The sequence below is a fragment of the Staurois parvus genome, unplaced genomic scaffold (assembly GCF_062004578.1).
Source record: "Staurois parvus isolate SC_StPar_1 unplaced genomic scaffold, SC_StPar_1.0 ptg000230l, whole genome shotgun sequence".
Classification (NCBI taxonomy): domain Eukaryota; kingdom Metazoa; phylum Chordata; class Amphibia; order Anura; family Ranidae; genus Staurois; species Staurois parvus.
Window position 1 is genome coordinate 6,556,412 of NW_028318026.1, and position 144,179 is coordinate 6,700,590.

The 144,179-nt window shown below is 44.9% G+C and overlaps 2 protein-coding genes and 1 pseudogene across 2 annotated transcripts; 2 read left to right on the forward strand and 1 right to left on the reverse strand.

Annotated features, from left to right (window-relative positions):
• The first annotated feature begins 47,130 nt into the window (after positions 1–47,130).
• On the forward strand, positions 47,131–60,124 carry RBIS (ribosomal biogenesis factor). Its single transcript, XM_089679720.1, has 4 exons — positions 47,131–47,244; positions 58,803–58,922; positions 59,028–59,135; positions 60,025–60,124. Exons 2-4 carry the CDS (start codon positions 58,809–58,811, stop codon positions 60,091–60,093), a joined length of 291 nt encoding a protein of 96 aa, XP_089535846.1. The 5' UTR covers positions 47,131–47,244; positions 58,803–58,808; the 3' UTR covers positions 60,094–60,124.
• Positions 60,125–60,126: 2 nt separating this feature from the next.
• Positions 60,127–112,010, reverse strand: E2F5 (E2F transcription factor 5). Its single transcript, XM_089679719.1, has 9 exons — positions 111,783–112,010; positions 82,595–82,704; positions 81,711–81,874; positions 79,108–79,149; positions 75,819–75,883; positions 74,857–75,085; positions 74,469–74,660; positions 65,148–65,192; positions 60,127–63,769 (listed from the first exon to the last, which is right to left on the reverse strand). The coding sequence occupies exons 1-9, from the start codon at positions 111,894–111,896 to the stop codon at positions 63,660–63,662; spliced, it is 1,071 nt and encodes a 356-aa protein (XP_089535845.1). The 5' UTR covers positions 111,897–112,010; the 3' UTR covers positions 60,127–63,659.
• LOC149460450 (uncharacterized) lies at positions 95,405–102,895 on the forward strand (annotated as a pseudogene).
• Positions 112,011–144,179: the final 32,169 nt, after the last annotated feature.

A 144,179-nucleotide genomic window follows, 5' to 3' on the forward strand; every position in this document is an offset into this window, starting at 1 on the left:
GGTTCCAGCCCCTCCAGCAAATCATTCATGACTCTCTGGAAGGTAGCTGGGTCATTCTTCATCCCAAATGGCATGACAATGAATTCGAACAAGCCGAATGGAGTGATGAAGGCAGACTTTTCCCAAGCCTCAGGCGTCAGAGGAATTTGCCAGTACCCCCTGCTCAGATCCATGATTATTAGATAGCGGGCAGCCGCCAGCCGATCCAACAATTCATCGATCCGGGGCATGGGGTAGGCATTTGCAGTGGTGATGGCGTTCAGCTTTCTGTAGTCCACACAGAACCTGGTCATCTGATCCTTTTTGGGGACCAGGACTACAGGGGATACCCAGGCACTGTGGGACTTCTGAATCACCTCCAGCTGCAGCATTTCCTCAACCTCCTTTTTCATATCAGCCAGTACCTCCAAAGAGATGGGATAGGCTGATTGTTTAATAGGGGGATGGGCCCCTGTGTCCACTTTGTGGACAGCAAGGTGTGTTCTTCCAGGCTTCCCAATAAACCTGCCCCCATATACTGCCAGCACTCTCTCCAGCCCAGGTACCTGAGTGGGGGTAAGGTGGGGGTTGATCAGGAGTGCTGAATCCACTTCCCTGGTGACAGCTAGCAGGTCTAGGAGGGGGTTAGCCTCCTTGGGCTCCGGTTGGCTGCAGACTGGCATGACATAGGCCGTATGCTCATGGTGGGCTTTGATCATGTTAACATGGAAGGCTTTCTGCCGTCTGCTCCCTTCCCCCAACCTGACCAAGTAGGTAACATTATTCAGACGCTGGGTGATGGTGTACGGGCCTTCCCAGGCAGCTTAAAGTTTGTTCTGCTGCAAGGGAAGCAGAACATACACCTGCTGATCAAAGTTGTATGTCCGCTTCCTGGCATTACGGTCATTCCAAAGCTTCTGCCTGGTCTGGGCCTGGGCCAGATTTTCCCGTACCATCCCCACCAGCGTCTCCATTTTATCCCTGAATTTTAACACATAATCCACCACAGAGACCTCTGGGTCAACAATTTTGCCCTCCCAGGTCTCACGGATTAGGTCCAGAGGCCCTCTCTCTCTCCGCCCTGTGGGGTTAGCTCAGGTAGGGGGATCTCCTTCCCTGGGAAAAAGGTAGACTGCACAGCAGGCTTTCGTCAAAATCTGACTGGTTGTCAGTTTTATTTAAAAGGTTTGCAGAAAATATCAAAATAAACAAAACATCAAAATAAACCCTTGCCATCCAGGCACTAACTAAACAGAAGACGTTTCCTCTCTCAGAGGTGAAGGGCTTCTCCCTGTCACCAAAAACAAAACAAAAGCAAACCTTTTCTTGTAGGTATAGTACACACACACAGCTCTCTCAGAACACCTCTCTGAGTCCCAGGAGACGAGCGACTCCTTGCTCCAGCCCTGCCCTTTTTATATCACCTGTTGGTGGTCATCAGTGGAGCCCAAACTCTGGTCCGGACCCACCTGCTTAACTGTGGCCCCGAAAACCCGGAGTGGACTCCACCTAAACTGTCAGGTATGAACATATGCGAGGTGACACATAGCGTCCCTTTATCACCTCGCCGTTCATCCTCTCACATATCCCCCCCCTCTGCTCAAGCCCCTGCGGCTGAGCAACTGTCCCAACCAGGCAATGGACCCGGGAAAGAGCATCTACATTACTTTGCAGTTTCCCCGCTCTGTGTTCCACTGTGAATTTGAACACTTGTAGCGCGAGAAACCACTTTGTCACTCGACTGTTTTTCTCCTTATTATCACACATCCATTTGAGCGAGGCATTATCAGTAACCAACTTGAACGGTCTTCCTAACAGATAATATTTCAGGGCCTCCAAGGCCCATTTGATGGCCAAACATTCCTTCTCCACAATGGCATAGTTTCTCTCATGTTTGTTGAGCTTTCTACTTAGGAAGACCACAGGGTGTTCCTCCCCTTCTCTGATTTGGGACAGGACAGCACCTAGTCCCACATCAGAGGCATCAGTCTGTACCACAAACTCTGTTGTGAAATCTGGGGTCACAAGCACAGGTTGAGCACAGAGAGCTTGTTTCAGCCTTTGAAATGCGGTCTCTGCCTCAGGATTCCACTTAATCATGACCGACCCCCTACCTTTTGTCAGATCTGTCAGTGGGGCTGCAATGGTGGCAAAATTGGGGATAAACCGCCTGTAGTATCCCGTGATTCCAAGAAATGCCCAGACTTGCTTTTTATTTACAGGTTGGGGCCACTTTTGAATTGCCTCAATTTTATTGATCTGAGGCCTAATGAGACCTCGACCAATGATGTAGCCAAGATATTTGGCCTCCTCTAAGGCTATGGCACACTTTCTGGGGTTGGCGGTAAGACCTGCTTCCCGCAGCGAATCTACGACCGCTTGCAAGTGGGACAAATGAGATTCCCAGTCTGGACTGTGGATGACGACATCGTCCAAATAGGCAGCTGCATATTGGCGATGTGGTCTCAACGTCTTGTCCATCATCCTTTGGAATGATGCAGGAGCCCCATGCAAACCAAACGGCATCCGCTTATATTGAAAGGACCCCTCGGGGGTAGAGAATGCCGTCTTTTCTTTTGCAGCTTCCGTTAAAGGAATCTGCCAATAGCCTTTGGTCAGATCTAAGGTGGTTATGTACCGAGCCGTTCCCAACCTGTCAATGAGCTCATCCACCCGAGGCATCGGGTACGCATCAAACTTGGACACACTGTTCAGTTTCCTGAAATCCTTACAGAAACGAATTGTTCCATCTGCTTTTGGGACCAACACTATGGGACTCGACCACTCACTGTGAGATTCCTCAATCACTCCCAACTCTAGCATGTCCCTTATTTCCTTTGCCACCGCTTCCCGCCTGGCCTCGGGTATTCTATAGGGCTTGACATTTACGCGGACCCCGGGCTGGGTAACTATGTCATGCTGTATGACCGTCGTCAGTGCAGGTAGGTGAGAGAAGAAATCTCCATTTTTCCTCACAAACTCTTTAACATCATTTTGTTGGGCTACTGACAAAGGTTTCCGTTATAGGTACCTGAGGGACCGCGGGAACCACGTCCTTTTGGGGGCTTGGTACTGCCAACAAACGTTCCCTGTCTTTCCAAGGTTTTAAGAGATTAACATGATAGATTTGTTCGGGTTTCCTTTTTCCTGGCTGGTAAACTTTATAATTTACTACCCCCACTTTCTCCCTAATTTCAAAGGGACCTTGCCACTTTGCGAGGAATTTACTTTCCACGGTGGGGACTAGCACCAGCACTCTATCCCCAGGGTTGAAGGTACGAATCCTGGCACCCCGGTTATAAACCCTTCTCTGGACCTCCTGGGCTTGCTCCATGTGTTCCCGAACAAGTGGCATGACAGCTGCGATTCTATCCTGCATCTGTGAGATATGCTCGATGACACTTCCATAGGGCATGGACTCTGTCTCCCAGGTCTCTTTTGCAACATCTAGCAATCCCCTGGGATGTCTACCATACAGTAATTCAAAAGGTGAATATCCGGTAGATGCCTGAGGTACTTCCCGTATAGCAAACATGAGATACGGTAGCAAAAATCCCAATTTCTCCCATCTTTGTCCACCACCTTTTTTAACATATTCTTAAGGGTCTTGTTAAACCTTTCCACAAGCCCATCGGTTTGGGGGTGGTAGACCGAGGTACGGAGATGGGAGATTTTGAACAATTTGCATAACTCTTTCATAATTCTAGACATAAATGGCGTGCCCTGATCCGTTAATATCCCCTTTGGAATACCTACACGACTAAACACCCGGACAAGCTCTTTGGCGATATTTTTAGCTGAGGTATTACGCAAGGGGATGGCTTCAGGGTACCGGGTGGCATAGTCAAGTACCACCAGTATGTGCTGATGGCCCCGGGCAGACTTTACTACTGGACCCACGAGGTCCATGCCCACTCTTTCAAACGGTACTTCAATTATGGGTAGAGGTACTAGCGGACTGCGAAAATGGGGTGAGGGCGCAGAATATTGACATTCCGGGCATGACTCACAATGCGCTTTGACGTCTCCATGTAAGCCTGGCTAACAGAATCTCTGGGTTATTCTCTCCTTTGTTTTCTCTACACCCAGGTGTCCACCCATTATATGCCCATGGGCTAAATCCAGTACCATCCGGCGAAAGGGTTTGGGGACCACTAACTGTTCTACCACCTCCTCCCCTTGCTTTACCACTCGGTATAGCAAGTTATTTTTGAGAGCCATGTAGGGAAAAGACACCCCTACATCATTTTCAACTGGTTCCCCATCAACCATTTTAATATTTTCTCTGGCTCTATTAAGAGTGGAATCTTTCAGCTGTTCTGTACAGAAATCCTCCTTTCTGACCTCCAGGTCAGGCACGACATTCTGTCCACTCCCACTAGAACCCAAGATAATTTCTTGTTCCGTATCCTCAATGTCTGGGGTTGGATCCAACTCCTCCTGCTCCCCAGCCATTACAGAGAAAGGGAAAAGGTCTAAACCTTCCTTGGACACACCAACAGTTTCCCCTTCCACCTTGCCGTCAAAGGGGTCAGGAGTGAGCTCAGGAGTTTTCAGTGTTTCTCCAGCAGGGGGAGCTCGGTCCTCCTGACTCCCCTCCTTATCCCATAACTTCCAAAAATGGGGAAAATCTCTCCCCACTATGGCTTCATGAAGCAGAGAGGGCGCCACTCCTACTGAATGTGTCACAGGGCCCCAGGGAGTATCAATCTCTACCATAGCAGTCTGGTAATTACGTGTATCACCATGAATACAAATAACCCCAATTGTGCTAGGGTGTAACCTTGCAGGGTTTACCAAATCACTTTTAACTAAGGTCACAACACTACCCGAGTCTAGCAGAGCAGTTACTGGCTTTTCATCATTGGCAATCACACACATTTGTTTTTCCATGCGTTTCTGACATGCTGCAGTACATACCACCTGTGCAAAAAGAGACATGCGTTTTCCTAAATAAGCATTTTCACATTGCATAGGTTCATCATTTAAAGGACAGTTTGCAGCAATATGACCTAACGCATGACACCGATAACATTTGATATGTTCAGTACCTAAACCTCTAAATGGCTTTGGGGACCTTCCTGACCTATTTGGCCAGTCTCTAGGTCCTAAGCCTACAGTCTCATTATCTGACACAATAGTCTTATCGTTTTTTTCTGAGCCTTTGGCCCATGGAACAGTCTTGCCGGATCTTCCGGATTTTCCACCCCTAGTGACATTGGGGTACAGCCCAGGTGAATGAAAAAAGTCCTCAGCGGCTGCATATCTCTCCACCAGGTCCACCAGCTCGTTTGCAGATTTAGGGTCTCCACGGCCGACCCACTTCCTCAAAGGGGCAGGGAGGGCACGCAAATATTGGTCCATGACCACACGCTCCACAATCTGAGGGCCTGACAATACCTCTGGCTGGAGCCACTTTTTGGAGAGATGTATCAAATCGAACATCTGAGATCTGGGTGGTTTGTCAGCCCTGTAATGCCACTGATGCACCCGCTGAGCCCGGACTGCAATGGTGACGCCCAGGCGTGCAAGGACCTCAGCCTTCAGTTTCTCATAGTCCTGGGCATCCCCTGGTTCCAGGTCACAATAGGCTTTTTGGGATTCACCTGTCAAAAATGGTGCAAGCAGTCCTGCCCATTGCTCCTTTTTCCATCCTTCCCGAACAGCAACCCTTTCAAAAGTTGTGAGGTAGGCCTCCACATCATCCGCAGGTGTCATTTTCTGCAAAACATAGCTGGCCCACGCCATTTTCTGCTCCCCTGGCAGCGGATCTGCAGATTCCTTCTTTAATTCTAACAGGTGTTGGGCCACCTGCTTAAGGAGCTCTCGGTCCGCTTGTTGGGCTTCATGTTGTGCCTTTTGGGCTTCATGTTGTGCCTGTTGGGCCTCCGCAAACTGGCGATTTGTCTCCCGTTGTACTGCATTGGCCTGCAGTAAGGCTCTTATTATTTCCTCCATCTTCCCACTTGCTCAGGAAGTTGCCCGCCAAATCCACCATATGTGGGGTTAGCTCAGGTGGGGGGATCTCCTTCCCTGGGAAAAAGGTAGACTGCACAGCAGGCTTTCGTCAAAATCTGACTGGTTGTCAGTTTTATTTAAAAGGTTTGCAGAAAATATCAAAATAAACAAAACATCAAAATAAACCCTTGCCATCCAGGCACTAACTAAACAGAAGACGTTTCCTCAGAGGTGAAGGGCTTCTCCCTGTCACCAAAAACAAACCTTTTCTTGTAGGTATAGTACACACACACACCTCTCTCTCTCTCCCCCCTCTCCCCCCCCTCTCTCCCCCTCTCCCCCCCCTCTCTCCCTCTCTCTCTCTCCCCTCTCTCTCTCTCTCTCTCTCTCTCTCCCTCTCCCCCTCTCTCCCTCTCTCTCTCTCCCCCCCTCTCCCCCCCTCTCTCCCTCTCTCTCTCTCTCTCTCTCCCCCCTCTCTCTCTCCCCCCTCTCTCTCTCTCCCTCTCCCTCTCTCTCCCCCCCCTCTCTCTCTCTCTCTCTCTCTCTCTCCCAGGCCACGAGCGACTCCTTGCTCCAGCCCTGCCCTTTTTATATCACCTGTTGGTGGTCATCAGTGGAGCCCAAACTCTGGTCCGGACCCACCTGCTTAACTGTGGCCCCGAAAACCCAGAGTGGACTCCACCTAAACTGTCAGGTATGAGCATATGCGAGGTGACACATAGCGTCCCTCTATCACCTCGCCGTTCATCCTCTCACAGCCCGTACAGAAGTTCAAAGGGTAAAAAACCTGTGGACTCCTGAGGCACCTCTCTGCAAGCAAGTAGCAGATGAGGCAGATATCGTTCCCAGTCCTTTCCCTGGGATTCCACAAAGGTGCGCAACATTTGTTTCAAGGTGCCATTGAAACGCTTGCACAAGCCATTTGTTTGTGGATGATAAGGACTGGCCATGATATGCGTAATCTGTATCTTTTGACAGAGAGCTTGCATCAGGTCCGACACAAACTGGGGCCCTTGATCGCTAAAGAGCTCGGCCGGAAACCCCACTCTGGTTAAAATCCCCAGCAGAGCATCCGCAACCTTGTCCGCCCGGAGGGAGGAGAGAGCCACAGCTTCGGGATACCGGGTGGCATAGTCAGCCACTGTCAGGATATAACGTTTGCCTGAGCTGCTAGGGATGGCTAGAGGCCCCACGATGTCCACTGCCACCCTCTTAAAAGGTTTGTCAATCACAGGCTGAGGTTGTAATGGGGCCCTGTGTACATCTCCTGCCTTGCCAACTCGCTGGCAGGTAACACAGGATCGACAGTAATCAGCTATGTCAGTGAGCATGGTAGGTCAGTAAAAGTTGTGAACTAATCGCACCCTGGTCTTAGTGATCCCCAGGTGCCCTGCTAAGGGAATTTAGTGAGCCACTTTTAGCAGCTGTCCTCTAAATTAATTAGGTACAACAAGCTGTCTCTTACCAATGTCAGCCCAAATCCCCTCCGTGGGCAATCCCTCCCTATACATCCTTCTTTGGTCCCAGTTAAACTTTTGTTTGTCATTCTTTGCAGGGGGGCGATCAGCTAGATTCTGGGCTGCTCTAGGGTCTGGTCTGTCTGCAGTGCTGCGTCAAAGGTGGAATACAAGTCCCAGCCAGCGGTGCTGTAGCAAACAATGACAGCTGCTGAGACTCAATGGAGGCAGAGTCCACTGAATCAGAACAAGGGGAGGGGTCAGAGACATCCTCCTGCTGTTCTGAGACCAGAGCCTGTGCCTCAGCCGCCCTTGCAGCACTGCAGGTGACCACTAATATTGGTAATGCATCATTAGTATCATCATCATTATCATCATCATAATTATGTACATTTGTAACATTAGTGACACAGGAGTTCATTACCTCCCCCTGCAAGGGGATCTAATCTCCTTCTCCAGGTGATGGAGAACTCTGCAACCCCACTCCACTCCCAGCCTCCTTCCTCTGTTCATCCATAGGTTGCCCAGATATTACCCCAACATCTGCACACAGTACCTTGGAATGTCCAGAGAGTTCCATGGGGGCATCTGGGGTGTTCTTAGCAGGTGCATAGTAGGAGATAAGAGTGCCTAGATCAGCATTCAATAGGATGGCTGTGGGGATTTCATCCGAGACCCCCACCTCCCTCATCCCCCTTCCTGCACCCCAATCAATGAACACATAGGCACGGGGTATGCGGGAATGGATTCCCCCAACTCCAGTGAGGGTAAGGAACTTTACTGGGATGATGTTCTCTCGTTCAATCACCTCTTTTCAGATCAAAGTGACCTCTGCCCCGGTGTCACGAAAACCAGTTACAATCTGTTTGCTAACGGTGACTGGCTGCAAGTTGGCGGGGGTTACAAAAGTCTTGCTGTGGATAAACAGCACTGAAGAAGAGTTGCTGGCCGGCTGGCCAGATGATGTCATCTTCTTCTGCTCAGGGCACTGCATCCTGAGATGTCCGGGTTTCCCACAGGTGTAACATCTGCGGTTGTCAGGCAGGAATGGCTTGGCCCCAAGTACTACAGGTGCTGGGTGATGGGAAGCTTCACTCACCGGCATAGGAGGGGTTGCTATGGGTGATTTCTCTCCTTTCCAGCCATTCGGAGGAGCCTTGCGGTGGTCAGACACCCTCGTGTGGACATAGGTGTCGGCCAGGTCTGCTGCAGCTTTGGCAGATGTGGGTTCTTTCTCCAATACAAACTGTCTGACGACTGCCGGGCAGAGATGCAGTAGTTAATCTCGTATCATGAGATCCTCCAGGGACTGCTTCCAGTCCTCTGGTCCACTGCCGGAATGTGGTGCGTAAGCGACTTACCACATCCGTGTAAGAGTCCCCAGCTCCCTTTTGCAAGGACCTAAACCGCTTCCGTTACACTTCCGGGGTTAGCTGGTATTTTCAGACAATCACTTCCTTTAGAGCTCCATAATTGTTGTCCTGCTCCTCTGGTAATTCGACAAACGCATCCAGGGCCTTGCCTTGTAGCCCTGATGTCAGGTACCGAACCCATTGTGCTTGGGACAGATGGTACTGACGGCAAGTTTTTTCGAATGACAGTAAATACATGTCAATGTCTCTGTCTTTTTCCATCACTGGAAACTTGGCTGCTGTGCCCACGGCCGGAGAGGCGTCCCTGTTCTCTAGGGACCTGAGGTTCTGAGCCTGTCGCTGCTGCTGGAGCCTAGCCATCTCCAGTTCATGCCGACAATCAGCTTCCCTCTGCAACGCCTCTCTCTCAGCCGCTGCCTGGCGTTCCTCTATGTCAGCCGTTGCTTGGCATTCCTCTCTGTCAGCCGCTGCCTGGCCTTCAAGGAACTGCAGGTATGCCATAGGATCCACCTCCTGGATGCGTTTCAGGGCTTCCTGCATCTGAGGAGAGTCTCTGCTGGTTATAGACACTCTGGTGCTGGCCTGCTCAGGCTCTGGTGTGGAAGTAACATTCGGTGATACTCCAATGTCAATCTCTGTATGCCCATCTTCCGAGGCCGTATCTGAGCCATTTTCAGGTTCCTCCAAGTTCTGGTCTGATATCATATTCCTGTAGGTCATAAATCAAATTTTCACGAGTTTTGCCACCGACGTCAATTCCTCATGCTTCACACTCAGCACTTAAATCACCTTTGTTCATTCTCTTGTATTCTGTTAAACCAGGCATGATTGCAAGAAAAGGTAGAATAGAAAGCAGAAAAAGGAAGCAGCTGTAGCTGTATGTCTCTTTATATATATATAAAAAAATATGCACCGCTTGTCTCTAAGGACTGTTTCCACAAAGGTTACAATCCTTCAGTGCAGAACTAATTCCTAACAATGCGCTGAATGCTCTAATGGAGAACTATCCCACGTACACTGCCAGCCAATATGTGACGGCGCGGCGTCAGATCCCAGCCCTTCTCACCAACTTGTGACCGAAGGACCAGCCAATCTAAGACCGCGCTGCCACTTGTGTAACAATGCCACTCTCAGCTGAGCCCTGCACAAAGATTTTTCAGCTCGCTGGACGACAATCTGTGTGCCAGCAGCCTGAGAGCGATTGTTGCTGGGTCAGGTTAATTACGCAATTAACCCTTGTCACTGCCACCACCACATTTTTACAGAGAAGGAGGAAACTCACAAATCTTAGCAGTAACACTATGCTGTTTGAATAAGCATCTGTATACACACTGCCACTGCAGACAGATGTATGCAGATGGTTAAAACACACGGTAGCACGCTTCAGAGACAGGGATTCTTTTAGTTTCCATTAAAAGCTTTAGAGACAGTTTCAACACTTTTCAGAAAATAGGATTTATTACTTAAAAGGTTAAAATGGTGCAATTAAAATATTTACAGAAAAAGATGTAACAAATATATATATATATATATATATATATATATATATATATATATATATATATATAAATAGAGAGAGCAATGAAACAACAGAGAAATAAAAGAAAGAAGTTTCAGAAGGTAGGATACCTGCAGAAGTCCCTGGTTTAAGCAGAGTCCAAGTGTCCGAACAAAAGGGTTGCCTGTCTCCCAAAGATGTTCCTGATGTTAAAAGGGAGAATCTCTTCTTCTGCTCTCCAGGCATGACAGCCTTTTTTCTAGTGTCCCAGCAGGGGGTGTCTACTGAAGCCAAGAGATAATCGCCTCATTTGGGGAGTGGTGTGAGGCGGGGACCCAGGCTATGACCAAATCCCTCCCAAGTTTATACCATGGTCAATAACCTTCACTAGGTACATGTAGCATCCTAGCCACTGGCAGATTAATATGCATCCTCTTCTTTCTTCTTCTCCTCTTTCTTCTTCCCCTCTGCCGCCCCTCCCCTCAGCTGAAGGATCAATCATGATGTGACTGCGTCCCACACAGAGAGTGTGCCAGCCTGTGTTGCAGCCAGGCACCCCTAGGTAGCAGTGTGCCCTATGAGGCTTTCTAGTTTGCCTAGTGGAAGCACCGTCCCTGGAAATGACACGTGTGCGTTGCGCTGAAAATAAGTGACAGAAATATGCAAATTAACATAACATTTTGCATGAAAACTGGCAAAAGTGCGAGTGAAACTTTAGTTCTGTGACAATAGGCTTATGGTGAACATTCCATGAAGAAATTAAGTGTTTTTGAATGGCATAAGTAGTTTAAGGAGGGCAGGAAAATGTCAACGCTGGTGCAAGAAGTGGGCACCTAAAAACTACAGGAGGGATGCAGATGTGGACAGAGTGCAAACCCATGTATGCTCAGATCAAAGAGTGTGTGCGAATGATGTCAGAGGAATTGAACATGAACAGGGAAACAGTGCGGCAGATTAGAACAGAGGATATGGGAATGAGAAAGATTTCCACAAAGATGGTGCCTTGAATCTTGACAATTTAGGAAGAATGTCCTTTTCAAATTTCATCTGATCTTTTGAAGAATGCAGAACTGTTTGATATTTTTATAGTCCATTCCAGGAATTAAATTGTTACACCTCAATATTTTTAAAAATACATTTCAAATATTTTTTTAAAAAATATATTCTTAAATTTTTTTTTAACATATAAAAAAGTAATTTTAACATATATTTTTACATATATTTGTAAGTGTAGATTTGTATTTTTGAAGACATATAGTATATTTGAAATTTATTTTAAACAATATTTTTCATATATTTTCTAATAAAAATGCATTTCAACATGCAGTGTATGTATATATATATATTTATTGAAATATATTTTGAAATATATTGAATATGGCCAAAATTGTAGTATTTCAGATATATGTCAATATATTTGGGAAGAATATTTGTAAAATATATTTCAAACACATTTTTCTTCCATGTGGGACTGAATGCCTGATGATGCATAAATAGTACAATCTTAACCATACATATATTATTAAAGTTTACCTAAGGCCAAAACTTTCACTTTTGTTTTGGATAGTGTCTTTTTCTCATTTGATTGGTGTCAAAATAATAAAGACCAATCATTCATTAGCACAATGAGAAAACATAAATGAAAGAAGCCTGAAAACTAGGTGAGATATTAGCTTTCTGATTAACAATCCAACAGCTATGCAGAATTCTGCAAGAAGTTAAAGACAAGCTTCATTAACAAATGGATGTGTTAAGCAAAAGGTTGACCAGTTAACTAATAGTTAGTCCATAATAAACAAATTCCAGTGATATTTCCCTTCACCACCGGTCCCAAAGGCACAACAAAAGAAAGCCCTGTAAACTGAAGTGAATTTCCTCTAAGACAGTTATCAGCAGGACTGATGTCTCCATTGGGGAATTTCTCCTTTATTCTGGTAAAAATTTGCAATTTTACTTTCTGTCTCAGTACAATGGTCACCAAAACCAATCGAGAGGGTAAAACTCCCCAGAGGGGACACAGACAGCAATAACAACCTGACAGGGATCTAAACACTTCCTCATATCATTCAAAACTTGAAAGAAAAACATTTTGGCTTTAGTTACACTATAATAGCCAATTGACATGATTTGTCTCAGGCTTCTGGGACCACATTATATAGATTGGTGTCAAAATAATAAAGGCTAATTATTAATTAGCACAAGGAGAAAACATAACTGAAAGAACCCTGAAATCTAGGTGAGATATTAGCTTTCTGATTAACAATCCAACACCTATTACGGGGACTGCATTGCCATTAACCCCTTTATATCTGCCTTGACATTTGTACCTGCAAATTGTAAACGTTTTAATATATGAACGCTTTCAGCAGAATAATGTTGTGATTATGCTACTGAGTTTGCTCCGAATCTAATTTGTATAATTGTGTACTACATGATATAATATGTCATGCCTCCTTGCAGTTCATTTCTGTTCATATGTTTTGCTTTTTGTCTGAATAAAAGCCAATTGTTTAAAAAAAACAATCCAACACCTATGCAGAATCCTGAAAGAAGTTAAAGGCAAGCTTCATTAACAAATGGATGTGTTCAGCAAAAGATTACCCAGCTAACTAATAGTTAGTCTATAATAATCAGATTCCAGTAATTCCCCATTTTGGCTGCTAATGACAATACCATCATATTCCATATTATGCATTACATACATTGACCATGATTTACAATTAAAAGCCAAACAGCAGAAGATAGAGAATTGAGAAAACAGCTATATAAAATACTGTACCAGGTGCCAGGTTGAAGAAGCCCATAAAATGATTCGTTCTCAAACAGATAGAATGATGTTACTGTAAGGAATGAACTGCTCAGTCTCACATTCCTTTCCTCGCTGGTTTTGTACACTAGTAGCACAGCCCTAGCAACACTATCCAGAGTGAATTTCTCCCCCAGGACTCTAAAGCATCACACACTCTATTAAGTTCTTATTTCCTCTCACTGGAGCTATCTGTAAGACTTTACCTGATGCTAAGGTCACCAATTACGATTTGATTTCACAAGTTGTAACAATAAGTCAGACTTCAGCATCTTGGCTCAGAATAAAAGAGTTGTGGGATTTCAAAATAACAAACATTTCTACTCACCTAAGTGCATTTAGCATCGGTCCGATGCTGAAGCTGTCCCCCACCAGCTCTATGTGGAGATCTGTGTAATCAAAGACCAATGATCACTTAGTTTTTGGGCTCCGCTTTGAGCTGAGTGCGGTGACTGTCAGTCACCGGCTCTCTGCTCTGCCCCTCCAGCACTCACTGGAAAACTGAGCTGTGAAAGAGGTGGATGCAGCTGACTCAGGCTCAGGCTCAGGCTCTCAGCGGCATGCTGGGAGGGGGAGCCAGCTGCTGCTCGGACATCTAGGTGAATTCTGACATCAAAGTCAGGATCCCTCCAGAGTCTGGACCGGCTGAGTGACGTGACTTTAGCCTGCTGTTGGCTGAATCTGGATCACAGGAGTGCAGAACCAATTGCAATCCTGGGACCCACAGGAGAAGTAGGGCCAAATGAGCTACTTCTGCTTTAAAAGAAATATTGATCAGTGAACTGCTAATTCTACTTACTGACACTAACAGTTGTGCCACAGTCATAAAGTCAATTACAAAATGGACATGTACTGTCAATTTATGGACATGTACTGGTTATGGCTGCTTAAGTGGGTCATGCCTGTTATTCATTTTTCAGACAGCTTTACCTTGTGTTAAAACAGAGGTATCCAACCTGTGGCCCAAGATGGCTGTGAATGCAGCCCAACAAAAAATCTAAACTTACTTAAAAATGTTAAATAAATTGGACTCAGCGAGCACTTATACTGTAAATAGCAGCTGATACACTAAAAGGAAACCATAAACCTTCTAAAATCAAATAATAAAAATGTAGTGCAGCGCTAAAAATGATAAATGGCATAAACAGATAAAATTACCAAAATAAACACATAACCTGCACAGGGTTAGAATGCAGTGCTAAAACCAATAAAACTGCAAAAACGTATAAGATAAGCAATACAACCACATAATATATCACGTAGTGCAGCGCTACATTGGGTGACAGCAATATAAATGAAAAAACGCATGTAGCTATAATCAAATCACCAGTAAAGATACTTATATCTGCATACAGAAAACTGTCCGACTAGAATATAAAAATACCAAATATCCCAAAAGGGACTGCACACAATATTAAAATGATAAATAATGGTAAATAGTTCAATGTAGGTGTAGATAAATATTCCAGATAGGTGACTCAAATTATCCCAGTAGAAATTTATAATCCAGTGACGTGCGGTGAATAGTACAATTGCACACTCACCAGAAGCGCGATTTACATGCGCATTTATTATATATAACAGCCAGAGGTCCCCTCTGTAATGGAACATGATGCAGACTGGTATGGAAAACCTCCTCTATGGATCTGGGTGGTTGGATGTCAATCAGAGGTCCCCTTTAAAGGTAAGCTGCAGTGGGGTCTGGTAATGGATCTCTCTCCTCTAGGCCCTGGGATGGTCACTTGGGATCCTGGGGGGGTTAGATGCTTGATACAGAGCAAAAAATAATGGTGCCCATAGTATAGTATTCTTCATAAAATTTATTAAATTGTTAAGAATCCAAATGAAAAAGAACACACTGTTAAAAGATATCCTCAATGGATGAATGACATGCAGCTAAAAGCATTCACAGAAATCTTCAATGTGTAAATGACATGCAGCTCAGAGCTGCTTAATACACTGACCAGCTGGTTACTAAAGATGGCCGCTGGACCTCCGTGATCCGGCGGAGTGATGTCACGGCGTGCAGGGCTCCTCCTTACTTAAAAATGTTGATTTTTTAAAAATTGTATTGTAAAAATGCACTTATGCTTAACGAACACATGAGGCCAAAAATTTGACAGTGCCTCTTTGGTTGACTTTTATTCATGTTATCTGTTTTTGGCAGCACCTATATTTGTGAGCAACAATTTTCAAGGATGGAGGGCAAAATGAGAACCAAAATATCAGATGAACACCTTGAAAATTCTTTAAGCATTACTACTACATCCATCCAACCAAATATTGATGCGTTGGTTTATGAAAAACTGTCCAATGTCACACTAGTTTTAGGTTGCCCACTTTTACTTTTGTAATAAAAAATATTACAAAAAAAAGTTTTATTATTCATATAGGTACATTATCTATATCAGTGATTGTTAACTTGTGATCTACCCAACTTTTTCTATTCATCAGCTATCCCTATTGTTAGTGTATTTTATGTGAGGCCCATGACAATTCCTCTTCTTCCAATGTGGCCCAGGAAAGTCTAAAGATTGGACACCACTGTGTAAACATAAATGACTATACAAGTGTATTTGTAGGTATTATCTCACTTTATTTTTGTATTTTTGTGATTTATTCCTACATTTTTACTTATCTGGGTGTAATTTGGAACTTAAAGGGAATATGTTCATTCTAGTAAACCTCACAGCTTTTATTAAACCTCAAAAACATGGGCATGCCTATTTCCCATCACTCTGCATACCCTGTCTGTTTGCATACCCTGTTAGACTGACCACCTTTTGAGTTGGATCAGAATGGAAAAGGGTGTCAGGTGAGACATTTGTGTTTGTTCTGCTTATTCCTCCATCTTGTAATGGCAGAAAAAAGGGATCATTTAATCCTTATGAGTGGCCAGATATAAGCGGAGGTGCATCCACCTATATTAGCTCACATCGGGTTTGGTCAGTAAACACTGACCTAGTTGCAAAACTTCTGAGGAGTGAAAATTCTGCAGTAGGTAACTCCATTGCTGCTAAGTACCAGCAAACATTTTAATTGGCCCATTAAGGCCTCTAATTCACATATTTGAAAACACAAATGTATTATTAGAGGCAAGGATAGTTGTGGCCAAAAGTTTAGCATCCTGTGACAAAAATTTAATTTTTCATGTTATTACATGAAAATCTGCAGTGAGTAATAAAAAAAATTGCAGTACATATTAATAGCATCCAATCACAGACTGGCTTTTATTTGTCAAAGTATAAAAAATAATTGATTGTTATTGTATGGTATATACCCCTTTATGTCTTTACATCTGCAAAATGATTACCAGAGTAAGTTCAAACAGCTCACCCAAGTTAACCAAGTGCTTATAGGATCTAGCTGGGGTGCTTGTAGGCAGGTGCAGTCTGTATTCTCCAGTGCAGGTTGCACTAGACCGCAGTGGCAATACAGAGGGGAGAGGAAGTGGAGGAAAATAGGGTTTCTCTATGACTTCACAGGACAGTGATGCGGTTGGATGCACTGGTCCTATATGATCTGGGCAACCATCTTGGGTCAAGCAAAGTCTATTTAAGACTCTGACCACAGGTTTTGGCATGTTTTATGAAAGTGTACAGAGTAGGGACAGGTTCCCCATCTGTCAGTCATAATGCTAGTGATAGGCAAAGGTTCTGGAGGAAAGAGCAGGGACTATGTCTACCTTCTCAGGAAGCTTCTCCTTTGGGTTGCACCAGCCAGGCCACACTTGGCTCCTTGTGGCAGACACTGTTGGCATCACTAAGTCTTCTTATCGCTGTTGCTACACTGCAGTCCTATGAGTGTTCCTGGTTGGGTGAACCTCCTCACCAGGACTGTTTGTACTGTTGAAGTTCTCTTACAATACATCACCTTTTGCAAATCAGGACTCTGTTTGCTTACTACCGCTGCACCATGCTGTACCTATACAACATGCTTTTTTACCTGGTTATACCCAGAATGAACCCAACAAACAACAGCAGAAAATTTACTATAATTAACAATGAGTGACTAAAGTTTAAACTCTTATAATATTATTTCTAGAAATCCATCAAATGTATCTAAACACTTTCTATTTCATGGTGGGGATGGGACTGGTCTCATTTATCATGGTGCTTGGTACAAGTCATGACTTTTGTCCAGGAAAGCACTAAGGGTTTTTCAACTATGCCTACTAGATTAAATTTTAGGTTTGATTTTTACTGAACTGTTTACATTTATTGGCATTAGTGATAATGTTGACTTACTTTTTATGGTTTGTTTTATTTTGTAAATTTGTAACATAGTTTAAATTAATTTTGATGTTGGTGAATTATGGTGATTTCAATAATGTGTGATTTGTTATGTTTATTATATTTTTGCTGTTTTGTTCTTATGTCATTGAGTTTTGTGTTTTTCTTTGTATTATGATATTCCAGAAATAACGTAACTCATGTTACCAGGAGCCAACTGTGACCTGATGGCCAAACATGTTGGTATCCATGATAACATACCTTACATTTCAAGAGATAGCTTACTATCCAAGATAAAATACCTTATTTTACAAGAGACTGAGATTTAGATAAGATATCTTATTTTACAAGAGTTTAAAGTATTACATAACAGAAGTTTATAAAGTGGAATTACTAATTCGGATCTACTATGCAAGAACATATACTGTGCATAGCTTTAACCTCTCATGTTTTGTCTTTATAATAATTGACCATTTTACCATTTGATCGAATTGTTTCAAGCAAAACACCCTGACAATGTGCAGTAAACCCTATATTCCATTAGGCTGCAGTTCTCTGAAGGCAGATCTCTTGTAATTGTAACACCCTCCTAGTTTGCTAGTTAGCTTGGGGGAAATAAATCCTAATGGTTAGACAGACGTTGAATAGCAGCTCAGGTGTAATAGCTAGAGGGATCAAATTGTGGTCATGGCTAAGAGCATCTGCAGGCCAGCTACTCTGGAATTTCCTCCTGATCTAGGGCTTTTGGAGGAAGGCCTTAGAGGCAGTGTGTAAATCTGAGGAGTGATTGGCTGCACTCTTGAGGGGTCCTGGCCAATCCCCAACAAGAGGTTGGCATAGGGCTGGACACCCTTAAAAGTGTTGGAGTCTGCTCAGTGGCAGGAGTGAGGAGTGTGAGAGAGGAGCCGGGTGGAAGAGTGAGAGAGGAAGATGTGAGGCTGAGAAAAGAGGCTGCTAGGAGGCCTAGTGGGAAGGGGCCTGCCTGCGAGCCTGGAGCTGGAAAGAAGGAAAGCTTGGAAATCCCTGGCCCCCTGAGTGAGGACCACCTGTATGGCAGGGAAGGAACAGCCCAGCTCAAAGGCCTGGTAGCAGCAGCTAACCCGCAAGCGGTACAGAAGAGGATCTGAGTGAGTACACCTGCACCCCCTGGGCGGATAGGGGAAGGAGCACTTTGACTGGAAACCAGATTAGCACCCTCCTAGTGACTGTTCACCTATATAAAGGAACAGGAACAAGATCCCCTGCTCAGGAAAAACCTCCAGATTGCTGGGTGAAGAGGAGAATATCATCTAGGGTCTGGGGTGGTACATTGTGGTGATTTTCTGCTAGCTCTCCAATAGAGACTGTGCTGCAGAGAAGCTTGTGAATAGTTCTAGAAAGTTTGTTCTCAGTTGTCCGTTGCCTTTGGGCATCCTATACCCCCCTTACCCTATCCCAGTTCAAAACCCCCTCAATAAACAACAAAACAAAAGCTCAAGGACTGATTTCTGACTTTGAATTCAAGCTTGTGTGGAAAATGCAGATTGCCTGGCTGTGCAGGACTATAGGGGGATCCAAATCAATAGCAACCCTCAAGGGGGTAGTGCTACATGAACTATATAAATTGACACTTAATACAATTCAGCAAATGTCAAACAAAATCATACTAAATCTCCAAAACAAAATTATGATAGCTATACATATGTAGAATAACAGTTCTAATCCTAATTGGGTCTTAATTGTCAAACAGTTATGTGAAAAAAATATTAAATCTAAAATAGCTGAAGCTGGGTAAAGTTTAGGCCAAAGGATGTTGTTCTAGCCCATTTTTGTGGATCCTGACTATTGGAAGGAGCACTATGGATGAGCAATACGTTGGTACAATAGACATCCTGTAGGATACACTATCTTCGGCCCTTCTGTCAAGGCCTAAGATTAGTGGTCAATAACATGATTATCAGGTCAAACACAGTGGACAAGCTGCAGAATATTGTTTAGGCTTCATAAACATCATGGCTCAGTATGAATTGCTCAAGTACAATATGTGACATTTTATTTTTATTCTGTACCTAAAAATGTCATATTTGTTATTACAGCCTCCAAGGTCTGCAGAAGAAAGGAACATTGACCTCCAAAAATGCATCTAATGAGGAGAACTTAGATCTGCAGAGAAAAAGAAATGTAGATAACTAAGAAGAGATTCAATAGAGATGATTAAGGTCTGCAGAGGAAGAAGACATCTGATGCAAAACAGAAGAGGACAACAGCAGGATATACATTATAAACAGCCTTTTAGTGTATTTGTATTTATTGTATTTTATTTGTGTACAAAAAGAGACCCTCACCTGTGCCACATCCCAAAACTATAGTACCAATAAGAAACAGTATTGTTTTAAAACGTGTAATTCGCACCTGAACCAGACCGCACTACTTAGAAATTGGACATGACTCTTTTTAAAACCACACTGAATCCGCTCCAGCAGTGCATCGGACATACAGGTGAAACTCAAAAAAATTAGAATATCGTGCAAAAGTTCATTTATTTCTGTAATGCAACTTAAAAGGTGAAACTAATATATGAGATAGACTCATTACATGCAAAGCAAGATAGTTCAAGCCGTGATTTGTCATAATTGTGACGATTATTGCTTACAGCTCATGAAAACCCCAAATCCACAATCTCAGAAAATTAGAATATTGTGAAAAGGTGCAATATTCTAGGCTCAAAGTGTCCCACTCTAATCTGCTAATTAAGCCATAACACCTGCAAAGGGTTCCTGAGCCTTTAAATGGTCTCTCAGTCTGGTTCAGTAGGAATCACAATCATGGAAAGACTGCTGACCTGACAGCTGTGCAGAAAACCATCATTAACACCCTCCATAAGGAGGGAAAGCCTCAAAAAGGTAATTGCAAAAGAAGTTGGATGTTCCCAAAGTGCTGTATCAAAGCACATTAATAGAAAGTTATGTGGAAGGGAAAAGTGTGGAAGAAAAAAAAGGTGCACAAGCAGCAGGGATGACCGCAGCCTGGAGAGGATTGTCAGGAAAAGGCCATTCAAAAGTGTTGGGGACTTTCACAAGGAGTGGACTGAGGCTGGAGTCAGTGCATCAAGAGCCACCACACACAGACGGATCTTGCACATGGGCTTCAAATGCTGTATTCCTCTTGTCAAGCAGCTTCTGAACAACAAACATCAGAAGCGTCTTACCTGGGCGAAAGAAAAAACAGACCTGGTCTGTTGCTCAGTGGTCCAAAGTCCTCTTTGCTGATGAGAGCAACTTTTGCATCTCATTTGGAAACCAAGGACCCAGAGTATGGAGGAAGAATGGAGAGGCACACACTGCAAGATGCTTGAAGTCCAGTGTGAAGTTTCCACAGTCTGTGTTGATTTGGGGAGCCATGTCATCTGCTGGTGTTGGTCCACTGTGCTTCATTAAGTCCAGGGTCAACGCAGTCGTCTACCAGGAGATTTTGGAGCACTTCATGCTTTCTTCCGCAGACAAGCGTTATGGGGATGCTGACTTCATTTTCCAGCAGGACTTGGCACCTGCTCACACTGCCAAAAGCACTAAAACCTGGTTCAATGACCGTGGGATTACTGTGCTTGATTGGCCAGCAAACTCGCCTGTCCTGAACCCCATAGAGAATCTATGGGGCATTGCCAAGAGAAAGATGAGAGACATGAGACCGAACAATGCAGAAGAGCTGAAGGCTGCTATTGAAGCATCCTGGTCTTCCATAACACCTCAGCAGTGCCACAGGCTGATAGCTTCCATGCCACGCCGCATTGAGGCAGTAATTGCTGCAAAAGGGCCCCAAACCAAGTACTGAGTACATATGCATGCTTATACTTTTCAGAGGTCCGATATTGTTCTATTGTACAATCCTTGTTTTATTGATTGCATGTAATATTCTAATTTTCTGAGATTGTGGATTTGGGGTTTTCATGAGCTGTAAGCCATAATCATCACAATTGTGACAAATCACGGCTTGAACTATCTTGCTTTGCATGTAATGAGTCTATCTCATATATTAGTTTCACCTTTTAAGTTGCATTGCTGAAAAAAATGAACTTTTGCACAACATTCTAATTTTTCGAGTTTCACCTGTATGTGAACAGGCAGCATAGGAAGCAATGTTTTTTCATGTCATGATGATTGGATGTTGTTTAAACTGCATCCAACCCACATATATGTGAATGGGCACTTAAGGCATCAGCATTCCAAGACATTTTGGACAATTTCATGCTCCCAACTTTGTGGGAACAATTTGGGGATGGTTCCTAACTGTTCCAACGTGACTGCGCACCAGTGAACAAAGCAAGGCCCATAAAGACATGGATGAATCAATTTGGGGTGTAAAAACTTGACTGGCCTGCACAGAGACCTGACCTCAACCCAATAGAACACCTTTGGGATGAATTAGAGCAGAGACAGCGAGCCAACATCAGCGCCTGACCTCACAAATATGCTTCTGGAAGAATGGTCAAACATTCCCATAGACACACTCCTAAACCTTGTGGGCAGCCTTCCCAGAAGAGTTGAAGCTGTTATAGCTGCAAAGGGTGGGCCAACTCAATATTGAACCCTGCGGACTAAGACTGGGATGCCATTAAAGGTAGAAATCATTAAAATTAAAATGTTTATTATACAATATTAAAATCTCTTCCACATGATAAAACATATCCTTAGTGTGAGATACATTATACAATCATGGCCAAAAATATTGGCACCCCTGCATTTCTGTCAGATAATGCACCACTTCACCCAGAAAACTGTTGCAATTACAAATGTTTAGGCATTCTCATGTTTATTTCTTTTGTTTGTATTGTATGACACAAAAAAGTGGAGAAACAAAATGGTAAATCTGACACATTCCACACAAAACCCCAACCATGGACTGGACAAAAGTATTGGCACCTTTTCAAAATTGTAAAAAATAATTGCATTCCATATTTGTGATGCTCCTGTAATTTGTAATTAACGCACCTGTATCAATTAACAGATCTTTATGTTCCTGGGTCCACTGTGTGCAACAAGATTACAGCCCATGGCCCTGTAGCTAATGTCCCTGGATGTAGATGAAGGAGAAAAATTGATCAAAGATTGCAACAAAGGATTGTTTGCATGGTGGATAAAAAACCTCTATCAACTTCCAGACAATTTCAAGCTGACCTTCAGGCACAGGGTACAACTGTGTCAGCTCACACTATATGTCACCATCTGAATGAAAAGGGACACTATGGTAGGAGACCCAGGAGGACCCCACTGCTGACACAGTAACATAAAAAAGACAGTCAAAGCTAATGACAATAGTACACACTGGATGGATGGATTCCATTCATAAAAAAATGGTTGCTTATAACCGTGATTATCATTGTTTAAAGAATTCATAATGTGTTAAAAAAATCTTGATCACCTCCCTCCTAATCACACTGTATTGCTCCGGTCACAATATGTTAAAAAAAATCATTAGAAATGTATTAAAAAAAAAAAAAGGTTTAAAACACTGAAAAAAAATATTTTTTTACATACTCTCAGTGTCCCTGATCACTGCCACACCAGTTATATGATAATGATGTACAGAACTGGTGACAGTATGTAAAAAAAAAATTTGTGAAAAGAAAAATTTTAACTTCATCATTTTACAAAACATTGTGACAAAAAATTACAACTTCAAAAAATCTTGCCATGTCTTTTACTAAATAGAGTACCTTGTACTGTCTACTTTCCAAAAAGTGGTCATTTGGGGGATATGTGTACTGTCCTGACATTTTCTGGAAATTAGATGAGGCTGTCAGTGCATCAGGATTGATCGATATTTGCATATGTATCCCGTAGTTTGTGGACTCTAACGTTTCTACAGACTAAATAATATACACTGTTTTGGTTTATTTTTACCAAAGAAATGTAGCAGAATACATCATGTTGGCCTAAATTTATGAAGAAAGATTATTTATTTGCAAATTTTTATAACAGAAATGAAGAAAAACATGTTTTTTTCAAAATCTTTGGTCTTTTTTTGTTTATTTCGCAAGAGAAAAACCCATTAGTGATTAAATACTACCAAAAGAAAGCTTTATTTGTGTGAAAAAAAAATTATAAAAATGTAATACGGGCAGTGTTGCATGACTGAGCAATTGTTGTTCAAAGTGTGACAGCTCTGAGAGCTGAAGATTGGCCTGGACACGATGAGGGTGAAAGAGTCTAATATTGAAGTGGTTACAAGGATAAAACATGAGGGAATGTGCAGATTTTGTAGAGATGCAAGTAAGCTGGGAGGAACTATCAAACTTTCAGGCTAACTCACTTTTGAGCTCTCAGTTGCTGGTGACTGAGTTTAATTCTGGCAGTGAATTCTTTGGTGAAAAGCAACGTTTTTGGTATTTCTTTTTAGCAAAAGGATCCAATCTTCTTTGTGCTCAATGGGGCCCTAGTTGGTGCACATTAAGATTCAGACTTTGTGTGAAAGCAAGTTTCCCTCAAGATGGTGTAGTCTCATAAAAGGAACACACCTCGTTAACCACTTCAGCTCCGCCCCATAGCAGAAATACTGTTACTGGGCAGCAGCTGTGCATGAAATCACGTATACAGTTGTGCTCAAAAGTTTGCATACCCTGGCATAAATTGTGACATTTTGGCATTGATATTGAAAATATGACTGATCATGCCAAAAAATGCTCTTTTTATGTCCTTTTCCATCTTTATAAATTTCTATTGCCTTGTTACGCAGGACTTTTGACAGTTCTTTTCTTATCCCCATGGCTCAGTATCTGGCTCAGTATCTAGCCTAGTCAGTGCTTCCACGTAAGAGCTAACAAACTCATTGACTATTTATACACTGACACTAATTGCAAGTTAAAAAGCCACAGATGTGGGACATTAACTTCTAATTGCCATTTTAACCCGTGTGTCACCTTGTGTGTCTGTACCAAGGCCAAACATTCCAGGGTATGTAAACTTTTGATCTGGGCCATATGAGTGATTTCTGTTATCATTATGATTTAAAAAGGAGCCAAACAACTATTTGATAATAAATGGCTTCATATGATCATCATCCTTCAATAGAAGAGCATTTTTTGGCATGATCAGTCATATTTTCAATATCAATGCCAACATTTCACACTTTCTGCCAGGGTATGCAAAATTTGGAGCACAACTGTATATATGTGATTTTGCATTTCCGGGTACAGGCCCCTCGCGAGGCATGCACGCCCTACCCACGCCACCATTAGTGGCCACGGCTGTCAATCACCGGGTCCTGGCTGGTGATTATTCGCCGGCACCCAGTAATTGCTGAGGATCTCCGCCATGCACAGTCATGCAAAGTAGTGTGCTTACAGTGAAGCACAAACACAGCACACATTGTAAATAGGCGCAGCACACAGTTAAGCCTTGGATCGCCCCACATGTTAACCCCTTCATGCCCAGTTCCATTAGTACAGTGTCAGTACTTTTTATTAGCACTGATCACTGTACTGGTGTCACTGGAGATGTCATTGACACCAAGTCAGTTCCCCCCAGTGTCAGAATGCTCGCTGCAGTCCCGTTATAAGTCGCTGATCGATACCATTACTAATAAAGATTTAAAAATAAAAAAAGCCCAGTATATATACCGCCATTTGTAAACGCTATAACTTTCACATGAACCGATTCATTTATACGTATTGGGATTTTTTTTCGCAAAGACATGTAGCAGAATACATTTTGGCCTGAATTTATGAGGAACTTAGATTTTTTAAATTTTGTACTGGGCATGTTTAATAGCAAAAGGTCAAAAATATTGTTTTTTTCTCAAAATTGTCGGTATTTTTTTTTGTAGTGCAAAAAATAAAAAATACAGGCAATCAAATACCACCAAGTGAAAGCTCTATTCATGGGAAAACAAGGACATAAATTTCATTTGGATGCAGAACTGCATTACCGCGCAATTGTTAGTTAAAGTAACCCAGTGCCGTAACTCAAAGAATGGCCTGGTCAGGAAGGGTGGTAAATCCTCTGGAGGGCAAGTGTTTAAATCAATGCTCTTTAAGACAAAGGGCGAAGGACAAATTGTGAAAAGGGTAGCAAATGCAAACTCCTCCTCAAAGGTGGTGAGCTAGTCTGAAGAAGCAACTTTCTTGGGCATTAAAAGAGACTTAAAAAGAGACAGTAATGTGATTCTGTATGCAGGGTGCATTTACTGTAGCAAAGTCCTGTGCCTTAGGATGTTAAAGCACTAATCAGTAGGCCACAATAAGGTGGACAGTCTGGTCCTCAGTGTGATAAGCAGTGATGTAAGGTGTACCAAACTGAATGGAGCAATTGAACTTAACCCAGTCACTTGCAACTTTTGATGATCTGGGTATGAAACCCTCTCACTCAATCTGTAGCCTTGGTAGTGTAGCAGGTAGTTCTCTCAGTTGGGGGGCCTTGTGTTCTCTTTGTCCCTCCACTAAGGAGCGATGCCAATGGTGATACCAGGATCTGCCTGCCTATAGGATTGTCTATCCTGCTTGTCAGTGATACCAGCAGTCTGCGATCCCTCTTTACTTCTTTGCTCTATGGCCTAGCCCAGCCTAGATCTGCAGCGTCCTACACAGCCTTCTCCACACACCCATTCTCTGTCCCTCACCATCCACTTCCTAATGGTAAGGTTCCTGGGGTTCTGAATGTATATGTTCCTGCCCCTTTGTCAGATCTTATCTGGAAATGTAATCTCTTTACTCCTTGCCTGAGCACAAAGATCCTGCTACAGCATACAAATATAGCAAGGCTTTTCTTTAGCTGGACTGCAGAACACTGCCATCTTGTGTTCACTTAACATTGAAACTCTCATGAACATGGGCCTTTCTTCTTGTCTGACCTATGTTTCTACCTATACAAGTCAATGTGAATGCAAAAGCCTCCCAGTAGTCCTTTAAGTGGCTGTTGGCTCTGGGAGGCGGAGGTGGCTTCTCCATTACAAATTACCATCTCCATTACCATTCCTTTTTTGGGGGTCATCTCATTATTGCCCATCTAGTGCACCTGTTGTTAATGAAATTAACAACAAGTGCACTAGATGGTCAACAATGAGATGACCCCCAAAACAGGAATGGTTTTACAGGTGGAGGCCACTGACATTTGTTTCCCTACTCATCTTTTCTGTTTTTCAATAGTTTTGCATTTGGCTAGGGTCAGTGTCAATACTGGTAGCATGAGGCCATACCTGGACCCTACAGAGGTTGCACAGGCAGTCCAACTCCTCCAGGATGGCACATCAATATGTGCCATTGCCAGAAGGTTTGCTATGTCTCCCAGCACAGTCTCAAGAGCATGGAGGAGATTCCAGGAGACAGGCAGTTACTCTAGGAGAGCTGGACAGGGCCATAGAAGGTCCTTAACTCATCAGCAGGACCGGTATCTGCTCCTTTGTGCAAGGAGGAACAGGATGAGCACGGCCAGAGCCCAACAAAATGACCTCCAGCAGGCCACTGGTATGAATGTCTCTGACCAAACAATCAGAAACAGACTTCGTGAGGGTGGCCTGAGGGCCCGACATCCTATAGTGGGCCCTGTGCTCACTACCCGGCACCATAGAGCTCGATTGACATTTTCCACTGAACAGCAGCATTGGCAGGTCCGCCACTGGTGCCCTGTGCATTTCAGAGAAGAGAGCAGGTTCACCCTGAGCACATGTGACAGACGTGAAAGGGTCTGGAGAAGCCATGGAGAATGTTATGCTGCCTGTAACATTGCTCAGCATGACCGTTTTGGTGGTCGGTCAGTGATGGTCTGGAGAGGCATATCCATGGAGGGACGCACAGACCTCTACAGGCTAGACAATGGCACCCTGACTGCCATTAGGTATCAGGATGAAATCCTTGGACCCATTGTTAGACCCTACGTTGGTGCAGTGGGTCCTGGGTTCCTCCTGGTGCACAACAATGCCGGCCTCATGTGGTGAGAGTATGAAGGCAGTTCCTGGAGGATGAAGGAATTGATACCAATGAATGGCCCCCACGCTTGCCTGACCTAAATCCAATAGAACACCTCTGGGATATCATCTTTGGGTCCATCCGACGCTGCCAAGCTGCACCTCAGACTGTCCAGGAGCTTAGTGATGCCCTGATCCAGATCTGGGAGGAAATACCCCAGGACACCATCCGTCATCTCATTAGGAGCATGCCCCGACATTGTCAGGCATGCATACAAGTACGTGGGGGCCATACAAACTACTGAGTACCATTTTGGGTTGCTGCAATGAAATATCAGCAAAATGGACTTTGATTTTCAGGATGTCTTTGAATTCAGACCTCTGTAGGTTGATAATTTTCATTTCCATAAAACAATGGGGCATCCTTACGTTCCTAACGCGTAACCCAGTCCATATCAGTATAGATATCCAGCATGATATTTTTCCCACTGAGATCTGATCTGTTTTCAAAGCGTTCCTTTAATTTTTTTGAGCAGTGTATATTTGTCAGGTGTCAGTACTAACAATGGAAATGTCGCAGAGGTTTCAGCAATTTGGCGCAAGACCTCCAGCTACATCCACATCGCCAGACACCTTTTTAAATCGCCCCCTTTCTATGAAGCTGACTTGCAATTACATCGATTCACTAAAGGTTACCGCATGCAATATGAAGGTCACGTGACTCATTTTTCAGAAATATCGCATGAGATAATATAAGAATCATAGATCAAAATAAAATTTTGAATGTGAGGTAAATACTGCAAAAAAAAAACATGAGATAAATCATTGAAGTCAATTCATTAAAAAACACACACATTCGTTATTTATCACCTGCTGTATGCTGGCGGCATTTAACCCCTGGTTCACATACAGTATGTGCGGCTGTGCGGGCAGTGATTTGCGCGGGTATGAGAGCCCATTTATTTGAATGGACTCCTGTGTCCCGGAACATGCAGGAAAGAAGTCCCTGCACTACTTGGGAAATCACAGTCTGCACAGGAATTGAGGTTCCCAGTACGGCTGCGATTTCCATGGGATTTATGGCACCCACCTGCAGGTCCCGCATTACTCTGTGTGGGGGGGTGGTATGGCTGCAGGTATTTGTGGGGGTCCTACATTCCTCTGTGTGGGGGGGGGGTTGCAGGTATTTCTGCGGGTCCCACATTCCTCTGTGTGGGGGGTGCGGTTGCAGGTATTTGTGGGGGTTCTGCATTCCTCTGTGTGGGGGGTGAGGCTGCAGATATTTGTGCGGGTCCTGCATTCCTCTGTGTGTGGGGGGGTGTTTGCAAGTATTTGTGCGGGTCCCGCATTCCTCTGTGTGGGGGGGGTGTTTGCAGGTATTTGTGGGGGTCCCGCATTCCTTTGTGTGGGCGGGGCTGTTGCAGGTATTAGTGGGGGTCCCGCATTCCCTGTGTGTGGGGGGTGGTTGCAGGTATTTGTGGGGGTCCCGCATTCCTCTGTGTGTGGGGGGGGTGAGGCTGCAGGTATTAGTGGGGGTCCTGCATTCCTCTGTGTGGGGGGGGTTGCAGGTATTTGTGGGGGTCCCGCATTCCTCTGTGTGGGCGGGGCTGTTGCAGGTATTTGTCGGGTCCCGTATTCCTCTGTGTGTGGGGGGGGGGGGTGGTTTCAGGTATTTGTGGGGGTCCCGCATTCCTCTGTGTGGGGGGGTGGTTGCAGGTATTTGTGGGGGTCCCGCATTCCTCTGTGTGGGGGGGGGGTGAGGCTGCAGGTATTTATGGGGGTCCTGCATTCCTCTGTGTAGGCGGGGCTGTTGCAGGTATTTGTCGGGTCCCGCATTCCTCTGTGTGGGGGGGTGCGGTTGCAGGTATTTGTGGGGGTCCTGTGTTCCTCTGTGTGGGGGGTGTGGTTGCAGGTATTTGTGGGGGTCCCACATTCCTCTGTGTGGAGGTGCTGTTGCAGGTATTTGTGGGGGTCCCGCATTCCTCTGTGTGGGGGGTGCGATTGCAGGTATTTGTGGGGGTCCCGCATTCCTCTGTGTAGGCGGGGCTGTTGCAGGTATTTGTCGGGTCCCGCATTCCTCTGTGTGGGGGGTGCGGTTGCAGGTATTTGTGCAGGTCCCGCATTCCTCTGTGTGTGGGGGGGTGTTTGCAGGTATTTGTGGGGGTCCCGCATTCCTCTGTGTGGGGGGTGTGGTTGCAGGTATTTGTGCGGGTCCCACATTCCTCTGTGTGGGGGGTGCGGTTGCAGGTATTTGTGCCGGTCCCACATTCCTCTGCGTGGGGGGTGCGGTTGCAGGTATTTGTGGGGGTTCTGCATTCCTCTGTGTGGGGGGGGGGGTGGCTGCAGGTATTTGTGCGGGTCCTGCATTCCTCTGTGTGGGGGGTGCGGTTGCAGAAATTTGTGGGGGTCCCGCATTCCCTGTGTGTGGGGGGTGGTTGCAGGTATTTGTAGGGGTCCCGCATTCCTCTGTGTGTGGGGGGGGTGAGGCTGCAGGTATTAGTGGGGGTCCTGCATTCCTCTGTGTGGGGGGGGTTGCAGGTATTTGTGGGGGTCCCGCATTCCTCTGTGTGGGCGGGGCTGTTGCAGGTATTTGTCGGGTCCCGTATTCCTCTGTGTGTGGGGGGGGGGGTGGTTGCAGGTATTTGTGGGGGTCCCGCATTCCTCTGTGTGGGGGGGTGGTTGCAGGTATTTGTGGGGGTCCCGCATTCCTCTGTGTGGGGGGGGGTGAGGCTGCAGGTATTTATGGGGGTCCTGCATTCCTTTGTGTGGGGGTGGTTGCAGGTATTTGTGGGGGTCCCGCATTCCTCTGTGTGGGCGGGGCTGTTGCAGGTATTTGTCGGGTCCGCATTCCTCTGTGTGTGGGGGGGGGGTGGTTGCAGGTATTTTTCGGGTCCTGCATTTCTCTGTGTGGGGGGGTGCGGTTGCAGGTATTTGTGGGGGTCCTGTGTTCCTCTGTGTGGGGGGTGTGGTTGCAGGTATTTGTGGGGGTCCCACATTCCTCTGTGTGGAGGTGCTGTTGCAGGTATTTGTGGGGGTCCCGCATTCCTCTGTGTGGGGGGTGCGGTTGCAGGTATTTGTGGAGGTCCCGCATTCCTCTGTGTGGGGGGTGCGATTGCAGGTATTTGTGGGGGTCCCGCATTCCTCTGTGTAGGCGGGGCTGTTGCAGGTATTTGTCGGGTCCCTCATTCCTCTGTGTGGGGGGTGCGGTTGCAGGTATTTGTGGGGGTGCCGCATTCCTCTGTGTAGGTTGCAGGTATTTGTCGGGTCCCGCATTCCTCTGTGTGTGGGGGGGTGCGGTTGCAGGTATTTGTGGGGGTCCCGCATTCCTCTGTGTGGGGGGTGCGGTTGCAGGTATTTGTGGGGGTCCCGCATTGCTCTGTGTGGGGGGTGCGGTTGCAGGTATTAGTGGGGGTCCCGTATTCCTCTGTGTGGGGGGTGCAGTTGCAGGTATTTGTGGGGGTCCCGCATTCCTCTGTGTGGGGGGGTGGTTGCAGGTATTTGTGGGGGTCCCGCATTCCTCTATGTGGGGGTGCGGTTGCAGGTATTTGTGGGGGTCCCGCATTCTTCTGTGTGGGGGGTGCGGTTGCAGGTATTTGTGGGGGTTCTGCATTCCTCTGTGTGGGGGGGTGGTTGCAGGTATTTGTGGGGGTCTCGCATTCCTCTGTGTGGGGGGTGCGGTTGCAGGTATTTGTGGGGTCCCACATTCTTCTGTGTGGGGGGTGCGGTTGCAGGTCTGTGTGTGGGGGGGGGGGTGAGGCTGCAGGTATTTGTGGGGGTCCTGCATTCCTTTGTGTGGGGGGGTTGCAGGTATTTGTGGGGGTCCCGCATTCCTCTGTGTGGGCAGGGCTGTGGCAGGTATTTGTCGGGTCCCGCATTCCTCTGTGTGTGTGGGGGGGGGTGGGGGTGGTTGCAGGTATTTTTCGGGTCCCGCATTCCTCTGTGTGGGGGGGTGCGGTTGCAGGTATTTGTGGGGGTCCTACATTCCTCTGTGTGGGGGGGTGGTTGCAGGTATTTGTGGGGGTCCCGCATTCCTCTGTGTGGGGGGGTGGTTGCAGGTATTTGTGGGGGTTCTGCATTCCTCTGTGTGGGGGGTGAGGCTGCAGGTATTTGTGCAGGTCCCGCATTCCTCTGTGTGGGGGGGGGGTGTTTGCAGGTATTTGTGGGGGGTCCCGCATTCCTCTGTGTGGGGGGTGCGGTTGCAGGTATTTGTGCGGGTCCCACATTCCTCTGTGTGGGGGGTGCGGTTGCAGGTATTTGTGGGGTTCTGCATTCCTCTGTGTGGGGGGGGGGGTGGCTGCAGGTATTTGTGCGGGTCCTGCATTCCTCTGTGTGGGGGGTGCGGTTGCAGAAATTTGTGGGGGTCCCGCATTCCCTGTGTGTGGGGGGTGGTTGCAGGTATTTGTGGGGGTCCCGCATTCCTCTGTGTGGGCGGGCCTGTTGCAGGTATTTGTCGGGTCCCATATTCCTCTGTGTGGGGGGGGGGGTTGCATGTATTTGTGGGGGTCCTGCATTCCTCTGTGTGGGGGGGGGGGTTGCAGGTATTTGTGGGGGTCCCGCATTCCTCTGTGTGGGGGTGGTGAGGCTGCAGGTATTTATGGGGGTCCTGCATTCCTTTGTGTGGGGGTGGTTGCAGGTATTTGTGGGGGGTCCCGCATTCCTCTGTGTGGGCGGGGCTGTTGCAGGTATTTGTCGGGTCCCGCATTCCTCTGTGTGTGTGTGTGGGGGGGGGGGTTGCAGGTATTTTTCAGGTCCTGCATTTCTCTGTGTGGGGGGGTGCGGTTGCAGGTATTTGTGGGGGTCCTGTGTTCCTCTGTGTGGGGGGTGTGGTTGCAGGTATTTGTGGGGGTCCCGCATTCCTCTGTGTGGAGGTGCTGTTGCAGGTATTTGTGGGGGTCCCGCATTCCTCTGTGTGGGGGGTGCGGTTGCAGGTATTTGTGGAGGTCCCGCATTCCTCTGTGTGGGGGGTGCGATTGCAGGTATTTGTGGGGGTCCCGCATTCCTCTGTGTAGGCGGGGCTGTTGCAGGTATTTGTCGGGTCCCGCATTCCTCTGTGTGGGGGGTGCGGTTGCAGGTATTTGTGGGGGTGCCGCATTCCTCTGTGTAGGTTGCAGGTATTTGTCGGGTCCCGCATTCCTCTGTGTGTGGGGGGGTGCGGTTGCAGGTATTTGTGGGGGTCCCGCATTCCTCTGTGTGGGGGGTGCGGTTGCAGGTATTTGTGGGGGTCCCGCATTCCTCTGTGTGGGGGGTGCGGTTGCAGGTATTAGTGGGGGTCCCGTATTCCTCTGTGTGGGGGGTGCAGTTGCAGGTATTTGTGGGGGTCCCGCATTCCTTTGTGTGGGGGGGTGTTTGCAGGTATTTGTGGGGGTCCCGCATTCCTCTGTGTGGGGGGGTGGTTTCAGGTATTTGTGGGGGTCCCGCATTCCTCTATGTGGGGGTGCGGTTGCAGGTATTTGTGGGGGTTCCGCATTCCTCTGTGTGGGGGGTGCGGTTGCAGGTATTTGTGGGGGTTCTGCATTCCTCTGTGTGGGGGGGTGGTTGCAGGTATTTGTGGGGGTCTCGCATTCCTCTGTGTGGGGGGTGCGGTTGCAGGTATTTGTGGGGGTCCCACATTCTTCTGTGTGGGGGGTGCGGTTGCAGGTATTTGTGGGGGTCCCGCATTCCTCTATGTGGGGGTGCGGTTGCAGGTATTTGTGGGGGTCCCGCATTCCTCTGTGTGGGGGGTGCGGTTGCAGGTATTTGTGGGGGTTCTGCATTCCTCTGTGTGGGGGGGTGGTTGCTGGTATTTGTGGGGGTCTCGCATTCCTCTGTGTGGGGGGTGCGGTTGCAGGTATTTGTGGGGGGTCCCACATTCTTCTGTGTGGGGGGTGCGGTTGCAGGTATTTGTGGGGGTTCTGCATTCCGCTGTGTGGGGGAGGGTGGTTGCAGGTATTTGTGGGGGTCTCGCATTCCTCTGTGTGGGGGGTGCGGTTGCAGGTATTTGTGGGGGTCCCACATTCTTCTGTGTGGGGGGTGCGGTTGCAGGTCTGTGTGTGTGGGGGGTGAGGCTGCAGGTATTTGTGGGGGTCCTGCATTCCTTTGTGTGGGGGTGGTTGCAGGTATTTGTGGGGGTCCCGCATTCCTCTGTGTGGAGGTGCTGTTGCAGGTATTTGTGGGGGTCCCGCATTCCTGTGTGGGGGGGGTGCGGTTGCAGGTATTTGTGGAGGTCCCGCATTCCTTTGTGTGGGGGGTGTGGTTGCAGGTATTTGTGGGGGTCCTACATTCCTCTGTTTGGGGGGGTGGTTGCAGGTATTTGTGGGGGTCCCGCATTCCTCTGTGTGGGGGGTGCGGTTGCAGATATTTGTGGGGGTCCTGCATTCCTCTGTGTGAGGGGGTGGTTGCAGGTATTTGTGGGGGTCCCACATTCTTCTGTGTGGGGGGTGCAGTTGCAGGTCTGTGTGTGGGGGGGTGAGGCTGCAGGTATTTGTGGGGGTCCTGCATTCCTTTGTGTGGCGGGGGGTTGCAGGTATTTGTGGGGGTCCCGCATTCCTCTGTGTGGGCGGGGCTGTTGCAGGTATTTGTCGGCTCCCGCATTCCTATGTGTGGGGGGGTGGTTGCAGGTATTTTTCGGGTCCCGCATTCCTCTGTGTGGGGGGTGCGGTTGCAGGTATTTGTGGGGGTCCTGCATTCTTCTGTGGGGGGGTGCGGTTGCAGGTATTTGTGGGGGTCCCACATTCCTCTGTGTGGGCGGGGCTGTTGCAGGTATTTGTTGGGTCCCGCATTCCTCTGTGTGTGGGGGTGTTGCAGGTATTTGTGGAGGTCCCGCATTCCTTTGTGTGGGGGGTGCGGTTGCAGGTATTTGTGGGGGTCCCGCATTCCTCTGTGTAGGCGGGGCTGTTGCAGGTATTTGTCGGGTCCCGCATTCCTCTGTGTGGGGGGTGCGGTTGCAGGTATTTGTGGGGGTTCCACATTCCTCTGTGTAGGTTGCAGGTATTTGTCGGGTCCCGCATTCCTCTGTGTGTGGGGGGGTGCGGTTGCAGGTATTTGTGGGGGTCCCGCATTCCTCTGTGTGGGGGGTGCAGGTATTTGTGGGGGTCTCGCATTCCTCTGTGTGGGGGGTGCGGTTGCAGGTATTTGTGGGGGTCCCACATTCTTCTGTGTGGGGGGTGCGGTTGCAGGTCTGTGTGTGGGGGGGGTGAGGCTGCAGGTATTTGTGGGGGTCCTGCATTCCTTTGTGTGGGGGGGTTGCAGGTATTTGTGGGGGTCTCGCATTCCTCTGTGTGGGCGGGGCTGTGGCAGGTATTTGTCGGGTCCCGCATTCCTCTGTGTGTGGGGATAGGGGGGGTGGTTGCAGGTATTTTTCGGGTCCCGCATTCCTCTGTGTGGGGGGGTGCGGTTGCAGGTATTTGTGGGGGTCCTACATTCCTCTGTGTGGGGGGGTGGTTGCATGTATTTGTGGGGGTCCCGCATTCCTCTGTGTGGGGGGTGCGGTTGCAGATATTTGTGGGGGTCCTGCATTCCTCTGTGTGAGGGGGTGGTTGCAGGTATTTGTGGGGGTCCCACATTCTTCTGTGTGGGGGGTGCGGTTGCAGGTATTTGTGGGGGTTCTGCATTCCTCTGTGTGGGGGAGGGTGGTTGCAGGTATTTGTGGGGGTCTCGCATTCCTCTGTGTGGGGGGTGCGGTTGCAGGTATTTGTGGGGGTCCCACATTCTTCTGTGTGGGGGGTGCGGTTGCAGGTCTGTGTGTGTGGGGGGTGAGGCTGCAGGTATTTGTGGGGGCCCTGCATTCCTTTGTGTGGGGGTGGTTGCAGGTATTTGTGGGGGTCCCGCATTCCTCTGCGTGGAGGTGCTGTTGCAGGTATTTGTGGGGGTCCCGCATTCCTGTGTGGGGGGGTGCGGTTGCAGGTATTTGTGGAGGTCCCGCATTCCTTTGTGTGGGGGGTGTGGTTGCAGGTATTTGTGGGGGTCCTACATTCCTCTGTTTGGGGGGGTGGTTGCAGGTATTTGTGGGGGTCCCGCATTCCTCTGTGTGGGGGGTGCGGTTGCAGATATTTGTGGGGGTCCTGCATTCCTCTGTGTGAGGGGGTGGTTGCAGGTATTTGTGGGGGTCCCACATTCTTCTGTGTGGGGGGTGCAGTTGCAGGTCTGTGTGTGGGGGGGTGAGGCTGCAGGTATTTGTGGGGGTCCTGCATTCCTTTGTGTGGCGGGGGGTTGCAGGTATTTGTGGGGGTCCCGCATTCCTCTGTGTGGGCGGGGCTGTTGCAGGTATTTGTCGGCTCCCGCATTCCTATGTGTGGGGGGGTGGTTGCAGGTATTTTTCGGGTCCCGCATTCCTCTGTGTGGGGGGTGCGGTTGCAGGTATTTGTGGGGGTCCTGCATTCTTCTGTGGGGGGGTGCGGTTGCAGGTATTTGTGGGGGTCCCACATTCCTCTGTGTGGGCGGGGCTGTTGCAGGTATTTGTTGGGTCCCGCATTCCTCTGTGTGTGGGGGTGTTGCAGGTATTTGTGGAGGTCCCGCATTCCTTTGTGTGGGGGGTGCGGTTGCAGGTATTTGTGGGGGTCCCGCATTCCTCTGTGTAGGCGGGGCTGTTGCAGGTATTTGTCGGGTCCCGCATTCCTCTGTGTGGGGGGTGCGGTTGCAGGTATTTGTGGGGGTTCCACATTCCTCTGTGTAGGTTGCAGGTATTTGTCGGGTCCCGCATTCCTCTGTGTGTGGGGGGGTGCGGTTGCAGGTATTTGTGGGGGTCCCGCATTCCTCTGTGTGGGGGGTGCAGGTATTTGTGGGGGTCTCGCATTCCTCTGTGTGGGGGGTGCGGTTGCAGGTATTTGTGGGGGTCCCACATTCTTCTGTGTGGGGGGTGCGGTTGCAGGTCTGTGTGTGGGGGGGGTGAGGCTGCAGGTATTTGTGGGGGTCCTGCATTCCTTTGTGTGGGGGGGTTGCAGGTATTTGTGGGGGTCCCGCATTCCTCTGTGTGGGCGGGGCTGTGGCAGGTATTTGTCGGGTTCCGCATTCCTCTGTGTGTGGGGATAGGGGGGGTGGTTGCAGGTATTTTTCGGGTCCCGCATACCTCTGTGTGGGGGGGTGCGGTTGCAGGTATTTGTGGGGGTCCTACATTCCTCTGTGTGGGGGGGTGGTTGCATGTATTTGTGGGGGTCCCGCATTCCTCTGTGTGGGGGGTGCGGTTGCAGATATTTGTGGGGGTCCTGCATTCCTCTGTGTGAGGGGGTGGTTGCAGGTATTTGTGGGGGTCCCACATTCTTCTGTGTGGGGGGTGCGGTTGCAGGTATTTGTGGGGGTTCTGCATTCCTCTGTGTGGGGGAGGGTGGTTGCAGGTATTTGTGGGGGTCTCGCATTCCTCTGTGTGGGGGGTGCGGTTGCAGGTATTTGTGGGGGTCCCACATTCTTCTGTGTGGGGGGTGCGGTTGCAGGTCTGTGTGTGTGGGGGGTGAGGCTGCAGGTATTTGTGGGGGTCCTGCATTCCTTTGTGTGGGGGTGGTTGCAGGTATTTGTGGGGGTCCCGCATTCCTCTGTGTGGAGGTGCTGTTGCAGGTATTTGTGGGGGTCCCGCATTCCTGTGTGGGGGGGTGCGGTTGCAGGTATTTGTGGAGGTCCCGCATTCCTTTGTGTGGGGGGTGCGGTTGCAGGTATTTGTGGGGGTCCTACATTCCTCTGTTTGGGGGGGTGGTTGCAGGTATTTGTGGGGGTCCCGCATTCCTCTGTGTGGGGGGTGCGGTTGCAGATATTTGTGGGGGTCCTGCATTCCTCTGTGTGAGGGGGTTGTTGCAGGTATTTGTGGGGGTCCCACATTCTTCTGTGTGGGGGGTGCAGTTGCAGGTCTGTGTGTGGGGGGGTGAGGCTGCAGGTATTTGTGGGGGTCCTGCATTCCTTTGTGTGGCGGGGGGTTGCAGGTATTTGTGGGGGTCCCGCATTCCTCTGTGTGGGCGGGGCTGTTGCAGGTATTTGTCGGCTCCCGCATTCCTATGTGTGGGGGGGTGGTTGCAGGTATTTTTCGGGTCCCGCATTCCTATGTGTGGGGGGTGCGGTTGCAGGTATTTGTGAGGGTCCTGCATTCTTCTGTGGGGGGGTGCGGTTGCAGGTATTTGTGGGGGTCCCACATTCCTCTGTGTGGGCGGGGCTGTTGCAGGTATTTGTTGGGTCCCGTATTCCTCTGTGTGTGGGGGGGTTGCAGGTATTTGTGGGGGTCCCGCATTCCTCTGTGTGGGGGGGTGCTTGCAGGTATTTGTGGGGGTCCCGCATTCCTCTGTGTGGGGGGGGTGAGGCTGCAGGTATTTGTGGGGGTCCTGCATTCCTTTGTGCGGGGGGGTTGCAGGTATTTGTGGGGGTCCCGCATTCCTCTGTGTGGGCGGGGCTGTTGCAGGTATTTGTCCGGTCCCGCATTCCTCTGTGTGTGGGGGGGTGGTTGCAGGTATTTTTCGGGTCCCGCAATCCTCTGTGTGGGGCGGTGCGGTTGCAGGTATTTGTGGGGGTCCTGCCTTCCTCTGTGTGGGGAGTGTGGTTGCAGGTATTTGTGGGGGTCCCGCATTCCTCTGTGTGGAGGTGCTGTTGCAGGTATTTGTGGGGGTCCCGAATTCCTGTGTGGGGGGTGTGGTTGCAGGTATTTGTGGGGGTCCCGCATTCCTCTGTGTGGAGGTGCTGTTGCAGGTATTTGTGGGGGTCCCGCTTTTCGCTGTGTAGGCGGGGCTGTTGCAGGTATTTTTCAGGTCCCACATTCCTCTGTGTGGGGGGTGCGGTTGCAGGTATTTGTGGGGGTGCCACATTCCTCTGTGTAGGTTGCAGGTATTTGTCGGGTCCCGCATTCCTCTGTGTGTGGGGGGGTGCGGTTGCAGGTATTTGTGGGGGTCCTGCATTCCTCTGTGTGGGGGTGCCGGTATTTGTGGGGGTCCCACATTCCTCTGTGTGGGGGGTGTGGTTGCAGGTATTGTGGGGGTGCCACATTCCTCTGTGTGGTGGGTGCGGTTGCAGGTATTTGTGGGGGTCCTGCATTCCTCTGTGTGGGGGTGCGGTTGCAGGAATTTGTGGGGGTTCTGCATTCCTCTGTGTGAGGGGGTGGTTCCAGGTATTTGTCGGGGTCCCGCATTCCTCTGTGTGGGGGGTGCGGTTGCAGGTATTTGTGGGGGTCCCACATTCTTCTGTGTGGGGGGTGCAGTTGCAGGTCTGTGTGGGGGGGTGAGGCTGCAGGTATTTGTGGGGGTCCTGCATTCCTTTGTGTGGGGGAGGTTGCAGGTATTTGTGGGGGTACCGCATTCCTCTGTGTGGGGGGGGGGGTTGCAGGTATTTTTCGGGTCCCGCATTCCTCTGTGTGGGGGGGTGCTGTTGCAAGTATTTGTGGGGGTGCTGCGTTCCTCTGTGTGGGGGGTGTGGTTGCAGGTATTTCTGGGGGTCCCGCATTCCACTGTGTGGGGGGTGCGGTTGCATATATTTGTGGGGGTCCTCCATTCCTTTGTGTGAGGGGGTGGTTGCAGGTATTTGTGGGGGTCCCACATTCTTCTGTGTGGGGGGTGCGGTTGCAGATCTGTGTGTGTGGGGGGGGGGGTGAGGCTGCAGGTATTTGTGTTGGTCATGCATTCCTTTGTGTGTGGGGGGTTGCAGGTATTTGTGGGGGTCCTGCATTCCTTTGTGTGTGGGGGTGCTTGCAGGTATTTTTGGGGGGTCCGCATTCCTCTGTGTGTGGGGGGGTGAGGCTGCAGGTATTTGTGGGGGTCCCGCATTCCTCTGTGTGGGCGGGGCTGTTGCAGGTATTTGTCGGGTCCCGCATTCCTCTGTGTGTGGGGGGGTGGTTGCAGGTATTTTTCGGGTCCCGCATTCCTCTGTGTGGGGGGGTGCGGTTGCAGGTATTTGTGGGGGTCCTGCATTCCTCTGTGTGGGGGGTGTGGTTGCAGGTATTTGTGGGGGTCCCGCATTCCTCTGTGTGGGGGGTGAGGCTGCAGGTATTTGTGGGGGTCCTGCATTCCTTTGTGTGGAGGGGTTGCAGGTATTTGTGGGGGTCCCGCATTCCTCTGTGTGGGCGGGGCTGTTGCAGGTATTTGTCGGGTCCCGCATTTCTCTGTGTGTGGGGGGGTGCGGTTGCAGGTATTTGTGGGGGTGCCACATTCCTCTGTGTGGGGGGTGCAGTTGCAGGTATTTGTGGGGGTCCCACATTCCTCTGTGTGGGGAGTGCGGTTGCAGGTATTGTGGGGGTCCCGCATTCCTCTGTGTGGGCGGGGCTGTTGCAAGTATTTGTCGGGTCCCGCATTCCTCTGTGTGTGGGGGGGTGGTTGCAGGTATTTTTCGGGTCCCGCATTCCTCTGTGTGGGGGGGGTGCGGTTGCAGGTATTTTTGGGGGTCCTGCGTTCCTCTGTGTGGGGGGTGTGGTTGCAGGTATTTGTGGGGGTCCCGCATTCCTCTGTGTAGGTAGCAGGTATTTGTCGGGTCCCGCATTCCTCTGTGTGTGGGGGGGTGCGGTTGCAGGTATTTGTTGAGGTGCCGCATTCCTCTGTGTGGGGGGTGAAGTTGCAGGTATTTGTGGGGGTCCCACATTCCTCTGTGTGGGGAGTGCGGTTGCAGGTATTGTGGGGGTCCCGCATTCCTCTGTGTGGGGGGTGCGGTTGCAGGTATTTGTGGGGGCCCCGCATTCCTTTGTGTGGGGGGGTGGTTGCAGGTATTTGTGGGGGTCCCGCATTCCTCTGTGTGGGGGGGTGGTTGAAGGTATTGTGGGGGTCCCGCATTCCTCTGTGTGAGCGGGGCTGTTGCAGGTATTTGTCGGGTCCCGCATTCCTCTGTGTGGGGGGTGGTTGCAGGTATTTTTCGGGTCCTGCATTCCTCTTTGTGGGGGGGTTTGGTTGCAGGTATTTGTGGGGGTCCTGCGTTCCTCTGTTTGGGGGGTGTGGTTGCAGGTATTTGTGGGGGTCCCGCATTCCTCTGTGTGGGTGGTGCGGTTGCAGGTATTTGTGGGGGTCCCGCATTCCTCTGTGTGGGGGGTGCAGGTATTTGTGGGGGTTCCGCATTCCTCTGTGTGGGGGGTGCGGTTGCAGGTATTGTGGGGGTCCCGCATTCCTCTGTGTGGGGGGTGCGGTTGCAGGTATTTCTGGGGGTCCTGCATTCCTCTGTGTGGGGGTGCGGTTGCAGGTATTTGTGGGGTTTCTGCATTCCTCTGTGTGGGGGGTGCGGTTGCAGGTATTTGTGGGGGTCCCACATTCTTCTGTGTGGGGGTGCGGTTGCAGGTCTGTGTGGGGGGGTGAGGCTGCAGGTATTTGTGGGGGTCCTGCATTCCTTTGTGTGGGGGAGGTTGCAGGTATTTGTGGGGGTCCCACATTCCTCTGTGTGGGCGGGGCTGTTGTAGGTATTTGTCGGGTCCCGCATTCCTCTGTGTGTGTGTGTTGGGGGGTTTGCAGGTATTTTTCGGGTCCCGCATTCCTCTGTGTGGGGGGGTGCGGTTGCAGGTATTTCTGGGGGTCCCGCATTCCTCTGTGTGGGAGGTGTGGTTGCAGATATTTGTGGGGGTCCTGCATTCCTCTGTGTGAGGGGGTGGTTGCAGGTATTTCTGGGTGTCCCACAGTCTTCTGTGTGGGGTGTGCGGTTGCAGGTCTGTGTGTGTGGGGGGGTGAGGCTGCAGGTATTTGTGGGGGTCATTCATTCCTTTGTGTGGGGGGGGGTTGCAGGTATTTGTGGGGTCCTGCATTCCTTTGTGTGGGGGGGTGCTTGCAGATATTTTTGGGGGTTCCGCATTCCTCTGTGTGGGGGGGGGGTGCGGTTGCAGGTATTTGTGGGGGTCCTGCGTTCCTCTGTGTGGGGGGTGTAGTTGCAGGTATTTGTGGGGGTCCCACATTCCTTTGTGTGGAGGTGCTGTTGCAGGTATTTTTCGGGTCCCGCATTCCTCTGTGTGGGGGGGTGCGGTTGCAGGTATTTGTGGGGGTCCTGCGTTCCTCTGTGTGGGGGGTGTGGTTGCAGGTATTTGTGGGGGTCCCGCATTCCTCTGTGTGGGGGGTGCGGTTGCAGATATTTGTGGGGATCCCGCATTACTCTGTGTAGGCGGGGCTGTTGCAGGTATTTGTCGGGTCCCGCATTCCTCTGTGTGGGGGGTGCGGTTGCAGGTATTTGTGGGGGTGCCGCATTCCTCTGTGTAGGTTGCAGGTATTTGTCGGGTCCCGCATTCCTCTGTGTGTGGGGGGGTGCGGTTGCAGGTATTTGTGGGGGTGCCACATTCCTCTGTGTGGGGGGTGCAGTTGCAGGTATCTGTGGGGGTCCCACATTCCTCTGTGTGGGGAGTGCGGTTGCAGGTATTGTGGGGGTCCCGCATTCCTCTGTGTGGGGGGTGCGGTTGCAGGTATTTCTGGGGGTCCTGCATTCCTCTGTGTGGGGGGTGCGGTTGCAGGTATTTCTGGGGGTCCCGCATTCCTCTGTGTGGGCGGGGCTGTTGTAGGTACTTGCCGGGTCCCGCATTCCTCTGTGTGTGTGGGGGGGTGGTTGCAGGTATTTTTCGTGTCCCGCATTCCTCTGTGTGGGGGGGTGCGGTTGCAGGTATTTGTGGGGGTCCTGCGTTCCTGTGTAGGGGGTGTGGTTGCAGGTATTTGTAGGGCTCCCGCATTCCTCTGAGTGGGGGTGCGGTTGCAGATATTTGTGGGGGTCCTGCATTCCTCTGTGTGAGGGGGTGGTTGCAGGTATTTGTGGGGGTCCCGCATTCCTTTGTGTGGGGGGTGTGGTTGCAGATATTTGTGGGGGTCCCGCATTCCTCTGTGTGAGGGGGTGGTTGCAGGTATTTGTGGGGGTCCTCCATTCTTCTGTGGGGGGGGTGCGGTTGTAGGTATTTGTGGGGGTCCCGCATTCCTCTGTGTGTGTGGGGGGGTGGTTGCAGGTATTTTTTGGGTTCTGCATTCCTCTTTGTGGGGGGGTGCGGTTGCAGGTATTTGTGGAGGTCCTGCATTCCTCTATGTGGGGGGTGTGGTTGCAGGTATTTGTGGGGGTCCCGCATTCCTCTGTGTGGGTGGTGCGGTTGCAGGTATTTGTGGGGGTCCTGCGTTCCTCTGTATGGGGGGGGGGTGGTTGCAGGTATTTGTGGGGGTCCCGCATTCATCTGTGTGGGGGGTGCGGTTGCAGATATTTGTGGGGGTCCTGCATTCCTCTGTGTGAGGGGGTGGTTGCAGGTATTTGTGGGGGTCCCACATTCTTCTGTGTGGGGGGTGCGGTTGCAGGTCTGTGTGTGTGGGGGGTGAGGCTGCAGGTATTTGTGGGGGTCCTGCATTACTTTGTGTGGGGGGGGTTGCAGGTATTTGTGGGGGTCCCGCATTCCTCTGTGTGGGCGGGGCTGTTGAAGGTATTTGCCTGGTCCCGCATTCCTCTGTGTGTGTGTGTGGGGGGGGGGGGGGTGGTTGCAGGTATTTTTCGTGTCCCGCATTCCTCTGTGTGTGGGGGGGTGCAGTTGCAGGTATTTGTGGGGGTCCTGCGTTCCTATGTGGGGGGTGTGGTTGCAGGTATTTGTAGGGGTCCCGCATTCCTCTGTGTGGGGGGTGCGTTTGCAGATATTTGTGGGGGTCCTGCATTCCTCTGTGTGAGGGGGTGGTTGCAGGTATTTGTTGGGGTCCCGCATTCCTCTGTGTGGGGGGTGTGGTTGCAGATATTTGTGGGGTCCCGCATTCCTCTGTGTGAGGGGGTGGTTGCAGGTATTTGTGGGGGTCCTCCATTCTTCTGTGGGGGGGGGGTGCGGTTGCAGGTATTTGTGGGGGTCCCGCATTCCTCTGTGTGGGGGGGTGGTTGCAGATATTTGTGGGGGTCCCGCATTCCTCTGTGTGAGGGGGTGGTTGCAGGTATTTGTGGGGGTCCTCCATTCTTCTGTGGGGGGGTGCGGTTGTAGGTATTTGTGGGGGTCCCGCATTCCTCTGTGTGTGTGGGGGGGTGGTTGCAGGTATTTTTTGAGTTCTGCATTCCTCTTTGTGGGGGGGTGCGGTTGCAGGTATTTGTGGGGGTCCTGTATTCCTCTATGTGGGGGGTGTGGTTGCAGGTATTTGTGGGGGTCCCGCATTCCTCTGTGTGGGTGGTGCGGTTGCAGGTATTTGTGGGGGTCCTGCGTTCTTCTGTATGGGGGGGGGTGGTTGCAGGTATTTGTGGGGGTCCCGCATTCATCTGTGTGGGGGGTGCGGTTGCAGATATTTGTGGGGTTCTGCATTCCTCTGTGTGAGGGGGTGGTTGCAGGTATTTGTGGGGGTCCCATATTCTTCTGTGTGGGGGGTGCGGTTGCAGGTCTGTGTGTGTGAGGGGTGAGGCTGCAGGTATTTGTGGGGGTCCTGCATTCCTATGTGTGGGGGGGGGTTGCAGGTATTTGTGGGGGTCCCGCATTCCTCTGTGTGGGCGGGGCTGTTGAAGGTATTTGCCGGGTCCCGCATTCCTCTGTGTGTGGGTGTGGGGGGGGGGGGGTGGTTGCAGGTATTTTTTGTGTCCCGCATTCCTCTGTGTGTGGGGGGGTGCAGTTGCAGGTATTTGTGGGGGTCCTGTGTTCCTGTGTGGGGGGTGTGGTTGCAGGTATTTGTAGGGGTCCCGCATTCCTCTGTGTGGGGGGTGCGGTTGCAGATATTTGTGGGGGTCCTGCATTCCTCGGTGTGAGGGGGTGGTTGCAGGTATTTGTGGGGGTCCCGCATTCCTCTGTGTGGGGGGTGTGGTTGCAGATATTTGTGGGGGTCCCGCATTCCTCTGTGTGAGGGGGTGGTTGCAGGTATTTGTGGGGGTCCTCCATTCTTCTGTGGGGGGGGGGTGCGGTTGCAGGTATTTGTGGGGGTCCCGCATTCCTCTGTGTGGGCGGGGCTGTTGCAGGTATATGTTGGGTTCCGCATTCCTCTGTGTGTGGGGGTGGTTGCAGGTATTTGTGGGGGTCCCGCATTCCTCTGTGTGGGGGGGTGCTTGCAGGTATTTGTGGGGGTCCCGCTTTTCGCTGTGTAGGCGGGGCTGTTGTGTGTGTGTGTGTGTGTGTGTGGGGGGGGGGGGTGTTTGCAGGTATTTGTGGGGGTCCCGCATTCCTCTGTGTGGGGGGGTGCTTGCAGGTATTTGTGGGGGTCCCGCATTCCTCTGTGTGGGGGGGGTGAGGCTGCAGGTGTTTGTGGGGGTCCTGCATTCCTTTGTGTGGGGGGGTTGCAGGTATTTGTGGGGGTTCCGCATTCCTCTGTGTGGGCGGGGCTGTTGCAGGTATTTGTCGGGTCCCGCATTCCTCCGTGTGTGTGGGGGGGTGGTTGCAAGTATTGTTCGGGTCCCGCATTCCTCTGTGTGTGTGTGGGGGGGTGCGGTTGCAGGTATTTGTGTGGGTCCTGCGTTCCTCTGTGTGGGGGGTGTGGTTGCAGGTATTTGTGGGGGTCCCGCATTCCTCTGTGTGGAGGTGCTGTTGCAGGTATTTGTGGGGGTCCCGCTTTTCGCTGTGTAGGCGGGGCTGTTGCAGGTATTTTTCAGGTCCCGCATTCCTCTGTGTGGGGGGTGCGGTTGCAGGTATTTATGGGGGTGCCGCATTCCTCTGTGTAGGTTGCAGGTATTTGTCGGGTCCCGCATTCCTCTGTGTGTGTGGGGGTGCGGGTGCAGGTATTTGTGGGGGTGCCGCATTCCTCTGTGTGGGGGTGCTGTTGCAGGTATTAGTGGGGGTCCCGCATTCCTCTGTGTGGGGGGGTGGTTGCAGGTATTTGTGGGGGTCCCGCATTCCTCTCTGTGGGGGGTGCAGTTGCAGGTATTTGTGGGGCTTCTGCATTCCTCTGTGTGAGGGGGTGGTTGCAGGTATTTGTGGGGGTCCCGCATTCCTCTGTGTGGGGGGTGTGGTTGCAGGTATTTGTGGGGGTCCCGCTTTTCGCTGTGTAGGCGGGGCTGTTGCAGGTATTTGTCAGGTCCCGCATTCCTCTGTGTGGGGGGTGCGGTTGCAGGTATTTATGGGGGTGCTGCATTCCTCTGTGTAGGTTGCTGGTATTTGTCGGGTCCCGCATTCCTCTGTGTGTGTGGGGGTGCGGGTGCAGGTATTTGTGGGTGTCCCGCATTTCTCTGTGTGGGGGTGCTGTTGCAGGTATTAGTGGGGGTCCCGCATTCCTCTGTGTGGGGGGGTGGTTGCAGGTATTTGTGGGGGTCCCGCATTCCTCTCTGTGGGGGGTGCAGTTGCAGGTATTTGTGGGGGTTCTGCATTCCTCTGTGTGAGGGGGTGGTTGCAGGTATTTGTGGGGGTCCCGCATTCCTCTGTGTGGGGGGTGTGGTTGCAGGTATTTGTGGGGGTCCCGCTTTTCGCTGTGTAGGCGGGGCTGTTGCAGGTATTTGTCAGGTCCCGCATTCCTCTGTGTGGGGGGTGCGGTTGCAGGTATTTATGGGGGTGCCGCATTCCTCTGTGTAGGTTGCAGGTATTTGTCGGGTCCCGCATTCCTCTGTGTGTGTGGGGGTGCGGGTGCAGGTATTTGTGGGGGTCCCGCATTCCTCTGTGTGGGGGTGCTGTTGCAGGTATTAGTGGGGGTCCCGCATTCCTCTGTGTGGGGGGGTGGTTGCAGGTATTTGTGGGGGTCCCGCATTCCTCTCTGTGGGGGGTGCAGTTGCAGGTATTTGTGGGGGTTCTGCATTCCTCTGTGTGAGGGGGTGGTTGCAGGTATTTGTGGGGGTCCCGCATTCCTCTGTGTGGGGGGTGTGGTTGCAGGTATTTGTGGGGGTCCCACATTCTTCTGTGTGGGGGGTGCGGTTGCAGGTCTGTGTGGGGGGGGGTGAGGCTGCAGGTATTTGTGCGGGTCCTGCATTCCTTTGTGTGGGGGGGGTTGCAGGTATTTGTGGGAGTCCCGCATTCCTCTGTGTGGGCGGCGCTGTTGCAGGTATTTGTCGGGTCCCGCATTCCTCTGTGTGTGGGGGGGGTGGTTGCAGGTATTTTTCGGGTCCCGCATTCCTCTGTGTGGGGGGTGCGGTTGCAGGTATTTGTGGGGTCCTGCGTTCCTCTGTGTGGGGGTGTGGTTGCAGGTATTTGTGGGGGTCCCGCATTCCTCTGTGTGGGGGGTGTGGTTGCAGATATTTGTGGGGGTCCTGCATTCTTCTGTGTGAGGGGGTGGTTGCAGGTATTTGTGGGGGTCCCGCATTCCTCTGTGTGGGGGGTGTGGTTGCAGATATTTGTGGGGGTCCCGCAGTCCTCTGTGTGAGGGGGTGGTTGCAGGTATTTGTGGGGGTCCCGCATTCTTCTGTGGGGGGGGTGCGGTTGCAGGTATTTGTGAGGGTCCCGCATTCCTCTGTGTGGGGGGGTGCGGTTGCAGATATTTGTGGGGATCCTGCATTCCTCTGTGTGGGGGGTGCGGTTGCAGATATTTGTGGGGGTCCCCCATTCCTCTGTGTGGGGGGGTGCGGTTGCAGATATTTGTGGGGGTCCCCCATTCCTCTGTGTGGGGGGTGCGGTTGCAGATATTTGTGGGGGTCCCCCATTCCTCTGTGTGTGGGGTGGTTGCAGGTATTTATGCGGCACCTCCCGCACAGATGTGAACCGAGGGTTGGAAACGTAGAAAATTACAATTAGAGGAACTCTGCTCTGGCCGGACAGTGATACGTATACAATGTATCAATGTATCAATGTTCTCCTCGGACTTCAGGGATGGAAATACATTGTGACCCTTCCCCAGAGGGAGATCATTTAGTGAATGGACGCACACTACAATGTTTCATAGTTTTCCATAGTTTGCGCCTTCTGGCGCAATGTTAGCCAGCAAAAAAATGTGAAAAAGCACCATCGAAAATAATGCAAAATATAAGTGCTGGTGCAAAATAGAACTATTTAATGAACTCAGTAAATTTGTGTTTTTAGTGAAAAGACTACTTTTGAAATAAATGCCGCACGAGTTATTTGAACTCAAAATTGTATGGTATTTATCTCTTAGTGCATTGACCTCTTTGTTTTCAATGAATACACGTGGAGGTTCACTTCTCAGCCAGACATGGAGTAAGAGGTACTGATGGACAGTCCTCCTACACACAGGGCATGCAGTACCGCCGGCCGCCTCTACACCGCACTCCTCCCACCACCACAGAGACCTCGGACATGTACAGAGTGCCACCTGCCCGTCCTCCGCCTCTATGGTATTCGACTTCCGGCTCTGCTCAGTCCACGTGTTGCAGGAAGGTAATGTGTGTTTACATTGGGGAGAGTGGCCGGTACACCGGCTATGGAGGGATTACAGGTCGGAGGGGGCTGGCACTTCTAGTCCAGCCTGGCCGGATAATGTAGTGAGGGAAGGAGCCCAGGAGCAGCCTGTAGTCGGATTGTTATGTCCGGGCCTGGGGCTTCTCCTATAGTACAGGGCAGGCTGTGCATGTTCAGTGCTCATCGACTGGAGCTGTCCTGCTTCTGTGTGTGTTCAGGGCATGTGAACCCAGAGATTATGTATTGGGAGTAAAGGATTCATGTGTAGTCACCATATCTTCTCTGAGATCCCTGCTGCTGGACACATGTGATCTTAATGTGTACTATCCTGGCATCTCTGCTGCTGGTTCCGCTGTCTGATCCCCATTAGGATTCATGGGTAGTCACCTGTCCTTTCAGCTGCTGATTCCGCTCTCTGATCACCATTAGGATTCATGGGTAGTCACATGTCATCTCTGCTGCTGGATCCGCTGTCTGATCCCCATTAGGATTCATGGGTAGTCACCTTTCCTCTCTGCTGCTGGATCCGCTGTCTGATCCCCATTAGGATTCATGGGTAGTCACCTTTCCTCTCAGCTGCTGGTTCTGATGTCTGATCCCCATTAGGAATCATGGGTAGTCACCTGTCATATCTGCTGCTGGATCCCCTGTCAGATCCCCTCTAGGATTCATGGGTAGTCACCTGTCATCTCAGCTGCCTTTCTGCTTTCAGATCCCCATTAGGATTCATTGGTAGTCACCTGCAATAGCAGCTGCTGGATCCGCTGTCTGATCCCCATTAGGATTAATGGGTAGTCACCTGTCCTCTCAGCTGCTGGTTCCGCTGTCTGATCCCCATTAGGATTCATGGGTAGTCACCTGTCCTTTCAGCTACTGTTTCCACTCTCTGATCCCCATTAGGATTCATGGGTAGTCACCTGTCCTCTCAGCTGCTGGTTCTGCTGTCTGATCCCCATTAGGATTCATGGGTTGTCACCTGTCCTCTCAGCTGCTGGTTCCGCTGTCTGATCCCCATTAGGATTCATGGGTAGTCACCTGCAATAGCAGCTGCTGGTTCCGCTGTCTGATCCCCATTAGGATGCACTGTCTCACCCTGCTCTGCACATGCTCAGTTACTTTCCATTTTTAGGCACTGTGCTGCATTTGTAGACGCCGATCTGCTGACAGTCCAGCAATGCTAACTGTCACATTCACTTGTGCTCTCAAACAAATGACTGCCGTCATAACTGATCATATGTGCAGCGCCATGGCAGTTATGCTTTAACTGCTGTTCAGCACAAACTAATTTTAGTAGCTTAATTAATGCAGAATGTATGTTTCTTGCTAAAGAACATTCTTTTATGAATTGTTAGGAGTAAAGTTATGCTTTAAAGAGGAATTACACCCTCCTATCCTCTACAGCCAAGGAAACTACTTCTGTTTGATCTGCACGTGATCAGTTATGGCACCAGCCATTTGATGGTTTGACAGTTTTGTTGAGGACACAAGCAAGTGTAACAGTTCGCAATCCAGGAATGTAGCTGTTTTTTGAAACTGTTAAATTGATGGGTTTAGTTACACTTTATTATTTAGTGCTGTTCAGGGGCTCTGAGCTTCAGCAAAATGGCTGCCTCCAGCAAGAGGAAACAGAAGTACTGCTGGAGGTAATTTACAACACACTAATTTTGGTAGCATAATGATTAATGTGGAATGTACACTATATTGTCAAAAGTATTGGGACCAATGCCTTTACATGCACATGAACTTTAATGGCAGTCCGTAGGGTTCAGTACTGAGTTGGCCCACCCTTTGCAGCTATAACAGCTTCAACTCTTCTGGGAAGGCTGTCCACAATGTTTAGGAGTGTGTCTATGGGAATGTTTGACCATTTTTCCAGAAGTGCATTTGTGAGGTCAGGCACTGATGTCTGACAAGAAGGCCTGGCTTGCAGTCTCTGCTTTAATCCATCCCAAAGGTTTTCTTTCAGGTTGAGGTCAGGACTCTGCAGGCCAGTCAAGTTCCTCCACCCCAGACTCACTCATCCATGTCTTTTGTACTTGTGGACCTTGCTTTGTGCACTGGTGCGCAGTCATGTTGGAACAGGAAGGGGCAATCCCCAAACTGTTTCCACAACGTTCGGAGCATGAAATTGTCCAAAATGTCTTGTTAGGCTGATGCCTTAAGAATTGCCTTCATTGAAACTAAGGGGCCAAGCCCAACCCCTGAAAAACAACCCCACACCATAATCTTCCCTCCATCAAACTTTACGCTTGGCACAATGCAGTCAGGCAAGTACTGTTCTGGCAAGTGCCAAACCCAGACATGTCCATCGGATTGCCAGACGGAGAAGCATGATGTGTCACTCCAGAGAACACATCTCCACTGCTCCAGAGTCTAGTGGCGGCATGCTTTACACCACTGCATCCAACACTTTGCATTGCACTTGGTGATGTAAGGCTTGGATACAGCTGCTCGGCCATGGAAACCCATTCCATGGAGCTCTCTTTGCACTGTTGTTGTGCTAATCTGGAGGTCTTTAGCTATTGACACTGCAGACAGTTGATTTCTGCACACTGTGCACTTCAGCATGTGCTGACCCCGCTCTGTCATTTTACGTGGCCTACCACTTCGTGACTGAGCTGCTGTTGTTCCCAGTTTTTTTCACTTTGTTATAATACCACTAACAGTTGATCGTGGAATTATTATTATTATACATGATTTATTTAGCGCCAACAGTTTACGCAGTAGATGTTACAATACAGTTTGGTACACGAGGAAACAGAGGGCCCTGCTCATTAAAGCTTACAATCTAGGAGGAAGGGTTGAGTGATACAAAAGGTAATAGCTGTGGGGGGGGTAAAGGAAATAAATGGCAGTTTACTAGGTAGAAGGATAGGCTTCTTTAAAGAGGTTTTCAGAAATTGTCTAAAGGATAGATTAGGAGATAGCTGGACAGATTGGGGTAGCGAGTTCCACAGGATGGGAGGAGGTGACATGGAAACTAGAGAGCAGAAGGTCTTGGAGGATCAAAGAGAGTGGTCTGGTTAATATTTTGAGACCATGTTGGTGATGTAGCTGGGGGCAGTGTTGTGGATGGCTTTGTAAGTTGTTAGTCTTTTGAATTTTATTCGTTGGGCATGTGGAAGCCAGTGGAGGGATTTGCAGAGAGGGGTAGCAGACACTGAACGGTTGGTAAGGTGGATGAGCCTGGCAGCAGTATCCATGATGGACTGGAGTGGACATAGCCTATGTAAAGGTGAGCCAATCAGGAGGGAGTTGCAGTAGTCAAGGCGAGAGATGACCAGGGAGTGAATTTGGAGCTTTGTGGTATCATTGGTTGAAAAGGGGCGTATTCTGGAAATATTGCAGAGGTTGAGAGTGGCATGATTTGGACAGGGATTGGATGTGGGCCTGAAAGCATAGTTCTGAATCCAGTGTTACCCCTAGCACTCTGGCATGGGTTGATAGTGGTGCTATTGATCTTGACTGAGAAATCAGGGGAAGAGGCATGTGGGGGAGGAAATATTATGAGCTTAGTTTTGGATAGATTGAGTTTTAGAAAGTGGTGTGACATCCAATCTGATATGTCTGTTAGTAAATTGGTGATATGAGGAAACTGATGGGGTGAGCTGAGGAGTAGAGAGATAGATTTGTGTCATCAGCATAGAAATGGTATTGGCAACTATGGGAAGCTATCAGCTGACCGAAGGAAGATGTGTATATCGAGAATAGGAGAGGTCCAAGGACAGAACCTTGAGGGACCCCGACAGTAAGAGGAGGAGGAAGTAGAGTTGTAAGTGACACTGAAGGTGCGGTGAGTTAGTGGGTTGAGGTAAAGGATGAAGTAGAGAGTTAAAGGTAAAAAAAGAGTTGACAGGGATTGCGTGAGAGGGTGTTGATGAGAGTGATAAAATAGGTCTGTTTGGCAGTGTGGAGACAAGAATTGTATTTTTTAAGGGCAGATTTATATTGGTCGAAGTCTTGCTGGGTCTTAGTCTTATGCCATAAATGCTCAAGCGCACGGCTATATTTTTGAGACATCTGGTATTGTCTGTTTGCCAGGGCTGTAGCGTTGTATACAGAAGTGGCCAGCTTGGGGCAGGACAGGGCTGAGATTTTGTCATAGAGACAATCTGTTGCCAAAAAAAGAAGGGTTAAGATAGCGAAGGTTTCTATGGGTAACTGTTCGGTAGTTGGAAGAGAAGGAGGAGGAAGCCAAGGAGAGAGTGAAGCGAATAAGGGAGTGATCAGAGAGAGGAAAAGGAAAGTTGGTGAGGTTGCAAGGAGTGCATAGGTAGGAGAATACAAGGTCGAGGCAGTTACCATTACAGTGAGTAGAAGCATGTGTCCATTGTTTTAGGTCAAAAGAAGTGGTTAGGCTCAGAAGTTTAGAGGTAGCAGGAGTGTTAAGATTAACAACAGGGATGTTGAAGTCACCAACAATGATTGTGGGAATTTCAGAGGAGAGAAAGTAAGGCATTCAGGCAGGCAGAGGAGTCATCAAGGAAGCTTGATACTGGTCCAGGAGGTCAGTAGATCACAGCAATTCTTAAAGAAACTGGAGAGAATAGATGAATAGTGTGAACTTCAAATGAGGAGAGGGAGCTGAATGAAGGACCTGAAAAGTGCTTTGAGAGGATAGGAGGATTCCAATTCCACCTCCTTTCCATCCACTAAGTCTGGGAGAGCAAGTCCAGAGTAGACCACCATGGGAGAGGGCAGCAGGAGAGGGGAAAGTCAGATTCATGAAGCCAGGTTTTCATAACTGCAAGTAGGTTAAAAGAGTTTGTGATTTAAAAAAAAAAAAAGGGTAATGGAGAGAGGTGAGTTTGTTACAGACAGAGCGGGCATTCCAGAGGGCACAGGAAAAGGTGAGGCTGGTTCTAGGAAGAAGAGGAATAGTAACTAGATTGTGTGGATTGCGGCTGCTTTTAGAGGATAGGGGTTGCCAGGTGTGTTGATCAAAGGAAAAAGCTAGAGGCCCAGGATTTGGGGAAATGTCTCCAGATGTTAGGAGATGCAGAAGGGTGAGAGTGGTAATATGGGAGTATGACTTGTATGGAGAGACATATTCCAGTGTCCTGGAGGTTTTATTAGTATGTGGGGTCAGAATTAGCAGGAGTTGAGTACAGTAGCAAGATGAAAACAGGAGTGAGGGTGATATACACCGTTCCAAATTATTATGCAAATTATATTTTTTTCATTTACCTAAATAATTGTAAATAACAGTCAGCATAATTCTCATGTTATCAACTATTAAGAGTACAGTTCAAATTTTATTGAACAAATCTAATAAGTTTTTTTTTTTTTAAACAAACTTACAATGCACTGTTCCAAATTATTACGCACAGCAAGTTTCAAAACGCATTATAGGTTGTAAAGAACTGAAAATTGTCATTTGTTGTGTTTGCAGCATATTTACTGAAATCAAAAGCTATTTCAATCAAACTTTTAACAACATTTTAACTTTTTAAACATTTTAACAGGTCACGTTACATTGTAACATAGGACCCCTTATTTGATAGCAGCTTCACAAGTCTTGCATCCATTGAACTTGTGAGTTTTTGGACAGTTTCTGCTTGAATTTGTTTGCAAGATGTCAGATTATCCTCCCAGAGCTGCTGTTTGGATGTAAACTGCCTCCCACCCTCATAGATCTTTTGCTTGAGGATGCTCCAAAGGTTCTCAATAGGATTGAGGTCAGGGGAGGATGGAAGCCACACCATGACATTCTCTCCTTTTATCCCATAGCAGCCATTGATGCAGAGGTATTCTTTGCAGCATGAGATGGTGCATTGTCATGCATGAAGATGATTTTATTACGGAAAGCATAGTTCTTCCTTCTGTACCAGGGAAGAAAGTGGTCAGTCATAAACTCCACATACTTTGCAGAGGTCGTCTTTACACCTTCGGGGACCCAAAAGAGGCCAACCAGCTCTGTTTCCATGATTCCGGCCCAAAACATGACTCCACCACCGCCTTGGTGACGTCGCAGCCTTGTTGGAACAGGGTGGCCGTCCACCACCCATCCACTACTCCATCCATCTGGACCATCCAGGGTTGCACGGCACTCATCAGTGAACAGGACTGTTTGAAAATTAGTCTTCATGTATTTTTCTGCCCAATGCAGCCGTTTCTGCTTGTGAGCATTGGTTAGTGGTGGCCGAATAGAAGGTTTATGCACAGTTGCAAGACTCTGGAGGACTCTACACCTTGATGTCCGTGGGACTCCAGAGGCACCAGCAGCTTCAGATATCTGTTTTCTGCTAATTAATGGTATTTTAGCAGCTGCTCTCTTGATCTGATGCATGAATCTGGCAGAAATCTTCCTCAATGTGCCTTTATCTGCACAAACCCATCTGTGCTCTGAATCAGCCACAAATCTCTTACTAGTGCGATGATCACGCTTAAGTTTTCGTGAAATATCTAATGTTTTCATACCTTGTCCAAGGCCTTGAACTATTTCACTCTTTTCGGCAGCAGAGTGATCCCTTTCTTCCCCATATTGCTTGAAAATAGTGCTCTGCTTAATAATGTGGAACACCCTCCTTTAGTAGTTTTTCCTTAAATTGGGCTCACCGGCCAATCTAATTATCACAGGTATTAGAGATTGTTTTCAGTGATCAAAAGAGCCCTGACACACAATGCCATCCATGAGTTAAACTGAAAAACTAAATATTTCATCTTTGTGACACTTAAATAGAATTTGCATAATAATTTGGAACAGGGTGTACAGTGGATATAAAAACAGACCCCTGCTAAAATGTCAGGTTTCTGTGATGTAAAAAAATGACAAAGATACATCATTTCAGAACTTTTTCCACCTTTAATGTGACCTATAAACAGTACAACTCAACTGAGCAACAAACTGAAGTCTTTCAAGGGGGGGGGGGGGGGATAAACATAAAAAACTAAAATAATGTGGTTGTGTAAGTGTGCACCCTCTTATAACTGGTGATGTAGCTGTTTTCAGAATTAAGCAATCACATTCAAAATCCTGTTAAATAGCAGTCAGTACACACCTGCCATCATTTAAAGTGCCTCTGATTAACCCCAAATAAAGTTCAGCTGTTCTAGTAGGTCTTTCATGACATTTTCTTAGTCACATAAAGCCATGGTCTGCAGAGAGCTTCCAAAGCATCAGAGGGATCTCATTGTTAAAAAGGTATCCATCAGAAGGGTACAAAAGAATTTCCAAGGCATTAGATATATCATGGAATACAGTGAAGACAGTCATCATCAAGTGGAAAAAAATATGGTGCAACAGTGACATTACCAAGAACTGGACGTCCCTCCAAAATTGATGAAAAGACGAGAAGAAAACTGGTCTAGGAGGCTGCCAAGAGGCCTACAGCAACATTAAAGGAGCTGCAGGAATATCTGGCAAGTACTGGCTGTGTGGTACATGTGACACCAATCTCCTGTATTCTTCATATGTCTGGGCTATGGGGTAGAGTGGCAGGACGAATGCCTTTTCTTATGAAGAAAAACCATCTACACTTTGCAAAAACACATATGAAGTCTCCCAAAAGCATGTGGGAAAATGGTCTGATGAAACCAAGGTTGAATTTTTTGGCCATAATTCCAAAAGATATGTTTGGCGCAAATACAACACTGCACATCACCAAAAGGACACCATACCCACAGTGACGCATGGTGGTGGCAGCATCATGCTTTGGGGCTGTTTTTTTTTTTCTTTTAGCTGGAACTGGGGCCTTAGTCAAGGTAGAGGGAAATATGAACAGTTCCAAATACCAGTCCGTATTGGCACAAAACCTTCAGGCTGAACTTGAAGAGGAACTTCATCTTTCAGCATGACAGTGACTCAAAGCATACATCCAAATCAACAAAGGAATGGCTTCATGAGAAGAAGATTAAAGTTTTGGAATGGCCCATCCAGAGCCCAGACCTGAATCCAATTGAAAATCTGTGAGGTGATCTGAAAAGGGCTGTGCACAGGAGATGTCCTCACAATCTCACAGATTTGCAGTGATTTGCACAGAAGAGTGGGCAAAAATTGCCAAGTCAAGATGTGCCATGCTGATAGACTCATACCCAAAAAGACTGAATGCTGTAAGAAAATCAAAAGGTGCTTCAACAAAGTATTAGTTTAAGGGTGTGCACACTTATGCAACCATATTATTTTAGTTTTTTATTTTTCCCTCCACCTAAAAGATTTCAGTTTGTTCAAATGAGTCGTACAGTTTATAGGTTACGTTAAAGGTTGAAAAAGTTCTGAAATTATTTATCTTTGTCTCATTTTTTTTTACATCACATAAACCTGACATTTAACAGGGGTATGTAGACTTTTTATATCCACTGTATATAAGCTGTGGGGTGGAGAAGAGGGGTGAAGGAGAGAGTTTGAAGAGAGAGGATGCAACAGTGAGAAGGATTAGGGAGTGCATGTTACAGAATGGTGAGATGATGAAGCAGACTGGGTAAGAGCTGGACAGGGAAACAGGTCACCTGTAGTCTGTTTAGTATTTGAAGTTGTCTGCTGTGGCTTCTCGCTTTGTGCATTCACTGAAGTGGAATATTTTGTAGCAAGGAAATTTCATGGATGCACTATTGCACAGGTGGCAACCTATCATGGTGCCACACTTCTGAGAACGACCCATTCTTTCGCAAATAATTGTAGAAGCAGTCTGCATGCCTAGGTGCTTTATTTTATACACCTGAATCCAATGATTTGGAAGGGGCATCCCAATACTTTTAGCAATATAGTATATGTTCCTTTCTAAAGTACATCTTTATTAAAAAAAAAATTGTCAAAAGTAAAGTTCCTCTTTAAGATCCTTTTCTGCTGGATCCATTACCATTATTAAGCCTTTTTCACACAAGGTGGATCTGCTCAGGAGGGAATCTGTCAGTTGATCCCCTGCTGAGAAGAGCAGGTGGATGACAGGTCCATGCCTGCTCGGTTTATGCAGAGTGGACATGGACTGTGCCTGCTCTGCTCTAGGGGCAGTCTGGTGTAAACATCTGGCTGTCCATTTACATCTACTTCCAATTCGATCTGCCTACATGGAAGAGGACAAATCCTCTTCCATTTGTGTTTAGGGGATTGGAGGTAGGTGGGTGTAAACAAACACAAGTCCATTTCCGCTTGGGAGTCCATAGAGATGAATGGACTGCCCAATCATATCCACCTGAAAAACTGACAGGAGGACCTGATCAGAATGGTTGCATGAGAGGGGCCAGATTTAATGCAATGTACAAATGGATCCTGCCTGCACCTGTCAGCAAAGTCTTATCCCCATATGACCATAGAGGATACAACACATCCAGATGTCAGAGCTCACATATCTGCAAAGGCATCCCAACTCAAAGTCTCATACTTTCAGTGGGAATGTCCGTTACTGCTACAGTCTGAAAGAACCCTCATAAAGGTTATCTCCACTTCAGTCCTTTATGTAACTAGGACACAGCACAAACCAGGTCAGTTGTGTGGCAAAGAGCAAAGCAGTGTTCTGTCCCCACCTCCTATGCGACATGATGACACGACTTCAGTGCACTCCAAGCGTCACCTTCTGTGGTCTAACTTAGAATAGTTCGGTGTATAGCTGGAATTTCACTTTTAAATGTGGACTACAGCATAACTGATTTGAGCCTTCTCCCTTGCCCACTCTGAGCTCCATTGTACAGTGGCCTCCAAGAAATCTTTGAATATATTATATTGGCTGTCACTGACCTCTTCTGAAAATGTTATTGGCATATAATGTGATTCCTGTGGCTTCAGAGTCTGGAATAAACCTGCAAATCAGGCGTTCTGATTTAATTGGCTGTATGCTTGTTCTAGGCTATACAGACTAAAATCACTGCCAGAGACAGGCAACTTCCATTTTCAAAAGATCAGCAATTACAGATTATGGGGTCAATTCACTAAGTTAAATAATGACTGAAAGAATGCAATAAAAAACACGTGGTAAATCTTTTGCAAATGTGCAATTCACTAAGAATTTTACGGTAAATAACTCTTGCAGTAAGATATCTGCATTGCGGTAATCACCGCATATTTTCATGCAGTAATCACACAGCTGGGTCTTAAGGAATCCTTAACAATGGATGGCTCATGAGCTGTCAGCCACTGAATGTAAACAAAACATGCCAGCAATTACAAATGATGCAAAAAATAAGTGTGTGGGGCTTTCCCCACATTTATATCAGGCCCTTTGGGTCTGGTATGGATTTTAAGGAAGACCCCCCCCCACCAAAAAAACAGCTTTCAAGTCCAACATGGATTTGGGGGGGAACCCCACACCTTTTTTTAAATTTTGGCATGGGGTTCCTTTTAATAGTCATACCAGACCCCCCCCCCCCTTCTGTTTGTGAATTGGATGTCAGCTTACTATATTTTATATGCGGTATTTACCAACACATTTTTTTATTTTTGCGTTAAATACCTCAGCTTTTTTTTTGTGAACTGGACATTGTTACTGCATGCGATAATTTATGCAAATGAGTCATGTGACAGTGTTATCGCATGCGGTAACCTTTAGTGAATTGGCCTACCGGTATATATACACCCATGATTATAGTGTTGCTAGAAAGTATTGGCAGCTGTGCCCCCGATGTATTATTATAATGATACTTATAAAATGCAGGCTTTACCAGGCTGACAACTGATTGGTGTTGGGCCTCTCCCTTCCCCCTGGAGTGCTACTTTTCTAATCATTGATTTCAGCCCCAGTGGCATTTTATTAGGTTAGGTTCACACTAGCAAATGGCCTGAAAAGAAGTCCTCAGTGGATTGATTTTCAGAGTACAGCTAAGCAGCCACTGTCAGCTGTTGAAGAGGTGATTCTGCCACCTCCTTAATGCCAATGTGGCTAATGCATTGCAAGCCAAGCTGTTAGCTAGCAGTTGCAGTGTGGCCCCTTGACTCGGATAGCTGAGTTTTACAGGGCTTATTGACCTGGCATGTCACAATAAACTTGGTGGCTGCAGCATGTGAATAGTCTCCTCTGGATGTATTTTACAGTTTAGGTTGCCAACAAAGCCATGGCTCTGCAGCCTATTTTTACTGCCCCACCTTAGCCACCCTATGTGAAAGAGGCCCTACAGATGCATGTACAATGCTTGTGTGCACCAACTGTTTGCACTTTAAAAATATTGGTACTTTACAAACATTTCCTAAAGAGATGACACTTTACAATGTCTCAGTTTTATGGCACTTTAGATTACTTAAGACTAATTCCCATGGGTGCAAAAAAAAAAAAAAAAAAAAAAAAAATCGCATATTTCTGCTCCCAGAAGGGTCAGATGTCTGTATACAGCTGCACATACAAGTCAATGACATGCTGTGGCTATAAGCTTGTAACTGCACAGCCTGGAGACAGATAATTTGCATCGAGAGGCAGTGAAGGCTGACAGTTGCGGCCGTTCCACGATTTGTACAGGATGCTGCCCCCATCTCTATACCAAACACTTGTACTGCCAGGCACAGAAATATATGTATCTGACTCTGTACGCCACGTGGATGGGCCCTAGGATGTGTTTACTGCTTCGAAGATTTATTTACTTTTTTTGTTCAATAAATGTATTTTCTTTTTTAGTAAACAATGGCCAAAAGCAAAGGAAAAGGACAGAAACAAAGTAATGTATTTCATGTCGCAAACAGTAGAAGTGTAAAAGCCAAAAACAAAGCCAAACCTGTAACATCCACACTAAAGAAAGTAGGTATTCTATTTTAGCTGGATATTACTGGCATTATGAATCCTTTTAGCTGGATATTATTGGCATTATGAATCCTTTCAATATACTGTTTGTTTCTTTAATAGATCAATATCTCCAACAATGACAAAGTGAGCAAAGTCAACAAAGCTTTCACAGAATTGCACAAAGATGTTGCCCAGTTGAAGAAGATGACTGCATCAAAGCCAAGCCAGGTAATAAAAGTATGTTTTACGGTGAATTGAATCACACAAGAAATTTGTGGACACCTTTTAGGTCTGGGTTTCATGCAGCTAACCAATTCTGAATAAAATGCATTTTATTAACCACTTGCCCTCCTGGAGGATTTACCCCCTTCCTGACCAGGCCATTTTATGTTGATCACTGTATTGATGTCAGTTAGCATACCTCCCAGTCAGCATCTTAGAGTGGGACTGTGATAGGCAATTTAAGATGTTGCTTACCACCATTACCAGTATAGCATCATAGCTAAATTCCAATATATAAAACCAGTTGGAGACACTAACCAAATATACACTTGTTGGGCGTTTTTTTTTTTTTAGCAGAATACATTTCTGCCTAAGTTGGATTGAAAATTCCTACTCTGTTAAACTTATATTCAAAATGTTTGTCTTTCATTCATATAATCCCAGAAGTGATCAAAATACCACCAAAAGAAAGCTCTTTGTGTGAAAACTAAAAATCTAAAATTTTATTTGGGTACAGTGTTGCATAACCAAGCAATTGCCAGTTGAAGTAGCACAGTGCTAAATAGTAAAAAAAAGTCCTGGTTATGAAGGTCAAGTGGTTAAAATCTATAGCAAGGTCAAGTGGTTAAAATCTATAGCAAGTTGACAAACGATTTATACCCATTTACAGAGATGTTCCCTGTGTGTATTCCGTTTACTGCAATACCCCTTTAGGAGTGTACGTGGGTTTATTTTTCTTGTTTGACAACTGCTAGTTGTGTTAGGGAAGCAATTCTTCATAAGAGTATTTGTAACAGATGGAAGACTGGCAAAAAAAATTGATCTGCATTTTCAAAGTTCAATGATGTGTAAAAAAACTAAAGAACTGTGTTCTAAGTGTGTTTATTCTTTCTAGATTTCCAAGCCAACACCAGAAGCCCCGGTAGATGTTGACAACGCTGCAGATCTATTTTCACAGCTATAGACCCATTTTATATTAAATAATTTAAAATCTATGTAGTGTCTGTACATGTTTATTAATAAAAAAAGTTAAGGATCAGAAAATATTAACGCAATATGTAGTTACAATGCACATAAAATAGGAGAAAATGGAAGATTAACAAATTCAAGCAAAATGTACAAAGCCAACATGTCAGAATGGAAAAAGTGCTATCCACTACAAGGCACTTGAAGATTGCCCAACCAGAAATGGAAGGTTTACTTATTACTTGGCAGTGGTTATTTACATTAAAAAAAAAAAATTATATAAAGCTCTTCAGGACTGACTAAAAACATTTAGCAAAAGCAGAGCAAGTCACGTTTTGGCACCAAATAGCTGCATGAAATACTTACTTAGCTTTTCATCCAATATGCTGGGGGTTTATTGGATATATACAAATCTTTTGACTGGTTGATGTGCAATAAAAACAAACAAGAAGGGGGTAGTGAGAAAGTAATAGGGTCCTCTGGGGATCGAGTTTTAAAACTGAAGGAAAGGGGGAGTGGTGCTTTCCACTAGAAATGTCATACTAAGCTCTAGTAATAATTAGAGAAATGACAACCAAATTATTATGTTTGATCTCAAAAAAGCTCAAATTTGTATTCTTGAATTCTATTGTACACATACTAGTAATTAAAGGATCAAAAAAGTAAGACAGCCCAGCTATTTAGATGTCAAATATAAACTGCAGTAAGCTTACCATAGGCCTGTGTCAATGGGCTTTTGGTCATGTAATCGTACTTTGCTTTCCTATACAGATCTAAAGGAATGCAGAACACAACTTGAACCAAGTCAGGAGGTAAACTGCACCCACCAAATTTTAAAATGGCATCAGTTTGTCAGCAGTATGAGATGCTTCTGAGATCATCAACCTAAAGCCCAGCAAGAGCCCTCACACAATCCTAGTTTGGTCCACTGTGAGCGCTACTCGGGGCTGAGCAAGATGGGTTTTTTTTCTTCCCCCAGTCCAATCATTAACTGGGAAGGGTTGTTAGGTTTTAAAATCTCAGGATGATGTTGGTCCCCAACTCCTGCCTTGTTTTCCCTCTACCCTTTCAAATAGATTGGAGAAAAGTGGTCAGGATTTTGTTTCCACCTATGATCTTTCATGGGGAAAAATGTCCCCTCTTCAGTTCCTGTTCATGTGATATCCATAAGTAATAAGTGTTCTGTTGTCACCAAAACAAGCACAAAAACTGAAGAAAAAAAACCCCCATTGTCAAATGTTACAAACATCTCACTCAGAGTTTGTGTCCCTACTGGAGAGATCACCAATAATTCCCTGCCCTAAACAGAAAATGGAGATATCTCCACAGCAATAAAAACCTGGCAGAGGTTCTAACCTTTGCCTACACTATTCAAAACAAAAAATTACAGAGGCTGCCAGTGTTGCTTTTTCCCGAGAAAGCCAGTCACTAGGCTGTCATATTGACCCTCCTATGCTAGTACTTTAGATCATAAAGTTCTAATCTGCATACCTGTAGGTCAGTGAGTCAAATACCTGGTCAATTCACATATTCAGAAGGCCACCAATGGAAGTACCTGTATTTCCATCATTAAAAAGGGTTACCTGTGAAATGTACGACTTCTACCAAATCTAATATGTGCCAACAATAAAAAAAACCAAAACAAAAAACACATGACATCTCTCCTGCAGGCAATCTTTACTAAAATGTACTGTATATCCTTAGTGTGGGTGCTATATCTGTTGGGCCACGTTGCATCCTTGATCTACTGATTACAGGTGCAATGCTTTCTAGGCTACTGCAGGAAATTAAAAAAAGAAAAAAGTTAAAAACGCCAAACTTATCTTTTGAAATGCTTCTGTGTGGGGGGGGGGGTTAAAGGCTAAGTTCACCTTTGCATAAAAGATTAACATATTTGCAGAAATATATATATATATTTTTTTTATGCAATCTTTTATGCAAAGGTGAACTTGGTCTTTAACCCCCCCACACAGAAGCATTTCAAAAAGAGGAGTTTTTTAAACCCCAACTAGGTGGATGCAGCAGTGATCCAGTATTGCATCTGTTCCCCACCTATTCACTGGGAACTGATAAAAGACTGCTGATCACTCAGTTCTTCCTTCTGCTCTCTGAGTATAAAGCCATGACTGTCAGTCACCGGCTGTTTGCGCTGCATCTCCAACACTCACTGTAGCACCAGGTTGGGGAGGTGATTGAGCTGTGGGCTAAGTAGCAGCATAGCTAGAAGCCTGAGCCAGGTGCTGGTCCAGGTAGCATTAGCCCGCTGCTGGTTGAAACCAGATCGCAGACATGCAGAACAAACTTCATTCCTGTGATCCATAGCTTTGGCCATACTTGTACTTTAAAGAGACAGGGCAGAATTGTGGAGGCTTCAGGGTAGAATTGTGGAGGCTACCATTGCTGACCTCTCCTTTTAACAATGCTAGTTTCATAGCTGTTGTGGTAATCACTTTGACTTCAGTGCTATGTTGCAGACCTGGGTATAGAGATAAGGGATTGAAGAGTAAAAAAATTGGGATTCAAAACGCACACTATAACAACCCAAAAAGTAATATATTGCAGCATACCAGTCTTTAGATGTGGTAAAAGTATTATTGGCCTGAAAAAAAAAAAATCTATTGCCAAGTACAGAAAAATACCTGTTGCTCTTTGCCAGACATGCAATGTCATTGGTATTTCCTGTGAGAAACTTTAAAAACACACCCCAAAAAGTTTCTCTAAGCTACTAATTCCATCACTACCCATGTAATGGAGATAAATAAAGAGAAGGCCAGCCTAGGTGGCAACCATGGCTCACTCCATTGATATACGGATAAAAAGGGGAAAAAAAAAAAAAAAAAGCGAAAAGCCTAATGCTGGCACCTAACAAACTCTAAATTTGCAATGTGTTCTATTTTTGATTTTGGTTTAGATACGCATGGAATCAGACCAAGCGAAGAGGCAACTAGCATTTTCCTAATAAGCAAAGGCAGGCCATCACTTTTTAAAATATGGATGCCTTTTTTCAATGGCAATAAAGTTAGAGATGCTGACAGATACTAAATGCTGCTTGTGTCCCTGTTGAAGACTTCTTTTTTTGCTGTTCTGTGACACTTGTCACCTGGACTGATGCAGTAATCTCCAGTGTGGTAACCAACATCAACAAAAAAACCTGGCAAAGGATCCAACAGCCAAACCATAAGTAGAAAGAATTCTCACTGGGATACAACAAATAGGGGGGGGGGGGGGGGGGGGGGGGAGGCTCACAAAATGGCTGGTTCATGGTGCTTAGGCAACAAGGTGCCCTTTAAGCAATTAACAGATTGCCAGTAAAGCTTTTCCACATGGTGTGCAGAATGGATGCTAACAGAATTTAGTTTAGATTTATTCACTGTTATTTGCTGGAAAAAGTATATGCTCTAAAAACAAATCTCAGTAATAAAAAATTCCACTTATAAAAATCTAGTCTCACTGTACATGAAAACATAAATCCACGTTAGGGGAGGGGGAAAAAAAACAAACAAACTCTGATGCTATGTGTAAGGCAGGAAGGAGGTAGACAGAAATCCAGAAGAAGAATTATATCTAATAATTTAGAATCTGAACATCAAAGAGGTCACAAACTCCTTCACTGTCATCCAAGTTGAAATTGTAGTCATCTCCTGGAGTGGGAGAAAGCCGCAGCAAAGGGAACACTAAGATATAAAAAAGGACATAGAAAATTAGTTAGGATATACAGCAGTCAAGACTTTTCAGCAGACACTTTAAAAGGCTAAGTTCACCTTTTGTAATAAATAGCACATGATTTTGCAGGTTAAAAAAAAAAAAAAAAAGTGTTTTTTCCCCTTCAGGCTGCAGAGCATTGCACCCGCAAATCTTGGATCGCAGGTGCAATGTTAGCTTCCTGCAAACAATGGTGAGAGCTCTCTGGCAGTTTGGCCAGCCATACATGGATTGAAATTTGGATGGTTCAGCAGGGACCAGCCAAATTTCAATCCATGTATGGGCAGGCCAATTGTACCCAAGTTAATCGATGGATCAATTTGGGTATAACCAGCCTGTTGTATTTTTTTTACATGCGATTACTGCTAACAGTAACCATTCACTGTGCTCTGTCGGCTCCCCACATCCCCTCTCTGGCAGAACACAATAGTGTTGCAGGAGGCATTTCCCTATAGACACTGACTGATGGGGGAATCAAGCGATTTTCTCTGTTCACCCATGATGGAAGGAAAGAAAATCTAAAATTATCTATGGGCTGCCCAACTCAGATGCAGAACTATCAGTGAACTATGAAGGCACTGATCAGCCAAGCAGTTTTGAAATGTGACAGTGGATGCAGTGAGAATACCTGCCTGCTGTGACAGGGATCAGTGGGTGAAGGGGAGGATGAATGTGTTATACCTGGGTGACATGTAACATGTTAAGATGAACTTATCCTTTAAATAAAATAAAAAAGGGACACTAGTGTCCACAAAGGATGCCATTTACTTCTTCCTGCATACAGTGAATACATTTGCACAGAATGAATACAAAGCAAGCATACTATATTATACTGACAATCTGACACTTTGGGTAGGTAATTGGGGAGCCCTGGAGGCTGACAACATGCATAAAAGGCCCAGCGCCTAAAAAAAATGTTTAACTATACAAGGAAATAAGATTTGCATTAAGCCACCAATAAAAAACAGCACACCATGCACACACTGGATCAGACATAACTTTATGACCACTCTACTAATATTGCGTTTGGCTCCCTCTTTTGCCACCAAAACACCCCTGACCCATCAAGGCATGGATATCACAATGTCTGAAGCAACGCTGTGGAATCTAGCACCAAGCCATCAGTAGCAGATCCATTAGTCCTGTAAGTTGCAAGGTGGGGCCTTCATGGATCAGAATTGGTTTTCCAGAAGATCTCAGTTGGATTAAGATCTGAAGAATTTGGAGGCCAAGGAAGCATCTCATACCATCCCTGAACCATTTGTGAAGGTGAAATAAGGTAATTTGCTTAACCTGTCAGCAGTTATAAAGTTATGGTTAATCTGTGTATAAAAACTGGCCAATACATACCATCAGAAGACATTAGCTCATCAATTAAGTCACCACTTATCTGACCTAAAAAAAATAAAATAAATACATTTAGAGAATTCTCACCGATTTTTATTTCTTGTGCGTGAATAGTTTGACTAGCACTGAAACTGTACATCAGGTTGGTGAAAACAGCGGTACACAAATCAGTAACACAGGAAATATATGCATCATTTCTACCCATTCCCCCAACATCACATTTTCATGATTTCCCTCAAACTAAACTGCTATTGTAATAGTGATTAAATGAACTGTACAAGATCAAGGACCTCAAAATACCCACTGTTGGGAGTGGGGTTCTAGAACACAGAATAAAGTTCTGTGTTGAAGGGCTTTTGTTTACCTCAAGCAGGTTTTGCATTCCCAAGCAAGCCTATGGGAATGCAAAACCTCTTAAAGCAAGTCATAAAAAGGTGGTAAATTGCAAGTCACATACAGTACACTAATCAATGAATGCTCTCAGAATTCTCAAACTGATTTCACTAAAGTAGCGTTCCACCTGAAAAAAAAAAAGTCAGCAGCTACAAAAAAACTGTAGCTGCTAACTTTTAAAATACAGCCACTTACCTGTCCCTCGGTCCAGCCGTATCGTCACCACCGCTGGTTTCACCAGCCGTCTTCTCTCCCTGGCATCTTCAGTGTGGGCACCTGGCTGTGACAGCTTGCAGCTACACAGCTGGGTGCCCACTGTGCATTTGCCCATAGTCTAGGACCGGTCACGTGCCCCAGAAGACTACAGGGAGGGAGGACAACTTCTGCTTGCAATCGCAGTGGAAATGGGAGCGGGTACCTTTCACATTCAGGTACCCACTCCCCAAAAGGTGCCAATCCTTCCTTAATGGGGAGCAGGGGACAAAGTCTTAAAGCAGAGCTCCACCCAAAAGGGGACGTTCCGCTTAACACAAGTGCAAAGCTCCTCTTAGGCCCTAAACAGAATGAAGTTGTGGAATGAATGTACAAAAGACATTTGTCTACTACAGAATGAAATGCAGCGCAGAGAGAATTCAGGTTTGACTATATTCCTCCTAGTTTAATATATTTGTGAAAGGCTTTATCTATAGCAGGAAACATTTGGCTTAACAGAAACCTGTTCTACAGAGGTGATCAAAGTTTAGATATTAGTTTATATTTCAGAGTTGCGTAGTTTTCTTTTGCGATTCTGGGCACCTCCAGATTACATTAAAGACACTCAAGAATGGAAGAGAGGTCATTGAAGGAAATCTGGTGATCACAGAAACATGTGAAAAAGTATACCCATGGAAATTGAGGACTTTTAACATACAGTACTTGCATAGGCAAATAGTCAAATATGGTAATATACTTGAACAAATGATACATAAAACTGACATGGTGTATTCATTTTCAAGAATGAATTTAGTCGTTCCCAACCTCAGTCCTTAAGTACTCTAAATAGGCCACATTTTGGGAATTCTTTTACATAAGATAGTTGTTGCATATACAACACTATTGGCATTGAAATGAAGCACCTGAAGGAAATCCTGAAAAAACATGACCTGTCTTTCGGTTATATGAAAAAGTAAGTCTTTCCAGATTGTGCACTATGCAGGTGGAACCAGTCTTATTTAAAGGCCAATTCCATCCTTTATGGTATGCTGCATGTTACATCCATATTTAGGGTGCAACACAGTGCAAAGTCCCACCCCATTACTGACAGCATGCAAAAGTTATATCTTCCCATCCGCCACCCTGGCAGCAGTTACCAATGGAACCGGAAAAGTATAGCGATTACCCCACTTGTAGTCTATTGACACCTCCTTCAGCTCTCCAATTGAAAGTTTGTACTTCAGTTTTGACACATCTGGAGGAAGAGTCTGCAGGAGTGTCTGTGGTCCATGACTGCATTTATTTTGCAAATGAGTCTGAAGAAAATACCATTTTTTTTGCTGCAAATGTGGGTGGATTTAGCCTTTGAAGTGTTAAAGGAATTTTTAAAAATTAAATACTAAACATGTCCTACTTGCCTACTCTAGTCAGTGGTTTTGCACAGAGCAGGCCCGAACTTCCTCTTCTGGGGTTCTCTGCTGGCAATGTTCCCTCTTCTTCTGTGTGCCCCATAACAAGCTGCTTGCTATGAGGGCACACAGTGCAAGCTTACTCCTGAGCTGTATACATCTATGGAGCAGGCATTCCGTAGATACAGAGCAGGGTTTAGCTGGTTAAAGTAGCACAGTGCCGTAACGCCAAAAATGGCCTCGTTATGAAGGGGGTAAATCCTCTGGAGGGCAAGTGGTTAACAACATTACAAAAAATAACAGAATATGCAAAAAGGAAATAAAGGCCACAAAAATTGAAAACGAACGTCAGATTGCAAAAGGTAGCAGGACAAACCCCTGAAAATTCTTCAAATATATGAATAGTAAAAAGGTCCGCTCCGAGCATGTAGGCCCTTTACAAAATAATCTAGAGTGGGTGACTGGGGACAAAGAGAAGGCAAATTTATTAAATACCTTCTTCAGCTTTGTGTATACAAAAGGAACATGAGGAAGCTCTTGTCCATAATGGGCATGGTATTGACACCAGATGATACACATTGGCTCACAATTGATACGATCCAAAAATATTTAGACAGAATAAAGCACCTGGACTGGATGGCATACACCCACAGGTCTTCAAAGAATTGAGCTCTGTCATTTCAAAGCCATAGTTTCTAATTTTTTAGGGACTCTAATGACTGGCATAGTACCACTGGGTTGGCGTAAGGCCAATGTGGTGCCAATATTTAAAAAGGGTGAAAATCTTTACCACATAATTATAGACCTGTTAGTTTAACTTCTATAGTTGAGAAGATACTGGAGCATTTAATATAACACCATACAGATGAGTTCTGCTGGAAAAAATTTTTAAGCAACAGACAGGATGGATTCATGAAAGACAGAAGTTGTCAAACAAATCAGATTTCTTTTTAGGAGTTGAGCAAAACCTTGGACAGAGGGTTGGTGGTGGACGTGGTATACTTGGATTTTGCAAAAGTGTTTGACACCGTTCCCCACACATGGCTAATATGTAAGTTGAAGTCTACAGGCTTGGGAGGGAACCCAGCAGCGAGGTATAGACTCCAGAGAGATCATTTTACCCCTTTAAAAACCATTAGTAAGACCTGATCTGGAATATGCAGTTCAGTTTTGGTCACCAATTCACAAAAAGAACATTGGGGAACTGGAGAAATTTATTCTCTTGAGAAGGAGATTAAGGGGGGATATGATCAACATGTATAAATACATCAGTGGTTCATACAGGTGAAACTCGAAAAACTAGAATATCATGCAAAATTTAATTTATTTCAGTAATGCAACTTAAAAAACGGTGAAACTAATATATGAGATAGACTCATTACATGCAAAGCAAGATAGTTCAAGCTGTGATTTGTCATAATTGTGATGATTATGGCTTACAGCTCATGAAAACCCCAAATCCACAATCTCAGAAAATTAGAATATTGTGAAAAAGGTGCAATAATCTAGGCTCAAAGTGTCCCACTCTAATCAGCTAATTAAGCCATAACACCTGCAAAGGGTTCCTGAGCCTTTAAATGGTCTCAGTCTGGTTCAGTAGGAATCACAATTATGGGTAAGACTGCTGACCTGACAGTTGTGCAAAAAACCATCATCGACACCCTCCATAAGGAGGGAAAGCCTCAAAAAAAGGTAATTGCAAAAGAAGTTGGATGTTCCCAAAGTGCTGTATCAAAGCACAGTAATAGAAAGTTTATGTGGAAGGGAAAAGTGTGGAAGAAAAGGTGCACAAGCAGCAGGGATGACCGCAGCCTGGAGAGGATTGTTAGGAAAAGGCCATTAAAAAAAAAGTGTTGGGGACTTTCACAAGGAGTAGACTGAGGCTGGAGTCAGTGCATCAAGAGCCACCACACACAGACGGATCCTGGACATGGGCTTCAAATGTCGTATTCCTCTTGTCAAGCCGCTCCTGAACAACAAACGTCCGAAGAGTCTTACCTGGGCTAAAGAAAAAAAAAACAGACCTGGTCTGTTGCTCAGTGGTCCAAAGTCCTCTTTTCTGATGAGAGCAACTTTTGCATCTCATTTGGAAACCAAGGACCCAGAGTATGGATGAAGAATGGAGAGGCACACACTGCAAGATGCTTGAAGTCCAGTGTGAAGTTTCCACAGTTTGTGTTGATTTGGGGAGCCATGTCATCTGCTGGTGTTGGTCCACTGTGTTTCATTAAGTCCAGGGTCAACACAGCCGTCTACCAGGAGATTTGGGAGCACTTCATGCTTCCTTCTGCAGACAAGCTTTATGGGGATGCGGACTTCATTTTCCAGCAAGACTTGGCACCTGCCCACACTGCCAAAAGCACCAAAACCTGGTTCAATGACCGTGTGATTACGTTGCTTGATTGGCCAGAAAACTCACCTGACCTGAACCCCATAGAGAATCTATGGGGCATTGCCAAGAGAAAGAGGAGAGACATGAGACCGAACAATGCAGAAGAGCTGAAGGCCGCTATTGAAGCATCCTGGTCTTCCATAACACCTCAGCAGTGCCACAGGCTGATAGCTTCCATGCTACGCCACATTGAGGCAGTAATTGCTGCAAAAGGGGCCCAAACCAAGTACATATGAATGCTTATACTTTTCAGAGGTCCGATATTGTTCTATGTACAAGCCTTGTTTTATTGATTGCATGTAATATTCTAATTTTCTGAGATTGTGGGTTTGGGGGTTTTCAGAAGCTGTAAGCCATAACCATCACAAATCATGGCTCGAACTATCTTGCTTTGCATGTAATGAGTCTCTCATATTAGTTTCACCTTTTAAGTTGCATTACTGAAATAAGTTAACTTTTGTACGATATTCTAGTTTTTCGAGTTTCTCCTGTATAGTGAACTCTGTGTTATTCACCCTGAGGTCATCACAGAGGATAAAGGGGCACTCTTTACATCTGGAGAAATACAGTTAATCGCCAAACACGGAAAGGTTTCTTCACAGTAAGATCTGTGAAAATGTGGAATAGATTCCCTCAAGAGTTGGTTCTTGCCAGCTCAGTGGATTGCTTTAAAACAAAAAAACAAAAAAACAAAAAAAAAAGGAGGCCTGGATGCTATCTTGGATACACAACAAACTGGTTACTAACATTTATAGGTAAAAGTTGATCCAGGGAATATCAGATTGCCTCTCGGGGGAAGGAATTTTTTTTTTTTCCCCCTGCAGGAGCAAATTGGGTCATGTTTTGCTGGGTTTTTCCCTTCCTCTGGATCAGCTGTGGATGTAGGATTTTTTTTATGGTTGAACTGGATGGACTTTTGTCTTTTTTTTCAGCCAGACTAACTATGTAACTACAGGTGTGTCTAATTATTCATTGAACAGGTGTCCAGCAGACAGTGGATTATAAAAAGGGCGTTAAAGAAAAGCCCTTCCCACTTCATGCTGTCAACAATGGCACCACATGGAAGAGAGATGTCACAAGGCTTGAGAAAGAAAATAATTTTAGACAAGAAAGGTGAAGGCTACAAGAAGCTCAGCAAAAAACTTTACTTGTCAGAATACTGTAGCAAAAGTGATACAAAAATTTAACAAAGATGGAACTACAACCATCTCACAGAGATGTCCACAGAAGTTACAACTTCTACAGGAGAGTCTTCTGATGAGAAGGGATGGAGAAAATTGCCGTGCAAGTTCACTGTAGTTAGCTAAAATAGAGAGCCAAACTGGGGTGATTGTTTCCATGACACAATATGGTGTACACTGAAGAGGAATAGCATGCATGGGTGTCGTCCACCAAGGAATCCTCTCCTAAAGCCAATGCACTAAAAAGCCCACCAAGAATTTGCCAGGGCCCATGCTGAAAAATAAGACACTGTGCTCTGGAGTGATGAGACCAAGATAAATGTTTTTTGGAATGGATGGCTTAAAAACAAAAAAACAAAAAAAAAAAACACACAACTGTATGGTGTCGCAAAAGGTGAGGAGTACAAAGAAAAATGCATGGTGCCTACAGTGAAACATGGTGGTGGCAATGTCCTTCTGTGGGGCTGCATGAGTGCTGCCGGTGTCGGGGAGCTGCATTTCAATGATGTTATCATGACTTCACAGATGTACTGCTCTATATTGAAAGAAGATGCTACCATCAACTCCATGCCCTTGGTCATTGTGCACTTTCAACATGACAATGATCCAAAACACATATCTAAGGCCACTGTTGCATTTCTGAACAAGAACAGGGTGAAATGGATTCAGTGATCAAGTATGTCTTGTGATCTGAACCCAACAACTTATGGGGAATTCTAAAGAGACAAGTTCAGCATCATTCTCCATCCAGGCTCTAAAAAGAAGAAGTCGTTCTTGAAGAATGGAAAAAAGATAGGAGGTTGCCAACTTGTTCATTCCATGCCCAGAAGACTTGGTGCTGTCCTTACAAATCATGGAGGTCATACAAAATATTAGATGTAGTTTTTGTTGTGGGGTGTATTCATTTTTGCATCAACTAATTTGAGTAAAAAAACCTGAAGATCTTATAATCAAAGTTATATTTTTAACCTTACTTTCATGTAATGAGCTAAACAAATGTTCTATAAAGCTCAGTTTAGTCAAATTTGGAAATTGTTCTTGTAGTCATTGAGATATTGTATTAAAGTCTTACTTTTCAAAACAAGTGTACTCATTTATGCTGAGCACTGTATAATAAAAAAAAAAAAAAAAAAAAAAAAACACACCACGCACACACACCTCAAAAAAATTTAACAGAACACTTTAAGTGTAAAGCATCAAGTCAATTAACTACTTGCCAGCCGCAGATAGCCGAATGACAGCTACACTGCGGCCGGCCAGTTCTGGGAGGGAGTCATATGATGTCCTCCCAGAACGCGCTCTCCTGCGCGCCTCTGGCGATCTCCGTGATCGCTGTGTCTGTAGGACACAGCTGATCACGTGATGTGGTAAAAGGCCAATCACAGCGGCCTTTTACCACGTGATCAGCCGGGTCCAATGACACGCTGATCACCGGAAATGCAATTGCCGGTTCTCGGCTGCACTTTCCTCACACTGTCAGAGCGTGAGGAAAGTACTGCCGAGAACCGGCAGTTGTCAGAGCAGGGACTGGCACCGATCATCAGGGCACTGATGATCAGTGCCACCCACCAGTTCCACCCACCTGTGCCCACCAATGCAGTGCTGCCAGTCAGTGCCACCTATCAGTGCTGTCTATCAGTACCCATCAGTGCCACCTCATTAGTGCTGCCTATCAGTGCCCTTCAGTGCTGCCCCATCAACGCACATCAGTGAAGGAGAAAAATTACCTGTTCAAAAAATTTTGAAGAAAAAAATGTGTTTCTATTATAAAATTTCACACTTTTGTTTATAGCACAAAAAGTAAAGCGCCCAGCGACGATTAAATACCACCAAAAGAAAGCTCTATTTGTGAGGAAAAAAAAAAAAGATAAAAATTTCATATGGGTACAATCTTTCATGACCGCGCAATTGTCCAAGTGCGATGGCGCTGAAAGCTGAAAATTGGTGGCCTGGTAAAGGGGGTATAAATGCCCAGTAGGCAAGTGGTTAAGCTCCTGTTATATTGATCTGGTCAGTTAAGCAGCAGAGGTGGTTGTTAATGTAATCAACATCAAAGCAGCTGAAACTGATTAACAGGTGCACTAGACTGGCAACAATGAGATGACCCCCAAAGCAGGAATGGTTTTACAGATTGAGGCCTATGACTTTTCCTACTCATCTTTTCTGACTGTTTTTCACTAGTTTTGCATTTGGCTAGGGTCAGTGTCACTACTGGTAGCATGAGGTGATACCTGGACCCTACAGAGGTTGCACAGGCAGTCCAACTCCTCCAGGATGACATCAATATATGCCATTGCCAGAAGGTTTGCTGTGTCTCCCAGCACAAGAGCATGGAGGAGATTCCAGGAGATGGGCAGTTACTCTAGGAGAGCTAGACAGGGCCGCAAAAGGTCCTTAACTCATCAGCAGGACCGGCATCTGCTCCTTTGTGCAAGGAAGAACAGGATGAACACTGCCAGAGCCCTACAAAATTACCTCCAGCAGTCCACTGGTGTGAATGTCTGACCAAACAATCAACAGAATTCATGAGGGTGTTCTGAGAGCCGGACATCCTCTAGTGGGCCCTGTGCTCACTGCCCAGCACTATAGAATTAGATTGCCATTTGCCATTGAGCACCAGAATTGGCAGGTCCACCACTGGTGCCCTGCGCTTTTCACAGATGAGTAAGTTCACCCTGAGCACATGTGACAGACATGAAAGGACCTGGAGAAGCCGTGGAGAAAGTTATGCGGCCTGTAACATTGTTCAGCATGACCATTTTGGTGGTGGGTCAGTAATGGTCTGGGGAAGCATATCCATGTAGGGACACAGACCTCTACAGGCTAGACAATGGTATCGTGACTGCCATTAGGTATCGGGATGAAATCCTTGGACCCATTGTCAGATCCTACACTGGTGGTGGGTCCTGGGTTCCTCCTGGTGCACGACAACGCCCAGCCTCATGTGGCGAGACTATGCAGGCAGTTCCTGGAGGATAAAAGGAATTGACACCACTGAATGTCCCCCATGCTCGCCTGACCCAAATAAAATTGAACACCTTTAGGATATTATTGTTCGGTCTGACGTCACCAGGTTGCACCTCAGACTGTCCAGGAGCTCAGTGATGCCCTGGTCCAGATCTGAGAGGATATACCCCAGGACACCATCCATAGTCTCATTAGGAGCATGCCCCTACGTGGTCAGACATGCATACAAGCATGTAGGGGGGGGTCATACAAACTAACGAATACCATTTTGAGTTGCTGCAATGAAATTTCAGAAAAATGGACTAGCCTGCTGCATAGTTTTCTCACTTATTTTCCATCAAATGATGGGGCATCCTTACATTCCTAAACACATTACCCAGTCCATATCAGTATAGATATCCAGCATGAGATTTTTCCCCATTGAGAACTGATGTTTCAAAGTGTTCTTTAAATTTTTTGGACACACACCTCTTAAAAAAGGACAATCTGTGGTCAATGGTCAATCTCTAGAAGTGTGTACTTTGGCCCACCATCTGTGCCATCACTGGCTGGACCAATAGATCGATCAAGGGCAGAATGTGGCATAGACACAGAAGCCAAAATGGCAGAGAGACAGTGTGACCAGACAAAAAAAAAAAAAAAAAAAAAAAAAAAAAAAAAAAAAAAGCTATAAATGAAGGTCACCCACTGAAGACACAAACAGCTGATCATTCGATAACATACCTACTGTATATGACCTACATTTTACAAATGCTTGAAAGATTTTAATGCGGTGTAATATAAAATGTACCTTCTTGGTCATCCATTTTTGTTATGTCGAATGAATTAGGTTTGAGGATATTGCCAACATCCAAGGGAAGCAGTGGTGGCTGGTAATCACTTGAGCTGGCAGTAGTTGACGTTAAATCTGTTAGTGAAGGATATATTAGCGAATCTGGCAGTTCTGAAAAGCTACTTGCAGTAGTGCTGTCCTGAATATTATCTACAAAGAAAACCAAGATTATTGTTAAACGCAATATAAAATTAGTTCTATTGTAACCATAAGATTTTTTTTAGACAAGCAAATTTACAATGTAGGAAAGGAATAACTTTTAAGACAAAAAACATCCATACAAGAGGAGAGTCTATGCCAAAATATTACAAATACCTTTGACCCTCCTTTATACATGATTACCTACTTGTACTGCAATGTGATAGCTTGTTCTGCATTTCCTCTGGCTGAGAAACTTGGGTGGCTGGTTTCCTATAACTGTTAGGCTGTGTGTGGGGCTGTGTGATGTCATCAGGTGGGGGCACTGGGAAAGCAACAGGCCTTGATGTGCTAGATTCCTTATTAAGAAGAAGCACATTTATTGGCCCAGAGCTACTCTTTAAACTGATCTGGTACTTTTTTTGTCCATTTTGGCCCTGAAAAAGAAAACAAAACATGAACCAAAAAAACTGAATTAGTATTCTGCCAATATTCATGAAAAAACAAAAAAGCCATTTGCTCCATTTCAGCAACAAAGCTCAAAGTTATTATGTTCAGAGTTGCATTTGAAAACCCCCATGTCAGGGGAAAAAAAAAATGCTTTGTGTTCCACTGCTGGGTATTAATTTACATTCAATCTTCTGTTCATCTCAGACAGCAAGTCTGGATATTTCAGCATTGTCTGTTGATTAAATATACTGATGTAGCTTAACTGAAAGCAGAGAAAGTACATCATCCATCTCACTCACAAAACACATTACAAGCAATGTTACAGGGCAAGGCCGCAGATTAAAAGCTCTGACAAGGAAGCAAGATCAGACTGGTTCCCTCGTTCAGTGATCGTTGCCTGCAAATTTTAAAGAAGACATACATCTTAATTTCAGCATACTTTTAAACCCGTTGTAAAACAAATGATAATCGTAAAATGGTATTTTATTTTTGCCAAGGAACAAAATGCAAGAAGCCATCAGCCACCAGGTGGCAGCGTACTGATAAATAAAGGTGAGAATGGGATATAGTGCAGCTTGGAGCTAGTGATGCATGCCTTTTGACAATTTTTGAACAGATATTGCTAAATGCTTATATTGTATATTATTCAGACCAAAACTAAGCAAACAAGAGAAAAGCATTGCTAGACCATTTTCACACAGACGGTTGAGCCATTCTTACCATTTCTGGGATGGGAACTTCTAGTTGTGTACCAGAAGGAGCTTGAACTGCCAAAAGTGTGTCACCTAAGAAACAAAAGTAATCATGTTCAAGATATTCTTAACTGGTTTAGCAGACTATTACAGATCAGTATAGATCATAAAGAGACCCGTGAGCAGAGTTTGCAGCTAGGACAAAATGCCCTGTAGGCCCAAAGTTAATTACAGAGCATGTCAAGGCAACAGGTGAAATTAGTCACAAGAACGGTTAAAGCCATGCTAGAAGGGGTGGGGGGGGATTTTTGGGTTACCTGTAAATATTTGTATTTTGTTTTGGAGTACACAGCACAAAAAAAAGGGTCTCTTTTCCATTACAACATTACAATGCTGCCACATTAAGAGGATTGGACATTAGGAGGAGGGGGGGGGGGGTGTAGGATATCCCTGTGATATACTCCTAGAAAAAACAATTTCACTGGTACACCAAAAATCCCCATTTTCTTTGATACATTCCAGGACATAGGCTATTATCGACATTATAAGTGGGATGTTCCAAAGCACCGACTATGAAGGAGGGTAACAAGCCAACTAAAAACAGATTTAAAAAAAAAAAACTTCATGTGGCAGCCTTGAAAACACAACAAAAAACATCCTCAGCGGCTCCAACATCCACTTAGTAAAACATCAGCTCAAGTTTGTAAAGCTGCTGCCTTGTATTCAAAATCACTTTATAAGGAAGCCTGATAATCCTAACATGCGACTTTGGACACAAAGGGTCCTGCGCTACTTTGAGGGGCTAGGGTTAAATGTTAGGGGTTCCCTAAACCTTAACTCCAACATGCAACTTTGGACACAAAAGGTTCCTACACTACTTTGATGTGATGGATGCTACTTGAGCGCAAGAGAGTATAAAGTCACACTACATGACCAGAACGGTCATACTTCCCTATTGGCAGAAAAAAACAAAAAAAAAACCCACAAACACCCACCTCAAAAACACAATACTTGTGTTTCTGTTGCAGGTCCCCCACAACACCAGACTGCTACCTAGAAGGGGCTTTCACACATTGAGGTGAATTGACCTACAACAGCAATGATTAGATGAAAAGAATAAACCAAGGGCAGACGGGAGGTGCTTGTACACATTGCAAGCCACACAGCCTGCACCTTTTCAAAACCAGGTCAGCAATGGCCACTCACACCACTATCCTAAAACTATTAAATTAGTACTGTATTAAGGGGTTAAGGAAAAAATATCTAGACTTCTATATACACTGCTCAAAAAATTTAAAGGAACACTTTGAAAACACATCAGATCTCAATGTGGGTAAAAAAAAAAAAAATAATATGCTGGAGAGAATATATATATATATATATATATATATATATATCTCTATATCTAATATGGATTGGGTAATGTGTTAGGAACACAAGGATGTCCCATCGTTTGATGGAAATAAAAAATATCAACCTACAGAGGACTGAATTCAAAAAGACACTCCGAACAACAAAAAAAGGGAAAAATAAGATGATGCAGCAGGCTAGTCCATTCTGCTGAAATTTCATTTTAGCAACTCAGAAATGGTACTCCGTTTGTATGGTCCCCACATCCTTGTATGCATGCCTGAAAATGTCGGGGCATGCTCCTAAGGAGACTATCGACAGTCTGAGGTGCAACCTGGCGGCGTCGGATGGATCAAAATATGATATCCCAGATGTGTTCTATTGGATGTAGGGCAGGCAAACATGGAGGCCATTCAATGGTATCAATTCCTTCATTCTCCAGGAACCGCCTGCATACTCTTGCCACATGAGGCCGGGCATTATCATGCACCAGGAGGAACCCAGGATCCACTGCACCAGTGTAGGGTCTGACAATGGGTCCCAGGATTTCATCCCGATAACTAATGGCAGTCAGGGTGCCATTGTCTACCCTGTAGAGGTCTGGGCATCCCTCCATGGATAGGTCTCCCCAGACAATCACTGACCCACCACCAAAACAGTCATGTGAATGATGTTACAGGCAGCAGAATGTTCTCCATGGCTTCTCCAGACCCTTTCACATCTGTCACATGTGCTCAGGGTGATCATGCTCTCATCTGGGAAGAGCACAGGGCGCCTCTGGCGGACCTGCCAATTCTGGTGCTCAATGGCAAATGCCAATCTAGCTCTATGGTGCAGGGCAGCGAGCACAGGACCCGCTAGAGGACATCAGGCCACCCTCATGAAGTCTGTTTCTGATTGTTTTGTCAGAGACAGTCACACAAGTGGCCTGCTGGAGGTCATTTTGTAGGGCTCTGGCAGTGCTCATCCTGTTCCTTCTTGTACAAAGGAGCAGATACCGGTCCTGCTTCCATGCTCTTGAGACTGTGCTGGGAGACAGCAAACTTTCTGGCAATGGCACGTATTGATGTGCCATCCTGGAGGAGTTGGGACTGCCTGTGCAACTTCTGTAGGGTCCAGGTAGCACCTCATGCTACCAGTAGTGACACTGACCCTAGACAAATGCAAAGCTAGTAAAAAAAGTCAGAAAAGACGAGTAGGGGGGAATAAAAAACGTGCACCTGTTCATTAACACCAAAAGCAGCTAAAACTGATTAACAACCCCCTCTGCTACATAACTGACCAGATCAATATAACAGGAGTTTAACTGACTTGATATACTCTGTATAAAAAGTGTTTAACTTTGAGCAGTGTATTTCTAGCTTGCTGATCTACATTTTTCAATTTATGTCAATGGAGAACTTACAAACACACTTCAACAGGTCTTCATGTGTGACATAGCACACTAATACATCTGTTTTCAAGCACATGTAGTATGAATGTGCCCTCAGGGGAGGGGGAGAAAAAAAAAAAAAAAAAAAAAGTACACACCACTGAAAAGTGAGCAAGCCTGGGTTGGCTCAGTCCAACAGTACTGGATACCTGATTTTACTAAGTTTTCAGAAAATTACCTATACATCCAGAGCATTGCATAAAGAGATATGAGCCAGTTACCATGAGTACAGCATGCATGCCTGTTAAAGTACTAAACTTGACTACCCCAAAGCTGGGACCACATGCTATAGGAGAAAAATAAATTAAAAATAAAAGCATGGCATCAAACAGCAATCCATGACCATATCTTGCTTTAGATTAACAAAAGGGTAATAAAACACTCACAGCAGTCATACTATTCTGACTGCAGACGATTGCTGTAACAGACTAAACCCATCTGCTACTGTACTCTGCATACCATTGCTGCTTTCATTAAAAAGTTGTTCAATCCGAACGTAAGTAAAGTAACAGAACAAGCACAAATATGCACTTACCATTAAAACAATTACACAGATCATCATGAGTTACAAAAGAAAATGTATGAACTGTGTTAAAGAATGTAAGGCTGGCAATGAAATAGCAAAAATATATTTTTCTTGCATTTAAAAATGACAATGTAATCTAATACAAAGAGAACCATTCTCAAAAAAGGCAATAAATAAGCCTTTCTACACAAGTTTAGTTATCTGAAAAGCCCAGGGTCATCTCCCTGGTGCAGGGAGATACAGTGAAGGAAATCTATATATTTGATAGTTTGCCCACTCACAAAGAAATGATCAGTCTAAAAATCGCATGGTAGGTGTATTGTAACAGACAGAATAGCAACAAAAAATTCTAAAGCAATGCATGTCTAACAAATTCTGCACCGATTTGCATGTTCATGAGGGAAATACGCATTTGATCCCTTATCATTCAGCAGGACTTCTGGCTACCAGGTGTCTTTCATACAGGTAACAAGCTGAGATTAGAAGCAGTCTCTTAAAGGGAGTGCTGCTAATCTCATTTTGTTACCTGCATAAAAAGACACCTGTCCACAGGTGCTATCAGATTCCAAACTCTCCACGATGGGAAAGACCAAAGAGCTGTCCAAGGATGTCAGGGACAAGATTGTAGACCTACACAAGGCTGGACTGGGCTACCAAACTATTGCCAAGCAGCTTGTTGAGAAGGTGAAAACAGTTGGAGCAATCATTCGCAAATGGAAGAAAACACAATAACTGTCAGTCTCCCTAGGTCTGGTGCACCATGCAAGATCTCACCTCGTGGAGTGACAATGATCATGAAAACAGTGAGGAATCATCCCAGAACTACACATGAGGATCTTGTCGATCTCCAGGCAGCTGGGATCACAGTCACCAAGAAACCAATTGGTGACACACTACGCCAACAAGGACTGAAATCCTGCAGTGCCCGCAAGGTCCCTCTGCTCAAGAAAGCACATGTCCAGGCCCATCTGAAGTTTGCCACTGAACATCTGAATGATGCAGAGGACTGGTTGAAAGTGTTGTGATCAGATGAGACCAAAATTGAGCTCTTTGGCATCAACTCCCCGTGTTTGGAGGAGCAGGAATGCTGCCTATGACCCCAAGAACACCATCCCTACTGTCAAACATGGTGGTGGAAACATTCTGCTTTGGGGGTGTTTTTCTGCTAAGGGGACAGGACAACTGCACCACATCAAAGGGACGATGGACAGTGCAAGGTACCGTGAAATCTTGGGTGAGAACCTTTTTCCCTCAGCCAGGGCATTGAAAATGGGTCGTGGATGGGTGTTCCAGCATGACAATGACCCAAAACACACGGCCAAAGCAACAAAGGAGTGGATCAAGAAGCACATTAAGGTCCTGGAGTGGCCTAGCCAGTCTCCAGACCTTAATCCGATTGAAAATCTGTGAAGGGAGATGAAAGTTGGCGTTGCCAAACGTCAGCCACCAAACATTAATGACTTGGACAGGATCTGCCAAGAGGACTGAGCCAAAATCCCTCCTGAGATGTGTGCAAACCTGATGGCTAACTACAGGAAATGTCTGACCTCCGATTGCCAACAAGGGATTTGCCACCAAGTACTAAGTCATGTTTTGTGAAGAGAATCAAATACTTATTTCCCTCATGAACATGCAGACATGCATTTCTTTTGAATTTTTTGTTGCTATTCTGTCTGTTACAATACACCTACCATTCGATTTTTAAACTGATCATTTGTTTGCAAGTGGGCAAACATTCAAAATCAGCAGGGGATCAAATACTTTTCCTTCACTGTAAAAAGGTCAGCTTTCCTACCAGCAAACCACATCTTTCACCTCTGTTGGGGGCTGCTCTGCCCATTGCTATAAAAACTGAACCCTGCAAATCGATTAAACTACTCTGGGCAAATCTGCTGGCTGACAACCAATCAGGCAGTTTCAGCACTAGTACAAAAAATGCACAAGGACATGCTACAGGTCAAACTGCACCACAATAAGCTGACCTTTAACGTCATCAGAAGCAGGCAGGCTGAATCAAGATGAGCAGCCTGCCACTAAAAGGTGAGGAATGCTAATAGACTAAACAGTCACCTAACAATTGTAGTATGGCCAAAGCACTTTTGGCCATCTATACTTCTATAGGTCACATGAGTGCACTTCGTGCTGCACTCCTGTGACCTGTTTTCAGCCAACTGTGGGCTAAAGTCCCATCGGTTGACAACACTGAGCCAGCCTAGGCTCTGCAGGGATCCTAACTTTAATGTTGGGATCCACCCAGATGCCTGGACTGGCTGCTGGCTCAGCTCCGAGCCTGAGCCAGTTGCTCCTGCCCCCTCCACAGCACCACGCTCCAGTGAGTCAATGACAGTCACCAGCTTTCTGCTCACTGAAGACCGAGAAATGATTGATCGCTCAGATCTCTGTATACAGCTGGTGGGGGACAGCTGCAGCTAAGATAGGTGCTGCAGCCATCTAGGCAAGTACATTTTTTTTTTCCAATTCCCAAACTTTTTAATTAGTGGATCTCTTGGTATATGTAAAGTTTCAAAGAGAATGCCCTATCTTTACCATTACTTTCTAAAATAGTACAGAATGCATAACCATGTCTTTTTGAAGCAGCTACTAAAAAGGATATAGTTTATTTTCTGAATCGTCCATAACATTATTGATGCTCTGTTGCAGCCACACTTTCTGTTGGTCCAGCTCCTTTTCTTTCAGCTCCAGGTCTCCAATTTCTGCTTTAAGATTCCGCAGCCTTTCTAAAATTTCTTTTGTGTTACATCCAGCACCAACACCCCTAAACAGGAGCAGAGGGCAAGACAGTCAGTTTTTTTTTTTTGTTTTAACAAGAAAAATTCACGATACAAAATATCACAGGACTGTTAAAATTCATGTGCAAATAAAGCAGAGATAATTAGTATAAAATGTTAGAAAGCCCAAATAAGGATGCTAATCAGCATGTCGCCAGCTTAATAAAAAAACACAAAAAAGGTTCAGACCAGCCCCTGCCTATATATAGAATTGGTAACCATTTGATTTGTTTACAAAAACTGCATCATCTTGACCACTTCCAGACCCACTGACAGTAAGGGTTCATGTACACTGCAGCTGATAAACTCACATTCAGGAGCTTTTCTGCATTTTTTCCCCCAGCAGCTCTTTCAGTTCAGTTTTTTTTTTTGTTTTTTTAAACGCAGCAAACTTGAGTTCAGGAGTAGACTTTATCAGCATTTCAAATGCCAAATGCTTGTAAATGCAGCTAACCGCATGTATAAGCGTTTGCGTTTAGAAGCATTTTTGATTTGTCCATATCCAGGGCACAACTCACTAAGCGGTATCCTACCGCATCAGAGTATGCAGTAGGATACCGCATAGCATTAAAAAAAAAAAAAAAAAAAAAACACACAACACAAAAAAAAAAAACCCTGGTCATGAAGGGGGTAAAACCTTCTGGAGGTCAAATGGTTAAGCTAACGAAATTAGGAGAGTGAAAATAACCTTTTAAATATATCCTTACTTCCACTGGATGCTGTTCTTTGATTTTTTCTCTATCAAACCGATCCCCTCCAATACATTGGTAATATCATATATTCTTCTTTTCTGTCTCACAGCCAGCGTATCAGCCGCCTGAAAGATTACAAGGAAATAATTACACAGAAAGGCCTAAATCAAGCACAAGTTCTGAAACTGCCAAGTCTTGTTTATGCAAATATTGTACATTATAAAAGTATGTAAAACACAAGAACTTTTTTCTTTAAGTTGGAGAGTTTGGAAGGGTTAGAACACATTTATAGAACAAAACATAAAAATAATCAGATTAAAACCGGAAATAAAGTATATACCTAAAATGTATATATCAGCACATGCCATTATAAAATTGGTCTTCATATTTTTCTATAAGAAAGGCAAACTTTTACACTTAAAAGAAAGCAGCCAATGCCATACAAATTTAAACACTTGTAATAATGACTTCCTGCTGAGCTGGGAGATATGAAATGTGACCCCTGTGCAGAACATTGTGCCATTTTCACAAAGACCATTATCCTCAACACAAGCTACTCTTAGAAAGAGAACTTGAAAAAAGGTCAGCAAACCAAAAACACTTTCCTTTTCATTTTCGTTACCGGCAAGGAAGCCATTAGTTGAACTGTACAAGGCAAGCTAGTACAATGGCTTTTATTTGATCACACAGGGTCTGAGCTGGCAAACATTGGAGTTGCCTACAGAAATTATGTATCTCTCCCACTCTGTTCAGCATGGGATTGGTGCAGGGAGCTTTTCTGCATTGCTTTTGTGTGAACTCAGGCTGACAAGCCTGGGATCACAGGAGCAGTGGGGAAACCACATGCGATTTGGACAGGAATCTCATTCCTGTTCAAATCACATGCTATTCTTAGTGCAATTTGCGTCCACAGATTTTGTATTGACACAAATTGCACCAAAAAGTATCGGTACTCTGCATCAGCGAGTAACTGACCGAAAATATTGATACTCATCAAAAAAGGGGATCCGGCGGCCATCTTTGATCCCAGCTGGTCAGTGCTTTATGTCAGCAAGATGTGCTAACTATATACTACTATCTCGTGGATGACAAAAGGTCTTTTTTTTTAATAAATGACCTTAACAGTATTACATTCTGGGCACCCTTCTTTCTGGCTCAGCACCGAGCTATTAAAAATTTGCAGAATCCCGAGTGACATCAGGCCATAAGCAGCCCCAAAATCCAGAGGGATATCCTTCCCAGGCTCCACATTCATCCCACCTTAAAGGGGACCTCTGGCAGACGTCATATTGTATACACTGCGCATTTTAAATGCGCATCTGGTGAATGTGCATTTTTACCACCTTCTGCACTTCACTGAATCATCTTTTATATGTTATATTGGATAACAGAATTCCTCACTTCAGAATAAGATACTCCACTTTTAAGGACTATTTGCACTTTTATGGGACATTCATTTATTTATTGTAATCACACACACACCAGCCCATTCTATATCTCATTTCACCCATCATTCCTTGGATTTCAGATGCACTAAGCACTTTATGTATTCATCAGTTGTGTATTTAATTTTATAGCGCTGCACTTTTATTATTCCTGCTATTTTGAAGGTCACAGGTTCCTTTTATAGTGCATTTTGCTGCTACATGATCTTCAAAAAAGTGCTCGCTGAGTTTTTATAAATATATTTAATGTACTGAAGTTAATCTACGAGGAAAAAAAAAAAACACCACACACAAACACCACAAACACTCATCCCCGCTACTCCCCACTTGACTACTTTGTTTTTTTTCCCCCTCCTTTTCTTCACCTTGCACCACTGAAGACATCTAAAGTATGAAAGAACCCCTCTGCTGAGGGGCCACTGGGAAGTGTCCATGTCACAAGCTGCGATGAGGGCACTAGAGGAACAACCATTCTACACTGCTGTACAGACAATAGAAAACTTAAACGCCTGAAATTTTGACAAGTAAAAAGGGGCATTTTTGGGGGTTAAATTGCAGCAGTAATTACTTGGGGGAGGGGAAGTTGTGTGTGGGTCCTTGATCAGAGTAGAACTTTAACCTAATAATGGAAAGGGTCCAAAACAACCTCAACTCCTCAGCATTAAATGATCGGTATTGCTTAATCCCTGAATTCAGACAGATCTCATGTTACTGAGCCAGCCCAGACTATGAATTTTGATCCATCAAACCGGGATCACATGAGCAGTACTGGAGCGCCTCATATTACAATTTCTCCAGAAAAGATTACGTGTCCCAGCCCTTGTTAGTTAGAATCACTTTAAGTCATGTGAGGGTGAATTTTTTTTTTAGAAAGCAAAAACATGTCTATAGTCTAACTTTGTTCAGAGGTTTTGCATAGAGCAGCCTGGATCCTCTTCTTGAGTCCCCCGCAGGCTCTCCTGGCTCCTTCTGTTTGTTAAGTGCCCCCACAACAAGCAGCTTGCTATGGGGGCTCCCGCTGTTCCGTTTGTACATTCACACAGAGCTGTGGATTGGACCCGCCCCTCTCTCCTCATTGGCAGACTGGCTGTGATTGGCAATGGTACCCAATGGCTTCCGCTTGCTGTCTCAGCCAAAGAGGAGGCAGAGACTAGTGACAGCTGAGGCTGTCATTCACATCGCTGGATCACGATGAGGCTAAGTATTGAGGGGGCTGGGGGAGCTTCTACAGATTTTTTTAACCTTCATGCATAGAATGCATGAAGGTAAAAAACCTGCCTTTACAACCACTTTAACATAGCTTTACCGTATGCTTGCCACAAGAGAAAACACAAAGGCTTTCATTGCAGTTCTAGCCTTCTGAAAAGGCTAGTTGCCTTCATGCTGACCCTCTTGCTTCAATAACCAGAGCAATTTTCCACATAAAGATCTGAGGCCTCTGTCATTCATGATCAGCAAATACAGGTGAAACTCGAAAAATTAGAATATCGTGCAAAAGTTCATTTATTTCAGTAATGCAACTTAAAAAGGTGAAATATGAGATAGTTCAAGCCGTGATTTGTCATAATTGTGATGATTATGGCTTACAGCTCATGAAAACCCCAAATCCACAATCTCAGAAAATTAGAATATTACATGCAATCAATAAAACAAGGATTGTACATAAAACAATATCGGACCTCTGAAAAGTATAAGGATGCATATGTATCCAGTACATGGTTTGGGCCCCTTTTGCAGCGATTACTGCCTCAATGTGGCGTGGCATGGAAGCCATCAGCCTGTGGCACTGCTGAGGTGTTATGGAAGACCAGGATGCTTCAATAGCGGCCTTCAGCTCTTCTGCATTGTTCGGTCTCATGTCTCATCTTTCTCTTGGCACTGCCCCATAGATTCTCTAAGTGCCAAGTCCTGCTGGAAAATGAAGTCAGCATCCCCATAAAGCTTGTCTGTGGAAGAAAGCATGAAGTGCTCCAAAATCTCCTGGTAGATGGCTGCGTTGACCCTAGGCTTAATGAAGCACAGTGGACCAACACCAGCAGATGACATGGCTCCCCAAATCAACACAGACTGGAAACTTCACACTGGACTTCAAGCATCTTGCAGTGTGTGCCTCTCCATTCTTCCTCCATACTCTAGGTCCTTGGTTTCCAAATGAGATGCAAAAGTTGCTCTCATCAGAAAAGAGGACTTTGGACCACTGAGCAACAGACCAGGTCTGTTTTTCTTTAGCCCAGGTAAGACGCTTCTAACTGTTGTTCAGGAGCGGCTTGACGAGGAATACGACATTTGAAGCCCATGTCCAGGATCCAGCTGTGTGTGGTGGCTCTTGATGCACCGACTCCAGCCTCAGTCCACTCCTTGTGAAAGTCTCCAACACTACACACAGGTGGACCCTATTTACTAAATAGATAACTTCTGAAGGCAATTGGTTCCACTAGATTTTAGTTAGGGGTATCAGAGTAAAAGGGGGCTGAATATAAATACACGTCCTACTGTTCAGATTTGTAAAAATGTCAGGTGGAAGCGTTCGGGTGGCAGCGCTGCCACAGATTACTTCCACACAGTGCCAGCCTCTCCCCCATCCCGTGTTAACCTCCGCTTGCCCATGTGTGGGCCTGGCTCACTGCCGTTGGCTAGAGGGGAGGGAGGAGAGAAGACATGTTTCATTCTTTCCTTCTCCTGACCCAGAAGTGAAGCTGATGTCGTCACTTCTGGATCCCCATTGAGATTCCCGGCCATGGAGGACGGGAAAAAATTTAATGCTGTGCGATATGCACTGCATTACATTCAGAGGAAGCATGCAGGGCCTTTTAGACCCTGGATGTCTCAAAGAGAACCAGTCACCAATCACACAGGGAACTTTGTCCCCTATGTTATGAAAAGAAAAAAAGGAAGAAGGTTTTATTGTAAAAAATGAGCACCCAAGCACATAACATCCCCCCCACCCCCCAAAAAAAATAAATAAATAAATAGAGACCTTCCACCCATGTACAAACATAAAAGCACATGCTGGGGTGTCTAAGAAAACGTTGATTGCGCTACACGTTACATATTGCCACGCACGCCAGCATAAGAACAATAATTCTAGCACCAGACGACCTCCGTAACGCTAAATTGATGAACTATAAAAAGGGGCTTTAAAAAAGTGTCGCCTATAGAAAATATAGGGTGGTGAAGTTGGTCACCATTTCACAAGCGCACACAAATTTAAGGTTTACCAAGTTGGATAAAGGGAGGATAAGCCAGACACTCCCTTTTCCTGAGGAGCAGCCAATCGGTGCTCATCACACTGCAAGGTCTCTCCTCTCCATGCTAGTTTCCGGGGGCGGGTCTGGAGACAGGCAGGGAGGAGAGGAAGAGATCAACATGTAATATTTTTAACATTGCTCTGCTTAACCGCTTGCCGCCCTGCCACTGTGTTTATACGTGTGCAGGGCGGCAGTGGAGCGCAAAACCACGTTTAAAAACGGGTTCCGCGCTCCCGACACTTTCGCGGGCAGGGGGCGCGCGCGCGCGCGCCCGCCGACCCGCGGGTGATCCGATTCGATCCAGGAGGGATCAATCATTAGATTTCAGCCAGTGATTTCTGGCTGAAATCGGATGATCGGTCCCTGTCCTATCCTGTCCTGTGTTGATATTTACACAGGGCAGGATATGATGTCATTCTTCTCTGCCTGGACACATTCCGTTCCAGACAGAGAAGAAGAGACATTTAAACGTGAGTAAAACACTACACTAACAGTTAGAACACACTCTAGGACACATTTAACCCCCTGATTGCTCCCCCCCAGTTAACCCTTCACTGCCCTGTCACCAGTGTACCTGATCAGTGAAGCGATTTTTATTGATCACTGTATCAGTGTCGCTGGCGACTTCCAATAGTGCTAGCGCCCCTCCCAGATAGCGCCAGTTTGCCCCCCAGTACACCAATAAAGCCATTTAACCCCTTAATTTCCCCCCCCCACCCCCCCAGTTAACCCCTTAACTGCCCTGTCACCAGTGTCACTGATCAGTGAAGCGATTTTTACTGATCACTGTATCAGTGTCGCTGGCGACTTCCGATAGTGTTAGCGCCCCTCCCAGATAGCGCCAGATTGCCCACTAATACACCAGTAGTCCCGTCTAACCCCTTGATCGCCCCCCCCCCCCCTGAGTTGACCCCTTCACTGCCCTCTCACCAGTGTCACTGATCAGTGAACCAATTTTTACTGATCACTGTATCAGTGTCGCTGGCGACTTCCGTTAGTGTTAGCGCCCCTCCCAGATAGCGCCAGATTGCCCGCTAATACACCAGTAGTCCCGTCTAACCCCTTGATCGCCCCCCCCCCCCTCCCCGAGTTGACCCCTTCACTGCCCTGTCACCAGTGTCACTGATCAGTGAACCAATTTTTACTGATCACTGTATCAGTGTCGCTGGCGACTTCCGTTAGTGTTAGCGCCCCTCCCAGATAGCGCCAGATTGCCCGCTAATACACCAGTGATCCCGTCTAACCCCTTGATCGCCCCCCCCCTCCCCCCTGAGTTGACCCCTTCACTGCCCTGTCACCAGTGTCACTGCTCAGTGAACCAATTTTTACTGATCACTGTATCAGTGTCGCTAGCGACTTCCAATAGTGTTAGCGCCCCTCCCAGATAGCACCAGTTTGCCCGCTAGTACACAGATAATCACATTTGACCCCTTGATTGCCAGGAACACGCTTACTTGCACGCTAAACCTTCATTGCTAGTATAGTGTCTGATTGGATCAATATCTTTGATCAGATCAGCGCTATACCAGCATTCACATTACTTTAGTATCCCCAAAAACGCAGTGTTAGCGGGATCAGCCCCAACACCTGCCAGCACCTGCGTTTAGCCCCTACGCCCCCCCCTTCTCCCCCGGCAAGTGCAGTGTCAGTAGATAACTGTCACTTGATACATATTACACACAAAACCGCAGTGTTCACAGAATCAGGCCTGATATCTGTTAGCACTTGTCGGTAAATTTTTTGTAGCGGTTCAAGCAGTCCCTGACAGCCAGGCGCTCTTTTTCCCGTGAGTCGCACTAGGTACCTGTAAATTTAGTGGCCAAAATGTCTAAGCAAAGGTACACTAGTGAAGAGGCCTATAGGATTCTGAGCATGTCAAGTGAGAGCGAAGGGGAAGACTCACTGGCAGAATCAGGCTCAGAATACGAACCTATAGACAGCAGCGGCACCCTGACAGCTAGCTCAGGCGACGAGGAAGTGGTCCCTGCTAAGGTCAGGCGTACCCGATCCCATTCACAGGTTGCTGAGGTGGTACAAATGCATGATGACTCTCATATGCAGCAGAGTGCCAGTACTAGTGCCGCAGTATCTTTTGGTGAACTGGCGAGCACCAGCGGCCTAGTACGTCCTGGTCGTAGGCATACCAGCACTGCAGTATCACTTGGTGACGTGGCGAGTCCCATAAGTGCAGTACAAGCTGGTGCGGTGGCGAGCACAAGTAGTGTCCCGCGGCCACCAAGAATTCGCAGACAGGCCCGTAGAGCCCCTAGTGTCCTTCCGGATGTGCTTGCAAATCCCGATTGGCAGCCCACAAATTCTGCAGCACCCGTACTTCCCCCATTCACTGCCCAACCCGGAATTCAGGTGGAAACAGCAAATTTAAATACTCCCCTTAATTTTTTTGAGCTGTTTTTCACAGAAGATCTTTATGCATTGATTGTGGATCAAAGCAATTTATATGCACGCCAATTTATCGCCGCCAACCCAAATTCAAACCTTGCCAGACCATTCGCATGGAAACCCATTACGGTTTCCGAATTTAAAGTTTTTTTGGGCCTAACCCTCAACATGGGCATTAATGATAAAAATCAATTGCGGTTGTATTGGTCCACCGACCCTCTTGTTCACATGCCCGTGTTCTCTGCTGCCATGGCCAGGCATAGATATGAGAGTATAATGCGTTTTATGCACTTCTACGACAACTCACTCAGTCTTCCTCGGGGTGACCCTGAATTTGACCGGCTCCACAAAATTCGGCCCCTCGTAAATCACTTTAACCAAAAATTTGCAGATGTGTATACTCCCCAGAAAAACATCTGCATCGATGAGTCCCTCATTCAATATTCTGGCCGCCTTGTAATCAAACAATATCTCCCCAGCAAGCGTGCCAGATATGGGATCAAGATGTATAAGACCTGTGAGAGGGCAACAGGCTATACATGTAAGTTTCGGATTTACGAGGGAAAAGATAGTTACTTGGAGCCCCCCGGATGCCCAGACTACATGGGGAGCAGTGGCAAGATAGTTTGGGACTTGGCGTCATCCTATTTCCACATGGGGTACCACTTATACGTGGACAATTTTTATTCAAGCGTGCCACTATTTAGACATTTGTTCAATTTGGGAATTTGCACATGTGGCACTGTGCGATCTAATCGCCGAGGCTTCCCCCAACGGCTTGTAAATACCCGTCTTAAAAAGGGGGAAAAAGCCTGCTTGAGAAATGAAGAATTGCTCGCAGTGAAGTGGAAGGACAAACGGGATGTTTACCTCCTGTCTTCCATTCATGCAGATACGACCGTCCAAATTACCACGGCAGCTGGTGTTGTTGAGAAGCCCCTCTGTGTCCACGATTATAACCTTAACATGGGAGGGGTGGACTTCAATGACCAGATGATGCAGCCGTATTTAGTTTCCCGAAAATCCAAACGCTGGTACATAAAAGTGTCAGTTTATTTATTTCAATTGGCTCTATATAATGCTTTTGTTCTCTATAAAGCAACTGGACATAGTGGATCATACCTAAATTTCCAGTTAGAGAACATCAGGGCCCTTTTGTATCCAGAAGGTGCTGTGCCCCAAATCCCTCTCCCAGATGCAGTTAGCCGTCTGCATGAGAGACATTTTCTCGATACCATTCCTGGTACCCCAACCCAAAGAAGACCCCAAAAAAGATGTCGTGTCTGCAGCAAACGTGGAATTAGGCGTGACAGCCGCTATTGTTGTCCCTCCTGTCCTGGCCAACCTGGCCTCTGCATCAAGCCCTGCTTCCGCCTCTACCATACACTAGTGAACTATTAGTATAGGGTACAGCACGGCACAGATCAGGGCACATTTACACAGGGTCTCAAAAGATGTTCGGTAGTCAGGAAACTGGCTATCGCATTTGGAGAGACCCTACCAGCTGTTTAAATGTTTGAAGTTTGGAAAAAAAAGTTAAAAAAAATAAAAAAAATAAATAAAAGTACAAATACCCCCCAAAAAAATAAAAAAATGTAAAAACCAAAAATAGTTATAGTTTTTTTTGTTGTTGTCATTTTTGTGATTGTTCGACTTTCACTGGTTTATTGTTGTTTTATTGTTAACCATTTGTTTGCAGGAATGCTTTCAGCTGCAGCGCTGACCTGTTTATTCTGACAGCAACAGGAACTTGCTCTCAGAATAGACATAAGTCAGCGTGAGCAGCGCTGTTGGATGAGATTTTTCATCCGCAGTTATAAAAAACAGAATATATGCCAAAGCATGGGGGCCTGGGGTGGCCTGTGGGTGGATGGCCCCTATGCTTCGGCATATATATTTTATATTTGTTGGCACATTTCATGTGTGCCCACCATTAGAAGTGGGTGGATTGAGGGAGGTTTCTAATGGTGGGCATACCACCACACACTTTTCCTTATAAAGTTGTTTTATTGAGTTTATGTTTTATTGTTAACCATTGTTGATTTTTTTGCAGGAACGTCAAACTGCAGCACTGACCTGTTTATTCTGACAGCAACAGGGTCTTGCTTTCAGAATAGACATAAGTAGGTGTGTGCAGTGCTGTCGGATGAGATTTTTCATCCGCAGTTAAAAAAAAGAGAATATATGCCAAAGCATGGGGGCCTGGGGTGGCCACTGGGTGGATGGCCCCTATGCTTCGGCATATATATTTTATATTTGTTGGCACATTTCATATGTGCCCACCATTAGAAGTGGGTGGATTGAGGGAGGTTTCTAATGGTGGGCATACCACACACTTTTTCTGGCAGAGATTTCTTCTCTTTTTTTTCATTCAGCCCACAGGCTGCATAAAGAAAAAAAGAACATAGCATATACACCCAACAAGGACCAGTGACGTACTGGTACATCACTGGACTTTGAATGGTTATACCAGGGTGATGCCTGCAGCTGCAGGCATCATCCTGGTTTTATTTTTTTCAGCCGGAAATGGGCTTTCATGTAAAAGCATTCCTAGTGGTTAATTAGCTGCAGAATTGCCTTTACAAGCAGCGGGAGAAAATGGCCCCCCCTCCCCCTCCCTGAGATTTGCTTTCCAAAAAGGGGTCATTTGGGGGTGTTTGTTCTATCCTGGTATTTTAGCACCTCAAGAGATGTGATGGGCGGTCAGAAAGTAAAAGCTGTGTAAATTTCAAATTATCTATACCATAGTTTGTAGACGCTATAACTTTCACACAAAGCAATCAATATACACTTATTGGGATTTTTTTTACCAAAAACATGTAGCAGAATACATTTTGGCTTAAATTTATGACTAACTTTGAGTTTACGATATATTTTTTATAGCTGAAAGTAGAAAAAATTGTTTTTTTTTCAAGATTTTCGTGTTTTTTTGTTTATAGCGCCAAAAATAAAAAGCGCACAGGTGATCAAATACCACCAAAAGAAAGCTCTATTTGTGTGAAAAAAAGGACGTAAATTTCGATTGGGTACAGCATTGCATGACCGCGCAATTATCATTTGAATTAGTGCAGCGCTGTATAGCAAAAAAAGGCATAAATTACAGTATCTATACCATAGTTTGTAGACGCTATAACGTTCACACAAAGCAATCAATATACACTTATTGGGATTTTTTTTACCAAAAACATGTAGCAGAATACATTTTGGCTGAAATTTATGACTAACTTTGAGTTTACGATATATTTTTTATAGCTGAAAGTAGAAAAAATTGTTTTTTTTTCAAGATTTTCGTGTTTTTTTGTTTATAGCGCCAAAAATAAAAAGCGCACAGGTGATCAAATACCACCAAAAGAAAGCTCTATTTGTGTGAAAAAAAGGACGTAAATTTCGATTGGGTACAGCATTGCATGACCGCGCAATTATCATTTGAATTAGTGCAGCGCTGTATAGCAAAAAAAGGCATAAATTACAGTATCTATACCATAGTTTGTAGACGCTATAACGTTCACACAAAGCAATCAATATACACTTATTGGGATTTTTTTTACCAAAAACATGTAGCAGAATACATTTTGGCTGAAATTTATGACTAACTTTGAGTTTACGATATATTTTTTATAGCTGAAAGTAGAAAAAATTGTTTTTTTTTCAAGATTTTCGTGTTTTTTTGTTTATAGCGCCAAAAATAAAAAGCGCACAGGTGATCAAATACCACCAAAAGAAAGCTCTATTTGTGTGAAAAAAAGGACGTAAATTTCGATTGGTTACAGCATTGCATGACCGCGCAATTATCATTTGAATTAGTGCAGCGCTGTATAGCAAAAAAAGGCATAAATTACAGTATCTATACCATAGTTTGTAGACGCTATAACGTTCACACAAAGCAATCAATATACACTTATTGGGATTTTTTTTACCAAAAACATGTAGCAGAATACATTTTGGCTGAAATTTATGACTAACTTTGAGTTTACGATATATTTTTTATAGCTGAAAGTAGAAAAAATTGTTTTTTTTTCAAGATTTTCGTGTTTTTTTGTTTATAGCGCCAAAAATAAAAAGCGCACAGGTGATCAAATACCACCAAAAGAAAGCTCTATTTGTGTGAAAAAAAGGACGTAAATTTCGATTGGGTACAGCATTGCATGACCGCGCAATTATCATTTGAATTAGTGCAGCGCTGTATAGCAAAAAAAGTCATAAATTACAGTATCTATACCATAGTTTGTAGACGCTATAACGTTCACACAAAGCAATCAATATACACTTATTGGGATTTTTTTTACCAAAAACATGTAGCAGAATACATTTTGGCTTAAATTTATGACTAACTTTGAGTTTACGATATATTTTTTATAGCTGAAAGTAGAAAAAATTGTTTTTTTTTCAAGATTTTCGTGTTTTTTTGTTTATAGCGCCAAAAATAAAAAGCGCACAGGTGATCAAATACCACCAAAAGAAAGCTCTATTTGTGTGAAAAAAAGGACGTAAATTTCGATTGGGTACAGCATTGCATGACCGCGCAATTATCATTTGAATTAGTGCAGCGCTGTATAGCAAAAAAAGGCATAAATTACAGTATCTATACCATAGTTTGTAGACGCTATAACGTTCACACAAAGCAATCAATATACACTTATTGGGATTTTTTTTACCAAAAACATGTAGCAGAATACATTTTGGCTGAAATTTATGACTAACTTTGAGTTTACGATATATTTTTTATAGCTGAAAGTAGAAAAAATTGTTTTTTTTTCAAGATTTTCGTGTTTTTTTGTTTATAGCGCCAAAAATAAAAAGCGCACAGGTGATCAAATACCACCAAAAGAAAGCTCTATTTGTGTGAAAAAAAGGACGTAAATTTCGATTGGGTACAGCATTGCATGACCGCGCAATTATCATTTGAATTAGTGCAGCGCTGTATAGCAAAAAAAGGCATAAATTACAGTATCTATACCATAGTTTGTAGACGCTATAACGTTCACACAAAGCAATCAATATACACTTATTGGGATTTTTTTTACCAAAAACATGTAGCAGAATACATTTTGGCTTAAATTTATGACTAACTTTGAGTTTACGATATATTTTTTATAGCTGAAAGTAGAAAAAATTGTTTTTTTTTCAAGATTTTCGTGTTTTTTTTGTTTATAGCGCCGAAAATAAAAAGCGCACAGGTGATCAAATACCACCAAAAGAAAGCTCCATTTGTGTGAAGAAAAGGACGTAAATTTTGTTTGGGTACAGCATTGCATGACCGCGCAATTATCATTTGAATTAGTGCAGCGCCAAACAGCAAAAAAAGGCCTGGTCATTAAGGGGGGTAAATCCTCTGGGGCTCAAGTGGTTAAGTCAACATAAAGCCCCTTTTGTTTTTAAAAGCCCCAGACATTGCAAAAATCACCTCCGATTTAAATACGGTTTTGGTTAAGTAGATTGTCATGAGGGACAAGAACCATAATTTGGTCCCTGGACATGTAGTTTTTAAAAAAAATTTCCACACCCCTGCAGATATCTGGTTTTGACAGGTACCCGCTCCCACTTCCAGCTCAGTTCGCTGCAGAAAAGCGAGCCGGAAGTTCAGCTCCCTTCATCCTCCTGAAGTCTTCTGGGACACTTCACAGGTCCCAGAAGACTGCCAGATCAATCAGGATGTGCAGCACAACTTGCGTATGTGCAGCGGGCACAGCTGTGAAGCCACAAGCTGTCATAGCCTTGCGCCTGCAGTTGAGATGCCGACACCAGAAGAGAAGAGGGAGAGAAGCAACAATGCAGGTGAGCACATCGCTGGACCCTGGGACAGGCGAGCGTGTTGCGACTTGTAATAAAAGCGGAGTTCCAGTTATTTGTGTGTTTTAAGTACAGAGTATTTTGCAGCTTCCAGTAGGCAGGGATCTGATGTCACACAGCACAGACCACTGAGCTGAGTGTAATCCAATACCCGAGTGGAGGGTATGGACAAACCCTCTACAGTCTCATAGGGAAACATGCACAGCTGAGCCTGTCACCTTCTGTGTGCTGAAGGGGGTTAGGGCCATCTCCAAGAATTGCCTGGTGTCTAGAAAAGCTGTCAGAAGTGCAGATAGAGGAAGGGAGGGAACAGGTAGACTCCAACAAGTGCTATGGACTGAGGCAAGTACACGCCATAGAAATATGCTTTGTTCATTTTAGAGGTTTACAACCCCTTTTAATTAACATTGGAGCTTAGGGCCACTGGTAGTGACCAACATGCAAAGCGCAGCAACCCAGAAGACACTAAAAACACATCTTTCATTAAAAAGAAAACACTGGTCTTAAAAAAAAAAAAAAAAATTTGACCAACTGTACTAATACACAAAGAAAATTATTGGCTCTTTCATAACTTGCGTGACAATATCACTTATTGCTAGTTTTCCCTGAATTCAGTGAGCAGTTGTATTCACACAAAAACGCAAACATCACTAGGCAAGATGGAAGACTAGCAATCTGTAAAAAATGACCAATCACCACAGGAGAGCTTTCAGAATGAGAACATGAGAGCCCATACTGTGTGGGCTGACTGTCAAGCAGAGCATGACAGACTGCTCAGTGGACAGAACATTTACACATCGTGTAATGTCAAGAAACTTCTGAATAATGAGAATGGCCTGATATCCATGCACAACTACCTTATAACTGATGGACTGTAACATTTCAGGGCAATGCAGGGATCTGTCAAAAGACACTGCAAAGTGTAGCACAGAGAATCAAGTGTGACCTGTGACCCAAGTGGAGGGAATGTATACCCACCCCCTTTACAGTCTCAAAAAAAAAAAAAGGGGATTGTGCTAAAGGGGGTATTCGATTATACACCATTCAAAAATTAAAGGAACATTTTGAAAACACATCAGATCTCAATGGGGAAAATAGAATGCTGGATATCTATACTGATATGGACTGGATAATGTGTTAGGAGCGCAAGGTCAGGGTGGATAAAAATCAAATTAAAAAAAAAATTATATATATATATTTTTTTTTTAAAATTTAAAAATGGGATTTTTTTTAGGTTTAAACCAAATTTATATTAAATGCTTTTGGGAGGGAAAAAAAAAATATAGGTTTTCTATTTAAGATACATTAATAATTTAGTATATTCAACATAAAATGGAACTTTATGGAGCATGAGGCTGTATATAGTCTGAAATATTTACATTTTTGGTAAACTCAAATGAATCCAAGCTCTGCAAGTTGAGATAACATGCACTGCATTGATGCATTCACACAATTTCACAGTAATCATGACAGAAAACAAAGTTGAGGAATATTCCTTTATCCCAATGTTTTGCAAATCTATGTACATTACAAACTACATTGTTTGATGAGAAATGCATCTGTACCAGGCTCTACGTGTGAGGAGGAAGGGCAAGCAGTAAAAATGAAAGTGAAATCTTCTAAGCTGCTTATAAGCCTTGTGATCTTTCTGCACATAGCTTGAAGTGCTTTGTTCCTCCCTTGAGGAGCAAAATGGCAGCAGGAGCAGGCCGAAAAAAAAAAAGATCCAGTTTGGAAATATTTTAATGAAGCTCTACACATGGGTAAAACAGGTATGCGTGCAAAATGCAAGCAATACAACAAAGATGCAAGGCCTGGTGGCTCAAATGAAACATGAGAAGTGCTGTGATGAAAGGACCATGTTTGAAAAAGTAGGACCTTCGGGTTGGTAAACGGTTTTTATTTCACCATATTTTTTAGGACTGTCATGAGGTATTGTTCTACTAAAGCAAGAAATATATATGCTATTGTTCCTGCATTTTTATATTTTAGCTGCCAAAAAAAAAAAAAAAAGAAAAAAGGAAATGAGTTGAAATATGCAAAATATTCCTTTTTAGGCTGTACGGTGTGTGAATACAATGAGAAATTCACAATAACCATACGTGGTTTAAATAATAATAGCGTTGACGTTTGTTTAGGTGAAACCACCATCAACATAAAAGATTCTGTAAACTATCCACTTTCTAAATCACCATCCTCTTGTTCTACAGTTTCAGAGTTCTCTCCAGGATAGCCTATCAGTCCCATCAGTTACACATATCCACAGTATATCCTCTAAAAGAAAGAAACCATCTGGAACCACCATGAATAAGTTTGTGATAAAAACCAGCAGATTAGAAAAAAGTTAATGGATTAAAAAATTGCTCGGTTTGTTTATGCAACAAACTTTTTCCATCTGCTTGAAAACCCACACTTTGTTAATACGATTCAGTTACTGAGACCAGGATACAGTCCACCAAAGTAGATTAGATGTTGCAGGGAAACTGTTGGATAAAGTATATGGTGAAGAAATTACGCAACGTGCAACAAGTCTAGAAGGTAAAATTGATAACCCAAGTCTTGGATGGGTGGAGCAAGGTCCACAATGATCCTACTGTATATACACTTGTAAAACAGAAGGGAATGTATTCCTTGCAGAAACAATTGATACTTCAGAAGTGCACACACAGCAGCATACTTCGAAGTAGCAGCAAAAGTTATAACATGCAGGAAAAAAAAAAAAATTCAAATGTCATGTATGCAGTTTGGTCACAGACAATGCTGTAAGTATGTCCAAAATGAGAAGAAATTTAGAACATGAAGAAACTACCAAGCTAATAACATATGGTTGTAGGGCTCATTTGATGCACCTCCTAGCCAAAGATTTGTGTCCCAGAAATAAAGAGCAATGTTGTTGAAATGGACAAATACTTCCATAACAATCATTTTGCAGCATCAGCTTTGAAAATAATGGGTGGAACCAAGCTAATGCACCCACAAGATGTTAGTTGGCACTCTGCAGTGGACTGGTTTTGAATATATAAAAAAACCTGGCCTATTCTGATGACAGTTTGAGCAAAATCAAGAAAAAAAAAAAATAGATGGCACTATCACAAAATACTCAACATTGAACTTAAGAGAAATGTTGAACATATGCTGAGCATACTGAAACCAGCTTCTGAAGCTTTAAACAAAATACAGGAAAAAAAAAAAAAAAAACAAAGGTTTTATTGATGATGCTGTTGAAATTTGGGAGGAACTGAGTGAGCACTTAAAACAGAACTACACACTGAAACAGATATAAAAATATTTCAAAAAAGCGAATGGGACAAGCACTGTCTCCAGCTCATTTTCTCACAACCATTGTCAATATCCGATACCAGGGTCAAATCTTAAGTGCTGAAGAAGAGGAGTTAACCATGACAAGGGTATCCAGTAATCATCCATCTCTACTGCCAACAATATGAACTTCAGAGCTAAGGGGATATCATATGTACTCTCCAGCACCTAAGGATATGCACAGCCAAAAGGGAAGCCAAGGGTACCAGGACAGCGACAACCAAAGGAAATGCATCAGGGGTGCAGCCCTCCTCAGATGGGGAAATCAGCCACTGGATAGAGAGAAAACAGGTGGCGCGCACACACCTAGTGCATTATCCAAGGTTTATTGTAGGAGTGAAAGAATAAAAACATACTCACAGACGAAGCATGTATCTAAAAAGCATAGAAAAATGACAATGGCCACAACGGCAGGCAAGGTGTTCTCACTGTCAGTGCGGTCAAATGGCTGACGTGTTTCGGGGACAAATCCCTTTCCTCAGAGCGGTTGACCAGTCTCTGATGCAGATATGTGATGAATGGAAAGTAGGAGCCTTGCTGTTGATGCCCGAGTGGGATGGTGTGGGAGTGTGCTTTATGCCTGTGGGGAAATGGCTGCTGGAATGCAAACCACGAGACAGGAAGTACACTCCGGATGACGCAAGGCTCCTACTCCATTCATCACACATCTCCATCAGAGGCTGGTCATCAGTCTATTGGATTTAGGTCAGGCGAGCGTGGGGGCCATCCAATGGTATCAATTCCTTCATCCACCAGGAACTGCCTGCATACTCCACCACATGAGGCCGGGCATAGTCATCCACCAAGAGGAACCCAGAACCCACTGCACCAGCTTAGGGTAAAAAGGGGGGGGGGGTCTAAGGATTTCATTCTGATACCCAATAGCAGTCAGGGTGCCATTCAATGGTATCAATTCCTTCATTCTCCAGGAACCGCCTGCATACTCTTGCCACATGAGGCCAGGCATTGTCATGCACCAAGAGGAACCCAGGATCCACTGCACCAGTGTAGGGTCTGACAATGGGTCCCAGGATTTCATCCCGATACCTAATGGCAGTCAGGGTGCCATTGTCTAGCCTGTAGAGGTCTGTGTCCCTCCTTGGATATGCCTCCCCAGACCATTACTGACCCACCACCAAATCAGTCATGCTGCACGATGTTACAGGCAGCATAATGTTCTCTACAGCTTCTCCAGACCCTTTCAAATCTGTCCCATGTGCTCAGGTTGAACCTGCTCTCATCTCTGAAAAGCACAATGTGCCAGTGGCATACCTGCCAATTCTATTGTTCAATGGCAAAATGCCAATCAAGTTATTTGGCGAGCAGTGAACACAGGGCCCGCTAGAGGATATCGGGCCCTCAGGCCACACTCATGAAGTCTGTTTGGTTACAGACATTCACACCAGAGGTCTGCTGGAGGTCATTTTGTAGATCTCTGGCAGTGCTCATCCTGTTCCTCCTTGCACAAAGGAGCAGATATCAGTCCGGCTGATGAGTTAAGGACCTTCTATGGCCCTGTTCAGCTCTCCTATAGTAACTGCCTGTCTTCTGGAATCTCCTCCATGCTCTTGAGACTGTGCTGGGAGACCGCAAACCTTCTGGCAATGGCACGTATTTATGTGGGCCTGCGTGTGCAACCTCTGTAGGATCCAGGTATCATACTACCAGTAGTGACACTGACCCTAGCCAAATGCAAAGCTAGTGAAAAACCATCAGAAAAGGAGGAGTAGGGAAAAAATGTCAGTGACCTTCACCTGTAAAACCATTCCTGTTTTGGGGGTCGTCTCATTGTTGCCATCTAGTTCACCGGTTAATTTCATTAACACCAAAAGCAGCTGAAACCAATTAACAACCCCTCTGCTACTTAACTGATTAGATAAATATCCCAGGAGTTTGACTTGATGCTATAATCTGATTAAAAAGTGTTCCTTTAATTTTTTTTGAGCAGTGCATTAGGTATCTACATCCCAGAGACTATGCATATGAAAAAATAAATCTTGAGGCTGTGAGCAGTGAATCCTGCATTGTCCATTCCTGTTCAACTTTCGTCCACTTTCCATTTGAGTACTCTATGAAATTCAATTATGGTGCGTATGTTTTTCTCTTTGATCAAATAGTGACAGTAGGATAATCAGTGTTCAGTATGGTTATAACATGACTGTTTTTTGGGGGTTTTTTTGTTTTGTTTTTTAAATATAGCTACCAGCTCCTGTGCATTGTTCCCACTCACCAGGTAGATCCGATTGGGACGTCATGTCATGTGTGCTGACCAATTTGGGTGTGCTGGGTAAGCCCATCACTCTTTAATTGGTTTTTGGATTCTTGTGTGTGAGAATGAGGTTTATATTGCCATAAGCTCAAGACATGTAGTTTTTGTCTAACCCATCAGGTGGCCCTGCCGCCCGATTGCTTCCACACAGCCCACTATAGTGCTAGAACATGCCACCCCACCCGCGCAAACCTCCCCCCTTTCTCCCAGGCTCCGCTTGCCCATCTACGGGCCCAGGTCTATTTCAGCAGGTGCTGGTGGGTAGAGCAGACATGTCTGCTCCCCTACCCTTGTCGTGACCTGGAAGAGACATTATGACGTCACTTCTGGGTCCCTGTTGACAGATTTCCCCAGACGTCAAGGCTAGGAAAGAACATACTGCAGTGTGATGTGCACTGCATTACATTGAGCATAAAAACACACGCCAGGGTGCCTACGCATGAAAACGTTGATTGCAATACACGTTACATATAGCCACACACACCAGAATGAGAGCAATAATTCTAGCACCAGACCTGTAACACTAATACTGATGACCTATAAGGTGCTTTAAAAGCGTTGCCTATAGAAAATATAGGGTACTAAAGTTTGCCATTTCATGAGCATGTTTGATATCGATTTACTCTGTGCAACCTCATCTTTTATATTTTACCAAAAAATTGGGTAATCCGTTGTTTTTGGTGCCCTCAAATGAACGCAAATATATTTTTTACTGAAATTTTCCTGTAATATCATGTGACATAAAAAAATTAGAACCGTCACCATTTTATTCTCTAGGGTCTCTGCTTTCAGAAAGTATATGTTTTGGGGGTTTTATGTAATCTTCAGGCCTAAAGTGATTTTTTTTTTTTTTAAATGTGTGCAAAAAACAAAAAGGGCTCTGGCAGTGAAAAAGATAAAGGGTAAGCCCGATAATCCCCTTCCGACAAGAACCCAATCAGTGTTCATTACACTGCAAGGTCTCTCCCCTCCTGCTAGTCCCCGGGTGCAGTGCTGGAGACAGGCAGGGAGCTAAGGAGGAGATAAACAGCCCAATGTTAAAAATATTAAAACATTTAAAGTTGCCATAAAGCCCCAGACACTCCTAAAAGCACCTCAGATTTAAATATGGTTTTGCCTAAAATGTTTTTTTTTCCTTCCATCGGAACAAGTAGACTGTGACCCCCAGTTTAGTCCTTGGACAAGAAGTTTTCAAAAATGTCCCTATATACATTTTTTTTTTTTTAAATTATTATACCATGAAAGTCCACTTTTATTTTATTTTTTCATTTGCTTAGTCATAACAAAAAATGCAGAGCTGGGGCTGCCAATCATCAGTTATGTGGAGTGAGTGTGGGGCCATCACCTGGGATTCTGTGGTGTTGGAGTAGTAGCCTGTCAAAGCAGACTCATGCAGATAGCAGGAGGAAAGATGGACAGAAATCAAAGTAGTTGCTTCATATTGAATTCCAGAAGTTTAAAATCACTTTAAATTAAAGCTACAACACATTTTCAGAAGTTAATTAGCTTGACTTCATAGAAAACAGAAAAAAGTAACAGCAGAAAAAGACCAAGTGGTCCATCGAGACTGCTTTTTTTTTTTTTTTTTTTTAATTTCCTCCCCTGGGAGGGGTAGAGCAGAGAGCTGGTGACTGGCAGTCACTGGCTCTCTGTAGGTGAAGACCGTGAGTTGAGTGATCAGTGGCAATTGATTGCGCAGTTCTTGGTCTTAGAGGAGACAAGGGACAGCTGCAACTGGGATTGGTGCAACAGCTATCTAGGGGAGTATGAGTGAATTTGATCTAATCCCATATTTCTCTTAACTGTTACAGAGTATGAAATCGAGGCTTATCCCACACATCACTGACTCACTAACTCTGCTGGAATTTTATTCCAAGTATCAACTACTCTTTTGGGTAAACTATTTCATTAGATTAGTATTAAATTTTCCACCTGATGTTTGAGGTCATGTCCCTGTGTTCTTGATCTTTTCTTCATATTAAAAAGCTTTGCCCATACTTTATTCTACTCATAATCAGCTGTGCTTTACAATCACAAGAGGCTGAAATATACAGCCCTGGCCAAAAAGTTTTGAGACCACCACAAATATTAATTGTCACAAAGTCTGCTGCCTCTTTTTTTTTTTAGAGCTTTTTGCCAGATGTTACTATGATTTACTGAAGTATAATTACAGGCATTTCATAAGTGGCAAATGCTTATTGACAATTACATTAGGTTTATGCAAAGTCAATATTTGCAGTGTTGACCCTTCTTCAAGACCTCTGCAATTCGCCCTGGCATGCTGTCAAACATCTGGGCCACATCCTGACTGATGGCAGCCCAGTCTTGCATAATTGGAGTTTCAGAATTTGTGAAGTTTGTTTACCCTCTGAGGACTGACCACAAGTTCTCAATGGGATTAAGGTCTGGGGAGTTTCCCGGCCATGTTGCCAAAATTTTGATGGTTTGTCCCCCAAGCCACTTTGTGATCACATTTGCTGTTCCATCATACTGGAAAAGGCATTGTTAGTCACCAAACTGTTCTTGGATGGTCAGGAGAAGTTGCTTTCAGAAGATGTTTTTGTACCATTCTTTACTCTTGGCTGTATTTTTAGGCAAAATTGAGTAAGCTCACTCCCTTGGCTGAGAGGCAACCCCACACATGAATGGTCTCAGGATGCTTTACTGTTGGCATGACACTGGACTGATGGTAGCGCTCACCTTTACTTCTCTGATCAAGTGTTTTTTTTCCCCAGGATGCCCCAAACAATCATAAAGGGTAGAAAATGACTTTACTCCCGAGTCCTCAGCAGTTCAATCCCTATAACTTGTCGGTCCCTGATGTTTTTCCTGGAGAAAAGTGGCTTCTTTGCTGCCCTTCATGACACAGGCCATCCTCCAAAAGTCTTCACCTCACTGTGTGCGCACATGCTCTCACACCTGCCTGCTACCATTTCTGAGCAAGCTCTGCACTGGTGGTGCCCTGATCCCGCAGCTGAATCAACTTTAGGAGCCGGTCCAGGCACTTGCTGGACTTTCTTTGGCACCCTGAAGCCTTCTTCACAACAATTGAACATCTCTCCTTGAAGTTCCTGATGATCCAATAAATGGTTGATTTAGGTGCAATCATAGTAGCAGCAGCAACATCCTTGCCTCTGAATCCCTTTTTGTGCAAAGCAATGACTGCACATGTTTCCTTGTAGGTAAATTAGTATTTGTGTCACTCAAACGTTTTGGCCAGGGCTGTAGAAACTAAACACGTTCTATACTTTGTGAAACACTACAGATCTGTTCCTGACAGTTAGGGAACAACTTAAAACTATATACCTCCATGTACACCACCATCTTCTGCAGTAATTACAGCACCCCATGTTCCTTGTTCGGCCATAATAGGGAAAGGAAGTGATGAGCAATCTCCCCAATGGAGTTAGACATGAACTTACATATATTCTCAGAATATAACTGAATATGAACTGAATATAAGTGGCTATTAAATATCCATAGAAAGTAACATGGTAGATTGTTAATCCAGATAGTATCCTATTGCCTTCGGACTCTGGTGCCCAACCTTCAGCCCAAATGCTGCACGATACTGATCCATATCAAACTAGAGGAAGGAGAGAATGCATCCCATGGAATTCTTACTAGCATGAATTCTCCTTGTCCTGCACCAAATAAAATAAGTCTTCGAGTTCAATGGTAGATTTTCTGGAAAGTCTACTTCCTTGCTTGTTAGCGGGCAGGAAGATGTCAGCCTTGCCACCAAAATTAGTGACCAAGAGCAGGATAGTCCAGGAGGACTCAGTCTGCCAAGGGTAAGAGTATATATAAATTTGAGTACCACAATCTCCTGGGCCAATTCACTGTGATGAGAATCACCAGGATGTCCTTCATCTTGATTCTACAGAGCAGTCATGAGTGTCTGGAGTAACAAAGACAGATTAGAGTGAATGGATCTCACAACTTTAGAGCATCCACTGCAAAGGCCCAAAGGTTCAGTTGGTGCTGAATCTGGAAGACAGAAAATACACATCTTGCATCCCCCCATTTATGGCAAAGGGCTTAAAATGCTTCCGGATAAAAAGCCCATTCTGCCAGATCCAGACACTTGATGACTGAGAAAGTCTGCCTGCCAATTTTCCAGGCATGGGAGCTGTGGACCACGGGTAGGTCTAAAACATGTAGCTTTGCCCAAGAGGATCAAGTCTGCTTCTTTTTGACAGGCAAGAATGCTGGTGCCCTTTTGATGGTTGATGTAGAGTAGATCATACCATTGTAGGGACAACTGAATCATGGCTAGCTCAAGGTTGCTAATGGGAATATGGGATGTCATCTGTATCAAGAAGGTATAAAAGGACTCCTCCCCAGCCTAACATCTATTGTCCATCATAAGAAACCTCCATGTCTTTGGAGAAATAAAAAAAAAAAAAAAACCCAACACTTTCCAACTCCAGTGCTTGGTTGATAATCAATGCCAGTGGGTCTGGACTTGTAGATTAGGTTCAGTGGGTGGTCCAAGGACTGGGTCCATTTCTCCCACACTGACAGAATGTTGTGATGCAACAGTCTAGAGTGAAACCAGGCACACAGTGTAGCTTTGAAAGGTTGATGCAGGTAAAATGGAGAGTTGATGTGAAGGAAAGATGGGAACATGCATGTAGGCATCTGAAATGTCTACTGAAGCCAGAAAGTATCCCGAAGGAGGGAGGCAATTACCTATCTGGCAGTTTCACTGCAGAACTTCTAAAGACTCAATTTGTTCTATGGGTTCAGATCTAGAATGGGTGCCAAAAGCATTCCTCTTTCAGTACAGTGATAACCCCGAGACAGAAGCTGCTGAGTGGCAGCAAGAAGAGCTGCACATCTGCAGAAGGCAAGTTTAGTAAAAACATCACGAAAAAGATGGCTTGGACTATGAAAGAATGTTCCTGGCCTAGATTTGGATCTGGGGGACTGAGAAGGGACCTCAGGAGTAAAAGCACAGAGCAGCCCCTTGCCTCCTTTTCTGAGGCCCTCCACCAATGCAGTCTGCTCATTCTATCCCGAGTGTGCCCCCACAGCAAACCACTTGCTATAGGGACACATGCAGCCCAGCTTGGGAGCCCAGCCACACGTGTCCATAGACACGTCCCTCAGCCCTGCCCCCACCTCACAGGATTGTACATGACAGCAGCAGGAAATTATGGTTCTCAATCTGTGATGTGACAAGAAGAACAGAGACCAGCACTGCTGCAGATGGGCACAATAGTGGGTCAAGAGAGGGCTCAGGGAGGTATTTAGGAAGTGGGGAAAGGAACAGGTCTGGGACGCAGAAAACGCATTAAGGTAAAAACCAGGGTGGATTTGATTTAAAGCAAACCGATTTAAATCACTAGTCAGTAAGGCTTGATTTAAATCATAGTTTTCTACATAAAGACTAATTCTTGCTGGTATAACTTTAATATGCAAGTAGATGAAGATTTATAGAATAACTTTTCATATTAGTTTTTTTATCCCCAGTTTAATAGGTTAATCATTCATATTTGGACAACTTTTCTGTTGTACTTAGGAAGGAGAAAAATAATCATTACCTTAACAATTTAAATAGATTTACTCAACTGAAACAACAACATTACAGCATATGTTATTTGCTTAAACAAACATCCATGTTTGTTAACTAATTTGGCTAAACAAAATATATATATATATATATTTTAAGAAACTTAGACTGTCAGCCCCTTCCTCCTCACACTTAGTTTCACTTTCTTCTTGTGCAGATCTATTCCACTCCAATCAGAAAAATATTGTTTCTATTCTATTCACTGAACTTCTTGAAACTTAGCACTGAAGGGGTTGATTCTGTATTCATAGGTTTGTAGAAGTTAGGATTAAGGTCTTTTTCTTAGCTCTGTTCATGTTATAACATTTTTGCTGTGAAGAAGAGGCATGTGATCTCTGCTGAGTCAAATTCAGTTTTGAGAACTGCAAAAGTAAACCAAGCATCTGTGATAATATCTTGTAGGCAGAGAAACTGCCCAATAATCTTACAAAAACCTCTGGAAGAGCATGACATTGTGAATGGATTCATGGAATTTATTTACCAAAAAAATTAAACATATACAGCCTTATTCTACATAATTAAACTAATCCTTATTTCATGATGGAATAACCTTTGGATGGAAATATATTTTCCTCAAAAAGCATTTTATTTTAAAAAAAATCCAATTTAAATTTAAAAAAAAAAATCAGATTTTTTTATTTTTATTTTTTTAAATCATTGATTTTTATCCACCCTGGTAAAAACTGATTTAACTTTATAACTGCTCGCCTCAATACTGAGAAATACAGGCAGATACCCATCCATCATGCCATACCATCAGGGACCCAAATATGTATCCAATACCATTAAGAATTATCTTCAGTGTAAAGAATAGAGTCCTGAAGAGATGGTTTGGCCCCCACTGAGCCCTGATCTCAACAAAGTCTGTCTGAGATTACATTAAGAGACAGAAGCATTTGAGGCAGCCTACATCCACAGAAGATCTGTGGTTAATTCTCCAAGATGTTTGGCACAACCTAACTGAACAGTTCCTACAAAAACTGCGTGCAAGTGTACCCAGAAGAATCAATGCGGTTTTGAAGGCAAAAAGGTGGTCACACCAAATATTGATTTGATTTTCTCTTCCTGTTCATTTACTTTCCGTTTTGTTAGTTGATAAAAACAAACTATTAACACTTCGATTTCTAAAAGCATTCTGCACATTACTGTCTTCCCTACAGCTGTGCAGTTCAAGCGGAGTTCCACCTGAAAAAAAAATATAAATAAAGTCAGCAACTACAAAAATGTAGCGGCTGACTTTTAAAATAGGCACCTGTCCCTCGGTCCAGCGGTGTCCTCACCACCCCTGGTTTCACCGGTCGTCTTCTCTCCCTGGTTCCGGCATCTTCAGTGTGGGCACCCGGCTGTGACAGCTTTGTGCTTCACAGCCGGACGCCCACTGTGCATGCGCGAGAAGCGCTGCGCTTTGTGAATGGCCCCGTAGTCTTCTAGAACCTGTCACATGTCCCAGAAGACTAGGGGGGGTTTGGGGGAGGACAACTTCTACTTCTGATCGCCTAGGCCAGTGGTCGGCAAGCCGCGGCTCGCGAGCCACATGCGGCTCTTTACCCACTCTAATGCGGCTCTTCTGTGTGCCGGGCGCCTGCTCCCCTCCCTCCTCTCGGTCGGCCGCTCCCCTCCCTCCTCTCGGTCGGCCGCTCCCCTCCCTCCTCTCGGTCGGCCGCTCCCCTGCCTCCTCTCGGTTGGCAGCCCCAAAAGTCCGCGCGGACCTTTTAATCCGGCCCGCGGATGTGGCTGTCAGGATGTGTGTAGGCGGGGCAGCGTGCCGAACGTGAGGGGAGGGGAGCTAGGCTCCTCTCACAGTCCGCCCTGAAGACCCGAACGGCGCGGGAAGACAGCGAGAGGAACGCAAAAGGTAAGTGAATTGACACGGGGGACTTGGCTTACTAGAAGGGGGGGGGGGGGAATAGTACTGTGGGGGATGAAATACTATATGAGGGATGAAATACTATATGAGGGATGAAATACTATATGAGGGATGAAATACTATATGAGGGATGAAATACTATATGAGGGGATGAAATACTATATGAGGGGATGAAATACTATATGAGGGGATGAAATACTATATGAGGGGATGAAATACTATATGAGGGATGAAATACTATATGAGGGATGAAATACTATATGAGGGATGAAATACTATATGGGGGGATGAAATGCTATATGAGGGATGAATTGCTATATGAGGGATGAATTACTATATGAGGGATGAAATACTATATGGGGGGATGAAATACTATATGGGGGGATGAAATACTATATGGGGGGATGAAATACTATATGAGGGATGAAATACTATATGAGGGATGAAATACTATATGAGGGATGAATTACTATATGAGGGATGAATTACTATATGAGGGATGAATTACTATATGAGGGATGAAATACTATATGAGGGATGAAATACTATATGAGGGATGAAATACTATATGGGGGGATGAAATACTATATGAGGGATGAAATACTATATGGGGGGATGAAATACTATATGAGGGATGAAATACTATATGAGGGATGAATTACTATATGAGGGATGAAATACTATATGAGGGATGAATTACTATATGGGGGGATGAAATACTATATGAGGGATGAAATACTATATGGGGGGATGAAATACTATATGAGGGATGAAATACTATATGGGGGGATGAAATACTATATGAGGGATGAAATACTATATGGGGGATGAAATACTATATGAGGGATGAAATACTATACGGGGGATGAAATACTATACGGGGGATGAAATACTATACGGGGGATGAAATACTATACGGGGGATGAAATACTATACGGGGGATGAAATACTATACGGGGGATGAAATACTATACGGGGGATGAATTGCTATGGGGGATGAATTACTATGGGGGATGAATTACTATGGGGGATGAATTACTATGGGGGATGAATTACTATGGGGGATGAATTACTATGGGGGATGAATTACTATGGGGGATGAATTACTATGGGGGATGAATTACTATGGGGGATGAATTACGATGGGGGATGAATTACTATATGGGGGATGAATTACGATGGGGGATGAATTACGATGGGGGATGAATTACGATGGGGGATGAATTACGATGGGGGATGAATTACGATGGGGGATGAATTACGATGGGGGATGAATTACGATGGGGGATGAATTACTATATGGGGGATGAATTACGATGGGGGATGAATTACTATATGGGGGATGAATTACTATATGGGGGATGAATTACTATGGGGGATGAATTACACTATGGGGGATGAATTACACTATGGGGGATGAATTACACTATGGGGGATGAATTACACTATGGGGGATGAATTACTATATGGGGGATGAATTACTATGGGGGATGAATTACTATATGGGAGATGTATTTTCAGTTTTAAAAATGTGGCTCTCAAAATAAATTTCAATCGTGGTTTTGGCGAGATTTGGCTCAGTTGAAAAAAAAGGTTGCCCACCACTGGCCTAGGCGATCACAGCAGAGGTGGGAGCGGATACCTGTCAAATTCAGGTACCCGCTCCCCAAAGGTGCCAGTCCTTAATGGAGGAGCGGGGGACAAAGGCTTAAAGCGGAACTTCCCCTTTTGGGTGGAGCTCCACTTTAAAAGCACCTCGGAGAGTCCGTGCAGAACTACATGCAACTAAAAGAAAATGGCACTAAAATTAAAACATTTTCTGCAGCGTTCTTGGTCCCCAGTCACAACTTCCAGCCTGTAATCACAATAAGAGTTCTTTATACTGCAAGGACATAAAGCATGGTACAGAGAACGTTTAAAAGGGATTCTGCCCTGAAACTACCAGTATCTGGCATGTAGGACTGAAAGGGGTTCAGACCCCCTTCACAGTGGGCATACCCTAAAGAGTCTACAGGAACAGGGCTCTGCTGCTGGCAGACCATAGCACCCTGTGGCTAATTCAAAGCAATGCACTATGTGCCAAGGTGAGTACCCAAGCAGAATCCAGTGCCACACTACAGGCTAATCATGCTTCTTCAAGCCAGCCAAGTGATCTGGAAGCTTCAGGAAAACCTCTAAGGGAGAGAGGGGAAAAAAAAAAAAAAAAAAAAGGTTAAGCTTCTCTCAGGATGTCCCCGATGCTTTTTTTGCCAGTGCCCATCACCTGACGGTAGTACGATATACCCCATGACAAAGACTAAATATTGTGTCCTGTAAGACTAAGAAGCAAAACTTTGATTTTTAATCTGCCTCAACCATTCAAAAACGCTGCACTTGTTTGTTTTCAGCTGAGCCTGATAGGGAACCACTGTCACACAGGCAGGGACTGACTGCTGGAAATTTGCTCCCATGTACAGTCTTAGCCTGCAGAGGATGGTACACAGCACATGTGAGGCTGTCAGGTGTATGGGACAGCAAACAGGAGTGACAGGCCAAGCTCCGTTATAGGGGACAGCAGCTAGGGAAGGGGAAGCAGAAGATAGGGGCAGCAGACTGGCCGGGGCCCAGGCACAGAGAGAGGTAGACAGGGGCAGCAGATGGGCCGGGGGCTCAGGCACAGAGGGCAGCAGGCAGGGGGCAACAGGCCAGGGTGATGCATAGAGGACAATAGGCATGAGCGACAGGCCAGGATCAGATATAGTGGCCAGCAGTCAGGAGCAACTGACCAGGTACTGAGGACACCAGACCGGGGCAAGAGGCCAGGACCAGGTACTGAGGACACCAGACCGGGGCAAGAGGCCAGGACCAGGTACTGAGGACACCAGACCGGGGCAAGAGGCCAGGACCAGGTACTGAGGACACCAGACCGGGGCAAGAGGCCAGGACCAGGTACTGAGGACACCAGACCGGGGCAAGAGGCCAGGACCAGGTACTGAGGACACCAGACCGGGGCAAGAGGCCAGGACCAGGTACTGAGGACACCAGACCGGGGCAAGAGGCCAGGACCAGGTACTGAGGACACCAGACAGGTGTGAGGCGTAGGGGACAGCAGACAGAAGCTCCAGGCTAGAGTCAGCCTAGGGGACTGAAGTCAGGGAGGGCAGGCAGTAGCACTGTAGAGGCCATCAGTCCGAGGAGGGGGCAATAGGCAGGGGGTGCCAGGAGTAGAGAAACCAGACAGGGATGTTGGGTACGGCAGTCAAGGGAACGGGGGCAACAGTCAGGGGTGACAGGCCAGGGGTCACTCACCACTTTCAGGTCCAGCACACCGTCTTTCGCCTCCTGCAGCAGAGACACGAATTTGCTGGTAAGGAGCCCCAGACTCTTTTCATGTCTGCTGGACACTCCCGCCGGCTCCGCCATGCCCGTGATCCCGGGGCGGGCCTCGGCAGCCAGCCCGCCCCACAACCGCACCGTCTCCAACCTTGCAAGAGCACGAGGAGCTCCACGAGAGAAGCCACCACACCGGAAGTGACGTCCTGCCGCGCGGTTGCCTTGGAGACGGAAACTTGAAGGCACCTGCAGGCGACATATTTAAGGGACCGAACACGTCATGAGAAGCTGGTGTAGCCATTTTGGAAATTGGCAGAATTTACACACGAGAAAAAACAGTGAACGTCTGAGTGATTTATTTAGTGTCATTGAACTTAATTGTAAGCAGAGCTCGGTTTCTTTTGTAACCAACACACAGCTCGTTATCATTTTTTGTTTGTCAAGTGTTTTTCCTTTTCAAGTACGGCTTTCATTCAAAGAAGTGGTATGGGCTCGGTGGTATTACGTCATCCTGCAGCGAGCCAATCAGCATTGAAGAGTAAATAAGGAAGCTGTCAGGCATTGGATGACTTGGAGAACAACACAGGAGCACGTGGCTGGAAGATCCCGAGGGAGTGTGCGGGGGACATTCTCTGTATGGACCTGGGCTGAGCTCTGTGGAAATCATGGACGAGATTCACTAGAACTGGAGCACTCAGAATCTGGTGCAGCTGTGCATGGTAGCCAATCAGCTTCTAACTTCAGCTTGTTCAGTTCAGCATTGACAATAAAACCTGGAAGATGATTGGTTACTATGCAGAGCTGCAACTGAGTTTCTACTCTCCAGTTTTAGTAGATCCCTCCATGTGTCATTCGCTATGCAACACCTAGAAGACTTACTGTAATTTTTTTAAGCAGCACATTTAATATGAAAATATAAAAGTACAGGTAAAGGCTGCAATAGCCCACATGATAAACATTGACTCCTGCCACTCATGTATGCTGCTTATAGTTTGCAGGAAATCCAGCATAAATAACGTTCATTACATAGTTACATAATTGGGCACTATCTAGTTCAACCAATAAAATAAATAAAAATTACGCAAATAGAAAACCCCCCCATGTACACAATCCTAGACTCATAGTTGATCCAGAGGAAGGCAAAAAACCCCAAATAAAGTATGAACAAATTCACTCCAGTGGGGGTAAAAAATCCTTCCTGATCCCCCAGGAGGTAATTGATTATTCCCTGGATCAACTACCCTGGGATTGTTACCTCTAAATATTAGTATCCAGTTATATTTAGTGCATTTAATGTATCCAGCTCTTTTTTTTTTAAACAATCTACTGAGCTGGCCGGAGCCAGTTCTTGAGACAGTCTATACTGCATTTTCACAGCTTTTACAGTGAAGAAACCTTTCCCTGTGAAGGTTAAATCTCTTTTCCTCCAGACGTTATTCTTCTTCTGAACGGTCATATGACAGCACACTGTTTAAAGAAGTATCACCACATATTATCTTTATTAAAGCGGAGCCCCACCCAAAAGGATAAGCTCCGCTTTAAGGATTGCTCCCCCGCAACCCATTAAGGATTGGGGGGCAGGGGGGAGCTGGTACCCGAATTTGACAGGTACCCGCTCCCACTTCCGGTCCAATCGCCTTGGTGATCAGAAGCGGAAGGTGTCCTCCCTCTCTCCCTGTAGTCTTTTGGGACACGTGACAGGTCCCAGAAGACTACAGGACCATTCACGAAGTGCAGCGCTACTCGCGCATGTGCAGTGGGTACCCGGCTGTGAAGCCGCAAGCTATCACAGCCAGGTGTCCACACGGCAGATGCCGGCCTCCTGGAATACAGGACGGACGATGAAACAGGCTGCGGGGGACACACCACGGGATCGAGGGACAGGTAAGTGGCTGTTTTTTAAGTCAGCAGCTACAGTTTTTGTAGCTGCTGACTTTTATTTTTTGATAGGTTGAGTGGAACTCCGCTTTAAGTCCCTCAGGGGACCCAGTGCATATAGCAATTAGTCCCATTTCTATCCCTTCTGTGGTTGCTGAGTAGCATGATTGGACAGTTTGTCAACTCTCTTTCCACTGCTTTCCAAACACCCTGCTAGCAAAAAGACAAATATATAATTAGGTGTGAGTGACAACATTGGTCTCTGGCAGCAGGGGCGCTCAGGAGACTAGTGCTGTCATTCACCACAGCAGGAGAAGAGGTCAGCCCCATTCATTACACAAGGCACTAATAAAATATCAGTCAGCACTGCTGGGTTGCTTTATCTACTTACCAGTGCGATGGATATTTACCATGGGCCAGGAGATATATTACACAGCCCCGCAGCTCTGACGGTTTATTTACTATTATAAATGAACAATAGGCACTGCAGAAAAGGAAAATAAATCATGGATAAAATGTTCCATGACCGCAATAACTGGGAATGTGCTTTTCATAGACACTCTGATCTTACTGTAGTACAAATTGCAGTGATCAGCCACCGACAAAGCCTGCATTGTGCACAGCCCTGCCCTGTCCAGGATTCCACAAGGGCAAGACTGCAGCCAGCAATAGGAGAGATAGAGGAGCAGGGACTGTGTTGTGCTGGCTGTCAATGTGCTGTGGGGGGGTCCAGGTTTTGGGACATACGCAATAAGCAGCATCCTCCCACTCTTCCTTGTGCCATGCCAGCACACACAATCTGGAATACAACACCTAGCCAGGAGCTTTACAGCTGTATAATCTTTAATGTGTCCTCCCCCCTTGTCCCCTTGTCTCTGCACTGGACTCTCCATAATTTCCCTGTCATTGTAGCCTCCTGAAAATGTCATCATGGAAGAATATAAAGCAAGCTGTCTTGTGTGCCTCCAATAACCCATGCCACCTTTCCTCAGCTTCTGTGCGCAGACGCCCAGCTTTGTGAAGTGAATGGGTGCTTTAGGAGAAATGCCACACTCTTTACCAAAGGGTTCTGTAAAAGATCTGCCGGCCATTAGTAAGCCTACAGAGTGCTGGCATATAGATCATACAGACCTGCTGCACTGACTGTTCTTTTTAGTCAACGATCAGTAAGCTTAGAGAGAGGTTGGGGTAGAGTGCTTGCTGTAGCTCCCCCATCAGAAAGCCTGATAACTGGGCTTCAGCTTGGGGTGGAGCTACAGCACATCACAAACAAAAAAATTAAGTAACTACAAAAAAAAAATAGTAATTCATACACCACTGCATTGATCTTAACTGGACCAAGTGCTATGTTTTCTGGATCCCCTGGAAGATTCTACAAGGAGTTTCACCCTCTGGTAATAAGCAGTGCTGCATTAACCATTCCCAAGAGGTCATTGAGATAAAATAGCAATGCTTCTACTTGCCTTCCAAGCAGAGATGCAAATTGAAGATTAAAGCAATACAGTATGTCAGAAAAGAAATATGTAGCACTTTGTCCTGCTGGGGTGTCAAAAACATACAGGTGAAACTCGAAAAATTAGAATATCATGCAAAAGTTCATTTATTTCAGTAATGCAACTTAAAAGGTGAAACTAATATATGAGATAGACTCATTACATGCAAAGCAAGATAGTTCAAGCCGTGATTTGTCATAATTGGGATGATTATGGTTTACAGCTCATGAAAACCCCAAATCCACAATCTCAGAAAATTAGAATATTACATGTAATCAATAAAACAAGGATTGTACATAGAACAATATCGGACCTCTGAAAAGTATAAGCATGCATATGTACTCAGTACTTGGTTTGGGCCCCTTTTGCAGCAATTACTGCCTCAATGTGGCGTTGCATGGAAGCTATCAGCCTGTGGCACTGCTGAGGTGTTATGGAAGACCAGGATGCTTCAGTAGCGGCTTTCAGCTCTTCTGCATTGTTCAGTCTCATGTCTCTCATCTTTCTCTTCACAAAGCCCCATCAAATTTTCTATGGGGTTCAGGTCAGGCGAGTTTGCTGGCCAATCAAGCACAGTCATTGAACCAGGTTTTGGTGCTTTTAGCAGTGTGGGCAGGTGCCAAGTCCTGCTGGAAAATAAAGTCAGCATCCCTATAAAGCTCATTATTCACAAAACATGCAAGGATAAATAATAAAAATAAATGAATTCATAAATATAAATATAAGTCCAACCACCATAACAGTGATAGTCCAATATCAACTTAATGTCAATCTTGAAAACAAACACCCATGTGCAAATCCGACACCAGATGAAATGAATACACTCACCAGAGCTATATGCTGATTATATTATAAACCAGCATGATAGCATTTTGCTCTGGGAGCAATGATCTGTAGGATATCCCAGTAGAGGAACAGAAACCAATAGTGATCCAATCAACACATATGGAACAGCTAGGCAGCACATATGGAACAGCTAAGCAGCAAATGATCTTCCAATAACATGGGCAAAGCTCGAGGAATAAGAAGAGATATGATGGTGCAGTACGTTTAAAACCAGTAAAATTTTATTAATAAAGTATTGCACTCACAAAGAAGGTGTCTAGCCGACACCAGCAATGACAGCCTCTAAAATGCCACATCCACAAGGGAAAAACCAAGGGACGAACCTCCTGCACTGCGATCAACACAGCCGACAGCTGGGAGGAACATTCTAACGTCATGTCCACTAGGCCAAGCCCAACGCGTTTCGTCACTTGACGTCTTCAAGGGAGAAGACGTCAAGTGACGAAACGCGTTGGGCCTGGCCTAGTGGACTCCTTACACTAGAGATCCCAATAGGCACTGTGCAATAGGGGTGGAGAGATGATTTTTTTTAAACTGCCTGGGAAATTTCTTCCTCTTGGCAATGAGGGAGTTAGAGAGAGAGCAATTCTGTCTGGATAGCCACCTGCCAGCGGGAGACCATACCAGCCGAGATCCAAGCACGAGACTGGAAGTAAGGACACCTAGGGTCAGCACCACCTACATCATAGCACCTACAGGGAGAAAGGAGTGTCCACTCACCCTCTGCTTCCCAACTGCTGATCGGAGAAAGCGAGGGGCCTCTCCCTTCTACAGGAAGAGGTCGCCTTAGCATCTTGGGGATTGGTAATAGAGCTATTTGCTAATCACTAATACTGCTAGCAGGGACCGTGCCACTGGGAGCAATACAAAATGTGTACCCAATCCATACTGCACTCTACCACATTTATCCCAATCCTAGACTGCACCTATACCAATCCTATACTGCATTATACTGAACCTTTATGACATCTGAACCACATCTACCTTGCACCTGTGCTGAGACTATACTGTACCTATACTGCATGCATTTTAACTGGGTCTGTGGCTAAGTGTGCAAATGATCTTAACTTCCCTGGCGGTGATCCCAAGTGTAGCTCGGGGTTAACTTTAAGTACCAGAAGCGGTAACAATGAGCTACACTCGGGATTACACTGCAGCAATCCCTCGAGCCCTTACCTTGTCCTGCGGTCCCGCAACATCCTCCCGCTGCGTCCCCTGCCATGTCCTCCGGCCGATGCCGGCATCCGTCTTGTGGGTTCCATTCTCTGAGAGCGTTGGGACCTACGGGAGACGTAACCGACGGGAAATTAAAAAAAGTTATAATGTGACACACACAGAATACATTATAATATATTAGTATTACATTACTGTAACAATCCATTTCACCTCAGATTTGTCCCTACTGCTTTGTCCAGTGCCCTGCCTGCACTTTGACCGTTCTTTCTGCCTGGAAACTTGAGAACATCGAAGGCATCCAAAAAGCATCACTGTATGCCAAAAGCGGTTTTGGACCAGCTAGAAGACAGTGACAGTGAATATAATTGAGCAATAGTGATTTGTGGGAAATTCATCATCAGACACTGAAAGTGAGGACAGTGATGGTTCTGTGACTGAGCTCAGTGATGTGCGAACTTGGTGCGCTATTGACTGTGGTACGGATTAGGCAGCGCTCCCAAGATTCCCATTTACTGGAGCACCTAGTGTGATGGATTTGGTAAAATGCCTATTTCGTTTCCTATTGAATATATATATACGCTATTTCTATAAGTTTTATAAATATTTACTTTTATACTTTAATACTATTTCTTTCCACATATTTATAAATGTTTAGCATGAATATATATGCTGTGTGAATATTTTCTGCCTGCTGGGCTTTGTGGTACTTTAAGAAATCCTTGCTTAAGAAATATTTGCTCACAGGAACAGACCCCCTCCCATCGTGTGATTTGGAAGACAAAAGAATGTTTTTCTCTTTTTAAGATAAGACTGAAGAAGATCACACCTATACCATGACGGAGATTGTTTTCGTGTAAAGTGACCAATCAAAGACTAATATAATGCTTATGGTATTATCACGTGATGTTCGCATCATTTTTCATATATAAGCTCACGGTTTCATTTCAATAAATTAGAGAGAAGTTTTCACAGACCAAAGGTGTCAGTGTGAGTTTCTTTATGTGCGCACATTCCAAAAGCTGGCCAGCGTCATAAATTTTGGACAGGAACAGATAAGCACTGGATGATTAAGTCCATGACTAAATCAATTTGGTGCCAAGAAACCCGGGAACTGAATAATGAACCTGCAGCCAGCCGCCATGAAAAGGCGTTCGGTGTCAGTCAAACTGGACAGGCCGGAGAGCTTGATCACCTCTTGGAGCATGGTAAGATATATTTTGCTATCTTACCATTGCTTATCCTGTCTTTGTTGTTGATTCATACCTGTGCCTAGTACGGCTGCTAAAGGTCAATAAAGGCAGGTAACCTTGTATGCCCGGAGTTTATTTAAATATACCTGCATGTGCTTATCTGTTACCTGGGTCTCTGTTGTGTGTTTTTATGTATCAGTCTTGAGGTGGAAGAGGAGTGGACCTACTGAGGGTTTTGACACATAATTTCTCTGGGTGTGTGGTAACCTTGTGTGTTGACCACAACAGAGGAGGTGTCGGATATGCGTCACGGTAGTGTGACAGCGGGTGCCGTAACTGTTTGTGTGGGTTACGATGAGTTACTCAGTGGTCTGTACTCAGAGCCCACCAAGATAGACTGCTATGTTATGTCCTAAATGTGTGTCTGTAAGCTAATGTTTGCCATTCATAACAGAAGGTTGGGGTTTGTTAAGGGTTAAGGAAAGTCTGGACAGCAGCCTGTGAAGTGTCTTAGATTTGTTAGGAAGGACCAGGGACAGGAGGAGATGGGTCAGACGCTGATAAGACCCCTAGAAAGGAATGTTAGCACGTGACCTGGTTGCACAGAGGGAGGGGGAGCAGTATGTTAAAGGGATTAGTTAAGTTAGAAAGTGTGTGGAATCAAAGATAAGGAGGTATGAGAAAAAAAAAAAAAGAGAAGAAAGATGTCTTAGTTGACAAACATGTGCTGAAGACAGCAAGAAGTTTGGTATAATGTAGCCGAAGTTATCCACAAAGAGTAGTGGACAGAACAGGTATTGCTACAGGGAAAAAAAAAAAAAACTGTTTATGTGTACCATTAATGTGTTAAAATATTGAAAAGGATTACTGGCATGTCATATTGTGAAGGAAGTGAAGCAGTTAAAAAAGTTATCTAAAGTAGCGAAAGTTTGTAAGCTGAAGGTCAGGACTGGCATAAATCATTGTAGGAACAGAGAGGAATGTTATGTGAAAAAAGGTTTGCTGAACGTGACAGAAGTTTGGTACAGAACTGGAAAAGTGTTGTATAAAGAAGGATAGTTGGAAGAAATTCAGGAAAATGGGAATTGTATAATGTATTTGTATCACAAAATTGTAAATGGAAGTGTGTGCTAAAACCACCGCCCTATGTTGGAATGTGGGGTGGAGGAGGGGAGGGACAGCACTGCCCTTCATCTATTGCCTACTTTATGCCCACCACCCCAGCCCTGCCCAGCCCACTTCCTGAAGGCAGCCATCTTGCTGCTCCTGTTTTGTCCCTTCCTGCCCTGCCCAGTACACTTCCTGATGGCAGCCATCTTGCTTCTCCTGTTTTGTCCCTTCCTGCCCAGCCCAGTACACTTCCTGGAGGCGGCCATATTGGTACACCAAAATTAGACAAATGGAAGGCCAACGCCTTGAGTGAGCCGCCTCTACCCAGTGTGTCCGGTCTTACAAGTCAATGGTACATTCTACGTGGCACTGGATGTGCTGAGCAGAATCCCAAGTTGTCTATGGTCCACAGGACCCGAAGATATTGGACGTTTAAAAAGGTACCCCCAATTATGGTGGAACTGAAGCCTGGAGCTCCCCTACCTAGGAAACCACAGTACCCACTGAAACCAGCGCAATCCAAGGCCATTTCGAAGCAGGTCAAGTCCCTTGTGGCAAATGGTGCACTCATACCTTGTACCTCTCCATGTAATACGCTTTTGTTCCCGATAAGAAAAGAAGACACCCAAAGGAGAACCAGAGAAGTACAGGATGATACAGGACCTCCGAGCAGTGAATGAAGCCACTGTCTTAGAGACACCTATCGTTCCAAATCCCCACACTTTACTCACAGGGGTATCTCCAACAGCAAAGTATTTCACCATGGTGGACCTGGCAAATGCATTCTCCAGCGTTCCCTTGTATCCTCCCTGCAGATACTTCTTCGCTTTTATCCATGAGGGGCAGCAATACACCTGGGCAGTTATGCCACAAGGGGGCGCAAAATTCCCTGAGTCAGTTTGCCAAAGCCATGACCACCATACTGGGCACGTGGCAAAAGGAACATTCGGCAGTGGTCCTTCTTCAATATGTGGATGACTTTTCCTCTGTGCTGATGACCTGCCCACGGCTGAAGAAGCCTCAGAGAGTTTACTATGTTACTTGGCACACCAAGGCTGTAAGGCCTCTAAACCGAAGTTGCAATGGTGCTCTACAACAGTCGTATTCTTGGGCCACTGCCTCTCATATGGAACAAGGCATCCTACGGAGGAAAGAGTTAAGGCCATCCAGAACTTGCCACTCCCTTTAGGCCAGAAGCCACTCCATGCCTTTCTTGGCCTCATATCCTACTGTAGGTCATAGATTCCTGATGTTTCTTGGTTTATGCAACCACTCTACGATGCTCTCAAGTCTGAGCCCTTCCATCTGTCCGAAGAGGCCGCCTCTAACTTTTTGGCTCTAAAACGCTTATTTTCTTCAGCCCCAGCCCTAGGTCTACCAGACTACGAGAAACCTTTCAAACTGTTCATGTCTGAACGCCAAGGCCATGGCACAGGAGTATTGGCCCAGTCCCACGGAGACTGCCTACGATCCGTAGGCTACTACTCATGCCGTTTGGACCCAGTGGCTAGAGGAGCACCGTCGTGTCTGCGTGCAGTTTTCGCTGCTCAAGCTCTGCTGGATAAGACCTCTGATATCATACTGGGACATGAACTTGTTCTTCTGGCGCCGCATGCCATTGCTGCCATTTTAAACCAAGTCCAACCTAAACATTTGTCCACAGCGAGGCATCTTAGACTACAGTGTTCCCTCCACCTTCCTGATAACGTCACTCTCCTACGTTGCCAAACCCTGAATCCGGCCACTCTCCTCCCAATTGCTGAGGGGGGTAATGAAGGTAATGCAGAAAGTGGAGAGGATGATGGAGCCACTGAGCCTCATAATTGTCTTGAAGTGATGGAAATGGAAATCTTCCATCTCCCCACAGTGAGTGAAACACCTCTGCAGGATCCAGACTTCACTTTCTTTGTTGATGGTTCCAGATATGCAGATGAAGGAGGCACATATTACACAGGATTTGCGGTCACTACTGCAGACACAGTCCTACAGGCAAGAGCCCTATCGCCAGCAATATCTGCACAGGGAGCTGAACTTCAAGCACTCAAAACAGCATGCCAGATGGCGGAAGGAAAAAGGGCCAATATCTACACAGACTCCAGATACGCCTTTGGGATGGCCCATGACTTTGGACCCACATGGAAGGCAAGAGGATTTATGACTGTGGCAGGTACATCCATAAGACATGGAGCAGCCATTGGACGACTGCTGGAAGCACTCCTTCTACCCATTCAAGTGGCTATTCTGAAGGTAAAAGTTCATGGGAAATTAAACTCTTCAGAAGCCAAAGGCAATAATTTGGCAGATTTGGCGGCAAAACGAGTGGCCATGGGACCACCAGAAATGGAAGGAGAGGTGACCGGAGAGTGGGAACCAATGTTCACTTTACAGACCTTACCTGTGGACAGAAACTACTTCAAGGAACTCCAAGAAGCAGCAAGTCCATAAGAAAAAGAAAGCTGGAGACGGAGAGGAGCTATTCTCAAAGACGGTCTGTTTGAGTGCAACAAGAGGCTTTGTTTACCCAAGAATATGTTTCCAGCTGTAGTCCAGTGGGCACACGGAGCAGCCCATCTGTCAAAGAGCCTCATGAACTCTCTCATCAACAAGTACTATATAGCGCCTGGAATCACCACATAGACGAACAATTTTTTGCAGAACATGTGCCATCTGTGCAAAGTGAAATCCGGGACGCACAGAGAAGACACCACAGAAATATTGGCCAAACCCCTATACCCTTTTCAAAGGATACAAATTGATCATATCCAGATGCCAAAGAGTGGGCGGTTGAGTACACCCTAGTGGTGTTGGACATGTTTTCCAGTTGGCCAGAGGCCTTTGCTGTAACTAACAGGACTGCTAAAACAACTGTGAAGAAACTCCTCACTGAGGTTGTATGCAGATATGGGCTTCCAGAGGTGATAGAGAGTGACCAGGGCCCCGCTTTCACAGCTTCAGTAACCAAAGAAATATGGGCGGCATTAGGAGTCACTCTGGCGTTCCAAACCCCCTATCACCCCCAAAGTAGTGGGAAAATAGAAAGAATGCTAAAAGTAGCCCAGGAGACTGGCATGAGTTGGCCAGACAGTCTGCTTATTGCCCTATTTAGTGTCAGATACACACCAAGAGAGAACACTCCCTATCCCCTTATGAGATTTTGTTTAGCTCAGCCCCCAGATTTGGTTGTTATTTTCCACAACAGTTGCAATTACAATTTGATGTGTTAACTGATTATGTGACTGTATTATCACGTGAATTAACCCGTATCCATGTCCAAGTGTTTTCTCCATTCCAGATTCTGAGTCAGATACAGGAACTCACAGCCTATTACCCGGAGATTGGGTATTAGTAAAGACATTTATGAGGAAACATTCCCTTGAGCCAAGATATGATGGTCCATTCCAAGTTCTGCTGACCACAGCCCCTTCTGACAAGGTGGCCAGGAAGAACACTTGGATACACGCCTCCCACTGCAAGAAAGTCCCGAACCCTGAGGGAAAGGCGTCATCTACACCATGACAACTATGTTGTATATCCTTTTTCTAATGAGTCTGACAGAGGCTCAACAGGTGGATATCACTGAAATAGGTGACACCACTATATTTTGGTACAACTCATCCAACACTCATGTAGCTATTTACACCTTTGATTTCTGTAGTACAGATCCCATGTGGTGCTATGACCGTAATCTATATGATCTTGACACAACGAGCATGTTCCGATAGTAGTGACCAGGTATACATATGTGTCATGGATGATTACTGGGGACCAAAAGATTAGAATAAGATTGGAAGGGATTTGGACTGGTGAGTATGCCCTTGTAAAGGCCATTATGCCTCTCCACATCCTAGCAGAGAATATCCCTGACCCAACGCCTGGCCGTAGGAGGAAACAAAAAGCTCCTTCTGGTAGTTTTGACCCACATGTGTATATAGATGCCATTGGAGTCCCAAGGGGGGTGTCTAATAAATTTAAAGCCAGAGACCAAGTAAAGCAGGTTTTGAATCCCTGATTCCCATGATAACTGTTAATAAAAATGTAGATTAGATAAATTACATATACTACAACCAACAGAGGTTTGTGAATTACACCAGGGATGCCCTTCAAGGAATCGTTGACCAGTTAGCCCCTACATCCTACATGACATTACAGAATAGAATGGCTCTGGACATGATTTTAGCAGAAAAAGGAGGTGTCTGTAAAATGATAGAAGGAACCGGAACATGTTGTACATATATTCCTGACAATACTGGCCCGAATGGTAAAATTACTCTGTCTATAAAGAAATTGGAAGATCTGTCAGTTGAGTTGAAAAAGAATTCAGGGATCACAGACTTGTGGGATCAATATTTCAGTTGGATGAGTGGGTGGCAAAAGATACTTGCCCAAATAGGGGTAACTGTACTAATAATTCTGATTCTCCTGGTCCTGGTTGTATGCTGTCTTATACCATGTGTGAGGAAATTGATGAGCAAAGCTGTAGACAACATAACACCTACCTTCCTGAACCAGGAGCAAGAGGATCCCCATATGATAGATGAAGGAAAACCTTATACCCCATTACAGTCCCTCCCCGCCAACAGTAATCTCACAATTTTGTAGGGATAGCATCTGACTTCCTTATGTACAAAGTCTGTGGCAAGGGAGGTGATGAAATAGTCATCACTTGTCTAACGTACAGCATAAAAGAGTTCCAAGGTACATAAGGACAGATGAGCTAGGCTTTATAGGGACAGAGGAAAATAGTCATTTTAAGGGGGGACTGTGATGGATTTGGTAAAATGCCTATTTCGTTTCCTATTGAATATATATATATACGCTATTTCTATAAGTTTTATAAATATTTACTTTTATACTTTAATACTATTTCTTTCCACATATTTATAAATGTTTAGCATGAATATATATGCTGTGTGAATATTTTCTGCCTGCTGGGCTTTGTGGTACTTTAAGAAATCCTTGCTTAAGAAATATTTGCTCACAGGAACAGACCCCCTCCCATCGTGTGATTTGGAAGACAAAAGAATGTTTTTCTCTTTTTAAGATAAGACTGAAGAAGATCACACCTATACCATGACGGAGATTGTTTTCGTGTAAAGTGACCAATCAAAGACTAATATAATGCTTATGGTATTATCACGTGATGTTCGCATCATTTTTCATATATAAGCTCACGGTTTCATTTCAATAAATTAGAGAGAAGTTTTCACAGACCAAAGGTGTCAGTGTGAGTTTCTTTATGTGCGCACATTCCAAAAGCTGGGCAGCGTCATAAATTTTGGACAGGAACAGATAAGCACTGGATGATTAAGTCCATGACTAAATCACTAGTATGAAAGTAGACATCGAACATGACAACCCCTTGGCATACTTACAATTATTTCTGACTGATGAGGTTATTACTGAGACAAACCGGTACCAAGAGCAACAATTGGCTTCTCTGCATTGGAAGTTTCCAACAAGCAGAAATTTGGAACCAGTGACCAAAGATGACATTTGGAAATTTTTGGGCCTAATAATACTTCAGAGAGTGGTGGGAAAACCCCTGCAGAAATGGTGTTGGACAACTAATAAATTTGTTTTCCACTCAGTTCTTTGGCATGATCATGTCAGTACACATTTTCCCTGATTATGAAATTTTTACACTTTGAAAACAACGAAGAATTTGACGAAAATACTCATCCAGCACCAAAACAAAAGAAAATTTGCGAAGTATCTCAAATGATTCTAAAGAATTTCCAACGGAGCTATGTGCCAGAAAGATATATCAGCATAGATGAAAGTCTAATGGCCTACAAGGGAAGGCTCAGCTGGGTGCAATACATTGCACCAAAGAGAGCACGATTTGGCGTAAAATCCTACATGCAATGCGAATTGTCAACTTGCTACATTTGGAATTCAGTGATATACACTGGAAAAGGAACAAAATTCAATCTAAAATACAGCAACTATGGAATGGCAACATCTTTCGTTCTTTCACTAATTGAGCCATTGCTAAATTAGGGCTATTGCGTAACAACCGACAACTTTTATACGTCTCCTGAACTTTATGAGTTTCTTCTACAAAACAAAACCGATGCCTATGGAACCGTTAGGGCTAACCGGCGTAACATGCCGCCAATGTTTGGCAATAAGAAGCTGAAGACTGGAGAAATAGTTGCCTGGCAGAAAGGCAAAGTGATGGCACTGCGATGGCGTGACAAGAAAGATTTGTGCCTAATGAGTACGATTCATAATACCTTCACTGTTATGGTACGCACAAAAGGTGGGAAAGAAATCATGAAGCCACAAGTAGTGATAGACTACAATAACACCATGGGAGGTGTTGACAGAGCCGACCAAGCAATGACATTCTACCCAGCAATGAGGAAACAGCAAAAGAAGTATTACAAGAAGATCTTCAGGCATCTTCTTGAGCAATGCTTGTGGAATGCCTACATTCTGTTCAAAAAATAGAGTGGCAAGCCTGTGATTCATTCGAACTTTGGAAACTTGCCGGAGGTATCTTTGTGAACCACCAAACACCATCAATGGCTGTGAATAAAGGTCATCTTGCTGTTGGCGTTGTCAACCCGAAACGCCTGATTGGCCGACACTTTGTGGACTACATCCCACCAACCGAGAAAAAGTCAGCACCTACTAGGATGAGCGTGGTTTCTTGTTCGAAGCGAGATGACAGTGGAAGGAAAATCAGAAAGGAAACCAGGTTTCATTGTCCTGACTGTGACGTTGGACTTTGTGCAGTCCCATGTTTCAAAAATTTTCATACCCGGGAGGTTTACTAAACCAATATGTAGTGTCTAGTAATATTGCACCCTTGTTTGGACAAATGTCAATGTTTTTGGGTTGATTACATTATTGAATTTAATTGATTATTATTATAATATTATTTTTTATAATTATTTATTATATTATAATTTATGATTTCGTGTTTCAAACTTTATCATACCCGGGATGTTTGGACACATTTAAGTGAGTTATTCCTAAGACTACAATATAAAACAAATTTCCATGCAAAACAATGTACCACTTTGGATTAAAAAATACTGACATAATCAGACCGCCAGGGAGGTTAATGGGCCTCACCTATTGCTGGCAGTGGAACATCTCAAAGGATTGCCCCCCCTCGTAAAAATTATTCTGGAAGCCCCCTTTGTTTCCCTGCTCCCTCCGCTACCCTCAGTTTCTTTTGAACAGTGTATACCCTATCGGTTTAGGACTAGCATCTATTCCATAAATGCCCTCTGGCAGTATAGTTCCAGCACCCGGTAGAGTAAACTTTACAAATGTTGCACTTAAGGTGGTCTTGCTACTGTTTATGCTTATCTGGATGCCAAATGCAATCTCATGCCTAGTTCCTACTGTTACTTTGTATGCTGAATTGTGTTATTATTGTTGTTAAAATGGTAGTAAACTTGTTAAAAAAAAAAAAAGTTTCCCCTTGCAAGGTAATATCATAATGTGCTAGTATACTAGCACATTATGTCAAACTTTCCTTAAAAAGAAGCTCTCCAGCAGCGCATGGTCACCGCTGACAGGGCTTCCATCATCACCCGTTCTTCTTTCCTGGTTCCCGGGCTGCAGCTGCTTGAATGGCATGTGCACGGAAGTTTCGGCCACGGCACACAGCTCTGAAGGAACAGCACAGGTATGCCATTTCTTCAGAGCTCATGCGCCGGTGATGTCACTGGCTGCTGCTCTGTAGAATATCTCCTAAATGGTGCACCTTTTGGAGATATTCATTTTACCTACAGGTAAGCTTTATTATAAGCCTACCTGTAGGTAAAAATAGAAATGAGCATTTACTACCACTTTAATATGTTGTCACCCAATATGGGTGGTAATTAGGCTAACATAAAATGGATTACGTTTGCCTTAACTACCTGGTTTGGTACCAGATTTTTTTTTATATAGCACTACTTTTGGGTACTAAGTATTACTTTCAGTGAATTCCTGTGGTAGTGTATGTACGCTCATCCTAGTGTGTCAGAAGGGCTGAGGTTCTTGGGAAGGTCGAAACAAAGAACAGAGGATCCATCCTATCCAGAATCTCCTAAAGGGGTAGCACTACTCTTCCAAAAAGGACACGGGGGACCCCAATGGATTCCCTCTCATTACCTGTTTTGGCCATGGGACAGGAAGTGAAAGTAAATCTTCCCAATGGGACACAGATGGCAACACAAAAGCTGACAGGAGTTATAACCCACCCTTACCAAAAATGAAGAAAAATGTTTTGCCTATTTTTCTACTTTAAAGGTTAAAAAAAAAGAGAGAAAGCTTGGTCCTGACCAATAGTGTTGTTGGGGTTATTTTATACCAGTTTCCATTAATCGGTTACCCTAGGTACACATCTGTGCGGGTGGTGCCGCTGCGGATCAGCACGAAATCCGTGCAGCCGCACCACCCGCATAGAGAAATGCGGACCCATGGGTGGGTGCCTTTAGTTCTAATGGCACGCTGCCCGCACTGGAAAACGCAACTGTACTGGGAACCGAGGTTCCCGTGCGGGCTGCGTTTTCCAAAGAAGTGCAGGGACTTCTTCCCTGTGTGTCATGGGCACGGGAGTCCATTCAAATGAATGGGCTCTCGTGTCCATGCAAACCGCGGTCCGCATGGCCACATATATGTGAACCGGGGGTTAACATGGACAAAACCCTTCTATTCTGTACAGCTAGGGAAGCTGCCATCTTAGCCTCTGTTTGATATGTATTTGCCATGGTGCTGCACGTAATCAGCTATGACACCAGTTATTTGATGTTCAGATAAGCACTAACATAAGCATACTATTAGCTGTAAAAGTTATCATTCAAGGCATGCCTTAAATGTAATTGTTTTGTGAAACCGTTAAATCTATGGGTTTAATTCCACTTTAATGAGCAATCAATCATTGATTAGTTAAAGCAGTCAAATAGCTACATGTTGAAATGTACTGTATGTATGGCAGCTGTAAAGATTTGTATTTCTGTTCAGTCACTCTTACAATTCTTACATTCCACTATTTCCAGGTTCAGCCTATCATTAGTATATACTAACCTGAGGTAGTGCAAGCGCCTGTCTAGTTGACTGTAAATGGAATATATTGTTTAGGTAGTTTCCTTGCTATACTTGATACATGTTGCTGATCTGAAAAATACATTCTAACTCAATGTTTCTCAAACTTTTTTCAGTCAAGGCACCCTTTAAAATTATGGATAGTCCTGAGGCACACTTTATAATTATTGAATCTTGAGGCACCCCATTTTAAAATGGGAAAAACTATTCTAATAGTTATATATTATGCAGTAACATCCACACATGTAGGACACCCAACATTAGAGGTGATTTATTCTTCCAAAGCAAATACACTTTTGCACCCTGGTACTGAGTAGTATTTCAGTGTTTCTCTTCTCCATCAATTTTTCTCCATCACTGAGCTAATGTGACCCCAATACTGATGGAGAGGGGCGGGGGAGGGTCAAACTAGGATGCTGTGCAGGCAGCTGACATCATCCTTATCAACTGATGATATCATTGGTTGTCAGGACACCGGCGGCTAGAAGGTCATAATGGTGCCCAATGAAAACCAGTGGCTTTGTGTAACTAAAAGGCAGGCTTGTTCCACCCGCTGGCTTGTATACAAGTTTTGTGCAATTTTTAGACATTTTGTGAAGGCACCCCTGAAGAAACCTCAAGGCACCCCAGGGTGCCTGTGCACCCTGGTTGAGAAAGGCTGCTCTAACGGATTACCTTTGGCCCCATTGGACAATTAATAATGTTTCATTGTCCATTGAGCAGTCTGGAAATGCTGATGCTGAATTAGAAAATAGTGGTGCCATCTGTTTGCTTGTGCAGTGAGAGAATCACAAGACTAGCTGAACAGAACTACAATCCCCCTAGCAAGTGAAATGATTCATACATATGTATTCCAACTGTGCACTAAGCTGCTGCCTTGGAACTCAACTTTTAAGGCTAACTCCAACTTTTGGACCATGTTACACCTGTATTTAGGAGTGTAACATACAACATGGTGCAAATGGAACCCACCCCCCATGCCCAAATCTTCTCTGTCGGACCTGTCATTTTTGAAATTTGCGCAGATATGCAGGGCTTCTGCCCATACAGCTGCATTATTTGGAGGTCTGTGAATGAAGGAACAAGTCCCATCTGCCACTGTGGACTTCTCAATGGAACACGTGTACAGTGGTAACGGCACGCGTACTCCATTGATATGGAAATAGAGCTGCAGGAGCCTGGCACTGCATCCGTGATCAATGCACATTGTTTTTTTGCAGCAATTATATTATTGTTTTTGTAGAAGGTGGACTTAGCCTTTAAATACCATCTACACAAAAGACAACCATATAATCAGGGTCTGAAAGTGCTTAAAAGTTACTAATTTAAATAATTTACTTTGATTTTTTTTTCCAACAAAAGTAAGCAAAAACAAAAGTGAAAATGTTAATCGTTATTTAATTTTGTCTGTAATAATGAACTATTTGATTGTTGGGCTTCTAGAAAAGGCAGGCACAAATCCCTGAGCAGCTTTTCTAAATACAAGCCTCTCCTGCTGATATTATTGTCAATTAGCAGGCTATCCTCTTTCAGTGACAAACTCTCTGCTAAAAGCACTTTGTTCCAGATGATTAATTGCATAATCCATCTGAACAAATGAGTGGCATTTATAGATAAGCACAGCCATTAAATGAAAACAAAGCAATGGCAAACAGAGAATGGATTGGAAAAACAATGTTACTGATCATAAAAGTGATTGTTGTTGCTTCAGAAAGGAATGTTGTCATTTACGCAAAGAATATAGAAGACATTTTAACTCTTATGGTAGGAATAAACCAGAATCATTGCATGGCATGTACAGTGCTCAGCATAAATGAGTGCCCCCCAACAGACTTGTCACAAAACCTTTCCTTTCCTTTCAATGGGACACTATACTACAAAATACTCCCACAAATTGATTGCAAACAAGATTTGCACACACAGAAAGTATTTTTCCTGACAAATTCATTCAAGACCATGTTGCAAAAACGAATACACCCCAATACAAGTCTTAGAAGCAAAGCTAAAGTTTAACCACTAGCCTACAGGGCACTTATACCCCCTTCTTGCCCAGGCCAATTTCCAGCTTTCAGCGCTGTTGCACTTTGAATGACAATTCTGCGGTCATGCAACATTGTACCCATATGAAATTTTTATCATTTTTTTGTGACAGATAGAGCTTTATTTTGGTGGTATTTAATCACCTCTGTGTTTTTTACATTTTCTTAAACAAACCAAAAACCACTGAAAATTTTGAAAAAAAAAAGTTTTTTCTTAGTTTTTGTTATAAAATTTTGTAAATAAGTGATTTTTCTCCTTCACTGATGTGCGCTAATGAGGCTGCAGTGATGGGCACTGATAGGCTGCACTGATGGACACTGATAGGTGGCACTGATGGGCAATGATGAGGAGGCACTGGTAGGTGGTACTGATGGGCATTGACAGGCATCACTAATGGGCACTGAAAGGCAGCATTCATATATGGCACTGATAGGCGGCACTGACTGGCACTGTTAGGTGGCACTGGTATGCAGCACTGATGCACACTGATAGGCGGCACTGACTGGCACTGATAGGTGGCACTGATTGGCAGCACTGATAGGTAGCACTGACTGGCACTGATGGGTGACACTGAAAGGCAGCTCAGATGGGCACTGATATATGGTATTGATGTGGCACTGATGTGGCACTGGCAGGTGGCATGGATGAGCACTGGAGAGCTGGCACTGATGGACAGTGACAGGTGGCGCTGCTGGGGCTACACAGATCATCAGTGCCCTGATGATCAGTGCACATGTCCCCTCCAAGGAATGCCGATTACCGGATCTCCTCTCCTTTGTCAGCGTGACAGCTCATGGGGAGAGAAATGCCAATAACCGGCATTTCCCTGTTTGCATGTGATCAGCTGTGATTGAACACATCTGATCACATGACCGAGCCGACATCTTCGGCTCTTTCTGTGATCGGTGATCCATTGGCCCTGATTCACTATTGGGCGTGGGCGCATATTTATGGGCTTAAGCCCAATTTTCATGGGCATCCGTCATTTTTTACCCTGCAACCTAATTCACTATTGAGCAGAGCCCATAAGCAGACGCCCAATCTAATTCACAAAAAGACACACGCCCGAAATCAGACTCACAAAACAGACTTGCTAAGAAGCAAGTCTAAAACCATGAAAAATCACTGCAGAGACATGTTCACTTAGAAATTTGCTTTGCCAAATATCAGGACTTTACTTTAAACAATATCTGCTATTTCCAAAAAAATTAAGAATGTGTTAAAAATCGTTTTTTTCAAGGAAATCGACACAGTAAAAATCTAGACGCCCGTGCAGTGTCTTTGGCAGATACAACTGAGCATGTGCAGAACACATTTTAGACTTCTGCCATGGGCGTTTGCTTTTTAGCCACTGACTAATAGTGAATCTGATTGTGGATTCCTCTGACAGCCGGCACTCGCTCGCGTCTATTGTGTTTAATAAACAGCACTCGGCATATCTTCATGTAATCTAACTAGATTTCCTTAGTTCTAGTGATTCTATTTTTGTTTCTTATCCTTTATAATTATTTCTGTAATGATTTTACTTATTTCAAAGGTCTAGATAATATTTATTTTGACAGCTGAATGTAAAAATAAAGGTCCACAATAAAAAAAAAAAAAAAAAAAACCAGCGTGGGTCCCCCCTCTCATCCTTACCAAGCCCTTCAGGTCTGGTATGGATATTAAGGGGGAACTCCACGCTGAAATTTAAAAAAAAAACAGCGTGGGTCCCCCTCAATATCCATACCAGACCCTTATCCGAGCATGCAGCCCGGCAGGTCAGGAAAGGGGGGGGGACGAGCGAGCGCCCCCCCCCTCCTGAACCATACCAGGCCACATGCCCTCAACATGGGGGGGTGCTTTGAGGCAGGGGGGGCTCCCCCCCACAAAGCACCTTGTCCCCATGTTGATGAGGACAAGGGCCTCTTCCCCACAACCCTGGCCGGTGGTTGTGGGGGTCTGCGGGCGGGGGGCTTATCAGAATCTGGAAGCCCCCTTTAACAAGGGGGCCCCCAGATCCCGGCCCCCCCCCCCCCCTACGTGAACGAGTCTGCGGTACATGGTCCCGCAGACTCCTTCACAAAAAAAAAAAGTGTGGTGTAAAAAAAACACAGTACAGGGTCTTTGACAAGTCCTTTATTAAAACAATGTCCCCCGAAGTAGATCCAACGTCAATCGCGGCGGCAGGGACCCGAAAAAAGAAAAAAAAAAAAAGGTTCCGCTCCAGTCCCAGGCTTCCAGCCTTGTGAAGAAGAGGCTAGCTGACAGTTCTTATATAGGTATGGGGCGGGGCCAGCCGGGGACATCATCCGAGTGACCCGCCCCATGTCACATGCTTGCTGTTCCCGGCTGGCCCTGCCCCATAGCTATATAAGAAATGTCAGACTGTCTCCTGCATTCAGCTAGTTAGCCTCAGTGGAGAGACAGGGTGACATTTCTCAAATAGGTAAGGGGCGGGATGATGTGCCCGGCTGGCTCCGCCCCTAACCTATATAAGAACTGTCAGCTAGCCTCTTCTTCACAAGGCTGGAAGCCTCCGAAGGGAGCGGAACCTTTTTTTTTTTTTTTTCTTTTTTCGGGTCCCTGCCGCCGCTGCCGTGATTGACGTTGGATCTACTTCGGGGGACATTGTTTTAATAAAGGACTTGTCAAAGACCCTGTACTGTGTTTTTTTTACACCACACTTAGTTTTTTTGTGAATAAGTCTGCGGGACCATGTACCGCAGACTCGTTCACGTAGGGGGGGGGGGCCGGGATCTGGGGGCCCCCTTGTTAAAGGGGGCTTCCAGATTCTGATAAGCCCCCCGCCTGCAGACCCCCACAACCACCAGCCAGGGTTGTGGGGAAGAGGCCCTTGTCCTCATCAACATGGGGACAAGGTGCTTTGGGGGGGGGGAGCCCCCCCTGCCCCAAAGCACCCCCCCATGTTGAGGGCATGTGGCCTGGTATGGTTCAGGAGGGGGGGGGCGCTCGCTCGTCCCCCCCCTTTCCTGACCTGCCGGGCTGCATGCTCGGATAAGGGTCTGGTATGGATATTGAGGGGGACCCACGCTGTTTTTTTATTTTATTTCAGTGTGGAGTTCCCCCTTAATATCCATACCAGACCTGAAGGGCTTGGTAAGGATGAGAGGGGGGGACCCACGCTGGTTTTTTTTTTGTACATTCAGCTGTCAGTGGGGAACCCCGCTGACAGTTGAAACATTAACACATGGCTGTCGCTCCTACAATCCCGCATGAGTTATGTTATCAACTCATGCAGCATTTTAGTAGTGAAAACCAATGCAGCGCTCATGTTTCAGCTGTCGGCGGAGTTCCCCACTGACAGTTGATGTAAAAGTATTGCAGGGAATTATAAACAATTTGTAAAAAACCCGGCATGGGGTCCCCCCTCTCATCCATAATAAGCCCTTCGGGTCTCGTATGGATGTTAAGGGGTAACTCCACGCTGAAATTAAATAAAAAACAGCATGGGGTACCCCCCAAAATCCATAACAGATACTTATCTGAGCATGCAGCCCAGCAGGTCAGGAAAGGGGGGGGGAGACAAGCGAGCGCCTCCCCCCATCCTGAACCATACCAGGCCACATGCCCATACCAAATTATTCAAACATTTGTAAACAGACCAATTAACTGAAATGGTTTGGCATTTGTACCCCAAATATGACGTTCCCTGAGGCATTGGTAAACCGAGGTACGCCTGTATTAGTATTGCAATCCTTTGTATTGGGATACATAGAACCAACATACATCTGAATTGGCAACATAGCACAACATTTGTGTCACATTGGAGATATCTGGTAGTTATACTAACCATGCCCAGGGACCTAGGATTGATTCACAGCACAGAAATACAGGCCGGATTAGCAATGTAGCTCCGTGGATTAGTGGTTAGCGCTACTGCTTCACAACTCTCGGGTTGTCGGTTTGAATCCCAACCCCGGTGAGGAAGGAGCATGATCTCTGTGTGTGGCTGTCTTCAAATAGATGTTCTGGCAACATCTTTGCTTTCTGTCTAAATGATCCCTAAAATGTGAATTAGAATGAGGCCTTGTCTGTTGAAACACCTTCAAAGCTGCACCTTATGTGAATGTCATACAATGGGATAAGAGCCTGGAGCACTAATAGATTTGATAATGATGGTTTACACTCCATCCACTTTTGTGAAGGATTTGGCAAGCAAAGAGCTGACAGAGAGAGGCAAAGTCTGCAAAGTCGCACCCTATTGTATGCTATTAGAGCGACCACATGGGTGTGTTTCAAACATTGATTTCTATAGTACATATAGTATATGTATATAGTATGTAGTGTATAGTAGTACATGTACTACTTTAGTGGCAATTTTCATAGAGATCTGTGTCAGATGTCTTGAAAATTGCATTGAAATGGTCAATTTTACTGTAAGTCGCAGGATTTGTAAATCAGCTTTGCCCAGAGTGTAATGTTTGGTGATGTTTGATTTCTGGAGTGTTTTGCCAATTGATGGGAAATTCACCATACTAGTCAAATCGATTTGTCATTTTCAGTATTGCATACAAGATGTGGTCATGTGACTGTCTTAACTCATGCGAGAATCTGGAGGGAATTGTGACCATAGTAGCAATAAAGGTTCCAATTGGGGTTCCCTTTCACATCCCTGCTCAATGTTCTGTTGTATGCTGCACACGTACATTTCACTGTATATTTCTTTCTGATTTGTGGGGCCTGTATACCAAGGGTTAATGCAGGTAGGAAGCGGATTCATCAGGTGAAAACACTTTCACTGACCAAATTAAGGTCAGTGGTGGGTGTGGCTTCATTGGGTGTGGGGCCTTGTTTGGCGTGCTCCAAATACAACCTAGCTCACATAAAGATGTGCAGTAGGGAGTGATTTGGCCTGTTACTAGGCCGGGTGGTTTGTGGCTAAGTCCTTGCTTGTAGTGGTTTGGGGGAAGAAGAGATTTTGTGCTGAATTGCCCCAGACACCACTCAGGCTGTGTTTGGAAGTGGGCTGGAAATGTTTGCATATTTTTGGCCTTGTAAAGTGTTTGTGTGTTATTGCACAATGATTGTGTTTTTTCTCTTTGCATTGAAAGCCTCACACATGTCAATCGTTTTGTTTAAAATCTGCCCTTGTTTTAATTTTGCTTGCTTATTTAGACTCTAATGCATTTTTCTGACAAACCTGCTGACAAATGTATGTGTAGGGGGTTTGTAGAGGTGGGAGGGGTTTTTTTTCACATGCTTTGTTTTCTTGATATTTTGATCTGAAGACTTTTTTTTGTGAATGGATCTTCATACTAAGTGTGTAAGTAAATCTTATGTGCACGAAAATGTTACTTGATTCATCTTCCCCTTTGTTTCCTGCTATAACCTGAGCACACACAGTTCACTAGAAGTATCTTTAGATTGTAAGCTCTTATGAGCAGGAGTGTTTTATTTTTGCCACGTGAATCCTATTTTTGTGACTCACCAAGATATTGACTGTACCTACTTGTTCCTGCTGACCAAATAAATGAAGATATATTTGATCAATAAATGTTTCACCGATGTTTTTGTGTTTATTTTATGTTCAATATATGAACAACCTTAATAGTTACTTTGTATACTTAATATAATCTGCTCAAATGTAGCTTGTAAGAGTGTGAATATGCAAGTGTGTGCAAACTGGCTTTTTCAAAACCAAAAAAAAAAAAAAACCCACTTGCACCACGATATTGTTATGTACTAATGAATGTCACATTCACTGTGCAGCCAGCTACAGGTTTTCTACAATTCGATTTACAGTAATAAAATAGTCCACACTTTGTTGATTTTTGGCCTTTGGCAACAAATATTAGCCAAGGTTAAAAAAAACAAATCAATAAGAAACACACATTTGCGAAAGCTATCATAGCCGTGCATAGAAATGCGCGATTGCAAACAAATAAGCACCAAACAGGTGTTCGCATGGCGCATGCACGGCTATCCTGGAAGTCCATCATCACGTGCGCGCGCACCCGGAAGTGGTTGTGGGGAGTGTAAGTGGATGACAAGTGGTTGGAGGTTTTGTGTTGGTTGAAAATTTTGATAACTTTATTGGCATTTGGACATGGCGAGAGCACAGTTCTCAACTGAGGAGATGATCCTTATATGTACAGTAACTGTGGCCATTGCAAATATGTTTATAACATGTGAGGGACAAGTAATTGCAATTTTGTGGGTGGGGCCTAGCAGAATCTCACTTGGTGCACATGCTACTTATCTGTACATTAGCTCCTGGGTATTGATGGGTCAATGATATTAACCACTTGCCTACTGGGTACTCATACCCCCTTCCTGTCCTGGCCAATTTTCATCTTTCTGCACTGTTACCCTTTGAATGACAATTGTGCGGTCATGCCACATTGTACCCATCTTAAATTTTTATCAGTTTTTTCAGACAAATAGAGCTTTCTTTGGGTGGTATTGACTTGCTGCTGTGAGTTTTACTTTTTGCTCGATAAACCACAAAATAGCTCATAATGAATAAAAGTCTGTTTATATTATAACATTTGGTAAACTGGTAATTTAGCAACACTGATGTGCGTTGATGAGGCAGCACTGGGGGGTGGCACTGCTGGCCACAGGTGGGCGGAACTGTTGGGTGGCACTGGTGGGCACTGATCATCGGGGCCGACTCCTGCTTTGATAACTGCCGGTTCTCGGCAGTACTTTCCACACATTCTGACAGCGTGATGAAAGTGCAGCCAAGACCCGGCAAATGCATTTCCCGGTGATCAGCGTGTCATTGGACATGGCTGATCACATGGTAAAAAGCCGCTGTGATTGGCCTTTACCACATCACGTGATCAGCTGTGTCCTTAGGACACAGCAATCACGGAGAGCGCGTTCTGCCAGGATGTCATATGACACCCTCCCAGAGCTGCCTGGATGCAGTGTAGCGTTATTCGGCTATCTGCAGTCGCCAAATAGGTAACCAGCTAGGCCTTCATGGCTAATCTTTGAATATCTGGACATGTATACTGCGTATAATGCATTACATTCTACAATGTGTTGGTGTACATGGTATTACAGTGTGCAATGCGTTGCTGGATTCTGCGTGACAGTGGACAGCGTATCAGTGTGCAATGCATAGCTCCAGCCTGCATGACAGTGTACAGTGCATCACAGTCTACAATGTGTGGGTGTACACGGTATCACAGTGTGCAATGCGTTGCTCCATCCTGCATGACAGTGTACAGTGCATTACAGTCTACAATGTGTGGGTGTATACGGTATCACAGTGTGCAATGCGTTGCTCCATCCTGCATGACAGAGTACAGTGCATTACAGTCTACAATGTGTGGGTGTACACGGTATTACATTGTACAGTGTATTACAGTGTGCAATGCGTTGTACACTGCAGTGTGCACTAAAGCATTTTACACTCATGCACTGTACACACTAACGCATTTGACATTTCTAGTGTGCAATGCGTTAGTGTGCAATGCCTTGGACAGTACAATGCATTTGCAGTATTGGTGTATGTTTATTAAGCACAGATAATTACTCTGATTTTAGTTATCAAGGAGAAGTCTTCTCTGTCCCCCTGTTTATGAGGTGGAGGACAATTGTTTTCCGAAGAAGAGAGGAGACATTTTTTCAAGGAGATCTGTATAGATTTCCAGAGATATGTGTAGATGGTCGAGGGGCTGCATGTGATCTCCGGAGATAATTGTGATTAACGATCACCTGAGTTAAACCAGTGAATGAAAAGTGTAAAAAAACATAGATTGAAAATAATCTGCACTGACCACTGTGCTTTGTCAAGCCACATATTGGCACATTCTGGTGTCACACAGATGCGATGTGAAATTTGCAGTGTTTTCTGTGCAAGCGCTGCACCGCATCACAACCGCAACCCCTTCATGCCACCTGCTGCGGCTTTCTAGGTGAAGTTACCAACACACCAATATTGGTACACAAAGCGTATTGCGATTTGCCAAATTGGATGGCATGCCTATTCACACCCATGTGCATACCCTGAAAAAGGGTCCTGCACATTTTTGGCCCGGATGCGGTGCAATTTGAGGTGTGCAAAATGTTTGTCTCTAATTGCAACGCACACAAATTGCATGTGATTTGCCCAGGAGTGCGGTGTTAGACCACAATGCATGTATGTGAAGCCAGAATAAAAGGATGTGGATTTTGTCTATTTTTACTTGCGCATGTTAACATTATGGAAGTGCATTTTTCTTCTGTTTAACATGCTATAGAAATGCAACATGCATTTGGATGTAGTGTTTTTGTATGTGCATTTTGGAAGTATTCTAAACACACATTGACCCTAGGGCCACACCATATCTTATGCAGGCCATAGATGGGTCGAAAATCGGCCGATTTTTCGGCCGAAAATAAAATCGGCCGATTTTCGGATCGTTAGTGGGCTATTTGTTCGGCCGTTTTTCGGTATTTTGGCAGATTTTTTTTTTCGGTAAAGTTGGAAAAAAACGGCCGAATTTGCCGATCGGCCGATTTTCGCGGCAATGATGGGCAAATCGGCTGATTTTTTTACTGATAAAAAATCTGCACATGAGCAGTGACCTGCAAGAGGAAGACAAAAAGAAGAAAAAGAAGAAGAGGATGATGATGATGAAGATGACGAAGAAGAGGATGATGATGATGATGAAGAAGAAGAAGATGATGAAGAGGAAGAAGAGGATGATGATGAAGAAGAAGAAGAAGAGGATGATGATGAAGATGATGAAGAAGAAGATGAGGATGATGAAGAAGAGGATGATGATGAAGAAGAAGAAGAAGAGGATGATGATGATGATGAAGAAGAAGAAGAAGAGGATGATGATGATGAAGAAGATGATGAAGAAGAGGATGATGATGCAGAGGATGATGATGATGAAGAAGATGATGAAGAAGAGGATGATGATGAAGAGGAAGAAGAGGATGATGATGAAGAAGAAGATGATGAAGAGGAAGAAGAGGATGATGATGAAGAAGAAGAGGATGATGATGATGAGGATGATGAAGAAGAGGATGATGATGATGAAGAAGAGGATGATGATGAAGAAGAAGAGGATGATGATGAAGAAGAAGAGGAAGAAGAAGAGGAAGAAGAAGAGGAAGAAGAAGGATGAAAAATGAGAGGAATTCCAGTATGGCAAAAAGTGTCCCTGCAGAGAGCTCCGCTATTTCTTTGACAGTTCCTTGACATTTACAGCGGTTGCAACATTGTATCTATTTGTTTCCGAATAAAAACATCTGTATCCGAAATGGATACAAATACATTGTTGCAACCGCTATAAATGTCAAAGAACTGTCAAAGAAATAGCGGAGCTCTCTGCAGGGACACTTTTTGCCGGATGTAGACGGGATGAAAATCGGCCGATTTTTTTTTTACCATTGCTGGTAACGTCGGCCGCTTGAACAACCGATTTTTCATTTTTTAAAAGAAAAATCGTCTGTTTTTCTCCCCGTCTATGGCCTGCATAAGCATTAGTGTGCCTGGGGGAGGGGGGGACCTTTGGCCTTTCCAAACACAGTAGATGCTCCAAGAATGTTTCCTTGAACTCTTGAAATGGTTAAAAAGGAAAGACACTCTAGATAGCCTGCACTAAGAATTGACTGTCATGATGACGTGTCAATGATTATTTGCTCTCATTTTTCAGGAGTGGTACTGCTTGCGGTTGAAGCTGGTAAAAATCCACCTTCACGTCCTCCACTCACCTTCACTTGTGGCCAGTGGATATTTTGTGGCCGCAGGCAAGAACTGGCATCGAGGACCTGCATAATGACCCTGGCATGCCAGAGGTGGTTTGGAAGCAGCACAGCAATTTGACCATCCCTTTCCTCTATGTTGGTTTTAGGGTGCAGAATTGCTTCTCGTTCGTGAACGGACATCAGAGTCCCCATATTTTCAAGATATGTTTTAGCCATGTTGGCTTATTTTTATGTTATTTTCCAAGTGTGTCGCACCTAACCGCACAGTAGTGTGGTGCCATGCGTATTTGTGGCTGTGAATGGGGCTGTTTTTAATAGACGTGTGTAGGTGCAACAACGTTTTCATCATGGTACCTGCGCACATCTACATAGGGCATTGCATTTCTTTGCTGTGCTGGAAAATGTGTGTTCTTGCATGCGTTTCTGCACCACCAATGGTGTGAACAAGTCCTAAGGGCTGGTTCACACTATAGAAACAGTCTAGATGTGTTCCTGATGGTTTTTTTTCATGCCCTTTTGGCATGCATGTTTAGTGTGTTCCAGTACATTTTGGATGCGTTTTGGACATGTTTACATTGCATTTTTGTATCCCTTCCACTTATTTTTTTCTATTTTCTTTGTATTCAATGTAGTTAGGGACATGTGCGTTTTAGTACATTCAAGGACGTTTCAATGTGTTCCAGTACAGTTCTGTGCAGAAACAATGCAGCGTGGTCAACTTTGTTTACAGCACCTGCAATGCATTGAAAATGCAAGCGCTGATGTGAACTATGACATTGACAACCATATAACCTTCTTTCTGTGCGTTTGTGATGCTGAAAAAGCAACTGAAACACATGTAGTGTGAACTGGCCCTAAAGGTTATTAGAGGTCAGGGAACAGGACTGACCAGGAATTGTGAATTCAATCAGACTAGTGGTGAGATACAATCAGCAATTGTATAATAATGTGAGATCTGAGCTGTAGCTGATAGAAAATGAGACACATTCACTTGATCAGTAAATAGATAGTTAAAGAGTGGGGCGGTGATCCATAGATTTGCATATGGGACAGGTGATGATGGGGTGGGGGAGGGGGTCAAGTTGTATAAGGAGACAGATTTAAAAGAGAAAAAAGTTACAATGAAATATACACGGCATGAAACTTGCACATGACCTAATTGGCAGAAGAACAGTACGCAAGTAACATTCATCCACTTTATAGTCATTAGGCAAAATCATAATTGATTGATCAATATTCCTGCCACAACCCAGAAAATTGATCTCCATTTTTTTGGGATGTTGCCAAGACTGGGATTAGAACCCATGACCCAAGAGCTGTAAGTTCTGAGCTCTAACCACTAAACCACTGTGGGAAACACAGTTTGAGTTATAATGTAGAATAGTTACATTGTTTAAAAATGATAAAGCGAGCGCTGGTCAAATGATATAGACTAGTAAAATGGTATTACACAAGATAAATATAACCACGAACAGTAGTGCATGAACTCGTGAAAGGTCATCCACCCCTGTGACAGTGTACTACACTATTGAGCACCTTTCTGGCTCCTGTGGCTGAGCTAATTCCTCCCCAGGACCATTTGGGCACCCACCCTGATGGATGGATGGATGGAGCTGGATGACTAACCCATAGCTGCCAGCATACCGCTGCACCCCCAGATGTGCGATGTGTATAACCCATGCACATTAATACTTTTGTTCTGGTGAGTGTAGACCAGTCCCAAGGGTGGTTTACCTTTCACGAGTTCATGCACTACTGTCCGTCACGGAGAGACCACACGTGCCATTCATAGGCACTCTCTGAGTTGGTACTCTCACACGAAGGACATTCCATTATTCAGGAATGATTATATGAACTTATTTTAGCACGATTTACCAGTTTACATCATTATTGCAATTCTTTGCACTTTTTGGTTTTTACATGCGTTCATTATTGATCACATGCATTTATAGCGCTGCACTTGTCTTTAACATAGAATAGTTATGTGATTAAAGAGAATGAAGATATATAACTATATTGGGAAATTAGAAGTATATAAATTATTTGAGATATAAGTGTGAAAATGTTTAACATTTGAAAATAGAATGTATGACATTCATTAGTAAATGCATTACTTTCCTGATCATTTTAGAGAAACAGCAAAAAAAAAAAAATAGAAAATTCTAATACAGCTGTACTCTTTATTACATTCTAAAAATTCTCTTTTGCTATCAGAAAAACGCCAATGTAAATAAAGCCTGTGCTTGTGCGCCATCTAGCGAATATATCCGGTATTGCACCTAAAAATGTGCCAGACAGGATACCACATTCACTAATGGCAAAGTAGACGCTCGTTAATGAGCTTGCTAGACGCTGGTCAGACGACTGATTGATTGACCGGAGTCTGCCTGAATGGTCAGTCTCTGCTAATACACTCACATCTTAGTGAATCAAGGCCACTGTGTCTGAGTGAGGATGTCATATGATGTCCTCCCAGAACAAGAGAACCACCTTGCGTCCATCATATTACTATATGGCGGGCGGGAGGCGGTTAAACAACAAAATCCTAATTAACAAGAATTTAACTACAGGTGAGTCTAATTACTCATTAAACAGGTGTCCAGCAGACAGTTGATTATAAAAGGGCATTACTTTAGTCTAGGTTCACACCTATACAGGTTGCGTTTGATGCATTTCTGCATTGCGTTTTGCGTTTTTGCACTTGCGTTTTTGATGCATTTTGGTTTTTGTTTTCATTTTTTAATTTTTATTGTTGCTAGAGAAATTTTAAACGCAAAATGCATCAAAAACACAGCAAAAATGCAATACATGCTTTTCTGCAGCATTCCCATTGAAGTCTATAGAACCAAAAACGCAGCATTTTGCGTTCAAAAAAGTCCCTGACCCTTTCCAAAAACATGCATCAGAGATGTGAGCCTGTCCCATAGGAAATCATGTTAAATGGACTGTACTGCGTTTCTGCAAAACGCAAAATGCTGTGAACCTAGGGTAACAAAGAAAACTCCTTCCCATTTTATGCTCCTCAGCCATGGCATCACATGGAAGAGAAATGTCACAAGGCCTGAGAAAGAAAACAATTTCTTTACACAAGAAATGTGAAGGCTATAAGAAGATCAGCAAAGCTTTACTTATCAGTCAGAATACTGTGGCAAAAGTGATGCAAAGATTTAACAAAGATGGAACTGCAACCATCTCACAGAGACATCTAGGCCGTCCATGGAAGTTAACACCTTAACAGGAGTGTCTTCTGATAAGAAGGGTTGAAGAAAATTGCCATGCAAGTTCACTGAAGTTAGCTAAAGAAGTTTTTTTTGTTTACAAACGATTTTATTGAGTATAAGTAGACAATAAAATAACAGCACATTTTCAAATATTAAGAACAAAAACAAGGCACTTTTGAAAAGTACAATTCAGAAAAATATATCATAATAAGGAAGAGAAGAAACAGAAGAAAAGTAGATTGCAAGTACATGAAATACGTTAATGATAAGAGAAATTGAGTGATACATCTGCCAACAGTATCTGTCAGTCATTGTTTACTGAAAACATTATCAATCATGCAATAAATGTCTATAATCCCTCCATGACTCCCATTTTTTATCAAATAAGTGCATCTTATCCAGCAGTGTATAATGAATGCGTTCCATGAGCATTACAGCATCAATTCTGTGTAGGATGGAGGCCAAAGGCACAGCATTGGATCTCCAGTGTAAAGCAATAGACCATAAAGTGGCAATACAAATAGTATGTATCAATCTCATAATGGCATCAGAGACCCCTGGGATATGAGCCCCCAATAGACAATTCGGAATAGATAAGCATACTGGGGTGCCCGCCAGTGAGGTAGCCACCTCGGATATCCTGCGCCAAATCGAAGATGTGGACGGGCAATCCCAAAATATATGCACCAAAGTGCCTGTAAAACCACAGCCCCGAAA

What these genes read in the sequence shown, in the direction of transcription:
- RBIS (XM_089679720.1), top strand. Translation starts at nt 58,809, where the DNA reads ATGGCCAAAAGCAAAGGAAAAGGACAGAAACAAAGTAATGTATTTCAT. An exon ending in TAACATCCACACTAAAGAAA is followed by an intron (nt 58,923 to 59,027) that starts GTAGGTATTCTA and finishes TTTCTTTAATAG; the next exon opens with ATCAATATCTCCAACAATGA. An exon ending in CTGCATCAAAGCCAAGCCAG is followed by an intron (nt 59,136 to 60,024) that starts GTAATAAAAGTA and finishes TATTCTTTCTAG; the next exon opens with ATTTCCAAGCCAACACCAGA.
- E2F5 (XM_089679719.1), bottom strand. Translation starts at nt 111,896, where the DNA reads ATGGCGGAGCCGGCGGGAGTGTCCAGCAGACATGAAAAGAGTCTGGGG. An exon ending in AAGAACAGCATCCAGTGGAA is followed by an intron (nt 81,875 to 82,594) that starts GTAAGGATATAT and finishes GCTCCTGTTTAG; the next exon opens with GGGTGTTGGTGCTGGATGTA. An exon ending in AAGTTCCCATCCCAGAAATG is followed by an intron (nt 75,086 to 75,818) that starts GTAAGAATGGCT and finishes TTTCTTTTTCAG; the next exon opens with GGCCAAAATGGACAAAAAAA.